The 144179-nt window shown below is 40.4% G+C and overlaps 3 protein-coding genes and 1 pseudogene across 4 annotated transcripts; all 4 read right to left on the reverse strand.

Moving 5' to 3' along the window:
• Positions 1 to 1627: 1627 nt before the first annotated feature.
• On the reverse strand, positions 1628 to 67882 carry LOC131247833 (pentatricopeptide repeat-containing protein At3g09650, chloroplastic-like; annotated as a pseudogene).
• Positions 42090 to 42839, reverse strand: LOC131252838 (uncharacterized). Its single transcript, XM_058253609.1, has 2 exons — positions 42676 to 42839; positions 42090 to 42592 (listed from the first exon to the last, which is right to left on the reverse strand). The coding sequence occupies exons 1-2, from the start codon at positions 42740 to 42742 to the stop codon at positions 42273 to 42275; spliced, it is 387 nt and encodes a 128-aa protein (XP_058109592.1). The 5' UTR covers positions 42743 to 42839; the 3' UTR covers positions 42090 to 42272.
• A 28132-nt stretch (positions 67883 to 96014) lies between the features above and the next one.
• On the reverse strand, positions 96015 to 132892 carry LOC131251786 (AT-hook motif nuclear-localized protein 10-like). Of its 2 annotated transcripts, none has more exons than XM_058252750.1 (6): positions 132367 to 132892; positions 131566 to 131633; positions 131279 to 131410; positions 122295 to 122456; positions 97371 to 97708; positions 96015 to 96313 (listed from the first exon to the last, which is right to left on the reverse strand). In XM_058252750.1, exons 1-5 carry the CDS (start codon positions 132701 to 132703, stop codon positions 97379 to 97381), a joined length of 1029 nt encoding a protein of 342 aa, XP_058108733.1. In that variant the 5' UTR covers positions 132704 to 132892; the 3' UTR covers positions 96015 to 96313; positions 97371 to 97378. The 2 variants fall into 2 exon arrangements, with proteins under 2 accessions (XP_058108733.1, XP_058108726.1); XM_058252743.1 differs by lacking the exon at positions 96015 to 96313 and adding an exon at positions 96983 to 97272.
• On the reverse strand, positions 102117 to 103589 carry LOC131251799 (uncharacterized). Its single transcript, XM_058252762.1, has 2 exons — positions 102342 to 103589; positions 102117 to 102273 (listed from the first exon to the last, which is right to left on the reverse strand). The coding sequence occupies exon 1, from the start codon at positions 103415 to 103417 to the stop codon at positions 102722 to 102724; it is 696 nt and encodes a 231-aa protein (XP_058108745.1). The 5' UTR covers positions 103418 to 103589; the 3' UTR covers positions 102117 to 102273; positions 102342 to 102721.
• Positions 132893 to 144179: the final 11287 nt, after the last annotated feature.

Here is a 144179-nt window from a genome sequence, read left to right on the forward strand (position 1 = left end):
TTTGATTATCTGGACACGTTCACTTGCATTACGATTGCTACTACATTTCCTTAATGTTGAGATTATATTGATTGGCTTAACTTTTGAGTATATAATTAAGATTATGAATTGTACTGCTTAATATATTAATTCTTATGACTTGCGATCTATTCTGGATTATGAATGATGAGTGTGTAATCTTAGAGGGTACTCTTCACTGTGATAGCCATTGACGCTATCAAACCATATCAATTGAGGTAGGTGTAGAGCGAGCCGATGCTATTCACTAGGTTGCTAGAGCAGATCGGGTAGCTAAGGAGCTAGACGGGGTCCCCGTGGCCCATATTGAGCTCCACCATTCGATGATAGATTTTTATTTTTATTTAATGAACTTTCCTATTTGGGGATTGTATAAGTCCTATATGGGCGCTACATTTAGAATTTTATGATGATCAGAATATTTTTATATAATGCATGGTTTACTTCGCCAACAGTTGCTGCTAACTTTGATTAATGATAAGCGGTTCAAATTTACAATGAATTTTAAAGGCTAACACTCAGGTTTTTGGAAAACAAGTCATATACTCGGGTTTCGAAAACAGAGGCGTCACACTTTTCCAGAGTCTTCTAATCATCATCATTCATAGACTCATGTCGCTCCTCAATAGCCTCATCTAACCCTTACTGAGTTAATAGATTAATCATCTTAATCTTCCATAACTCAAAGTTATTTTTCCCTGAGTACTTCTCAATGTCATACTTTGAATTTCCAGCCATTGATACTTCTCCTTACAAATTCAAATATGTGGCCTAACGTAAGCTTTGATACCACTTGTTGGGTGACCGTGGAAGCACACAGAGTAGAATCAAGAGGAGTAATCCAATCGCACAATCCAAGCACAATAAGAACACAACTATTTAACGTGGAAAAACCCTTGCGGGAAAAAATCACGGCATAAAGCGAGAAATGATCACTATGAAAGCAGAAATTACATAGAGAGAGCTTACCCGATTTGAACAACCTCGAATCACGCCCTTTGAAGCCCTTAGACAAATTAGAAACCTAGAAGTACCTCCCAATCTCGCTTACACCCATATATATATATAGTCAATAGAAGGATCCCAAGCAAAATCAAAAACAAATATCGTAAAATTGCAACTCTATGTAAAATTGCATAAAAATTGTCGATGGCATCAAATAGTCTTCGATGTCATTGAAGCTAATCCTTCGATGGCATCAAAATAATACCTCAATTCTCCAGATATAAAACATGATTTTTTAGAAATTCTCAATTGCATCATGTTATATTTGATGACATCAAGCATCTCCTTCGATGTCATCGAATGCCCTCCGATTGCATCGAAAAAAATGCCCTGATAGTCCAATGACCAACTAGAGAAAATTTGAAAACTCTCAATGGGATCGAGCATTGTTTGATGCCATCGAAGGTGACATGTTGAGTTTAATAAAAACCTGGTTCGAGTGTTCAAGTTCACCTGATCAACTAGATATCGAGTCGAGTCAAGTCGAGGATGTGACTTGTGGAAGTGACCAATGATATCAGCAGTCACAAGAGTGAGTTTAGAAATGGCCTTCCATAATTTCAATGGCAAGCTCCATCAGTATATTATATGCACATAATGGCTGTTAAGTAGAATTAATGACACTATAATCTTCCCCATCGACTGGTTCAAGCCACCACTCGCTCCTGTAGTAAGAGTTGGGAAGTCCCAACAAAAACTTAAAAGCCTCCACCGCCCTCTTTCGCTCCCTCTGCTGGTCCTGCCTTGCTTGCTAGTGAACATCCTGTAATTCATCTCGATGTAAATCCTCGTATAGTTTAGTCTTATTTTGAGAAATCCCATTCTCTTCCATGCATACCACAATCTCTAGAGCCTTCTTGAAGAATGCAGCCCTCACACACATCTGCTAGTGAATTAAGCAAGCCTTCATCTTGCCTGATGGGCAGCAAGGAAGGAGGGGGAGATGATGATGCAAATCTATCCTTTATCTCATTCCATAGTAGGAGCGCTTCTCCTAGCTTTCTAGCTAATGCAATCCCATTTGCAAGGTTTCCATATGTGGCTATATCAGGATAAAATTGACGCAGGGATGAACGTGATGAGGTTGATCACCATCTTCCTCAAGGATAACTACTTTCGCAAATTCTACATGGTAAACCCAGCATAACTATGTTGGGTGGCTAAACTAGTTCGTCCTACGTCAAAATCAATGATGGCATGTCAGATAACTCATTCTGGTTTGCGAGATACGTTCGTTTTAAGTTCTGGATGGTCCGAATCACTTACACTTCCGATCGGCCCTTTTCTAATCCATCTTGGCCATGAAATTGTCCGCGACCTGCTCTACATCAGTCCCCTCCACTTCAAAAGAACTCATCCTTGATTTCTCATCCTGCTTTAGTTCATGATACTCGGTCAGGTCGACGACGTTGAAAGTTCATGAGATCGACATGTCATTTGGAAGATCAACAACGTAAGTGTTGTCATTGATCTTTCGGAGGATCGGTACCGGTCTAATCTTTTTATTCTTCAATTTATTGTACATCCCGGTCGAAAATCTCTCTTTATGTAGATAGAACATAACGTGGTTGCCCACCTCAAACACCTTTTGTCATCGATGCTTGTCCGCTTGCTCCTTGTACTTCTCGTTCAAGGCATATAGCTTGGTTTGCACCTCTGCATAAATGCCCATGATCCTGTCTGTCATATGTTCTGCTGCAATGCTCGTGCCTGGAAGCTTAGGTAGAGTGACTAAGTCAAGTGTGTGGTGAGGCACTCAACTGTAAATAATTTGGAATAGGGACTTCCTTATCGAGCGGTTCACCACGTTGTTGAATGCAAACTCTGATTAAGATAAGGCCAAATCTCACTGCTTTGGTTTTTCACCTAAAATACATCGAAGGAGGTTTCTCAATATGCGATTCACAACTTCAGTCTTCCCATTAGTCTGTGGGTGGTAGGCGTTGCTGCATTAAAGTCGTGTATCGAATCGAGTCTACAAAGTCTGCTAAAAGTAGCTAATGAACTTCGTGTCACTGTCAGAAGTAATGGCCTTGGGAACCGTGTAGCCGCATGACATATCTGAAGAATAGATTCACCACGTGTGTTGCATTGAGGGTCCTCTTGCATGGGATACAGTGTGTCATCTATTGAGTGTGAAATATTACATATTTCTCCCTATTTATACCTTGGTTTTATAAACTAGATGGTGCTTAATCGATTTAATTATGCATGTTTTCATGTGTGAGGTGATTTCGAGAGCTTAACGTGAAATTGATGCCAAAAGGAAGATTTATGCTCAAAAGATTATTAAATGAAGATTTCAAGATTTGGAACTCATTAATGAAGAATTCACATGCCAAAGATCTAAGAAAACCAAATGAGGAATGAAGAGAATTAAAGATTTGAAGTGAAGAAAAGGAATCTCGAAATTGTCCTGAAAACCAACATATTCCTAAAATTGTCCTAAAAAGCATATTCTGAAACTCCGAATGTTAAATTTAAGGTGGTTTAAACCTCGAGTCTATTTTGAGAAACTATACAGAGTGTGTAAATTTGTGGCAGTTTCTAGATTTTTCCAACTCGGTGTGAAAGTTGGATTTCCACAACTATAAATAGGACTCCTTGTGATGCTCCAAAGCATCTTTTAGGGTTTGGAAAGGTCTCAAGGAGCATAGCACAAGGGTGGAGCAGCCGCCAAAGAGTTTTTCTTCTTCCTTAATTTATTTTTCATGCTTTGTTTAAGAGATTTGGTTTTAATCATGTCTATGGTTGGCTAAACCTCTTAACTAGGGCTCAAAAGTGAAGCTTGAAGTGTGTTGGGATGTTTATTTTGCTTTGATTTTTGTTCTTATTGAACTTCATTGATTTTTAGTTTGATATTAAAGGAATGTTTTCAGTTTTATATGATTTATTATGACTCAAATTACAATAGATGCTGTGATAGCTTTGGATATCTTCTTTTCCTCCTTTGAGATACTGATTTGGTAAATCCCATTATTCACCATCGTCTCTTGGGCATGGTAGGGTGATGGAATCCCTTCCAATCTTCATAATTCTCCTCCATTGAGAATTAGGTTAATGAAAAGTTCAGTTTTGATTTAAATTGTTTTATCTTCCTATCAAATAAGATAGGACTCCAATTGCAATTGTGTTTATTGATTCAAGCAAGGTAGCATCTTAATAGCTACAAGTGGATCCTTGGCACCATATTTCCCACCTTTAATTGATAGTTTAAACATTATTTACAATTACTCTCTTTTATTCTAGAATTCAGATTTAGATCTTCTTTTAGTTCTAATTCTAGTTCTTTTCAGAATACGTACAAGTTTAGTCCTTGTGGATTCGACCTCGTTCTCACGAGTTATTACTACATCACAACACTACACTTGGGGTTGTGAATAAGTTTTTGGCGTTGTTGCCAAGGACTACGGCTATGTTTTTCTAGAATTAATTGGTATTAGAATTAGGTTAAGATATGATTTATTTTTCTACTATGTTTTTAGGTTAGGATTTTTTTCTGAAATTATTTTTTGAACTAACATTTTTTTTTTATTTTGTAGGATTCCTAACATATCAACTCTTATTCGTTAATTTTGTTCTAACCCTCTCTTTTTTTCTAGATCTCTTATTTGTTTTAGCTTTTATAGTTTTCTTTTTTACGTTTAACTATTTAGTTACTTAAAGGTTGTGCGTGTTTCATGCCCAAGTGGGTTCATGAGAACATTCAACGTCTCTTGAGTGAAGGAGGATTAGTCAAAGGATTGCCTATCCATCAAAGGATTAGAACCACTTGAAATCCTCCTAGTTAATTGAAGTGATGGCTGCAAATCAACCTCAACCTCAACCACCAGTTGAGGAAGTTCAAGATGAAAACGAGGTGCATAACGCAATTATTTACAACCAGTGGGGGTGAGTACACCTTTCTGCATGGTCTTTCCACTTAATGCAGGAAACGTGGATATCAAACCTGGAGTGATACAACTCCTTCTTAAGTTTCATGGACTAGATTCTGAAAGTCCATATTTGCACATTAAGGAGTTTGATAAGATAGTCGCTACATTACACATTTCAAATGTATCTGAGGACACAGTGCAACTTAAATTGTTTCCTTTTTCATTGAAAGAGAAGGCCAAGACGTGGATGCACTCCTTAAAGCCAAGATCCATTGGCACATAGGGCGAGATGACCCAAGAATTTCTTAAAAAGTTTTTTCTGTTTCATAAAACTAACACTTTAAGGAAGGCAATCATGAACTTTGCCTAAAAATAGGAAGAGACCTTCTTCTAATGCTAGGAAAGGTTCAAAGATCTCACAAATTCCTATCCACATCACGGTTACGAAGTATGGCGAACAATAAGCTTTTTCTATAATGGATTAACTTCACCAATGCGTCAGTTAGTAGAGATGATGTGTAATGGTGATTTCATGAACAAAGAGGCCGATGATGCGTGGGATTACATTGATCAATTGGCAGAAAACGCGCAATCATGGGATACCTCTCCAAGACTCACCACTTCTAAGCCCACTCAATCAAAGGAAATGAGAGGAATTTATGTTCTAAAAGAGGAAGATGATATAAGTGCAAGAGTGGCCAATCTCACAAGAAAAGTCAAGGCCATGGAACCTAAGAAGGCAGAACCTATCAAATCTAATAAGGCTGTGGAAGTTGTTTGTGGTATTTGTGCTTGTGACATACATACAATTGAGAATTGCCCAACAATTCTTACTTTTCAAGAGATATTGAATGAGCAATCGAATGCCGTGAATAACTACCAAAGACCTTTCAGAGGACCCACCTCAAATACATAGAATTTTAGCTGGAGAAACCATCCAAATTTCAGTTGGAGGAATGGACAAACAGCTAACCCACAAGAGGCCCTTACCCAATTTTTAAATCAGAAGAGGCCCCAAGAGGATATGGTTCAAAAATTCATGAAAAACGAAGAGCTATTCAACTAGAATACAATACAAGTATTCTAGGATATCAAAACAACAATGGGAATGTTTGCATCATCCAATGAAAGGATTGAGTCACACTTAGCGAGTGTGGAGAAAGGGATGCCTCCAGCCTAACCTCTCCCGAATCTAAAGCCACAATGTGAAATTAGTAACCCAAGCTCTTCAAATCAAATTGAGTAAGCCAACTCTATCACCACTCTTAGAAGTGAAAAGACAATTGTAAATTTATTCCGGTAAGGGATGAAAAGCCTAAGGACCCCGAAGAAGATAAGAATGATAGACCTAGCGTTACTCCATATGGGTTAGAACCAGAACCTCAAAGTAACTCGATTGCGCCATTCCCTCAATGGTTGATTGCACCAAAACCTCTATCTATTTCTCAGGATATTCTAGAGGTGCTTAAACAAGTGAAGGTCAACATCCCTCTACTGGATGTCATTAAACAAATCCCTTCATATGCCAAATTTTTGAAAGATCTATGCACTACCAAAAGACGACAAAACATACAAAAGAAAATCTTTTTGATAGAAAAAGTGAGTGTCATCCTCAAGCAAGATGTGTCACAAAAATACAAAGATCTCGGTAGCCCGACCATCACTTGTATAATTGGGAACTATCGGATTGAGCATGCACTTCTTAACTTGGGGGTGAGTATGAACTTGATCCCTTACTCGGTTTATGAACAATTGGGTCTAGGTGAATTAAAACCCACCCAGACCACATTACAACTTGTTGATTGCTCAGTTCATGTATCGAGAGGGATAATTGAGGTTGTGTTGGTCCAAGTTGATAAATTCTACTATCTAGTAGATTTTATTATCCTGGATACTTAACCCATCATAGATGTGAGCACTCAAATTCTCGTCATTCTTGGTTGCCTATTCTTTACTACATCAAATGCAATCATTAATTGTAGGAATGGAATTATGAATTTATCTTTTGAAAATATGACATTGGAGCTCAATATCTTTTTCAATATGAGTAAAAAGTCAGAGGATGTTGATGATATCCACGACATTAACTTGATAGATTCTTTTGTGGAAGATAGAGCAATCCTGACTCTATTCTTTGACACTCTAGAGACGTGCTTGACTCACTCCCCTAATTTGGATGATGACACTATTACGGAGATGGATGTCATGCTTGATGCTATGCCAGTACTTAAAGTTAACCGGTGGAGGCCACAATTTGAAGAATTATCCCAAACTAATGTAGTGCCTCTACCATTTAGCCTCAAAGCATCGAAGCTTGACCTAAAACCTTTGCCCTCTGATCTTAAATATGTATATTTAAGTCAAGATGAGACATACCTGGTGGTGATTTCTTCCCACCTTAAACAAGAACAGGAGAGTATGCTTATCTCTACTCTTATTGAGTATAAAGGAGCCCTTAGATGGTCGATTGCAGACCTCAAGAGAATTGACCCTTTGATTTGTACTCACCACATTCATCTTGAGAATAGTGCAAAGACCTCCCGACAACCACAACGTCGATTAAATCCAAACATGAAGGAAGTGGTTAAGGCCGAGGTACTTAAGTTGTTGGATGTGGGTATGTAACAACTCACATCTGAAATTCCTAAACTTTAACTTACCATGTAGAACAACACTACCAACCTTTCAAAGAAGTAAATCAAATAAATCGACCCATTTAAACCATAAATCCATCTGATCTTGAACCAGTGACAAATAGTAAATATACTAGCACTAACGAACGGTCCAGATCGTACTGATCGTGGCGTGGGTCCCACTTTTGACATTGTGCATGAGCACGATATCATGCACTCCCGCAGTGCATGGGACCATTGCTTGGTCAAAATCGGGGCTGACCCGATAGAAGCTAGAAAAAGCAGGAAATTCTTCTTACTTTCTCACGTTCAATATTTCAAACGAATTAACTTCGTTCATCAATCCGTAACGGCCCACCTCCAGTTGTCGTCTCTATGATCAGGATCATCCATCAGGATCGAGGTGGCCCACCGACTGTAACACGTCCGAATTATACGTAGTATTACCCGCGCACATACACAATCATCCACCCTGATCAGTAATGCAAATGCTCTCGCTGCGTGCTGAAATCCGTGTCACCCAGAACCACATCAGCGGCACCTCGCTGGCAAGTCCGTTTGCTCAGGATACTCGAAGCTCTCCCATGCATCCACCATAGTCCTGGTCACACCTACGGTTTCCAAAATAAGCTACCTATCCGGCAAAAGGAGGAAGGAATAAACGTCATTTTTAACAAAATCCGATCTTAGCCACTCAACTTCTAGAAGGATCGCTCAACCAATCTTGGACATCGGCCTTAGGGCTCTTTGAAAATCTCATAGCTAGCCAAGAAATCAAGGAGAATCTGACGAGATAATAGCTCGGTACAAACAGCCTCCATGCGGCTAATCGTGCTTGATCCTCAGCCCTCTGTCACCGTACAGTGGACCCCACATGTATCCCAGGGATCATCCGAACCGTCCTAATGGCCCTGATCATTGAATCAACCGGACGTTGCAAAACCGCCATGGCCAATGGGTCATCTTCCTCAATCTAACCGTTGGTAGCGCATTCCAAAAGGGGAGTCCTTCCTTTAATCCGAGATGTTCATCGTGTGACCCACCCCATCTAATGTCCATCAAGGACAATTATATAGACCCATGCACACGATCCGACAATTACAAGGACCTGATGATAGGTTTTCTTGACATCAAACAAACACCAATCTCTATAATTAGCGGTAAAAATATCTAGAAGTAGAAAGGCTATAAGTAGCTAGATGTTAGGGCATTTTTAAGGAAGAGAGAGAGAGAGAGAGAGTAAGAGAACAAGCAGCTGGAGCGAATTACAAGCCTCTGTAGCAACTCAGCTCAGCCAAAGTAAGTTAGGGGCAGGTCCGACTCATCTCCCTGCAAAGAGAGAGAGAGAGAGAGAGAGAGAGTAGGAAGGAGAGAAAGATAAAGAAAGGAGAGAGAGAGCCAGTTGCTGGAACAAGTTTCCAGCTACTGTCACCACTCGACTCAGCCTCTCTAAATGAGCGAGTTAGTGTCATGTCTGACCCATTCATTTGCTGAGGAGAAGATAGAGAGATAGAGAAAGAGTGAGTGTAGAGGAGGAGAGAGTGCATGTAGGTCTGAGGCAGAGTGCTACTGGCACAGACCCGACTCGGTCTGCACCAACTGAGTCAGCTCTGTGCTGATCACTGCTTCTTCCTCATCCTGCTTCCGTCCGACGACCCTTGTGCAGACTCACCGACCAGGAGATCGGGACCATGTCAGATCAACTCAAATCGCCCCAATCCGATCAACTCACCTGAGTTTTTTTGAAAACTCTGGACAAGTGAAGTTCACAAACAAAGTCCCGTTCGTGAGCTCAATTCGGTCATACTCGTCATGACTCACACCCCAACTTCCTTCACCATCAGTGCAGGTATCGTCGATAGACCCATTTCTTTTTAAATTAATTCCATCAGTTTGTAGTAATACAGCACTCAACTCGTTCACGAGTTATCTCGGCAAATACCCAACCGAGTCTAGCATGTGTCATCTCCAAGAAACCACGTTTGAAACTGGCCAATAAGGCCCTTAGAGATGTCGCTGATCCCCTGAGTTAATTAACCCAAGGACCGATTGCAAATGATCCCAACCATCCCCTCATTTCTATGTTCGGTGCCTAGACCGAGTTAACTCAATGATAACGCGTCGAAATGATGCATCTAGGAGTACATCTAACTAGCTACACGAAGAGGTAATCACACCTCATCCTAACTCCTCCAACAACCAAGAGCAATCACCACTCAGGTATAGAATCAACACCTGCTCCCTAATTTCAAATCTCTCAACTCAGTTATAAGTTGACCCACTCAGTCACTTACATATGTTGAATCTAATCTGATCTTAACTGGACATTAAGGACTCTTGCTAGAAACCCGAAGTATTGCTACAGATCTGGGACCCCGGTAGCTGACTACCATAACAAGTAGTTTTCCCCAAATTTGAAACTCTCAACTAGTTGTGGGTTGAAGAAGTCCAACCGAGTCAACTCAGTTGTGACTCACTGGAACCTTTTGATGCCTCCTACAGGTGTTGTTTGCAACTGATATCCTTGAAAGATACTTTCCTTCAATCAATTTCAAATCAAGTAAGTGAAAGCAACCTCAAAACAACCATAATCGATGCATGAACTAGAATAGAAATTCATTCTTAATTCAATGATTTAGGAACTCATAAGCTCATTTGGAGAAAATTCAAATCAAGAGAGACATTCATTTAAGGTGAGGGATATCCCACATGGCTTCCTCATTTCATTAAATTCTAAGATAGCGTTAAGCCTAAAAGCATAGTGATATTATAATTGTGTAAATGTTGATTTTACTCCCTTTAATCTTGAATTGATATCACTAATCATGTGAGAATGTTTATACCTTGTTGCTCTAATTCATCTTATAGAAGTTTGTATCATACTATTTATGCCACATTTGGAATTGCCTAGTTATATGTACACATCTACTAATTGTATTAAGAAGTAGGGAACCTTGTTTCCATTCAAATGGTAAATTGCTCCATAACTCATTATATATGCTAGACTCATTCTAACTTGAATCCAAGATGCATGAAATCTTAGAATAGTAAACTATTTCTTTTATTCCTATTTGGTTGTGTTGAACATGCGTTAATACATAAAATTTCCATTTATCCAAGTCCTATATGTAATAATTATGTGATTAAGATTTAGTCTTGCATTCTCTAAGATTATTCTAGTAACTGCTCAATTTTGGGCATAGTTCTGCTAGTAATGACAAGAGTCATGATGCTTTAACTCATTCTCAAGTTGTCCAATGAAGACTAAGTGTGGAATGTCACCTTTTGTGAGATGTAGAATGAACTTGTCTCTAATTTAATTATACTTGATATGTCACATTTATGGGCCCTCATTTGGACCTAGAGAAAGAACAAAAAAAAGGCCTTATGTTGAGCTCATGCTTGGATGTTTGATATTTTATTAAAAGACCGCAAGCTTTGACAATGTCTATGAGAGAAATCTTGTTAATCATATGGAGCATACATGAGTATCATGGTGCATGACATATGATCTTTTTCGAGTGTTTAATGTAAGCCACGCTCTGGTTGATTTACTGAAAGTTTCTATCACTTCAGTTAACTCATAGAACATGTGCATTTGTGCCACTTTGGGCGCTCTTTCTTTACATGAGGCTTTTTCGGGATTAGACACTCCTCGGGCATACCCCGTGTATTTTTCTAGGAGATCCTTGGGCGCACTCACCTGCATGGTCTTTTCCGGGTGGCTAGTTCTCCTTGGGCATACCTTTGAGTACTTTTCTAGGTGACTAGTTCTCCTTGGGCGACCCTTTATTTTGACAGCTGGATGTGCATCCCTAGATCTGTGACTTTATCAACATTCATATATCCATACATTTACATACAAGTTCATATTATCCTCATTATGATTGAATATATTTGGTTTAAATTGTTTTGGAATGACATGATATACATGAATTCTTGCAGAAAATTCCCACTGAGTTTTAACTCACCCAATCGTGTGGTTGCACCAAATAGACACAGGTATGATGGCGGAAGGTGGCACATATGATGGGACTCCTGGAGTAGCTAAGGAGGAGTATGGTGAGGAGGAACTGTACGATGATGGAGTCAAGCTGCTGGAGCTCCACTAAAGACATAGGATTTACTGCTTTACATTACAGACTCTATAGCTGTTTATCTTTGAGTATTGTAATTAAATCCCTTGCTGAGGGATCTCACTTTACTTCCTTACTTCCACTCATGTATGATGAACTCTTTTTATTAGTTTATACAGTAGTTACCTTTTAATGTTATGAAGTTTGTTAATAAGTATATGTATGATAGTTTCATTTTATGACGTAACCCTCGGGTTCTCGTACTCGAGCGATCATCCGCGGGTTATGAGAATCAAGGTGTTACAAGGTATCATATACTCCATATCTGATAGGCAATGGATGAGTCTAACTCAGGTGGTTCCTAAGAAGTTCGGAATCACCATCGTAGCCAATGCCGATAATGAACTCGTGCTTACTAGAGTTACTACTGAAATTGCGGTAATGACTGCTTTAGTTGAAGTGGGAATATGCTAAGATGTCCTAGAGGGGGGTGAATAGGACTTTTTAATATTTTATGATAATTAAAAACCTATCAACCCTATCCTGAATAAATATGCAAGTGTTAGGATTTCTTCAAAATAACTCTAATGGCTTCTATGCCAAATAGAGGATTCAATCACAAAACTATTTAAAGAATAAACAAGATGCTCAACATAGTTTATGATGGATGTGACTGTGTGTGAGGTGTGATTCACTTAGTTCCAAATAATCATGTGCATATTCAATATGAGAACAATCAGAGAAATCACACAAACAGTAGAAGTAAATGGCAATCTCAAACACAGTCATTTTTATAGTGGTTCGACTACGTGAATACACCACTTTCGGCAGACATACTCAACCCCTGAATGTACCGGATCTCACTAACAGAAGTTTCAAATCAGGTTCACCTCAAACCAGTATAACCTACTCTAGGCTAACTCTAACGGGTCTCCACGACACAAGTTTATACCCCACACAGGAGTAAGGGTCAACACATAGCACCTAAGTTTTAGGCCACACAAGCCAAGGATCCACACAAGGAACCTACCAATTTATGCTCTCATAAGCAAGGGTCAACACACAACACCCAAGTTTTAGGCCACACAGGCCAAGGATCCACACAAGGAACCTACCAGTTTATGCTCCCATGAGCAAGGGTTAACACACAGCACCCAAGTTTTAAATCACACAGGTTAAGGACCTACATAAGGACCTAAGTTTATGCTCTCTACAGAATAAGGGTCAACACAGAGCACCCCTACGTACACTCCTGTCGGAGGCCTCCTATGAGGACCTGAAAGGGGTGAGAATCACCTTTAACCTAATCCTACAAAAGGAATGATCACAAGGGTTCTCTGGACTCTAATGACTTACAAATAAGTAGATGAGCCCCATTAAGTATGTTGATGAAGATCTCCTTCTTTGACGATGAAGAATCTTCAACTCCCTTGAACTGCAACTCAGATGATGCTCCAATGTAAGGCAACGGGTTGGGTCAAGGTTATAATGGAATCCTACTCTATTAAATGTTTTCCTATAAAGGAGACAGAGCAATTCCAATCATCTATGCATTCAAGGTATCCTAGCTTAATGATTTTCCATTAAAATGGTAGTTGTAGGATCCTTGAATGCAGAAGTTCATTTCCCAATCCACTCTATTGAATATTAATGATGAGGGTAGATTGAAGGATGAACTTCCATGAGAGAAAAGGCTTAGGATATATGATCTAGGTTTGAACACACAAAAGCACTCTCTATTTTCTCTCAAAACAACCAAAGCAAGATCTTATTAAATAGGTAAAAAGTTTCAACGGATATAAAACAGTTATATTTTTGACAGAGTTTGATATCATCGAGCCGGGTTCGACATCATCGAGCGTATACTCTCGATAGCATCGAATGACCGCTCGATAATACAAACTCAAACTATCAAACGCTTTTGAACCTTTTTGCCAACTAGTTGAGGGAATCGAACACGCTTCGATGTCATCAGATTTTGAACTCCAATTTCATCAAAACGAGGTTCGATTCCTTGACATTTGAAAATGATAGAGTAGATGCCTTTGAAAAAAATAGGTATTTGATATGATCGAGGATCCTTTGATATCATCAGAATTTGAATATCGATGGTATCGATGACGGTGTCAATTCATTGAAAATTTTAAGAATTTTCCTAAAAGCTTGCTGGATGATTTTTGTCATGTTTCGATGACATCTTCCTTATATCGATATGATCGATATTTGAATATCGATTTTATCGAAAGATACTCGATACTTGAATGATTTTACCTGAAAACTTACTGGACATATTTATGTCCCAATCTGATATCATCGAAGGTCTGTTGATATCATCGAGATTTGAATTTTGAGGATATCAAGTCTCTCTTCGATATTTCGAGACACACATGATTTGCCTTAGCAGAATATGGGACACAACTGACCAGATGTCGATTTTATTGTGACGTCTCGATGGACTTGAGATTCAAATTTTGATGATATTGAACAATCCATCGATTTATCGATAATTCAATCCAGAGTTCTTTGTAGTTGCTGGACATCAGAAGTCCTCCATTCGATAATATCGATATAGTTTCGAGGACATCGATAACAGAGTTCGATTTCATCGAACAACATGTCGATAAATCGACAAAGGCAAAAAACTTAAAAATTTTCCTGATTTTGCAAATTAGTTTTCTTACCAAAAACCCTAAGACGTTCTATCCATTTTTAAGGGTTTTATATACCTGGTGTTTTGGGACAAGGGATGTGAGGCTAAGGTTTACCTTTGATGAGTTCAGGCATACATCCTATTGAGGCAGATGCTTGAACAATCTTCATATGGGGCTCTCTTGTCTTGTTGACTCAACCCTCGCGCTAATTGACAAACCAGGGCACTTTCAATCTCCCCCTTTGTCAATTACATAACAAAACACCCTAGAACAACTTCTAGACCAACACCCTAAATTGTGTGTACATGAACTTTACACAATTTTACAAATCTATTGAGTTCACACATACACACGACTGTATCCTGTATCCTTCAGTAGTAGCTGCTCTCCCCATCTTCTTATAGCTGCTCCCCCTAACACGTGTACCACCATTAACAAACAGATACACACAATTTTCCTCCGGGGTGGGATTTGTTCTCCCCCTTTTTGTCAGTCATTGGCAAAGGGCAATATAGTAATGTATGTTGACTGAAGTTGAAGCATATGGGAGAAGCAAAACTCAGATAGTATTTCAAAATAGAATGCATAATTAGAAGAGATAGATGTAAGAGGCACATCCTAATATAACACTTATGCAGACCAGGGCATGAGAGAGCTGTGAATTGAACAGACATTAGCAGGATAGACATAAATCACAAAATCAATTCTCAAGTGATAAGGAATATGCAGAAGTAAGCAAACACAATGTATACCAGTATTCCTTAGACTTTAGTGCATAATTGAGAGCAAAGAGATATGGTAGCAAAGATATATGAATTATAAATTGGCTACCAATAGAAATATCCAAAATAGAAACTGCCCAAGCTTGGCAGTATTGTAACATCTATCCAAACCAACAAACATAAATATCTAGCCCATCCATGGGCAACCAAAAACAAACAAACAAGTATTTTCCTCACTCAAAGGATTTCCATAAGCCATCCCAAAAAGAAGAAACAAAGAAAAAAAAAACTGTCAAACATGTCATGTTAGGTAGCCATCACATACACACATAAGAGCGTAAGGAATTCATAAAGATATTCATGCCCAAATGCTGAGATGAGTATCGAGTGTGTGTGATGGTACGAAGACTGTCGATGCTACGGTGGAGGGGCTGATGAAGACGATGTTGTATCATCTCGTCGGCAAGTTATCAAATCAACTAATTGTTGCACCGACTGCTGCAACCCAGCCACCAATCTTTCCAGAGCAGTGAACCTTGCATTCATCATCTCCTTCATCTGAGTGACTTCCTACAAAGTCGTTCCAATCTGATCTTGATGTAGTTTGAATCTTTTTTCCTGCACGGGGTCGGATGGAGACGGAGCTTGCTGCGATGCGCGAGGGTCACCTTCGGCCATTTCTGCTCCTTCAGCTTATGCAACCCCCTCACCCAGTTCACCTTCTTCATGAATCCCTTCCTCAGGTTGATCTTCGGGATATCGGTGGAACTTCAAATCCATCTTTTTAATGTTATTTTTGTTGAAGTGTTGGAGAGGAAGTTCCTGATCATTTGTTACCAGAAGACCGATCATATCACATATCACGTGAATAATCCGAGGGTAGGGTAAATGGACGTCTCAAGAAGTGTGAATTGCATACACTAACTGGTGAACAATCAGAGTGGGAAGGCATATCTTGATCCCAGTTGCTACACAATATACTACCATGGCCATGAATCCTGTAAGGTCTACTCGATTGGTACTCCGAGGGTACATGTTTGAGGCGAAGATGTCATGCAGAATATGATACATAGGTTCCTTGAATTTTACCTTTAACGCATTACCTTAGTGCCAAGGAATATCCCGACCATGGTAAAGAAATCTCGTGACCTTAGATCGAGTGTCAGCATTTTCAAGGTCCAGGTCAAAGAGACCGACTGGAGACAGAGTGAGGCCAAAGATGCTTGCAATAGATTTAGGGGTAATTTCTACGTCGACATCCCCAATGGAAATAGTATAGAAGGAGGTTCTGCCACTGGAGAGTGACTGGAAGCAAAGAAGTTATAAGTTCTTTCATAGTGACATGGGCCGCCAAAGTCGAGGAAGCAACCAATCAATTGCAGCTAATAGCGGTTCCAGATTGTATGGTTTCAGGCACTCCCTGTCAATTCTATTCATGGACCATCTTTCTTCTAGTATATTTTCTCAGAGCAGGATTTACCCTAGCAGGAGGAGGGACCGGTGCATCATATTGGGACCCACCACGCGATGTTTGTCTTGTTCGCTAGCATGTTGGGGTCCCATGATCAGACGCCCTTGCCCTTTCCTTTAGAGCAAGGACTTTTTGTCTAGAGGATCTTGAGGATTCTCCAGGACCGGACATTTTTTCCTTGTCCTTTCCCATTGACCGGTAACCATTGAGAGAGAGATTTGATGAATTGATGATCTTATAGACAGAACTTCTCTCGATAATCTAGAAATACCAAAAGACACAAGATGCAATCTTGAAGATTAGGGAAATAGACGAGGTATTATCGGATTTTGATGATCTTGGAGACTTACAGATGAAGAATCACGTAGAACGGCTGAGGAAGGTGAGCAGCAGAGAGAAAACGAGCTTCGAGTGATGAAATGAAAATTTTCCCGCTCGTCCGCCTTTTATCGGGCTGTAAACTTTGATATCATTGAACATAGTTTCGATGATATCGATATACCCCATTCGATGTTATCGAAGATGTCCTTAGTAACATTCTCGCACATGTGACTCTTCTGATTCCAAAGGGGTGTCAATGATATCGATACTTGTTCGATTTAATCGAGGATCCATACGATTCATCGACAGACATATCGAAGATGTACATATATTTCATTTCAGCATTTCGATGATCTTTCATATATGTATAACTTAGTATGTTTTCATATTAGATAGTATACACATCAAAATTTGTACAAATAATGTACCATCCAAGATTATAAACATTAATAATTTTTATGCACAAAAAAGAATGAGGTGAAGAGACCTCAGATATAACAAGAAAATTCATCAAAATTGCATCATTTCAACAACCATCCAGATCTAGATGCATGACCTAGACATGTTTTCTATGGTCAAATGTTACTAAGCATATGGATCAGCCTTTCCATTGCCTTTACTGACATAGCAGTGGTCACTTGTGCGACAACCCTTCATCACTTGTTTACCTGATAGGTCTAGGATCTCGCATTGTTGCTTGTTGAATGTAACCACATGCTCGTTGTCACATATTTGAGAAATGCTTAGAAGATTATGTGTCAATCCTTTTATGTAAAAGGCAATCTCATTTTTGACCATATTCATTCCTTTGATAGTTCCCTATCCTATTACCTTAGCAGTGCTTCCATCGCCATAGGTGACAATCCCATCATCAAGATTTGAGTAATTTGTAAGGAGAGATTTATCACCCATGACATGTCAAGGGCATCCGTTGTCTAGGTACCACTTAGCATCATTGCCTGTTATATGATTTGAGTGAGTAACAAGGTAATTTTTCTTCTCTTTCACTACCCATTTTGTGACAGGATTTCTTACTATGGTAGTTTGTGCTTCATTAATCAAGTTGGGTGACTGGATCACATTTCCTTATTTCATAAATTCATTTTTTTTATTTAGTTCAGCCACCTGATCCAATAGTTCTTTTATTCTCTTGGTCATTCTTGGTGGTGATGAATGTGTATCACCTCTAGCCATATTCCTAGGTGGACTCTTGTCATTTTGTATTGTTCTTCTGGTTGGTCCATATTTACCAGCATGATTTTGACCAGAATTGAGTTGAGTCTTCCTAGGAGACATGTATTCAAATTTATAATGACCAAAATCTCCACATGAATGACAAACAGTAGTTTTTGTTTTACTTCCTGATGCAACTGATTTCTCAACAGTTGGTGTTGTATTTTTGGATTTTGACTTGAATTTGTCATATCCTAATCCACTCTTATCTTTCCCAAGTCTTCCCATTCCTAAGAGTTTTTTTTTAATTTTTAACTACTCTGGAAAAATTTATAATTCAGTTCAACAGATTTTTTGGATTCCTCTACATCAAACCTGAGTGTGTGATTTTCATTTTGAAGATGCATGTTTTTATCTTTCAATAGTTCAATCTGTTTATTCTGTTTTTTAGACTCAGATTTGAGAAAGGTGTTGATTCTTTCAAGCCTATCATTTTCTGAGTGGTATTGTTATAGATCATTAATCAAGTGTGTATTGATTTCCAATGTTTTGTCTAGATCTATTTGTAGCAATTTATTTTTGTTTTCACTTATCCCAAGTCTTTTAAGGATATTGATGTTATGGATGTAAAGTTGATTATAGGCATCTTGCAGTTTATCCTTTTCTTCTTCTTCGTTCTCTGTTTCCTCATTATCAGATGGACATGACTCGGTGGCTTGAGGTTCTTGAATTTTTTCAGTTTCTATGGGAATGATGGAGGTTGTAGAGACCATGAGAATTTTTAGGGATTTTTGGTCTTCATCACTCTTTGAGTCACTTTATTCTGATTTTGACTCATTAGTATCATCCCATGTGGCCGCCATTGCCTTTCCTTTGGTTTTCTTATTTGGGCATTCAGTGGACAGATGACCAAACTTTCGACAGGTGTACCATTGTGATTCCTTGGACTTTTTACCAGATTTGCCTGTAAAATGTTTGTTGTCCATCTGTCTTCCTTTAGATGGTCAGCCACAATTTTTATGAAAGAATTTTCTGAACTGTTGAACCAACAAAGCCACTTCATCATCTTTATTCTCCCTTTCACTTTCATCTTCCTCGTTTAAAGTAATCTTAGAATTTTTTAGGACAATATTTTTAGGTTTAGGAGTTTGCTTGAAATGTAGTTCAAATGTTTGTAGGGAACCTACAAGTTCTTCTACTTTCATTTCATCCATATTTCTATATTCTTCAATAGTTGTGACTTTAGAATTGAACCGTTCCGGTAAGGATCTCAGAATTTTCCTACAAATTTTTGGAACTAGAACTTTTTCTCCTAATCCACCCATGGAGTTACAAATGATGTTCAGTTTTGTGAAAAACTCCATGAAGGTCTCATGCTCTTCCATTCTCAGATTTTCAAATTGTGATGTTATGAGCTGTAGTTTGGATCTTTTTACTGTGCTGGTTCCCTCATGGGTTGTTTCCAACAAGTCTCATGCTTCTTTGCCTGTTTCACACATACTATTTGATTGAAGATTTCTTGGGACACAGCACAGTAAATAGCATTCATTGCTTTAGCTTCAAACGTTTGTTTTTCTTTATCGAATGTTGTCCACATTTCTTTGGATTTCGGTTTAGTGATAGTTGTGCCATTTTCAAGTATTATTTGTTCAGTTGGTGGCACATATGCATTTTCAACAATATCACAAACATCATGATTCAAAGATCTCAGAAAGTAATGCATCTTAGCCTTCCAGTACGTATAATTTAATCCATCAAATACTAGAGGTCTGGTTACAGATGATCCCTCTCCTTTGGCCGTATTACCAACTTCAGTCAAGATCACTCTCTAGGCGGTGAAGCCCTTAAGAGAGACCCGCTTTGATACGAATTGAAATTGCGGTAATGACCGCTTTAGTTGAAGTGGGAATATGTCAAGATGTCCTAAAGGGGGGTGAATAGGACTTTTTAATATTTTATGATAATTAAAAACCTATCAACCCTATCCTAAATAAATATGCAAGTATTAGGATTTCTTTAAAATAACTCTAATGGCTTCCAAGCCAAATAGAGGATCCAATCACAAAACTATTTAAAGAATAAACAAGATGCTCAACATAGTTTATGATGGATGTGACTGTGTGTGAGGTTTGATTCACTTAGTTCCAGATAATCATGTACAGATGCAAAATGAGAACAATTAGAGAAATCACACAAATAGTAGAAGTAAATGGCAATCTCAAACACAATCGTTTTTATAGTGGTTCGACTACGTGTCTACTCCACTTCCGGCGGACACACTCAACCCTTGAGTGTACTAGATCTCACTAACGGAGGTTTCAAAACAGGTTCACCTCAGACCAATACAACCTACTCTAGGCTGACTCTAATATGTCTCTACGACACAAGTTTATGCCCTACACAGGAGCAAGGGTCGACACACATTACTCAAGTTTTAAGCCACACAAGTTAAGGATCCACACCAGTAACCTACCAGTTTATGCTCACATGAGCAAGGGTCAACACATAGCACCTAATTTTTTGACCACACAGGCCAAAGATCCACACAAGGAACCTACCAGTTTATGCTCCCATGAGCAAGGGTCAACACACAACACCTAATTTTTAGACCACACAGGTTAAGGACCTACACAAGGAACTAAGTTTATGCTCTCCACAAAGCAAGGGTCAACACACAGCACCCCTACGTACATTCCCATCAGAGGCCTCCTATGAGGACTTGAAAGGGGTGAGAATCACCTTCAACCCAATCCTACAAAAGGAATGATCACAAGGGTTCTCTGGAGTCTAATGACTTATAGAGAAGTAGATGAGCCCCATTAAGCACATTAATGAAGATCTCCTCCTTTGACGATGAAGAATCTTCAGCTCCCTTGAATCGCAACTCAGATGATGTTCCAATGTAAGGCAATGGGTTGAGTCAAGGTTATGATGGAATCCTAATCTATTAAATATTTTCCTATAAAGGAGACAGAGCGATTCCAATCATCTATGCATTCAAGGTATCTCAGCTTAATGATTTTTCATTAAAATGGTAGTTGCAGGATCCTTGAATGCGAAAGTTCATTCCCCAATCCACCCTATTGAATATCAATGATGAGGGGAGATTGGATGATGAACTTCCATGAGAGAAAAGGCCTAAGGTATATGATCTGGGTTTGAACACATAAAAGCACTCTTTATTTTCTCTCAAAACAACCAAAGGCAAGCTCTCATTAAATAGGCAAAAAGTTTCAACGGATATAAAACAGTCATATTTTTAACAGAGTTCGATATCATCGAGCCAGGTTTGATATCATCCAGTGTATACTCTCGATAGCACCGAATGGCCGCTCGATGATACGAACTCAAACTGTCAAATGGTTTTGAACCTTTCTACCAACTGGTCGAGGGAATCGAATGCACTTCGATGTCATCGGATTTCGAACTCCGATTTCATCGAAACAAGGTTCGATTCCTCGACATTTAAAAATGAGAGAGCAGATGCCTTTGAAAAAAATAGGTATTTGATACGATCGAGGATCCTTTGCTATCATCGAAATTTGAATATCGATGGTATCAATGATGGTGTCGATTCATTGAAAATTTCAAGAATTTTCCTATAAGCTTGCTAGACGATTTTTGTCAAGTTTCGATGACATCTACCTCTTATCGATATGATCGATATTTGAATATCGATTTTATCGAGAGATCCTCGATACTTGAATGATTTTAACTAAAAACTTGATGGACAGATTTGTGTCCCAATCCGATATCATCGAAGGTCTTTTGATATCATCGAGATTTAAATTTCGAGGATATCGAGTCTCTCTTCGATATATTGAGACACACATGATATGCCTTAGCAGAATATGGGACACAACTGACCAAATGTCGATTTTATCGTGACGTCTCGATGGACTTGAGATTCAAATGTCAATGATATCAAACAGTCCATCGATTCATCAATAATTCAGTATGGAGTTCTTTGTCGTTGTTGGACATCAGAAGTCCTCCATTCGATAATATCGAGATAGTTTCGAGGACATCGATAACAGAGTTCGATTTCATCGAACAACGTGTCGATAAATCGACAAAGGCATAAAACTTAAAAATTTTCCTAATTTTGCAAATTAGTTTTCTTACCAAAAACCCTAAGATGTTCTATCCAGTTTTAAGGGTTTTATATACCTGGTGTTTCGGGACATGGGATGTGAGGCTAAGGTTTACCTTTGACAAGTTCGGGCACACATCCTGTTGAGGCAGACGCTTAAAAATTCTTCCTATGGGGCTCCCTTGTCTTGCTGACTCAACCCTCACGCTAATTGACAAAGCAAGGCACTTTCAACTATTGGTTGGAGAATGTGCATTGACTACAGAAAGTTGAATACCGTCACGAGGAAGGACCATTTTCCTTTACCCTTCATTGATCAAATCTTGGAAAGGCTAGCTGGTGACTCTTACTATTGCTTCCTTGACAGATATTCGGGCTACAATCAGATAGAGATAGCCCTTAAAGATCAAGAAAAGACCACTTTCACATCCCCTTTGGCACTTTTGCTTACCGAAGGATGTCATTTGGACTGTGTAATGCCCCCACTACTTTTCAGTGATGCATGTTCAATATATTTTCTAACATGATGGGGCAATATTTAGAGGTCTTCATGTACGATTTCTCTGTCTTTAGTCCATCCTTTAGCGAGTATTTGAAAATTTTAAAAAATATACTGAAGTGATGTGAGGTGAGGAAAAGAATTTGGTACTAAATTGGGAGAAGTGTCATTTCATGGTTCGTAAGGGAATTGCTCTTGGACATATCATCTCGTCCAAGGGAATCGAGATAAATAAGACTAAAATTGATCTTATTTCTAACCTACCTCTATTGAAGCATAAAAAATATGAAGAAAGATTGAAAGGAAAGAAGATCAAAAGGGAATTGAAGAAGTGAGAAAGGAAGAAAGAAAAGTACCATATTTAGTTGTTGCACGAATCGTGCAACTGATGATTAAGTTGCGCGGGTCGCGCAACAAGGACTTGAGTAGATCGCGCAACTAGTTTTTTTGTTGTGTAGACGGCGCAATCAATCCTCCCCATTACATGGGTCGTGCAACCAATGTCAGAGAATAGTTTATTCTAGATGGTTAGATCTGATGCAAAGTAGGTCCCATAACACAAAGATCGAGGTTTCGCACGTGTGGAGGCCTATAAATACCCCACTCCCCCTCTCATTAGGAGAGGAAGAATTTTAGAAGAGGAGTAGAGCTCTAAAGGAAGACTGAAGGTGAGAAGGGAGAACAGTTTCGCGCAACCAATAAACTGGTTGTGCTCAACAACTTGTTGCACGGGTTGCGCAACCAGGTTATTATATCGCTAATTACAAAAGGGGCCAAGGGGCTGCCAAAATCATCCAGTTCAATCCTCGTCGCTCCAAGCTCTCCTTTTGCACAAGGGACAAGCTCAAAAGGGGAAAAGTTCGAATGATCAAATCAACACAACATTCCACCTAAGGAGATGACCGAAGCACAAGTCGAAATGCTGTCAAATTCAAGATTTGACATTCAAACTTTGTCAGTTTCTATATTTCAAATAATCTATCTTTGAATCAAGGGATATTAGAGGATGTAAATGAACTCAGTATTATTAATACAATGATTGTTCTAAATATATTCTTTCTTTGTTATGTTTTAATAAGATAATTCCCCAAATCTAATGCATTTGTTTCTTCTTTGAAACAAAATGGTGAGTCTGCTGGGGATGTTTATCTTTTTAATATTAACATTGAGAGTATTATAGAACTTTCATTGTAGTTTGGCATCTTTCGACGCCAAAATGGCAACTCTCAGTGGGAACATCCTCCCCTTCATCTCTAAGGTAGATTTTTTAATGCTTCAAATACTAATTACAATTTAATTCTATGTTTTATGATTGAAGGAATCAAACTACAAATTACGACCAATGGAAATTTCTGCAAGAAAGGTGAACTTCTATTTCACTGCGACTAGATTCACAATGGAATATGCGCCGAACCAGCCTCCTAAGCACAGGGCTTAGTTCCCTGTAAGCAAAAACAACTCAGCCCGAGCGATAGCTGGAGTTGTGTCTGCTTCACCTTAAACATCGAGAGGTGACAAAGACTCAACCGTTGTAATATCTCGCAAGACGAGAGCACGGAATACGAGAAGCCCTAGAATGAATCCACCTTCATCCAGAGTTAGAGGACCGATAACACGTAACGTTGTTAAGAAAAACCTTGAACTTGCCCCTCCTATGATATATCCCAGGCGAACAGTTCTGTAGTTAACGTCACGCAAATTCCTAGCTTTGGTTGCCCCAAGAATCAGATGGACAAAAGAGTAAAAAGTTAAGGCATTACTAGTAGGCTCACCGATGTCCGTATCGCCCCAATCAATCAATGGTGATAGGGGCACAGAGAAGTTGAATGATACTCCATCTTCCCCTCTCTTCGCAAGTCATATTACGTCGACATATTCACACCCCACCCCAACTACATATCATCAAAGAGCAGAGAAGCTGCAGTACATATGGCCGGAACGAACCGTGAGAACATGCCAACTACGGAGGATCGTATGAATGAAATGGTAGAAGCACAGAGAGCATTAATGGAAGAGTGTAGAAATCTCAAAGAAGCCTTAGCGACCCTCGCGCATAATGTAGCTTAAATAGCGGCTCCTCATTGATGGGCACAATGAATGGGCAAGAGAACCAACCCGAAGGCTTTCAACCAATGGGGGCAAGATCACTTGAGTCTATCCCAGTAGCGAGAACTGTGACACAAGAAGAGTTGAGACAAGTCATGCAGGAAGCCGTCAGAATAGAAAGGGAGCACGAAAATGTAGGCCAGTTTAGATATCGGACACCATATCCACATGAAGTAGAGGATGTTCCATTCCCAGTTAACTTCAAGGACCCGAATTTCCAAAAGTTTAATGGGGAAGGATCGCCGAAGGAACATTTAATGCATTTTATCACCAGCATGGGGAATTTCTCTACAGTACCGCAGTATTTCTTACGATTGTTTAGATCATCCCTGACGAGTAAAGAGTTTAGATGGTATTCCAGCCTAGCCCTGGGATCGATATGTACTTGGAACCAAATGCAGGATGCCTTCATGTCAAATTTCTTCTCTTCAGAACGTGATGTTAGTATTACGGAATTGGCTTCTGTACGGCACAGAGAGGGGGAACTAGTAGAGAAATTTATAGATAGATGAAAGACATTGGGAGCCTCATGTAGATAGCTGCCAGAAGAAAAGGAATAGGTAGAGACGTGCCTAAACTCCATGGAAATAAGGATCGCGTTCGGACTCACCAACGCTGATATTAGAACTTTTCGTGACCTAGCCACTAAGGCTCATGCTTTAGAGTTGATGACTCGGAAGATGCCAGCGTTTCACTATGAGATAGGCAGGAGGGGACCCAGCAAGATGGCTGCAAATAGCATCGATTGTACAAGAAGAAATCAAGATGCAAGAGACTCTAGATATAAAAGGCCGGAATGGAAGGAAGAATTGAACCAGCCGAGAAACATGTATAGTGGAAAAAGGCCCAGAGCCCTCAATTCTCATAAAGGGTTCACGTTCGATAGGGAAGATATTGTCCCCATGATGAACTAATTGCTAAAAGCCAGTACAATAGAATTACCAGCACCCCAAAGACACGACAAGAACGACGGAAAGAGATTTTTGCCGCTATCATCGCCTGGTAGGACATCCAACGAAAAATTGTTGTAGTTGAAATGTATAATACAACAGATGATAGACAAAGGTGAAATAGTGATCGAAAAAGAAAAAGAAAGGGATGCAACGACAAGTGTGAATATGCTAACAATCTGGGAGAAGGCTCAAGAAAAGAAAGGGAAAGAAGATTGTGAGACAACGAGAAAAGTAGCAGTAATTATGCTATGATCAGGAAAGAAGATAATAAACCCTACAAAGCAGAAAATAGGAATAATAAGAAGGGAAATTATTGAAGGATAGAATGATAGTGATAAGAAAGAATAAAAGAACGAGACGGCGAAAGTGACCTATGATGTGGTAAGTCATTTAAAGGGCATACTAGCTCGATTAAGCGTCTACAATGCGCTTAAGTTGTCAGAGGAATTTCGATAGAGTTTGGTTCAAGTGCTATCTAATCAGGATGTCAGGGAAACCTTAGTAGTAGAGATGGAAGACGAAGAGTATAAAGAGGAAGAAGACTGTCTGCCAGTCATTTCTATCTCTGACGATGATTTGATCTACGATACAGGGCATAACAGGCCGCTAATGATAGATGGTCACATCCGTGGTAAGAATGTTAAACGAATTATGCTTGATAATGGGTCTGCAATGAATCTTTTACCATTCTCAATGTTGAGTAAACTGGGTTATTGTCGTTCCGATCTACGCCCTAGTGGAATGATGATATAGGGGTTCAATTAAGATGGGCAATATGCACTCGGTAAAATTACAGTGACGTTGGAGAGATAGTAGAACTAACCACTGATGTCGTGTGCCATATTATAAATGTAGTAACGACGTATAATCTTCTCCTAAGAAGGCCATGGATACATCAGTACGGCATCATACCCTCTACTCTGCATCAATGCTTCAAATACTGTAAGGATGGGGTACAGTATAAAGTAATGGCCGATGCGAAGCCCTATACAGAAGCTGAGGCCTTCTTTGCAAACGTCAGTTATTATAAACGGTTCGATAAAGAAGAAAGAACAAATGCTAAAAATAAAGTCCTAAAGGACATTCAAGTAAAGATGATGAAAGAAGAAACAAAAAAGGCATAATCATCTAGAGCTGCAGAAACAAAGAAGAAATTCTATTTTGTACCAAAGCATCTGAGATAACCAGGGCAGCTGCCATTAACTCTATTATCACTAGAACAGTTGAAAATTTTGTAGTCCAATTATACATTGCCATTACCGTATGTTGAGAGAAACAAGCCATTTTCAGCTATTCCATGAAGGTTTCAAGTCAAGGCCAGTGCAAAATACCTGGAGCTAATAGAATTCTACGCCTCAGCAAAAGTAAAGATAGGAGAAGAGACCAAGGACAATGTGTATTGCGGTAAGTTGACAACGCAAGATCTCAAAAGATATAGTCCAGCAAGCAAGAAAATAATGAAAAGTATGGGTTTTGATTACGAAGAACCCACCGGTCTAAATCATGGGAAAGGAATTCAGATTCCTATTAGGGTCATCCAGGAAAAGCAAGAAAAATTTCAAGGATTGGGGGCAGAATCATCAGTGAACATGATTACGGTCAAACAGTTATCAGAGGAAGATCCTAAAATAGTCAAGCATCCTGAAATGGCCCCAAGCATATGGAGGACGGGGGGCATCCAACAATAGATAGTTTACGACAAGTAAACTTGAGTACAAATGAAGAGCCAAGGAACACATTCATCAGCACCAGTCTTTCTGAGCAAGAGGCTGAGAAATACATTGAACTTCTCAAAGAAAATAAAGATGTCTTCGCTTGGACGTATGCAGAGATGCCAGGTTTAGAGTCTTCAGTAGCAATGCACCGATCAAATATTTCTAAGGAGAAAAGGCCAGTTAAACAGGCACAAAGGCGATTTCACCTGAACTTGGTTCCCCTGATAGAAGAAGAAGTGAACAAGCTAATAAAAGTTGAGTTTATCAGGGAGGTAGAGTATCCTAAGTGGATATCGAACATTGTCCCAGTGAGAAAGAAGAACGAACAAGTCAGGGTGTACGTTGACTTTAGGAATCTGAATGAAGCCTGTCCGAAAGATAATTTTCCTCTCTCGATAACTGAATTACTGATTGATAGTATGACTCAGTATGTTATCATGTCTTTCATGGACGCTATGCAGGTTATAATTAAATTAGGATGGTGCCTGAAGATTGTAAAGACCCCATCCATTCCGTCCCATTTTCCATGCATATGTGCATGATGATCGATGCCCTTAGCTAGACCTGGATTGGCTGTTCATAGTACAAACTCGACTGACCAAAACCCCAAGACCTCGAAACCTATCTCATATCAATCGCCCCGTCGCCGCGATCGTGGAGGTACCACCCGTGCGTCGGTATGATACTCCGTTAGTGAGATACGCCGTGAAGAATAATAAGTGTATCATGTGCGCATGGCGCCATGTATTTCATTCCACACATGTGCACAACACATGTGATACACACATGTACATGCCACACATGGGTGAGAGAATCTCTACCCCATGTGTGTGATGTCACACACCCATACCCCTCTCTCTCTCTCATGCACACCTCAAGTCAACTCTCCTCCATGCCACACCTCATGTATGACATCATCAAACCATGCCATCTCATGTCCCTTTAATCCACCATTAATTACAAAGCATATATTAATTACTATAATCCTAGCCTAAGCTAACTTAACCAAAAATTTATTCATTTCTTTTTAAATACCCCTCTATCCCTTAGCATTTCACCATTTTCCATGGAGAGAGAGAGAGAGGAGTGATTTTGGTGGGCCATCAATCCCATCCCTTCCATCCATCTCAACCATCAATTCTATCCCTTCCATCCATCTCAACAATCCATGTAACTCATCAAGGTGAGTACACCCTCTCCACTTATATTTATTTTTGTTTTCATTGTGTTTATGAATGGTGAAGATGACACTCTAATGTTAGGAATGATATGGATGATGAACATAATATGAATGATGGTGGAGATAATTATAATGATGATGATGATGCTATTAATGGTGTGGATGCATAAGAGAATATATTTTTTTTTTAAAAGGAAGAAGAAAAAGAAGAAAAATCAAATTATTCTAGACTTCTTATGGGACCCATTGATAGTGGGCCCCACCAAAATGTTTATATGACATCCAAATCATCCAAGCATTGGTCCATTGGGGTGGCCAAACTCACACATGCACACCATACACACACGTGCACATATCAAAAATATATATATTTAAATAAAATAAGAGAGATGGAGAGACGTTGCTGCCCAGCGGACAGGGACGCTGCTTGCCTACTGCATGAATTGAAAGGAGGGGCTGTGGGCCCACAATGGGCCCCACCCTTGATGTATGTACTTAATCCACACCGTCTATCATATTTCCCAGTTCATTTTAAGCCTTGAGCCGAAAAATGAAGCCAATCCAAATCTCTGGTAGGCAACACCATCAAAAACTTATTTTAAAGGCAATAATTTGTTAGGGCCCGCTGTGATGTTCTGTACGCCGAAAAATACTAAATATTAGACTTGTTACATTTGTCCCGGGCCATAGAACCCAGCTGACGGACTGGATTGTCCTATTGTGGGCCCCATACTTGAAAAACTATGATTTAAAAAAAAATGGCAGCACCTGACGCTGTTGCTGTCAGCATCAAAATGACGTTGTAGCAAGTAGCGTCTACTGCTGGACACTGGAAGAATGTGGGCCCCACCACAGGCCCCACCTTGATGTATCTTGAACATCAACACCGTACATTTAATGGGTTCTATTTAAAAATGGGTCACCCCCAAATTTTAGCCATACACGGAACTCAGGTGGCCCACACCATCAAAAATCATGTAAAGACATGCTAAAACATATAGAAGTACTTGTTGGGGCCCACCTGAAACTTTGACATATCTGAAACTTGGACTGACCCCTCCACCAAGTGGGACACACACAATGGATGGACTGGATCTCTCAAGTGACCCACCTTGATGAGAAAATATATAAATAATAATAATAATAATAATAATATCAAAATAAAATAATGGTGTGAGGAAGTGACGTCCTCACTGGACGTCCACATTTGGGGTAAAATTTTGTGGGCCGATCATGGCCACACCATGATGTATGTGATAAATCCACACCATTCATCCATCTTACTAGCACCATTTATTGTATGGTCCCAAAAATCAGGCCAATTAGAAGTTCATGTAGGCCATGCCACTTGGACAGTGGAAATTATACACAAAATACTTAGATTTTTCTGGGGCCCACCTTGGTGATGAAAGGTATATCTAGGCCATTCATCCACTCCTTCAGACCATTTTAAGTCATGAGTAAAAGAATGAGGCAGATCCACAACTTAGGTGGACCACACTATAAGAAACAGTGGGAATAAAATTCACTACTATTAAATCCTTTGAGTTCTACTGTGATGTGTGACTGCCACCAAAGTTGGGTCAGCCATTAGATCATGGAGCCAACTCGTTACATGTATTTTACATCCCAGTCATCCATCATTTAGACCATCCATGTGTTATAAGTCCCACCTGACGTATGTGCCTTATATCCGTGTCATTCATCTAGTGGGTGGTATCAGCTATGATGTTGTTTGTTATATGAATTATTCATGGGGTGAACCCCACCATGTCAATGGGACCCACAATTATATGAAATATAATAATAATAATAATAATAATAAGGAAAGGGAAAGGGAATTGCATGCTTACCAATGAAAGCTTCCCTAGACATAATGCGATGCATGTGAAGCCCACCTAGGTGCATGTGTTGTATACCCACACTGCCTATATATTTTCCAGTCACTTGGGAAGTGAGCCCACCTCCTGCCAGTGGACACAAGATGAAGTAGAACTCAATTTTAGGTGGGCCAGGCCACGCTACAAGTAGAAACAGTGTAATAACCATTAGAAATTCTTAAGCTCTAGTGTGCCCTTATATGCTGGGATGCTTCCTTGACCATGGACTCCACTTTGTAGTATGATGTAGATCCATGCCTTTCATCGGTTTATCCTCATCATTTTAGGGTATGGTTCCATAGACTAGTCAGATCCAAATCTCATGCCACGGGAGCAATATTGATCACTTGTCCACCGTTAAATATTTCCTAGAGTTGCAGTAATGTTTGTGAGAAGTCTATCTATCTATTCCTTTTAACCGATCAGGGACCACCTAATATACATGTTTTACCAGCCATTCATCTATTTTGATTAGATCATTTTAGAGTGTGGGGCTGCCTATATATTTACTGTAATCTAAGTCGTTTTCATGGTGCTTATTGTAATAGTTATTCCTCATTTAGTCCGCCAGTTGGTAGGAATCATGTGGATCACTACACTATAGGAATTTGGGATCTCGGGTGGCCCAACTAGTAGTATGGATTGGTGGAAGTTGTGTGGACCACCACATGTGAGTGCTTGATTTTTTATAGCCCACCTAATTGTATAAAAATTGGGGCAATCGTGTGACTACTTGTCTAAATAGATTTATGATTATTGTGGCCATTAACCATATAATCACTGACGGGATGAGTGATAACTAGATTTGACAAAATGGTGCTGAATATGTAGCTCATAAATCTTGTGATCATGCGCGACGTGGATAGCCGCAAATCATGTGGGTATGTAGGGAATGTGTAGCCCAACCATATGATCAAGTAGTGCTTTGGTGACTACTAAACTACGTGAAATTGTGGTACTGGCCGCCCGGCTACGTGAAAATTTAGTAAAGCAGTTGCCCCATTATGCGAAATATGGTATAATAATAATAATAACAAGTAATCATCTCACCTTAAGTCCCTTATTATGACAAGTAGAGTAACATTTGTGTAGCCACTCAACCATACGGACTTCTGATAATGGAGTGGCCATAAGACTATGTGAGCATATGAGAAATTGTGTGATTACTCAGACTCATGGACTATGCCGATGGTGTAACTTCCTGGGTACATGAACTTAGGACTTGTGACAGATTGATCATAGGCCCATTGAGATATATTTCCAGCCCATATGATGAGGCTCATTGTGATGTATTTCCTGCCCATGTGATGTGGCCCATAGTGATGTGTATTAGGCCCAGGTATGTGGCCTACCTGTGAAATAGATTTAAGGCCACTTGCAATGTATTCGAGGCCCAAGGGCGAGGCCCAATGTGATGTATTTAAGACCCGTGGGCGTGGCTCATTGAGGTGTATTTTAGGCCCAGGGGTTGTGGCTCATTGTGATGTATTTGAGACCCATGTGTAGGGCCCACCTCTTGTGTATTTGAAGCCCATGGGTCGTGAAGCCTGATGTGGTGTATTCATGGCCCATGAGCCAAGGCCCATTGCGATGTGTAGTGTACATATGATACGGCCCAATGTGATGTATATGCGGCCCATGAGTGAGGCCCAATGCGATGAATGTGCGGCCCTTGTGTAAGGCCCAAAGCGATGTATCTGAGGACCGATGTGATGTGTGATTTCGCCATGATGTATGTATTGATGTTTATGTGGGCTATTCCTTGGGGGCAATGTTGGTTAAATGTCTACATTGTCGAAGTCAATTGTTGAGGCCAGTTATTGATACCGATTATGTATATGTGACAGCATAGCATCATCATACATGCCCATATGCATTATCTGCATGTTTGTTATGAGATGTGGTTGACCATTGCATATGTCATTGGGCAGATTGTTATGAGACTCCCTGATAGGCAAAGGTTATCTCACATGAGCGCATGGTATGTACAGGATTGATGCATGACTGGATTGTATGACTCATGCATCTTGCATTGTGATTATTATACGCCCTAAGGACATCAGGGCTGTAGCCTCCACAGGCATATCGTGGATGGCCAGATGGGACACCAAAAATTTGTTCTAGCATCGGGCTGCCATAGATGGCCTTGGGTGAAAATTCCTAAACCCTCTTGGTACTAGAGGATGCTCCAACGTCCAGACCGAGTGGATACATGAGCGCCCGAGTGCCGAATACCAGGAGGGCGCATCTCCCATTGTGTCATGGTTGGTTGGGAGGCGGTGTGGCCTTACTTGCCCGAGTGTAGGGGGCAATACTAGGCTGAGTTTGACCTGCTTGTGAATGGGTCCGCTATTGACGTGTTGGATAGGTATTGGCAGACTATTGGCCAGGCGGATAGTGAGGTTTCTTATGCTCACTTGGACTGTGCGACTGGGAAAGCGGTTGTGCCATTTGGTGTATACTAAACCCCGGTGATGATCCTAGAGATGAACTGTACTGATATGTGGACTTATTAAGCAGGAGTTGTATACTCATTCATTCATTCATTCACTATCCACTTAGGCTGATGGTGCACAACTATTTGTCATGTGTACCTTCACAATGGCTAGGATTTCGGTTTGGGTGAGTGACTAACCTGAGATCAAGAGTCTACCACATTGAGTCTGACTATCCAAATTAGGTATGGGACTGGTTTGGATAGAAGTCCCTTGTGATGGTCCCCATAGCCTGCGATACTACGTACTATCATCCCGACTTCACACTCCAACATGGTCATTCCATTCGCACCGCATATTGAATTACATCCACGGCATACAGCATTTTGGGTTACTGTGCTTTTGCATTTAGATACAGCTGATGGTATGCGTGAACTCATCAGGAATTGTATATTGCATTGTATCCTCGGCATCTGATATTTGACTCTTTCTGACCCTCATTTGCATAGCTGAGCTGTATTGTGTACTCTGATATTGTATGATTATGGCATGACAATATGATGATGATGATGTGATTACAGATGCGTGTAATATGGTTATGGCCGTGGTATAAGAGAAATGAAAATATGACTTGGTGATGCTGGTAGCATTAACTCGGAGTACTACTATGATGCATATGCATTGCATTGACATTGATATCATACCTTACGTGCTACATGCCTTTCACATATATGATTTTCTTGTGGTATATTTATCTTGCTTGCATGCAGGACACACTGCACACACGTGTGTACTCACTAGGCTTTTTGCCTAAGCTTCCTATTTTCCATTTTTTTAGGGTTGGAGTAGCTTGGAAGACTTAGCTTTCTCGATGCATTGCATCTATCTTTCGATTTAGCAATGATGATGTTATGTACCTTTTGAAAAGCTTTGTACTTGTAGCCATCAGGACTTATAATGGAGAGTATTGCTTGGTAATTTGATCATGAATCTTCATGCTCAGGTATTATCATATATAGATATATATACATTAAAAAATTCAGTCAAAAATCTTCCTTGTGGTGCGCCGAAATCAGGACTTGGTGTATGGAAGTTGAGTGCTGGATGGGGGCATCATGGAAGTTGTCCATTCCCAGGTTTGGGGCATGACAAAGATGAAGAAGCAACAGCGTTTAGAACTTCGCTGGGGATTTATTGTTATTAAGTTATTCCATTCGGTCTCAAAAATGCCGTATCAGAGGGCAATGCAGAATATCTTCCAAGATATGATGCACAAATATGTTAAGTGTTATGTTGATGACTTGGTGGTCAGGTCAGGTAATCATTAGGAGCATCGTGAACATTTGGCATCGGTCTTCCGTCGACTCAGAAAGAAACAGCTGAAAATGAATCCAACTAAATGCGCATTTGGGGTGTCTTTAGGTAAATTCCTTAGTTTTGCTATCCGGCACAGGGGCATTGAGATCAATCCAGGGAAAGTTAAAGCCATTCAAAATATGTCGCCACCAAAGACAGTGAAAGAATTAAAAAGTTTGCAAGGAAAGCTGGCGTACATTCGTCGTTTCATTTCAAATCTGTCAGAGAGATGTCAGTCATTTTCTCATTTGATGAAGAAAGGCACAGAGTTTGTATGGGACTAAGCCTGCCAGAATGTGTTCGATTCGATAAAAGAATTGTTAAAACAGCCGCCGGTATTGACAGCTCCAATAAAAGGGAAGCCGCTTATTTGGAAGCCGCTTATTTTGTATATATCTGCAGCCGAAAATTATTTAAGAGCTTTGTTTGCACAAGTGAATGAATCTGGGAAAGAGACCGCTCTTTATTATTTAAGCAGAACTCTGATGGGCATGGAATGCAATGAGTCTCCAATCGAGAAAGAATGTCTGGCGCTGATATTCGCGGTGCAGAAATTGAGACATTATTATCTCTCCCATGACATAACTTTGATCTCGAGAGCAGATCTGATAAAGTTTTTGATGACAAGACCGATGCTATCTGGAATATTGGCCAAATGGATGCTGTTACTTTCAAAATATACTATTACATATGAGCCGGTAAAAGCGGTAAAGGGGCAAGTAGTGGCGAATTTCCTGGCAGCACACCCTGTAAAAGAGTACGAGACCATTAGTGATGATTTTCCTAATAAACAGGTTATGTTGGCTGAGTCACAGAGCCTATAGCAGATGTATTTTGATAGTGCTTCTCGAACATCAGGGGCAGGAGCCGCGGTGATATTCATTACTCTTCAAGGTGACTTGTTACCTTATTCCTTCATGTTAGGAACTGCATGTAAAAACAACGAAGCCGAATACAAAGCTCTCATCATTGGAATTGAAATTGCTCAAGAAATGAAGATAAAAACACTGCATATCTTTAGGGATACTAAATTGATCATAAATCCATTGACGACTGAATTCGAGATAAGAAAACAAGAGCTCTTGCCATACTGCCAAAAAGCACAGCAGTTATTGGAGAAGTTTTGCTATGTTGAAATCAAGCATGTACCGCTGTCTGAAAATGCAAACGCAAATGCTTTGGCTAGCCTGGCGGTGGCTCTGTCCTGCCCGAATTAAAGTCCTCTCTAGGTGACTATATAAGAAAGAAGATTTTTATCATCTTCAAAAGTTATCGATGAAATTGTTGAAACACTTCCTATATCGTGTTTGGAGGTAACGACAGATGATTGGCGTCAGCACTTATACCTTAGCGATCGCATCGCGCCGCGGTTCCGATGCGCGACTCGCGCGCCGAGGCGATACGCAGGCCAGGTGTGGGCAGCGTTCGGTGCGAGGAAAGCGTCGCGGCTTTCGAGGGAATCTCTACAAGGTGTCACATCAATCAATCAATCCCATCAATCCCATCATGTCAAGTACACATCACCTTTCACCCTTTCCCAAGCAAACCCCAAAGTCAAAAAGTTTCTTACAAACCCATACCTCTCTTACAACTTTTGCCAAAAAAGTCAAAAATCTCTTACACCCCCATCCCTCTCTCCCATCCATCACTCCATCACCCATCATTCTCTCTCTCTCTCTCCCTTACAAGTCTCTCTCTCATTTTTCAACTTTTCAAAGCAACAAAAATTCCTACGTATGAGCCTCTCCCATTTCCTCCCAAGCTACATGTGTGGCCCACCTTTCCATCCCTAGATATCTCATCTCAACCATCCATTTTTCATCTTCCTCCATCAAAGAGAAGCACAAGGAGCTAAGGAAGCCAAGGGAGCAAGAAGATCAAGCGGTGGGTGTTTTGATAGGGTAGATTTTGATGTTTTTAAGATGGGCCAAGTGAGGCCAACCGATCAATGGTTTGGATCTCACTTTGGACCCTAAGATGTGGCCAATGGCCCACTTGGATCATCATGATCATTCCATGATGGGGCCATTCTCCATGGACCCCATCATGATGTTTACTTTCTTGCATATTTAGGGTCATCTAGACCGCTTAAATTAGTAGAGAAGGGATCTCCACCGTTGGATTAAATTTTAATGGGCCCACATGTAATGGGACCCACTTGATGTATGATTTAGTGCAAGGGAGGGCCCATAGTGCCGGGGTTCCTCCATCACACGGTCTCACTCTCTATCTCTCTCCCTTCCTCTCCATTTCTCTTTCTTTGTGAGATTATGGTACGGTTGTGTGGCCCACTTTGATGGACTCCTCCATGAGGTATGTATTTTATCCAATATATCTAGAAGTGGGGCCCACCTTTTAGGTGTTGTATACACACCATTCATCATGAGGTGGCCCACTTGAGTAAGGCCTCCGTGTATGTGTAACGTCCAGGGACGCTGGACGTCACTGGGAGAAAAAGAGAGAAGGGTGTTAGCTTGCTTTTAAATGGGGTAGTCCACTTGTGTAGGCCCCACCTTGATGTATGTATTAAATCCACACCATCCACTCCTGTCTCAAGCCATTTTTAGGCGTTGAGCCCAAAGATGGGACCGATCAGATTATCAGGCGGGCCATAACATGGCAAACAGTGAGTTTACCATTGAAATGTCCCATATTGTTTCTATACACCGAAACAGGCCCAATATTGGGCTTGTTTTGCTTGTCGGGGGCCATGGAGGGCCATTGGACGGAGCGGATTATCTGGATATGGACCCCACCTGCAAAAACCATGGAATAACATAAAAATCAAAATATATATATAACAGACGCAGCAGCGCTGCCTGCGCACGCCAGCGTCCGGGCGGACGGACGTACCAACAGCCACCCACGGCTGTGGCTGTGGGCCCCACCTTGATGTTTATACACCATCTAATCCGTTCATAGGGTGGGCCAGTACCTGACGTGGGCCCACCCCAAAAATCAGCCAGATCCAAGACTCAGGTGGCCCACACCGTAAGAAACAGTGGGATTGAACCTCTACCTTTGAAATCTTTTTGGGGTCCACAGAAGTTTTGGATCAGGGTGAAATTTGTTTTCACCCTTCATCTAGGCCCATGGGACCTTATCAGCGGGTTGGATGGCATAGAAATATTACGGTGGGCCCCACATGGAGCCCACACAGATGTATGTGTTTCTTGTCCACCGTCCGCCTGGACGGTGGAGCCCACTGTGATGGCGTGTGTGCGTGTGTTGCTGTGTGTGTGTGTGTGTGTGTGTGTATATATATATATGCATATATATATATATATATATACACAATATTATATTATATATAATATAATATGTATAATATATATATATATATATATATATTATATATTATATCATATTTAATATAATGATGATGGGAGGCCCACTTTGATTACATGTAAGGCCCATGGGTCAAGGCCCATTTGATGTGTTATGGGCTCATGGGTCGAGGCCCATTTGATGTGTTATGGGCTCATGGGTCGAGGCCCATTTGATGTGTTAGGGGCCCATGGGTTAAGGCCCGTCAAGATGTATTAGGACCTATGAGTTGAGGCCCATTTGATGTGCATATGGGGCCCAATTGGCGAGGCCCATTTGATACACATAAGGCCCATGTGAGTAGGCCCATTTGATGTATTCTAAGGCCCACGGGTCATGGTCCATTGCAATGCATATAGGTGCAGCCCAATGATGTGGCCCACTTGATGAATATAAGGCCCGTATGATATGGCCCATTTGACATATTTAAGGCCCAATGGGGTGTACCTAAGGTCCATTGCAATGTACGATCCCAACATGGGTTATGTAATGATGTTTACGTTGGGCTATACCTTGGGAGCAATGGCGGTTTGACGTCCCCATTGCAAGTATAGTGTTGGTTAAATGGCATCGCATCAGCGCGCGAGTCGCGACATCGAAACCGCGGCGACGATGCGGTCGCTAAGGTATAAGTCCCGAGTTGAATCGACTCGGGTTGTCGGCACGAGAATCCAGGTCCACGTAAATACCGGCTAAGGGTCGAAGGTTGCCGGAATTCGACCGGAAGACCGCGAAGCCTATGGAATGGTACGGTCTAGGATACGGGGCTTACGACTCTCCACTCCTAATAGAAATTTCGTCCTCGATATTTACACAATCATCGCAACTAGGCAAAACTCAAGAGGGAGAAGAAACATACTCATCACTATATAAAATCGGAGATAACATACAACATACAATACAATCAATCAACAAAAAGATGGGGATAACGCTCTCGAATCTCGGCCTCGCGCTCCCAAGAAGCCTCCTCAACGAATGGTGACCCCACCGAACCTTCACCAACGGGATGACCTTAGTCCGGGAGGACTGCTCCTTCCGATCAAAGATACGGACTCGGCTACTCAATATAGGAAGCGTCCTCACGAACCTCTAACGGCCGCCAATCGATAAAGAATGATGTTCGACCCACACTTCCTCAACATGGACACATGAAAACGTTGTGGATGCCGGACAACTAAGATGGCAAGACAAGCCGATAGGCCACGCGCCAACGCGCCCGGTGATCTCAAAAGGTCCTATGAATCTCGGGGCAAGCTTGCCCTTCCCTCCAAATCGAACTACCCCCTTCATGGGCGAGACCTTGAGATACACATGGTCCCCTACATCAAACTCCAAGAGACGATGCCGACGATCAGGAAAACTCTTCCGCTCTGAGCTGTGTGCATCCTCTGCTGATGATATCAATAGCCTCGGACGCTATCGCACAAGCTCGGGACCTAAGAGACGACGCTCTCCAACCTCGGTCCAACGACTCGGTGATCTGCATGGTCCGCCATATAGTGCCTCAAAAGGAAACAACGAAGCCGAATACAAAGCTCTCATCATTGGAATTGAAATTGCTCAAGAAATGAAGATAAAAACATTGCATATCTTTGGGGATACTAAATTGATCATAAATCCATTGACGACTGAATTCGAGATAAGAAAACAAAAGCTCTTGCCATACTGCCAAAAACCACAGCAGTTATTAGAGAAGTTTTGCTATGTTGAAATCAAGCATGTACCACTGTCTGAAAATGCAAACGCAGATGCTTTGGCTAGCCTGGCGGTGGCTCTGTCCTGCCCGAATTGAAGTCCTCTCTAGGTGACTATATAAGAAAGAAGATTTTTACCATCTTCAGAAGTTATCGATGAAATTGTTGAAACACTTCCTATATCGTGTTTGGAGGTAACGACAGATGATTGGCGTCAGCCTTTCATAGATTACCTCAAATGTGATATCTTAGCAGAAGATCCAGCACTGAGATAGCAAATCAAGCAAAGATCGAGCAAATTCATCATATGTAGTGAAGTACTATATAAAAAATATTACAATGGGATGCAACTACACTGCCTAGATGAACAAGAAGCAGGCCAGATGTTGCAAGAGGCACACTCTGGAGAATGTGGGGTACATCAAGCTGGGCGGAATTGATTTCATCGACTACATCGAATGGGGTATTATTGGCCTACCATGTTCAAAGACGCAATAGATTATGCGAAGCGGTGTCACAAATGTCAAATTCACAGAAATGTTATACACATTCCACCAGAAGACCTGCATCAATCAGTCACCTCTTGGCCTTTCTCTACCTGAGGACTTGACGTTATTGGTCCTATAAATCCGCCTTCGTCCAAAGGAAAATAGTATATTTTGGCAGCAACAGATTACTTCTCCAAATGGACAGAAGCAATTGCATTGCGCAGTGTCAAAGAGAAAGATATAGTCAATTTCATCCAACAGCAATAATATACCACCATGGTATTCCAAAGAAAATTGTCACAGATAATGGCACTCCTTTCAAAAATAGAGGCATGGAGAAGCTATGTCAGAAATTCAGCATTCATCATTCATTTTCAACACCTTACTATCCATCAGCTAATGGATTGGTAGAGGCATTTAATAAAACAATAGTCAAAATACTGAAGAAAACGATGACAGGAAACAAGCGTGATTGGGATGAGAGGTTGCAAGAAGCATTATGAGCATATAGAACTACCCATTGGACAGCAACAAGAGTAACACCATATTCACTGGTTTATGGTGTAAAAGTGGTGATCCTGATTGAAATACAAGTAGTGTCACTCAGAGTGGCAGTACATCAGTCAATTACAGATGATGAAAATGCAAAAATAAGGTTGAAGGAGCTAGATTTGCTCGATGAGAAATGCCTGGCAGCTCAGCAGCGGTTGCAGTCATATCAGGCAAGAATATCGGCCGCCTTTGATAAACGAGTCAAATATTGCTCTTTTAAAAAAGGGAATATGGTGCTGATGTTAAAAAGACCGATAGTAGTCACCCACAGAATAGGGGGAAAATTCGAGCCTAAATAAAGGAAGCATACTCCAATGGAGCTTACAGATTTATAGATTAAGATGGACAAGGTATCAGTATACTGGTCAATGCTCGTTTCATCAAAAGATATCGTCCCTGAAGATGCTTCTGATTTTGATCCAGAATATTATCAGGATAATGTTTCTATATCAAAAGGGGGCAAGTCACGTACTGTTAGATGGATGAATAAAGAAGAACTTTGCGAGTGCATCAAGACTACATATCAACAAGTGTTACAAGAAAGTTACCATTGTTATCATCATCAAGCGAGTTCTACAAAATTTTGTTGAAATTGGTATCGTCACCAAGCTGATATATTGTGAACAACACATATGAATATCATTGAAGATATTAGCAAAAGTGTTGATGTATCAATCTCAACCAGTGATATCTATCATTCTCGCGACAACGATGGCCATCTATCATTATCTTTTAAGGCAGCATAGCCAAGCCCTAAAAAATGGCCAGCTACGCATAAGACCTATCATTTTCGCCATTTGGGCAGCAATGAGAAGCCAGTAGCCCTAAAAAGCCCGTGAAGGCCATCATATGCATACCCATACGGGCTATGGACGAAGCTAGCAACTGAATGCCCTAAAAAGGGCCAAAAGTCTTCAATAACACACATGCCATCTGTATAGCTTTCCAACAGCGTCATGGGGAACGGATCAAAATGCCCTGTTGTGATGGGTCTGACCTTGCAGATGAAGAAAATGTGGGCTACAGTGTGAGATCTTTGGCCTTGTCCATAGATAGGCCAACCTTGCATAAGACCGCCCAAATCTCTGGCTTGATTTCAGTATTAACTCATAAGGAAGGTCCTAAACCTACTCATTGATGGACTGGCGGCCCTAGATTTGGTACCCCAAAGGTCGCCTTGTGCGCCCCATGAACTATAGAGAGTTACTGCGGCCAACCCTGTGCGTAAATCCAACCGAGTTCACAGCCCGGTAGCTTCACTGGGCCCCTTTGATGGATCGCAGTTTGTAAACTCACCGGGCTGTGAGAAGTCTAATGAACTCCTAAGAGTTATAGAGACTATCACGTGAGACCCGACTCCACTACTCATGAGGATAAACTGTGTGTGAATATCTGACTAAACTAAAACTTAGTACCACCAATTAAGATAGGGATCATATAGGAAATCCCCTACTAATAAGTCATAAGAGAGCACTTTAAAAAAAAAAAGAAGGGGTATAGCACATCGATCAAAATATCGCATAAACAGACAAGAGAACCATTATAAAAAATATCATGAAATATTTGTATAACTTGCAGTTCCAAGAGTACTTGTTGTAACAAAAGAGAAAATATCAAAGTTTTATATCTCATAGTTCTCCTGTTATGCCTAATGCTGCTAAGTATTGTTGCAAATTTTCTTGAAATTAACTTGAGCAGCTGCATGTTCCAGTCTGGCATTTGAAATAATTCTGTAGGATCTGGGATACCAGCTAGCTTTTCTTCTAAGGAGGCAATTAATTCTTAATTCTTAGCCAATTTATATCTTTCAGTGTCTACGGAATGAAGACCACATTGCATCTTTTCCTGTACTTTTTTTATGTTCAGATCTTCCTCCAGATCCTGCTTCTCTAGCTGAGCGATTTCTTGCTTCAAAAGGGCAATACGATCCTGAATAGTTGTCTTGTTATCAACAAAAGTATTTAGTTGCTCCTATAAAGATAGTTGTTCTTGGTCGTGACGAGAAACGATGGGAGCAATCTGAGAAACCTTCTCCCTAGAGTATGCAAGTTACTTCTTATACTCCAAAATCTCAGGTGGGACAATCACAGTTTCAGCTGATGTCAGAGTAATGATTGAATTATGGAATCTTAGGAGATCATCGCATACGAAAGAAATGTTGACTTTAGCCATCCGTGCAGCACTGTCCAGAACATCTAAAGAAACAGCTAGATCTGACCATTGATCAGGATCTTTAAATATCTCAACAATAGCTAATATGGAATTCCTGATCAACGCCAATTTATACGCAGAAGTCTTCTCAAGAGATAACACATTTGATGATGTCCCAATAGAACCAGAACTTGTCGTGCCACTTTGAGGTAAGTTCCCTACTAAGAAATAAGAGATATAAAGTTATAGTGAAACTATAAGTGCAGATGATATGAAAAGTGTGAATGAAGAAAAGGTATACCTTCTACTGGTACTAGAACAGTGGGAGGTTGCATCTCTCTAGTAAGAAGGGGATCAGGTCCCACCATCTCAGCAAAAGATGGAGCCCAAGCTTCAGTACTTGAATCAATGGTGGTGAGAGTTGGTAGATCAGTTGATTCTACCGGAAAAGCAATTTCACGTGCCACTGCCTGTGAAGGCATCGAGAATCTCGGTGAGGCCGCTAGTACGACGGGAGGTAAAACTATGGGGGAAGTACTATCTACCTCCATATTGATAACATGATCACCTAAAATAAAATATGTAAGAGAAAAAAGGAGAAAAGATTGAAAGTAAATAAAAAAAAATATAGCGAGATTGTCTTACATGGCGAATAACCATATTCCCCATAGTCTAGGGGTTCATCTTCTTCTTCCCCCGCTATAGGTGAAGTCTTTGCAGGAACAGCCTTGGTGGTCGGGAGGATATGTCCTTCATCAGTAGGAACATCTTCTGCAATGACATTTTCTTCGCCGCTAATATCAACTTCCCCCTCCTCATAGTCATCATCTTGATTCTCTCCTTCCACCTCTATTCATCAGAAACAGTATTTCCAGACGAAGAAGTTGAACCTTCACTTTCCAAATCTCCTTCATTGGATTCTTCAATAACAACATGTTTCCCTTTAGAAAGAAGAGACTAGTTGCTTTCCGGTTGAGGATCTGCGCTAGCTAAGACCGGAGATGTAGAAGCAACGGTCCCTTCTTGGGGAGAAGCTTGAGCACGCGTTTGAGATCTTGTCATTGGCGAAGAAGGACTAGAATGGACAGTTCTAGGGGTAAGAGAAGAGGTTAACTGATGTTGAAGATGAGTAGAAGAGGTTGGCTGGTCTTGAAGATTGGCAACGTTCTCTGGCATGGGGGAAGCAGCCTCTATGACTTCCTCTTTTCTTAAGTGGTATCGAGAAACTTTTTCAAATTCATGAATGACGCCATAAGCTATCCACCCTTAAGGGTATTGTCAGTCTTCTTCTCACAGATAGGTTCATCTACGGATATTTTAACATAATAATGACCAGCAAAAGGAGCATGACTGGTCTCCTTTATGAAGCCTACTCCCTCTTCAATTGTGTGACCCCCAAGTCTTGGTGGTGGAAACCAGATGGGCTTAGCTACTGGCAGACCTTTCCTTACCAGATAAGACTGGTGAACCCACCATCTCATGTGGTTATATGAAGCCTGAGGAATACGATCGCAGCCCGGGATAATGAAAGAAGAATTAGCTCGGCCTAACAGTTGCTTCCATATCATTGCCCAATTAAATGGGCCGGTACCATAACTCCACATCTTTCGGGTCACTAGTCCGCAGTCTTTAGGAAATTGCCTGATTGAAGCTGAATTGATGAGCAAAACAACTGGGATAGTATGGTTCTCTCCAGAATTTTGTTCCTTCCCTCAACGGGAGACTGCACGATCTAATCGACAAAAAGAATGCCCTTTCTCCGGTAATGAGTGACTCTATGTCTGACTTGTCCATGTCCATTGTGTAGCGAGGCAGACAGAAATGAAAATAATTAATCTTGGCATCAGAGGAGATGGCATCTTTCGCCTAATCATAGGATCTCTTCACCATGGCTCTCTTTTAAAAGAACCAGAGAGGGATATGAGAAGGATGAACATAAGCTTTCTCTGGCACTTCGAAAGTCTAAGGGAAATAGATGACGAGCCAGCCAATGAAGTAGTGCCATGGCATATAAGTAGAAGCAGAGCCGACGGAGGGACTTTTTACGTGAGAAGCGATATCTCCGAAACCTCTATAAATTGAACATAGAGCAAAAGGAGCAAGGGAGTATTTGACCCCTTCAGCTATAACACCGGCTACTACAAATAGTGAGGGGCAGATGGCATCTGCTGACTTGGAGCTAGGAAAAACCAATATGCTTAGCTAGTAAGAGATAAACGCTGTGAGCTCCCCATAAACAGAATATTCAGTGCACTCTTTTATGTTCTTACGAAGGCGCTCTAGCTCTCGTGACCTGGAAGAAGAGGAGAAGTAGGTGAAATCGAGGTTATGTATCAAGACACAATAAAAATGCTAATTTAAAAAGAAGAAAGATTATCAAAGAGCTCTGCTAAAATGGGCTAGCCATTTCATAGGATAAATCTTATGAATATTTGGAAACTTTGACATCTCCTTAAAAAGTTTAGAGGTTGTTTCCGAGATGGAGGCGATACGGTCAGGCGAAGAGACAAAGGCTAGTTCGTCATTGGTGGGGACAAATTCATTAAAGAATTTTCTGGTTATCGGTAGACTAGTGATCCTATGAATATCCCAGAGTGTAATGCTCATTTCGCCTTCGGGGAGATGGAAAGAATTGGTGGAAGGGAACCAATAGTTAAGAAAAGCCTTCAGAATAGAGGATTCCTTATAGAAAGGATATGATGTTACTTCGATTGTGGAGTAGATATCGACCTTGGATAAACTCCCTGCATGCTTCGTAAGAACTATCATGGTCCATTCAGAATAACAATTGCAGGGAATCAAGAGACCCCTTGTTCTGAACTCTTCATGTCTCCAAATAAGGCGACGATCGCTGAAACGTTGCTGGACGTCTCGTAAAAATAAGTCAGATATAAGCTGTGAGGATCGTAGGATGGGGTGAGGAAGATCATAGAGTGAATGTCACTGATTTGCTTTCTTGGTTTCGTTGGCTACAGAATGCCTTCCAGTAATCTTGGTTCTCTGAACGACCAAGACTCTGTATAAGGTAGTCCTTCTCAATCTAGATGATCCCTAGGCTCGCAATTCATCATGGAATGGTGACGATGTATGCTGACTGGAATCACCATGATACCTTGCTTGTAAGGGTTGTCAAATTTTATAACACCCTCGATCGTGCGAACTGACTCCCAAGAATTATGTAATTTCTTCCGATCGTGCTCCTTGATTTTCTTCTGAAATTCTTGAGCCTTGTTTCGACAATTCTTCCTCGGTCGAGAAGGGGGTGGATTATTTTCCCTGGCAAGAGGTTTCTGCCTGATAGTCTAATAATGCGCTATTGTCTTTAGCCACTGTTCCCAATCGTATTCACGACCATGTTTGGGAGGTCTTTCAAGATCTCCCATTGCGATGGCTCTGTGGATGGGGGATGGTAGTGTGTTGATGCGTTCGGTGAAGTCAAAAGTAGGGAACACTGGCCCCTTGATGTAGGCAGGGCACATAGCGATTGTCTTAAAGTGCTTGCACAAAGGTTGGACGGGAGATGATGGAGATTCTGCGGCTTGAAAAGACGTAGGGTTTGGCAATTCTTGGTGAGGAGGTTGATCAGTGGGAGGATTGACATGAATAAAGGTTCTTTTCATGCGGGCCATAGTGAAATGCAGGGGTTCAAAAATTGGCTAAGTCTGAAAAATGGTCAAGTATCAGTTGCGCGGGTCGCGCAACTGATCCTTTGTTGCACGGGCAGCACAATGCAAAAATCCCTTGCTCGAATTTAAAGACGTTGCGCGGGTCGCGCAACTGATACTTGTTACGTGGAGAAGAAAAAGAGAAGCAGAGTTTCGCCGCAAAATGAAAAGTGAAGAAATGAAATACGACCTACTATTTATAGGAAAATGGGCCGAGTACAATACTCGGGCGGCCGTTGCACGGGCCGCGCAACATGTTTAGAAAACATAATTTTTTATCGTAATTCTTCAATTTTTTACAAACAAAGAAAAGGATCAAGGGGGCTTCATAAAAAATATGAAGAAAGATTAGAAGGAAAGAAGATCAAAAGAGAATAGAAGAAGTGAGAAAGGAAGAAAGAAAAGTACTATATTCAGTTGTTGGCGGATCTTGCAACTGATGATTAAGTTGCACGGGTCGCGCAACAAGGAGTTGAGCGGATCGCGCAACTAGTTTTTTTGTTATGTGGATGGCGCAATCAGTCCTTTGCGCTGGTCACACAACCAATATCAGAGAATAGTTTATTCTAGATGGTCAGATTTGATGCAAAGTGGGTCCCATAACACAAATATTGAGGGTTCACACGTGTGAAGGCATATAAATACCCCACTCCCCCTCTCATTAGGAGAGGAAGAATTTCAGAAGAGGAGCAAATCTCTGAAGGAAGATTGAAGGTGAGAAGCGAGAGCAGTTATTAGTTACACAGACCGCACAACTGACAACTTGTTGCGTGGGTCGCGCAACCAGGTTATTATATGTCCAATTATAAAAAGTGCCAAGGTGCTGCCAAAATCGTCTAGTTTGATCTTCGTCGCTCCATGCTCTCCTTTTGCACAAGGGACAAGCTCAAAAGGGGGAAAGTTCGAATGATCAAATCAGCACAACATTCCTAAGGAGATGACCAAAGCACAAGTTGAAATGCTGCCAAATTCAAGATTCGACATTCGAACTTTGTTAATTTATATATTTCAAATAATCTATCTTAGAATCAAGGGATATTAGAGGATGTAAATGAACTCAGTATTATTAATACAATAATTGTTCTGTATATTCTTTCTTTGTTATGTTCTAATAAGATAATTCCCTAAATCCAATGCATTTGTTTCTTGTTCAAAACAACCTCCACCCAAGAGCATACGAGACGTGCGATTCTTCTTAAGACACGCCGGGTTTTACGAATGATTCATAAAGGAATTTAGTTACCTCTCTTATCCTTTATGCAATCTACTTCAAAAGGATGTATCATACGGGTTGACTGAGCAATGCCAGGAAGCTTTCACTAAGCTCAAGGGCATGTTGACTACCGCATCTATCATGCAGCCACCTGATTGGAGCATTCCCTTCGAGATTATGTGTGATGCAACTAACTATGCTATTGGGGCGGTGTTAGGCCAGAGAAAAGAAAAGAAGCCCTACGTTATTCACTATGCAAGTAAAACTCTAAATCTTGCCCTAGTGAACTACTCTACTACGGAGAAGGAACTCTTAGCCATAGTTTTCGCTTTGGATAAATTTAGGTCCTACTTGATCGGATCCAAGATCATCATCTACACTGATCATGCGACGTTGAACTACCTTCTCTTTAAAAATGATGCTAAGCTCCACTTGATAAGATGGATCCTCCTACTCCAGGAATTTGATTTGGAAATATGGGACAAAAAAGGAGTAGAGAACATAGTGGTTGACCATCTTTCGAGACTCGATCTCCCTAATTCCCTTGAAACGTCACCTATAAATGATATGTTCCTTGACGAACAATTGTTCAAACTCTCCTAATTACCTTGGTTTGTTGACATTGTTAATTATCTTGCCACCGGTTTCATGCCGACTCATTAGAATGAGCAAGATAAGAAAAAATTCTTCACTGAGGTTCGTAAGTTCTTCTGTGATGACCCGTATTTATTTAAATATTGCCCAGACCAAATTCTAAGGAGATATGTGCTAGAAAACAAACACCAAGGTGTCATCTCCTTCTGTTATTTGCAAGCCTGTGGTGGTCACTTTTCTGCTAAAAAGACCACAGCCAAAATTCTATAGTACGGCTTTTACTAGCCCACTATGTTCAAGGACACTCATGAGTTTTGCAAAGCTTGTGAGCGTTGTTAGAAATGGGATGCATTATCCCGTTGAAATATGAGCCTCTGAACCCCGTTGCTTTCATTAAAGCATTTGATTGTTGGGGCATCAATTTCATGGGGTCATTCCCCCAAACCTTTAGGAATTTGTACATTTTGCTAGCAGTAGACTATGTCACTAAGTGGGTCAAAGCGATCCCGTGCCGAAACAATGACCATCATACAGTCATTCAATTTTAAAAGAAAATATCATTTCCTAGTTCAGAACGCCTCGGGCCATCATTAGTGATGGAGGTTCACACTTTTGTAATAGGCCATTTAAAAATTTAATGAAGAAATATAACATCTCTTATAAGGTGAGCACTCCATACCACCCGCAGACAAGTGGGCAAGCTGAGATTTCCAATAAGAAAATTAAACACATTTTGGAGAAAATGGTTAACCCTAACCGCAAGGATTGGTCAATCCGTTTGACTAATGCTTTATAGCCATACCATACAGCTTTTAAGACCCCCATTGGAACTCGTCTATGGGAAAGCATGCCACTTTCCTGTAGAGTTGGAACATAGAGCCTACTGGGCTATTAAAAATCTGAACTTCAATTTGGACAACGTTAGTTCACTGCACAAACTACAGTTGAATGAACTTGAGAAAATATGGAATGACACATACGAGAACTCGAGAATTTATAGGGACAGGATGAAGGTGTTCCACGACAGGAACATCCTTCGAAAATCATTCATAACCGGTCAAAAAGTCCTTCTGTACAATTCTTGGTTACAACTTTTTTTGGGTAAACTCCGATCTCGATGGCACGGCCCTTTCATTGTTACTAATGTCTATCCACATGGGGTCGTTGAGATAAAGAATCCAACCAATGGCCATGTTTTTAAAGTGAACGAACATCGTTTAGAGCCATTTGTTGAGAAATTTGACTCAGAGGACATGTCCATGCCTCTGACTGATCTTGTGTACCAAGATTGATCTCCTAACCTAATGGAGGTGTAATTAGCTTTTATTGCCTTCGTAGGATTTAAGATTAGGATAGTTTGCTTTCAGTTTGTTTAAGTCTTTATGCTAACCCATCTTCACATTGAGAACCTTGGAAAAGCTTCAATCCCCTTTCTTTAAGTACTATCTTTCCATCACTTTTCATTTCTTTTTGTTGTCTCATATACATTGCATGCTTATATTTTTTTTACATTGAGGACAATGTAGATTTTAGGTTGGGGTGTGGATTAGGTAAACTAATCAGTGTTTTCTTAGTTCTGAGAAAATTTTTATTAAAATTTTCAATGTTTCAAGTTGAAATCTATTTGGAAAATGATAAACTGTATGTAAAGAATGTTTTGAGTATGATGATAAGATTGAGAATGAATTTTGAATTGTTGTAGTTTGATCAACTAAGTAGTCTATCACCTACAGTTCTTGCACTCGATTGATTAAGAGGAAGTTTGAATATCATATTAATCTAAGTCACAAGACACATTCAAGTTCCTTTCTATGAATTATGCTAGAATTTTTTATTGTTAGTATGTGAAGCATTGATAGATGATTGTGAATTAAGTCTAGAGAATTTTATCCACCTTAAAAAATGAAAAGAACCAGTTAAAACAATGAGATCGACAAAAATGTCATATATGATGAAAAGACTGGAAAAGAATGAAAAGGCTGTAAAAGAATGAAAAAGAATGAAAAGTCTGAAAAAAATGAATAAATAAAAAGAGATAGTTTATATAAAATCAAAAACTGAAAAAAGAAGGAAAATGGGATAGTTCAGAATCAGTACTTGATTATTCAATTAATCTTAAGGTGATGATCATAGATAATATTATGTAATGATAGTATATTTTTGTGAAAAGTAAGTTGAAATTCACTAAGCACGTTAGAAAAACTTGATATATGAACTTATGCTCTGATTTAATTGATAAAGAACTTATTTGATGAATTGCTTATATGATTCAGCTCTAGGTTTTCAAAATCTCACTTTCTCGTCTTAATTCTACTCATCCATACTTAATTGTACAAAGGATTGATTTTTGAAAAAGGTTTTGAACATTAAGAATTGAGAATTACTTCATGCATGTTTTGCTCGGGACTAGCAAAATGTTAGTTGGGGGGTGTGTTGAGTGTGAAATATTGCATATTTCTCCCTATTTATACCTTGGTTTTATAAACATGATGGTGCTAAATCGATTCAATTGTGCATGTTTTCATGTGCGAGGTGATTTCGAGAGCTTATGGTGAAATTGATGTCAAAAGGAAGATTTATGCTCAAAAGATTACTAAATGAAGTCATTAATGAAGAATTCACATGCCAAAGATCTAAGAAAACTAAGTGAGGAATGAAGAGAATCAAATATTTGAAGTGAAGAAAAGGAATCCTGAAATTATCCTAAAAATAAACATATTCCTGAAATTGTCCTAAAAAGCATATTCTAAAACTCCAAGTATATTTTGAGAAATTGCATAGAGTGCTAAATTTGAGGCAGTTTAAACCTCGAGTCTATTTTGGAAAATTGCGCAGAGTGCATAAATTTGAAGCGATTTCTAGATTTTTCCAACTCGGTGCGAAAGTTGGAGTTCCATAAATATAAATAGGACTCCCTATGTAAAGGTCTCAAGGAGCATAACATAAGGATGGAACAGCCGTCAAAAAGTTTTTCTTCTTCTCTAGTTTATTTTTCATGCTTTGTTTAAGAGATTTGGTTTCAATCATGTCTATGGTTGGCTAAACCTCTTTATTAGGGCTAAGAGGTGAAGCTTGTAATGTTTTGGGATATTTATTTTTCTTTGATTCTTGTTCTTATTGAACTTCATTAATTTCTAGTTTGATATTAAAGGAATATCTTCAACTTTCTATGATTTATTGTGACTCAAATTACAATAGATGTTGTGATAGCTTTGGATATCTTCTTTTCCTGTTTTGAGATAGTGAGATTGGTAAATCCCATTGTTCATCATCGTCTCCTAGGCATGGTAGGGTGTTGAAATCCCTTCCAATCTTTACAATTCCCTTCCATTAAGAATTGGGTCAATGAAAAGTTCATATTTGATTTAAATTGCTTTATCTTCCAATTGGACAGGATAGGACTCCAATTCCAATTGTGTTTATTAAATCAAGCAAGGTAGCATCTTAATAGCTACAAGTGGATCTTTGACACCGTAGTTCCCACATTTAATTGATAGTTTAAACATTATTCACAATTACTCTCTTTTTTTTCAGAATTCAGATTTAGATCTTCTTCTAGTTCTAGTTCTAGTTCTTTTCAAAATACGTACAAGTTTAGTCCCTATGGATTCAACCTCATTCTCACGAGTTATTACTACATCGCGACCCTAAAAGTTCCTTTGTTTGTCAATTAATGTGATGGTTAAGTTGGTCAGTCCAGTGAGCCCCACGAGAAGAAATTACAAGCTATTGCCTCAACAAAGTGGTTGAATTAAGATCGTCAAAGGTAAACTAAACCTCACATCCCATGACCAAAACACCTCAGGTATAAAATCCCCACTAAAATTCAAATAATAACAAAGAAACTGATGTTTGAAAACTAAGTTACAAATATGCAAATCAAATTCAGTTTTCTTCATGTCACTTCGAGTCATCGAACATATCTCGATGACATCGAACATACTTGTTCGATGACATCAAACATAACTCAATAACATCGAAAAATGACCCTCAAATTGAAAAGGCCAAGCTATATGTCCTTAGGGGGGTGAATACGACTATGCCAAATTAAAACTTTAACAACGGAATTTAAATGAATAAAGGAAAGATAGCACTTTAAACAAATCACAATACAGAAATGTAAAGCAACCTCAAAATTCTAGTCTTGAGAGGTTGATACAAATGTTGTTCTAAGGACAACTTGCACCATAAAAACTAAGGGTTTATGGCAGGACAACCTTACTAGAACGGTTTAAGTATCAATATCTCAAACTGAAGAGGAATAAAAGTAAATAGCAAGAATGGAAGTCTAAACTATTACAACATTCTCCACAATGCTTGAAATGAAAATATTACAACATTCACATCCACACATACATCCCACAAACTTGAATGATAAAAGATATAGAAAATAAATCACACATCCACAAAACACAAAGAGTTATAGTGGTTCGCCTGTGTGTTCACCAACTGTTAAACAACAACCACACAGCTTGCTACTCCACTCCTAATATCCTCACACAGGGGATATTAGTGTTCACTATGAAAATAGGTTTCTCAAGTTCACTTAAAACCCTCACAATTGTGTCTTTCAAATGGGCTTACATAATTCAAAAACCCCACACTCTGAGTTTTCTGGCTCTCCTCAGATAACCAACACTTAGAGATTTTTCTGGCTTAATCTCAAGAAAACCAAAAGCATATAAGATTTACACAAATGTAAAATACTTGGATTTCTCCTTTTGTAGCAGCCCGGAAGAACCAAATCGGAGTAGAAGTTCGAATAGAGAAGTTCAATGTCCAATACTCACTTTGAAATGGTTCTAAGTTCTAATTGATTTTAAATTAAATCAAGTTAGGCTAGCTCTATTTGATTTTGATTCCAAGAAGTGGAATATCCCAATTCCTCTTTCAAATCAGATTGGAATGCAGAAACAAAATCAAATATAAAAAGCTAACAAAAGAGAATTTTAAATATGCACAATGTAGCTTAAAAAGAACATAAACTTATCTCTCAGAGTGATGCCTTGATTTTACTTTGATTGGATGTAAAACTCTGAAATTCGTGCTCTATTTATAGTTGCAAAAATCGCATCTATGACTGGTCATGTGGACACTACGACTGGTCGTATAACCAATAGCATTTTGAAATTATAAGCGCGATTAAAAAAAATCATTCCACAACTAGTCGTAGGCTGTCCACGACCGGTTGTGAACCCTTCACGACTGGTCGTGACCTGCCCACAACTGGTCGTGAGGAACCAGAATTTGTTACTATAGTTTTAGTTATAGCTGCCGGACTGGTCGTGAACGAGTCGGCACTGTTCATACGACTGGTCGAGCAGACTCCTGGACTGGTCGGCTCAACCAAAAAATTTTGAAATTTTGCAATAACTTAGGACTAGTCTTGAAATTTCTTGGACTGGTCAAGCCAGTTCTAAGACTAGTCGAACAAAGTCCAGGACTAGTCTTAGAACAGACCAAACACTTATAAAATGATTCAATTGACTTATGTATACAAAATGACCTACCCTAAGGTCAATATAAGGTCATTCATACCTTAAATGTGAAGTATGGACATTAAGTCTTCATTTCTTAGATGATGATTGACTGTTGAAGATTATGAAACTTGAGATCTCTATACTTGATGTAGCTTGAATATAAGATCTTCTAAAGCTTGGATTTGAATTATACTTCATCTTGTATTTTAGTCATGAGTTGCACTTGATCTTGAGTTGTACTTGAGTCTTGAACAAGAACTTGTCTTTTGCTATAGCTCTTGTAGCTCTTGAAATACTCTGGACTTTGAAGCTTACAGGAGTGGACAATGTACTTGACCTTGCATGTCTTGAAGTAGAGCTTCATACTCAACGTGAAGCACTGTGATGCAGTGCCTTGAACATATAAATATTCTCATGCTACACAAGACACAAAGTATTTTTGGCACCACAAAATTTGACAAAACAAAGGAGCAATCAACCATAACACTTACACAAATGTCCAGCAACCACACAAGATATATGGACTGAAAATTTGATTCATCGAACGTGCCTTTGATGACATTGAACATGCTTGCTCGATGACATCGATGGTGATTCGATGACATCGAAGAATTAAAAACTTATGTCTAGCACACTTCTTGAAAAATCTCCCGAAAATGCTCGATGACATGAACTAGTCTCGATGACATCAAAAAAAGACAAGAAAATGTCCAACAAGCTCCAAAGGAAAATCTCTTGAAAATTCAAGGAATCGAACTCGATTCGATGACATCGAAATTCAAATTTCGATGACATTGAATAAGGTCAAGAAAGTTTCCAACAAATTTTAAACAAAAATCCCATGTCATCGAAATGTCACTCGATGACATCGAAGGTAATACTCGATGACATCGAACACGGACAGATTCTGGCAAATTTATTGCCATTGGGACTTTTTTCCTTTATATATAGAAGCTTGTTTCTTGTGGTTGCATTGAGGAAAAGAGTGAGCTCTGAGAGAGTTATTGCTTACCTATCATCATAAACATTTTTCTCATGAGAGTTCATCCTTTAATCATTTCTTAAATGCAATCATTAAATATTCAATATATTGGGTTGGAGAATGAACTTCACCATTCAAGGATCTTCCAGCAACTTAATGAAAAATCATTAGGCTGGAATCCCTTGAATGTACAAACCCTGGAATCTCTCTATCTCTTAAAGACCCACATTCATTAGAGTAGATTCCACCAAATACCTTAACCCAACCCCAGCTACTTATATTGGAGCATCTACAAGTGTTGCGGTTCAAAAAAGCTGAAGACTCTCCATCATTAAGGGAGACCATCTTCATCATGTGTTGAACGGGGCTCACCTACTTACAAGTAAGTCATTAGAATCTAGAGATCTTAAAGATCATTCCTTGTGTAAGATTGGGTCTCAGGTTGTATCTCAAATATACCAAGCCCTCAGTGGAGGACTCCGACGGGAGAATACGTTTAAGTTCCTGTGTAGAACCTTGGCCTGTGTGGCCTAAACCTAGGTTCTTATGTAGAGCTTTGGCCTTTGTGGCCTAAACCTAAGTTCTTATGTAGAACCATTGCTCTTGTGTAGGCCATAAACTTTTGAGTCTTTTTGTAGGACGATTTACCTTGTGTAGGCATCTTTAGGAACCTTATGTAGGTCCTAGTGTCAACCTTGTGTAGGTTGTAAAGGTTTGAGGTGAACCTGATTTGAAACCTCCGTTAGTGAAATCCGGTACACTCAAGGGTTGAGTGCATCCACTAGGAGTGGAGTAGGCACGTAGCCAAACCACTATATATGATCATTTTGGGATTGCTATTTGCGCACTTATTTAATTATACTTATGTTAGATGTTTAAATAAGATGCATGATTACATGAGTGTTTAGGATTGATAGGAATCACATCCCGCACAGTCATATACACAATCTTACATAGACTAGTCACTTAAATTGTATCACTTGAGTATTCTATTGTTTGGATCCTCTACTTAGCTTGGAAGCCTTTGGAGTTAAGATTGACACATCTTGATTAATTGCAAAGAAATTCAAGATTAGGGGATTAGGATTTTAAAATTGGCATAAATTATGTAAAGTCCTATTCACCACCCCTCTAAGACACTTTGACCAATTCCATACTTCTACTATAGTAGCGGTCTAAACTGCAATTTCAGACCCTACACTTGGGGTTGTGAACATCATCTTGGGGAAACGATATACCACCACAAATACCGAATCCATGCTACATTTTGTTCGTGGTAAACCAAGCATAAAGTCCATAAATAAATCCTCCTATGGGCCATCAGGCACAGGTAACAGGGTATAGATGCCCGTATTCTGAGATTGCCCCTTGCAAGTCCAAACATGACAATGTTACGTTACTTTTCCCTCATCATGTACCAATTACGGCCAGTAATACCACTCCTCCACAAGAGCTCACATCTTGTCTCACCCAAGGTGTCTACTAAGACCACCTCCATGTAGCTCCTGAATAATCTACTCCCTCAGAGAACTTTAGGGGATGCACAATCGATTCCCTTTGAAGAGGAAATTGTCCTGTATATTAGGTCAATGGGTTGACCTTCTTGGCACTTCATCAAAGAATCTTTGAAGTCCTCGTCCTCAGCATATAGCTCCTTGAGACAGTCAAAGCTAATCACCTCATTATTCATTATAACAAGTAGTGACTCATGGCGGTTAAGTGCATTAGCCACATTGTTCTGCTGCCCTAACTTGTGCTTCAGAACAAATGTGAATTCCTGTAAAAACACAACCCATCTTGCATGCACACGATTCATGTTAGTCTGACTATTAATAAACTTTAATGCTTGGTGATCAGTATACAGAACAAACTCTCTTTGAATCAGATAATGTCGCAAATGTCGCAGCGCCTGAACAACTGCGTACTACTAAAGATCATATGTCAACCACTTCTTTAAGGCTTCACTGAGCTTCTCACTGTAGACAGGGTACCGGCCTGCCTTCTTATAATAATACTCCTCCAATTCCTACATATGAAGTGTCACACTCTGTAACACCCCAAATTTTCAATACCCGAATATTGAAAGTTCTCAAGTGTGACCATAATGGATCTGATTTCATACAAGCGAACCAAAGGTGTAACTTTCGCATGCGAAATCAGTGGGGCCCACTAATAGGTTAAATTCTATGGTAGCACTCAAGAACTTTCAATATTCGGGTATTGAAAATTTTGGGGTGTTACAATCTAGCCCTCCCCCCCCCCCAAAGCAAAATTTTGTCCCTGAAATTTATTTACTTCTACCATGTATACAGGTCCATTATGTTTAATTTTCCCTATATTCTTCATGATATAGATATGTATGTCTATATGCTTAGTTACACGAAAGTGGGGCGTTACAATATACCCCCCTTAAATAAAATTTTTGTCTCCAAAATTTAATTACTTCTACTACTTTTTATTAATTCATTGTGTTTAAGTTTTCACGGTATTCTTCTTGAGATAGGTATATATGTCTAGGCATGCGTTTATTTGGCAACCAAAAATCGGGATGCTACAATCTACCCCCTTAAATGAAATCTCAACCCTGAGATTTAGTATTTAGATTAAACCGCTTGTCCCTTGTTTAAATATATGGTTCACAATTCCATAGTTCTGATCATTCTAAATCCTTAGGGAATACCATGAAATTATTCGTTTCACCATAAGAGCATCCTAGGTTTTACAAAGGATAGGCTCTAATTATTCATTCCTTGTAGAACCTAAGCTTTAGTGTCGTCCTTTATATGAACATTGTAAATTTCCAAAATCATTTTATATTGACAGGCTGTCAGTCCAAGAATTTTAATTTCTGATTCATACGTCCAATTTATTCAAAATTTGGATACTAAGCCCCTGACTTATTCTTGACACCCCAGAAAATTTCATGAGGTAAGATTTTATGGTTTGGGGGTGTTTCATCCTTGTGAGATGTATAAAAGCTTGTTGTCCAGTAGCAATTTCTACTGAGTTTTGCTACTGTCAAATTTTTATGGAATTTTATACATATCCATTCGAGATAAAATTTTAGAGGAAGGTTTATGGGGACCTAAGTGATCTATTGGAAAATTTTCAAAAATTTTGGATGTGTCTTCTTTCTGCAACTAATAAAGATTTTACAGCATGTTAGAATTTTGCTGAAATAGTCAAAATTTTTACGAAAATTAGAAAATATCTATTCCCATAAGGGAAATTTGTTCTTCTTGATTGTGACTCTATTTAAGGATGAATTTTAGTTCAGAAAAATTTTATTTGGAATTTTGGAGATTTATTCCGAGGGTACCTAGATTAGTAGTTTCTAAATTCCATGTCTAACTCGATATTTCCAATGGGAAACCTAAATATAGGTTTCTAATTCTTCAACTCCCTAGTTCCTTTGAAAACTCAATTGAGTGTATCTATCTAATTCATTATATGTCCTAATCGTGCAAGGCTTATGGTGGTCCACTCCCTCAGGCCCAGTTAATCTCATTCTCATGATCTGATACCAACTGTAACACCTGGTTTTCTTGGGCACGAGTATAAACTTTGGCCGTGAAAATTTGGGATGTTACATACTCAACCTTAAACAACTTGCCAACATTAAGAAGAACTAAGAATAGTGTTGTAGACAACCGATGCTTGATTTCATGAAAGCTCTTATCAGCCTCATCGGTCCACTGAAACGGACCATTTTTCATGTAATCTGTAATAGGTGCAACTATCGTGATAAAATTCTGTATGAATCAACGATAGAAAGTCGCCAACCCCTGAAAACTCCTCACTTTATAAATGTTTGTCAGGATTGGCCATTCCCTAATGGCTTACACCTTTTCATCATCCACATGGATGCGCATGTACGTTACAACAAATCCTAGTAACAACAGGTTGTCTGTTAAAAAACTACACTTCTTCAAGTTGAGGTATAACTTGTTAACTTGTAGGACCTACAGCACCTACCTGAGATGTTCCCTATGCTCTATCTCATCCTAACTATATATCAGGATGTTATCAAAATATACTACCACAAGTTTACCAGTGAGCGATTTTAGCACTTGATTTATTAAACGTATAAAAGTGCTTAGTACTTTCGATAGATCGAAGGGCGTGACCCGCCACTCATACAACCCTTCCTTGGTCTTAAATGCCATTTTTGACTCATCACTGGGTCGGATACGAATCAAATGGTACCCACTCCTCATATCTAGCTTAGAGAACACCTTGGCCCCTTCTAGCATATCAAGCATATTGTCTAACTGTGATATTGGGAACTGATATTTGATGATAATTTTGTTGATTGTCCGGCCGTCAACACATATGCACCAGCTCCCATATTTGTTTGGCATTAAATATACTGGCACAGAACATGGGTTCATGCTCTCTCTCAAAAGACCCTTACGGTTTAATTCCTCTACCTACCCCTGAAGTATCTCACACTCTTTCGAACTAATCTGATAGTGAGGGCAGTTAGGTAGGCTAGCTCCATGGACAAGGTCTATGTGATGTTGGATGTCTCTCATAGGGGACAATCCATTAGGTAAATCTTCGAGCTAGACTTCTTTGAATTCGTTTAGCAATAGCCTTAAACTTGGAGGAATGTTTAAGAGCTCCTATTCCTTGCCTTTCACCACTACGATGTATACCTCGTCGATTTCCTTGGATTCCTCCATGAAATCCAGAATGGCCAGGAGGGAAGTCCCCTCCACTATAGAAGCTTCAGGGTGGTTCTCTAATGTCATAGGGTTAAGGATTATCTTTCAACCATCATTGACGAAGACATAAACATTGTCTCATCCTCGATGGGTCACATTACGGTCCAACTACCATGGTCGATTGAGTAACATATGGCATGCTTCCATGTCGACCACATTATAAAGTATTTGATCCTTATAAGTTTTACCAATTGAAAATGAGACAGTACATTATTCAGTTACCTTGGTCTTGTTCACCTTTTTTATCCAGCCAATTAAGTACGGGGAAGGATGTTTTGTCGTTGGTAGGTGTAACTTGTCCACCAGCACTTTTGAGACGATGTTCTCACTACTACCACTGTCTATGATTACATCACAAACCTTGTTATTTACGGTGCACCATATACGGAATATATTGTATCACTATGGATGTAATTCCTTCTGTGGGGTGTATAGTAATCACCTCACAACTAGATATTCACCATGATCCTCGCCCGTCCATTCTTCGACATCTTCTCCTTCCTTAGTGGCTTGTTCATTTTCATCAAACCCAGGGTCTTCTTCTGCGGCCTCACCTTCAATGTCCCCTTCATTTATAGTCAAGTGGGTTGTGGAGCATTGAGGACATGTGTTTGATAAGTGGCCTGGTTGGCCACAACGGTAATAATTGTTTGGCCTTAGCTAAATGTAGGGATTTGAAATCTTACTCGGCCCTGCTTGTAAGGCCCGTATCCTAGTCCGTACCTTTCCTTAGACTTCCGCGATCCTCCCCATCAAATTTCGGCAACCGGCGACCTATAATCGGCGTTTGCACATGACCCTAAGTTGCATCCCGTAGATCTAAGTCGGCTCGACCCAAAACTTGTACCCTTGCGACCACATTGTCGTCGCGGTTCTAACACCGTGTCTCGCGGACCAATGCGATACCCAAGCTAGGAGTTGTGGGCCCACATTTATTTCGAGGAAAATGTCACGTGTTGTGAATTTCGAGAAAATCTCTACCCAAACATCACATCAATCAATCAAAGTACAGCCCGTCACTCACTCATACCTCTCTCTTCCCCAAAGTCAACACAACCCATACCTCTCATGTCAAGTACACCCATCACACCCATCCCTCTCCCTTACAACCTCTCTCTCTCTTTCTTCCCTACCCATTTTCCAAGCAACTAAAGAGGAGAGACCATCCAAGCATTCCCAAAGAGAGAAGGAGCCAAGTGTGGCCCACTTCCTACCCCAAAACCCTCATCTCAACCCTTCAACCTTCATCATCTACCATCAAAGAAGGAGCCAAGGAGCTTAGCTTGTCATAGATACATGAAGAAGAGAAATTGGTGAGTGATCTTAGGATTTCCGCCGTTGATTTTATTTGAGGGCCCACTTGTGGTGGGACCCATTTTGATGTGTGTGTTATAAACAAAGAGGGGCCCATAGTGGTGGGGTCCCCCCACTACGTCGTCCCTTTCTCTCTCTCCCTCCTTCTCATTTCATTTTTTGTGATGATGTGTGTGGCCCATCTAATATGTTCAGCAAATTGGACTGCCCAGATTTTCTGGACGTCCAGCGAATGGGGCCCACCTTGCTGCCCATTTTTGGGCTAGCTAGGATGAAGGGAAACAAATAAATATCAGCTTGGTGGGAACCCACTAATGTATGTGTTGCACCCACATCATCTAGCAACTGGACGTGGGACCCACTGATGTAAGTGTTACACCCACATCATCTAGTAGGTGGGCGTGGCTCCACCTTGACATATGTACCTTAATCCACATCATCCACGTGGTCATGGGACCACCTTGATGATGTGATTCCATCCAGGCCGTCCGTCCGCTGGACATCCAAGACACTTGGATGGGTGAGTGAAACCCACCTGCTGTATTGAGGTCAGTAGCTCTATGGGTCTGATCATGGGTACATGTTATATCCCTACCGTCCATCTGTTTGGACGTCAGTAAGTTCTAAGGGTCTGATCATGAGATATGTGTTATATTCCAACCATCCATCTACATGGGCCCACCATGCTGGATGTGTTTTATCTAGGTCGTCCATCCACGTGGGACATGGACCCCACCCTCGTGGCTTGCCTTGAGGTATGTATTGCATCCCACCATTCAGCAATGGACGGTGGCGCCCTGATGTATGTATTTTATCTAAACCGTCCATCTCTCGGTCCCACGCAGCTGCTCAGCTATTGTGTCTGCGTCAGCAAGTTCTGTGGACCCGATCATGAGGTATGTGTTATACCATACCGTCCATGCTTTTGGCAGCGTGGGACCCACCCCACACGTGCTGCACATGTGGGGATGGGGCCCACCTTAATGTATGTATTGTATTTCAGCGTTGTCCATCTAGACAGGCTATGTGGGGCCTCATGATGTATGTGTTTATTCCATGCTGGGCAGCAGCTGTGGGGTCTACCTTGATGGCACATGTGGACCTCATGATGATGTATGTGTTGTATAATCCACACCATCCGACCATGGATAGTGGGCCCACCTATTGTGTAATCACAGGGCCCACCATTTTGTACGTGTTTCATCTATGTTGTCCACTTATGCGACACACCTTGTGAAGTGTTGTATATGAAGCCCATGTGATGCGGCCCATTATGATGTATATGTAGCCCATGAGTGAGGCCCGACGTGTTGTATATGAAGCCCATGTGATGTGGCCCATTATGATGTATATGTGGCCCATGAGTGAGGCCCGACGTGTTTTATATGAAGCCCATGTGATGCCACCCATTATGATGTATATGTGGCCCATGACTGAGGCCCAACGTGTTGTATGTGAAGCCCGTGTGATACGGCCCATTATAACGTATATGTGGCCCATGAGTGAGGCCCGACGTGTTGTATATGAAGCTCATGCGATGCGGCCCATTATGATGTATATGTGGCCCATGAGTGAGGCCCGATGTGTTGTATATGAAGCTCATGTGACGTGGCCCATTGTGATATGTGAGGCTCATATGATGAGGCCCAGTGTGATGTATGTGAGGCCTATGTGATGAGGCCCATTGTGATGTATATGAGGCCTATGTGTGTGACCCATTGTGATGTATACGAGGCCCATATGATGAAGCCCGTCAAGAAGTATATTAGGCCCTTGTGTGAGGTCCATTGTGATGTAAATTGGGCTCTTATGTGAGGCCCATTATGTTGTATGTAAGACCCTTATGTGAGGCCATGGGCCCCACTATATGTTTGGCCCTATGAGGGCCACTCCTTGGGAGCAATGTTGGTTAAATGTCCACATTGATGGGCAATGATGGTTAAATGTCCACATTGTGACCTTCCCTTAGGCCTCGTTAGGCCCATTCTTGATATGAGTGGACCGTCTAGGCCCATCCTTAGCATAAGGAGAGTACATCATCATCTTATAACATGCTTAGTATAGCTCCACTATCCATGCCTATACGCATCATATGTATGCTTGTTATGAGGAGTGATTGATCATAGCATATGCCATTGGGCAGATTATTTAGGACTCCCTGAGAGACGGAATTGCCCCACATGAGCGCGCCATACACGAAGGTTTGATGCATAACTGGATGGTATGACTCATACATCTCGTATTTTGTGATATGACCACCGTACGCCCTAGCGACATCAGGGTCATGGCCTCCACAGGCATGTCATAGATGGTCAGATGGGACACTGAAAATGTTTAGTTCTAGCATACAGGCGCGATAGATGTCCCTAGGTGAAAATTCCTAAACCCCTGAGGCCAGGGGACGCCCCAACGTCTACACCGAGTGGATATATATATAAGCGCATGAGGGTCGTATACCAGTAAGGCATGCCTCCCACTGTGTCGTGGTCTATTGGGAGGGGGTGTGGCCTTACCCGCCTGAGGGAGTAGGCAATGTTAGGCTGAGTCTGACCAGCTTAAGGAATGGGTCCGCTATCGACGAGCCAGGCTGATATTGGCAGGCGGATAGTGAGGTCTCTTCCACTTACCCAGTTGTACGCTTGATGGCGCAGCAAGCTGGTGTTGAGTGTATTAGACCCCAGTGATGATCCCATAAATGTACGGTACTAATATGTGGACTTATTGAGCAGGAGTTGCATACTCAGAATTTTACTCATTCATTCATTCATTCACTATCCACTCGGGTTGGTGGTGTAGAACTAATTGTTATTTGTACCTTCGTAATGGCCAAGATTTCGGTTGGGGCGCGTGACCAACCTGAGATCAGGAGTTTACCACATTGAGTCTAGCTATCCAAAGTTAGGTATGGGACTAGTTTGGATCGAAGTCCCTTATGATGGACCCCATAGCTTGCAATACTACGTACTATCATCCCGACCTCACACTTTAGCTTGGTCATTTCATTCGCACTGTATATTGCATTGTATCCTTAGCACATCGCATTTGGTTTACTATACTTCTATATCGCATAGCCTGGATAAGGCCGATGATATTTATGGACTTACTAGCATGTTTTAGCATTGCTCTGATATTGCATACTTGGCACTTACCTTGCGCATACACTTACACCATCCTCTAAGCTTTTTTTTATTAACTTGTTAGTACACCCCACTGTTAGTTGACACTTCACTATTAGCCACCCCCACTAGGGATCGATACCAAGACCTCAGTGTTGAAACGAGGTATCTTTCACTCAGTCTACCACTTGAGTTATGGATTAGGGTGTACCACCCTCTAAGCTTTCTATAAGCTTATGCATGATAGATGCGTAAAGGTGGCGTTAGGTCGCAGCAGCGTTGAGCTTGGAGTGTCTTTTGGAGCTTTGATTTTCGATATATGTATTTCCCTTTCAGCACTGTATTCAACTGTTTATATTACTGGATATATGATGATGATGTTGCCTTTGTGATTTGGATAAACTTGTGGTTATGCTTCTTACGAGATAAATGTACATTGGAAAGTCCTCCTTGTAGGACCCCAGGATCAGAATCTGGCGTATGGGCGCTGGGAGTCGAGAATACGGTACTGCGGAGGCTATCGGCACCGGATTCGGTGATCGGGAATTTCGTGAGCCTGGTTTCCGAGTTTGGGGCGTGACACTGCTGTTGTGGGTGCTATACGTTAAGGCCTAGATGAGCTGCTCCCCGTATCATGGTTTATGGTTGCAAGAGGTTGAGGACGTCCTCCTACTAGTTCTTTTCCTCGTTTTAGCACTGGATCCTGCGTGAGACCCATCATAGGGGTCGAATTGAAGGATAAGGCCGAGTAGGAATTCTTATAAGTTACGTTTCTGCCCTACCTGCCAATTAAACCGCTTCATACATGGTCCTGACTGGGTGCATCTAAACTCGGTCATGAATCGTTGATCGTAACCCACCCATAAATCATGCTACCTTCTTTAATTCAGTTTCTGACATATCGTTTCATGCTGCCAACCGCTGAAATTCTTCGGTGTAGTCTGTGATGGTTTGATTCCCCTGTTGGCAGTTTTGGTATTGTTGGAACAATACCTGCTTGTAATCACTAAGAAGGAATCGTGACTAAAGAATGCATCTTATCCGTGGCCATGATGAGATGTGTGCCTTATTCTATCGGGCACGTGAGAGTTGTAATTGCTCCGACCATGCAGAAGCACTGAATTTTAATTTAAACGCTACTAATTTCACCTCTTTATCCTCTGGCACGTCCATGTAATCAAAATATTGTTCTACTTCGGCTACCAGGTCAAGGAAATCTTCTATGTGTAATAAACCATTTAAATTAGGAAGTTCGACTTTACCTCGATAGTCTCTTTTAGCATGATCTAGACGATCACCTCCATGGATTGGTCCTCGGGCAAAGCCTTCATTAAGGTCCTCGTTGCTAGAGCTCGAATCATCTGGCATAGCCCTACGATTTGCCACTGGTAGTGCTCTACAGATGTCGAGGTTGTGCCGTATAACAACTACAGGCAATTGAGTATTGCCTAGGGCTTGGAGTGAAAGTAATGCATCTGTAAGATAGTTGAGGGTTGCCTGCAGCCCTTGCATGGTCAACTGACTCTCCCGGTGGAAAGTTCCATTCTTTTCGAAAGATAACGAATCCTTGAATCACCATCCATAGGATTTTGCTTCATACCTTCATTGTTTGCCATCGGTCCAAGGGCAGTCCTCACTCTAATACCAATTGACGCAGGAATGAACGTGATTAGGTCGATCATTGTCTTCCTTAAGGATAACTACTTCAAATCCACGAAGCTTCTCTGGACTCCTCACACAGACTTCTTGAATCCACGAGGAAAGAGCAAGAAAATAGAAATAATATTATAGAAAATTCATAAATTGATTAATTAACGAATAAACAAGTTTATCCCCCTTTAAATAGGAATATTAAGCCATGGAAGAAGTTTCAAAATTAAACTACAACTAAAACTCTTAGAAATTGTGACTTACTATAAATAGAAAACTTACTATTTATAGATGATCGTGATTCCTACTAGTGAGCATGGTTTTCAGCTAAAAATAGTAAGTATCCTATTTGGCCGAACCATGATATTCCCCTAACTATTCTAAGTACTTTTCGTGTTGGGCGCAACTCCTAAAGACCAATGGATGAAGAGTTATACTCAAACTAAAACTTACTATAAATCATAAAAACGAAATTAAAACAGCAATTTGACCATCGATCTAATGGTATTTCACAAATTTGGCATGGGTAACCCGTTGTAACGGGGTTGGGTGGCTAAACTATCTTATCCTACCCCAAAATCACATATGGCACATCAAATAACTCATTCCGATTTGTGAGATATGACCGTTTTAAGGTCTGGATGGTCCGGATCATTTTCTCTTCCAATCAAGCCTTTTCTGATACATCTTGGCCATGAAATTGTCAGCAACCCACTCTACATAAAATTAAAAAAAAAAAATCCTCTTTCATCCTCTGCACTAGCTTCTTAGCTTCTTCCACCAACCCCACTCTACAATACCCTTCGATCAACATATTCCAAGAGACCAGATCAACTTTCACTTGAGGTCTTTGAGCATTTCATCAAACACCTTGTTAACTACCTTGGGCTGGCCTATTAATGCAAAAGCTTTCATTAGAGTGGTGTAGCTAACCATGGAAGGCCCAATCCCACGCGTCCACATCTCATTGAAGTAGGCAAGAGCACCGGCACTGTCGTCAACAAGTATACAACCGTCCATGTGGATGTTGTAAGAGACGACATACGGGTTAATGCCAGCATCATCCCTCATCTCACGGATGAGATCCTTCGCCTTCTCCATCTGGAGCTGCTGGAAGTAGCCCTTGAGGAGGACGTTATAGGTGACGTGGTTGGCGGGCACACCAACGCGCGCCATCTCAGCAAGCAGCTATCGTGCCCAGTCCATCGAGCGGGCCTTAACTAGGGCCAAGATAATGGTTGTGTATGTAACATGGTTAGGATGTGATGTAGAGCCGGTCATGGACAGTTTTATGGCCAAGATGGATAAGAAAAGGCCCGATCAGAAGCAGAGGTGATCCGGACCGTCATAACTTAAAACAGACATATCTCACAAACCGAAATGAGCTATCGGACGTACTGTATATGATTTTGGATAGGACGAGCAAGGTTAGCCACCCAACCCCGCTATGCCAGATTGTCCATGCCAAATTTGCAAAATACCATCAGATTGACAGTCGAATTCTAGTTTTAATTTCATTTTTACTATTTATAGTAAGTTTTAGTTTGAATATAACTCTTCATCTGTTGGGTTTTAAGAGTTGTGCCCAACATGAAAAGTGGTTAGGATAGTTAGGGGAACATTGTGGTTCAACCAAATAGGACACTTACTATTTTTGGCCAAAAAACATGCACACTAGAAGGAATCACGACCGTCTATAAATAGCAAGTTTATTATGTATGGTAAGTCGCAATTTCTAGGAGTTTTAGTTGTAGTTTAATTTCAAAACTTCTTCATTCACCAATCAATTTACGATTTTTCTAGAATATTATTTCTATTTTCTTACTTTTTTTCTCATGGATTTGAGAAGTCTATGTGAGGAGTCTAGAGAAGCTTCATGGATTCGAAGTAGTTATCCTTGAGGAAGACGGTGATCGACCTCATCATGTTTATCCCTGCATCAGGATGGCTGGCGCTGTCACTCTGTTAATGCATCGCCTCAAGCATTCCGACCACATCACTGAGGCGGCTTTCTTTCATGTAGCCCTTCATGAGGGTGGTGTAGATTCTGGACTCTGGAAGATATGCTTTGAGTAGCAACAGAGGTGGACCATCATCAATCAATGGTGTTGATTTCAGGAGCAATTTCTCAAAAATTACATCCCCTGCTAGATTTGGGTCCTGAGGATTTGAGTCCCGGAGATTTTTGTAGATGTCAAGTTTATCCTCTCGCATTGCCTAAACCATTTTCTCTAGTCTCCAAAACGCTAAAGCCAACATAAACAGTGACCAACAAATGAAACATAGTCATACATGACGTGATTCCTTTCCTGATTATCTGCTCCAAGACAAACGCAAGCAAATCTTTCTTATCAGCCCTAACAAAGAGCTTGATCATCACATTGAAGGTAAGGACATTAAGCTCTGCACCGGACTTGGGCATTTCATCGAACAGCTTGGCAAACCTCTCCACATCGCCAAGGTTGGCACAGGCATTGAGCGCGGCATTGAATGTGGTTGTGTCGGGCCGAGCTTCAGCAACTACCGCAGTATCGGCAAACCCTTGGACACGGCAGACCATGGAATTGAACAGGCAAAGAGCCTCAGCAGGCCCGTCATTGTTCGAGGTGGCCAGGCGGCTGATGACAGCACTCCACGCCTTGACATGAGGAAGGTAGCCAGACCAGAGCAGGGACTTGACAACCGAGGTCGCGTAGGCAGTGGCACCGAACTTGGCATCAAAGATGGTGAGGAGGCCGAGGGAATTAGAGTCGAGGCCATTGCAATATTAAAGTCGAGGCCATTTCTAGATAAGAGAAGGATCTAGAAAGACTTTTCGATTACTGTAACCATTACAGTATCGAAAGAATAAGCTACAATAAAACTGTATAAATAGCAGAGGAAATTAAAAGAACAAAGGGTCTCACACCAAACAAGCCTATCAATTTACTTTATCTCAGTCGATCTTAGGAATAGTGATGATCAAGTAGCTGTAATTCTTAGCCATAATCTTTAATTGTAATCCAATTCTACACTCATACACTGGATTTATTCTTTATCCAATATTAAGCAGTTCTTTAAAGAGAAGCGTTCTTGCAGTTGCTCTTAGTAACCAATTGTGAGTTTTTCCTTTTGTTTAATTTGTACTGGTATTTTGAAAGTCCTTTCTTGTGGAAGGCACAAAGTAACCCATCTTTAGAGGAAGAACCTCACCCTCTGATTATCACTTGATCGTTATAAACTTCTACAAGTGGCTAAGTAAGCGACAAATCTTCTCAGAATCTGGCCATATACGTTCATATTGGGCATATCTACTTATTTTTTGCTCTTGGGGTCAAAGTTGATCGGTTTGGATCGAGTTGCTATATCAATTTTGGCACACCCACATAGTAAAAAACAAACCAAGTGACCAACATTTTTTAGCATGCTCTGTGGGACTACAAATTACTTGGTTAACACAAGTATATTTTGCGATGCAATAATCATTCAGAATCATGAGCCGAATGGGTGGTCATAATACTTCAACAGCCACTGTTATGGCTAATGAGAATCCTACTAACGAGGAGTTATAAGTCCAACAAGTACCGGAGCAAGGAAATCCACCACCTAATCTGGGGCATGTTCCTCCGAATCCATATAAACCATCGATATCTCGGGTTGAACCTCTTGAGATTATGTCAATCGAGACGGTTGATCTGCAAAGGGGGATATAACACATCGCAGAACTATTGTGAGTTTAGGCATAGCACTCTCGAGTTTAGAATGAGGCTTTCAATAGGTTGATGGTCAGCCACAGCGAAAGCATGAATCAGTTGGTGGCTTTGTTTCTTGATAAAGCACTTATTGCACCTCAACAACAGACCGATGGAAGTTCTGTTGGAAATCAGGTACCTATACCATCAATCCAGCTGATTCCATAGACACTTTCGTTACAATGAAACACACCACCTATTCCCATCCCCGGTCTAATCCAGGATGTGTGAAATTCATCGATAGCGGTAGATTTCAGACGTCTTGAATGTATTCATGTCCAGAACATGCGAAATTCACCGCCACCGGTAGATTTAAGATGTCCTGAGCATGAAAATAGGAATGTAATTCATGAAGCCGTAAATCAAGGGATGCCTAGGGGGCAACCATTACCAAGAAATCAACTATATAATGAAGAACAATATCAGGATGGCCATGAAGTTCCTCCAATTGTTACACAGCAATACTAAGAGTGTAACCAAATTGTTCAACTGATTCAGGAAGTAGAAGGCTAAGTTCTTGACAGAATTACTACTCCGGATTATCATAAGCCATAGCCAGCTAGATCAACTGGCAATATCCATTATAGATAAACTATCAACCTAACTTTACATTGGTTACATGTGATATGGGTCAATCAACTGTAGAACACATAGGTCGATTTACCATACAATGTGGAGAATTAGCCAATAATAAGTATTATAAATTACAATTATTTGGTAATTCACTCACCGGGGGTAGCCTTTACTTGGTATTCCAATTTTCTACCAAATTCCATATAAAATTAGCATGAAATGGAAGAAAAAATCAATGCTTAGTTCTTTTATAATGATAAAAAAAATTTCCATGGTTGATCTTGCTCATTTTCAAAAATTACCAGGAGAATTAGTCGAGATTCATATTGCTCGGTTTAAAAGAGCAAAAAATGGATACAAGGTAGTTACGACCGAGGTAGAATTTATCCAATTAGCTCAAGATAGATTGGAATTCAAGATTTGAAAGAAGTTTATCGAAACTGAATTCGTCGATCTTTATTATTTGACTAGGAAGGTGTCTCGATATGTGGCCCTGCTTCAAGAGTTAATGAGGCAAAGGAATTCATTAATAGGGACATTATTATGACCCTAATTATGATGTTGCAGTGGCTGAAATAGTGGCTAAACAACCATTCACATGTTCGACCTTAGTTAAAGAAGAGACGGTGACATCCTCTAATCAGAAAGTTCAAAGATCCTACACCTTTGATATTTCTCATGCCGATGAAATCTTTGATATTATGTTAGCTAGCAAATTTATCAAAATTCTGGTTAATCATAAGATTTTGACAGCTAAATAATTGAAGAAAATTAATTGTTGTAAATGGCATGGAACTCGGTCTCATTCCACTAAAAAATATGTTGTTTTGAGGAATGTTATTTAAGATAATATCGACAAGGGGTTGTTGAAATTCCCTAAAGAAAAAAAAAAAGCAATGGTGATCGATACTGATCTATTTCCATCTAATATAGAGATCAATATATCCACCATCAACCCTCAAAGGTTAGTTCGGCCATGACAAAAGATTGATCTTGTAGTTCAGAATCAACTCAAGGAGAAAAACAGCATAAAGGTCGTAAGGCCTGAAACAACAGTTGACCAGGTTGAAGAATATCCAAGTGAAACAATGTCAAATTATCAGCACCTCTATGAGAAATGTGTGAGGGCGAATTAATGGAATGAGAGATCTTATCAACCGAAATATCCATTGAGACAATCGATCAATCAAAATTATGAGGAAAGAGATGCCTTTTACCCTCAAAAGGACAAGCATGTCAGCAATTACTCTCGGACTGTTTAAGGGCGAAGGATGGTTAAACTTTGACCTGGCTGAAAAGGTACTTTGTAAGTGTTATAATGTTTAAAGAACACTTCACACTTTGTTTGTCAAATTTCATTTAGTCAAAACATCTTATTAAGCAATCTTCAAGTATGATTCAAGATCAAGGTTCAAAACAAGTAGAAGATCAAGACCAAGATCTAGTAGAAGATCAAGCTCAAGATGAAGTTGACGATCAAGCTCCAAAGACAACATGAAGTTAAGATCTACCAATGTTCTAGTAGAAGATCAAGCTCCTTAGAGAAGTTCAAGTTTCTAATCTACTTTAAGACAATGAAGTTCAGTCCATGCAGGTATTATAAACCCTAGAAAGACCTTAGGTTTAGGTTCTTTCAAAATCTATTTAAAATTGAATTTTTATGCTTATATTTGGTTAAGTTTCGACTAGTCTAAGTTTTGGCTCGACCAGTCCTAATACAAACTGAGTGAAACAGAAAATTTTGTTGTACGTTCGACCAATCAAAGGACAATCTTCGACCGGTCCAAAGCTTCTCGGCTCAAAGTCCAGCAACTGAATCAATTTGGATTTTGGCATCCTCGACCAGTTGAACACCATATTCAACTAGTTGAAGACTACCTTCAACCAGTCGAAGGTTTGTTAAATCTTATCCCGCTCAAATCCGAAAATCCGTTAAAATAAAATCTGGTGCTTAGGCTAGTCGAAGAAACAACTTCTTTGCCTATAAATTGAGGTTCTCTCTCAATCTAAATCATTCAATTATCACTTTTATAATCCTTCTACAAGAGAGAGAGAGAGGCCCCAGTTATTGTCAAGCTATTGAACGGTATTTATAAATCATTTTATAACTTTTTTGTTTAATGCCCTTAATCTCAAAACTCTGTCATTCTGATTCTAAAGAATGAATACTCTTCTTATTGAGATCTAAGAGAATTAATACAAGTAGCTACTTAGTTTAAATTTAATTAAAATCAATAGAACCCTGGACCTTTTCTATTAGACTGAATATTAAACATTCGACATTCAAGAAAAGTGGTTATTCGGCTACAGCTTCTTCTACGGTGAAGATAAGTAAACATTTATTCATTTTCTTTATTTGGTTTTTCTGAGATAGCCAGAAAATCTCAATGAGGATTTTTGTTTGTGATAGCCCAGTAAAATCACAACTGTATCAGGTTTTAAGGTGACCCTATGAAAATCTTGTTCTTAGTGAAAGCCAAGATTACGTGGATAGTAATTTTGGGAGTGGAGTAGGTGTGGCTATTTAAGAACAGTTGTTGACACACCGAACCACTATAATTCTTGGAGTTGTGGTGAATTATCTTATCTTTTTGTAGTGAATGTTTGTAATTCCTTTTATGTTAAAGTGGCGAATGCTTTTAATATTTAGTTTTATTTAATCTTGCTCAGTTTGGGATTTTAATTCTTATCACGTTCATGAAATAAGGTTGTCCTACCTAAACTTGTTTGGGTGAAGATTGTCCTACGAATCAGTTTGAATCAATGTTTCAATACTAGTGCAATTAAGATCTCTAATTTATTTATTATTCAACACTTTATTTGATTATTTGGCCCAGACCACCCCCCCCCTTCTAAGACTTCTTAAGCTTTCCTTTTCAAGTGGTATCAGAGCGAGTTGCTCTATTTTTTGGATTAACTTCCTTGAGTTAAGATCCAGAGCTTTATTATGTCAAATTTTGACAGTTTATCTATTACTAGGCCACCTCCTTTTGATGGCTGTAATTATTCATACTAGAAAGCCAAAATGAGGATTTTTCTAAAATCCTTAGATGAAAGTGTGTGGCAAGCCACTATGACTAAATGGAAACCTCTTATGACTGAAGTAGTAGCTGAGGATGGAACTAAAATTATGAGAGAAACTGTATTCTATTTATGGACTGCAGGTCATAAAAGTGAAAGCAATGTTAATGCTAAAACCTTAAATGTCATAACTTGTGCCTTATTGCCTAATGAATTCAAAAGAATTATTTCATGCGATACAGCTAAGCAAGCTTGGGACATTCTCGAAATGATACATGAAGGAAGAACTATAGTCAAGAAATCAAAAGTTCAAATCCTCACTACCAAATTTAAAGAAATTCGTATGGAAGAAAATGAAACTTTCATTGACTTCTATACGAAACTAAATGACATAAGTAAATTCCATGTGGGGTCTAGGAGATGGAATCCCAGAAAGCAAGGTTTACGCAAAAATACTATGATATCTTCTTGACATATTGAATTCTAAGGTTACTGCTATTTAAGAATTAAGAGATACTGATCTTATGAAGGTTGAGGAGTTAGTTGGCTCTCTTCAAACGTATGAGTTAAATTTTAAGGCTCCTAAAGTGAAATCTATTGCTCTTAAATCTTTTAAATCTGTTTCAAAAGAAAATAGTTTTAATTCTGATTTTGAAGAAAATGAAGATGATATGACAATGTTAACTAGGAAATTTTATAGAATTTTTAAAAACAAGAAAAGAATAGATTTTAAAAAAACCATCTGATAAAAGAAAAGGAAAATCTAATCTTGAAAATTTGAAGCAAAGGACAGTTAATATTTCAACTGTCATGAATATGGGCAGCTGGCAAATAAATGTCCTAAAAAGGATAGGTCAAAAAGAAAGGGCATGATAGTTACTTGGGATGAATCATCTAACTCTAAAAGTTCTTCTGAGTCTGATGAATCAGAACAAGAAAATGCAAATACAAATGATGTGAAAGCCCTTATGACTATAGCCAGAGTCACTTCCTCAGATAGTTGTAATATATCTAACTATGAAAATCTTAGGAATGATCCTAAAAATGAAGACGATCCTCAAGATGCCTACAATGCTCTATACAGAGAATGTTGTAAAAATGTTGTCAAGTTGAAATTTCAAAAAGAGAAATATGCTAAACTAAAAGAAGAACTTGAAAACACAGTTTTAGAAAAATCTCATTTTTCAGATTCTCTTCAAAAAACAAAATTAGATGTAAGTTTTAAACCTTCTAAATTGTAAAATCTCAAAACTGAAAATGAAAAACTAAAATTTGAAGTTTCTTCTCTTCTGAGTTTAAAGGACACTTGGAAATATTCCCATGGTAACCAAAAGCTTGAAAAATTGTTAACCTCATATAGAAAATGTGGTGACAAGTTTGGTCCGAGTTATATTAAAGGTAATTCTTTGAAATCCAAGGATTCTACTCCTATCTTCATAAGAGGAGAATCCTCGAACTCTAAAGGTAAGACTTTAAGAGATTTCAATCATGAGGATTTCAAAAACTCTAAACCCTTTCAAGTTCCTAAAATCAACTATAAACATCAAAGGAATAATTAATATCCCTTGGCTGAAAAAATTGTGGACTTGCTTAAAGAGCTTCTAAAATCCAACTCAGATGAAAATAGAGTTTATAGAAAAAGGAGAAATATTAACTCTCAAATGCAGCGAAAGTCGAGAGATACTCTTAAACCTAGAACCGTAATGAAATGGGTTCCAAAGTTTAAGTGTCTTGTTGCCCACACAACTTTCAAAGCCGTTAGCCACTCAAGATGGTACCTGGATAGTGGATGCTTAAAACATATGACAGGTGACAAGGCAATATTCACTAATATCAAAAAAGTAAATGGTGGCTCAATTACTTTTGGAGATGGAAGCAACTGCAAAATAATAGGTTAAGATACTGTACAACTTCCTAACTTACCTCTCTTTGAAAATGTGCTTTATAATGAAGGTTTAAAACATAACCTCTTAAGCATATCTCAAATATGTGATAATAAACACAGTGTGAAATTTTCAGATCATGGATATGAGATTACAAATAAAAAGGGTAGTGTAATATTAAATGGTCGCAGGACCTCTGAAAATTGTTATATAATATATAACTCTTACTCATCAAACCATTCTTGTTACATGGTCCAAATAGATGAAACTGAGCTATGGCATAAACGTCTTGGACATGTGAACTATAAAGATCATTATGAGTTGAGCAAAAGAGATCACTTACGTGGCTTACCCAAGCTGAAAAGGATAAAAAAAGTATGTGGTGTATGTCAAATTGGCAAAAGGATCAGAAGTAGTCACAAGAAAGTGAACTCCTTAGCCACGGTCAAACCTCTAGAACTACTCCACATGGATCTAGTAGAACCAAATAGAACGGAAAGTAGAGGCGAAAAGAAGTATTTTCTTGTCATTGTTGATGATTACACCAGAGATACATGGGTAACCTTTTTAAAAGGGAAATCAGATTCTCTTGATGAAATCAGAAAAAGTTTAAAGCATATTCAGACTAAAAAAGAGATATCTGTGATCAAAATTAGAAGTGATCATGGTATTAAATTCGAGAATAACAATTTTGAGAAGTACTGTAATGATCATGGTATATCACATGAGTTCTCTGCTCCTAAAACACCTCAACAAAATGGAATTGTTGAAAGAAAAAATAGATTTCTCCAGGAAATGGCTAGTGTAATGCTAAATAGCATGAAATTACCAAAAAAATTTATGGGCTGAAGCTGTTAATACTGCATGCTATATCATAAATCATGTTTACATCAAAAAAGCTAAAAATAAGACATCTTATGAGCTATGGTTTGAAAAAAAGCCTACTGTTAAATATTTTCAAACTTTTGGAAGTAAACGCTTTATTTTATGTGACTGAGAAATTTTGAAAAAATTCAAAGCTAAGAGTGATGAGGGAATTTTTTTAGGCTATGCTCTAAATAGTCGTGCTTACCGAGTTCTTAATAAAAGAACTGGGGTGATTCAGGAATCAATAAATGTAGTAATTGATTATCAACAAATCACACCCACTCCAAGTCAAGATGATGATGAAGTCAATTTAATCGATATACTTGACTCTTCATCCAAATCAGTTAATATTGAATTAAGATCAGTCAAAGACCATCTGATCGATCAAATACTTGACAACCTTAGTACTGGTGTTTAGACAAAAAGATAATTAAAAAATATCTGTAATTATGTCTGCTTCACTTCCCAAATTGAACCGGCTAATGTAAATGAAGCACTTGCCAATGAAAGTTGGATAATTGCCATGTAAGAAGAGTAAAATCAATTTGTTAGAAATGATGTACGGTACTTAGTTCATAAACCTTCTAATAAACATGTAATTGGAACCAAATGGATTTTTAAGAATAAAACTAATGAATTACGTAATATTATTAGAAATAAGGCTCGACTGGTTGTACAAGGGTACACTCAAATAGAAGGTATTGATTATAATGAAACCTTTGCACCAGTTACGCGCCTTAAATCCATAAGATTATTTATTTCGATTACATGTCATAAGAAATTCAAAATATATCAAATGGATGTCAAAAGTGCTTTTCTAAATGGTGACTTACATGTGGAGGTATAAGTTGAACAACCAAAGAGTTTTGAAGACCCCAAACTCCTAATCATGTATATCGTCTTTAAAAGGCACTTTATGGTTTGAAACAAGCACCCAGGGCATGGTACAAAAAATCGACAAAATTTTTACTTAATCAAAACTTTATTATGGGTAGTGTTGATAAAACTTTATTCGTCAAGAAATATAACGATCACATACTAATAGTTCATATTTATGTTGACGATATCATTTATAGATCTACATGCACTAACTTATCTATTAAGTTTGTAAATCTGATGAAATCCAAGTTTGAAATAAGTATGGTTGGTGAACTAAATTATTTTCTTGGATTACAAGTTAAAAAACTTAAAGATGGGATGGTCATCTCACAAACCAAATATGCCTTGAATCTTGTAAAAAGATTTGGGTTTGAGAATGGGAAAAAGTTTGATTCTTCAATGAGTACAACTCTTAAACTCTTAAAGAATGAATCAGGTAAAAGTGTAAACTCTCATCTATATCGTAGTATGATTAGTAGTCTTTTTTACTTAACTGCTAGTAGACCTAATATTACTTTTAGTGTTGGAATATGTGCTAGATATCAATCTAATCCTAAAGAATCACATCTAATTGTTGTTAAATGGATAATTAGATAATCGCAAGTTCCGCTAACTTAGGACTTTGGTATCTGCATGATACATCTGTACAAATTACCGGATATACTGATGTAGACTGGGCAGAAAATATCGACGATAGAAAATCTACTAGTGGTGGATGTTTCTACGTAGGGAACTATTTAGTATCTTGCTTAGCAAGAAATAAAATTCAGTATCTCTCTCGACAGCTGAAGCTAAATACATCACAGTTGGTAATGTTTACACTCAGCTTATTTGGATGAAAAGAATGTTAGTTGATTATGGTATTGTGCAAGATACAATAAAATTATACTGCGATAATTCGAGTGCAATTAATATTTAAAAAAATCCAATCCAACATTCTCATGCTAAAATATCGATATTCAATACCATTATATTCGAGAATTAGTTGAAGACAGATTATTATGCTAGAATACATTCAAACTGAGAAGCAGCTTGCAGACATACTGACCAAACCGCTCGACAGGAATAGATTTTTCAACTTAAAGCATGATATTGGTTTGATTATTATTAATTAATCATCTCGTTTATGCATTTCTTTTTGTTGTTTTATGTTTATATTAATTAAATGCATAACATGATAATAAAATTTAAAAAGAAAAAATTGAAAAAAAATCATGTCAAAATTCAGATTTTGAGTCTTTTTCGACGAGTCGGGTACATACTCAACCAATCGAACTGTCGACAAGTCGAGTATGTGCTCGACCGGTCGAGAACCATGTGATTTTACCATAAAAAAAGGGGAAAAACCACTTTTTCCATTTCATTTCCATCTTCTTCCTCGACTAGCCGGTGCCCCACTCGACGAACCCAACTTCCAAACTTCGTTGTAAGTGTTTATTTTTCGATTTCCTTCAAGTTTTGGGTACATCTTAACTAGTCAATCTCATATTTGGGGTTTATTTTTTATTTCAAACCCTCTTTATAGTGGATTTTGTGTAAAATCTGTTTTAGCTTCAATCCATCTACTCTCTTTAATTAGTTTTTGTACAAGCACTAAATGGAGCATCGTACTAAAAGAATGGCAACACGCAAGAGCCGTGGTAGCTCGTCCTCTAAGCCGACTCCAATTAATGTGAGAACCCTAAGGGGCCCCAAAGAAGATTCGAAGCACGTTAGGGATCTCCGCTCAAGAGATATAATTATCGAGCGGACTGTCGATCTTGATCACATTGCACCATTTGATCTTGTTCCTCTTCTTTCCAATATCGGTTGGGACCGCATCCTTGGTTGGGGCGGAATGGCTTACCATTCCATTGCACAAGGAATTTACGCTTCTATTTGTGATGTGTCTCTAAAAGATCTTACATTTACGATTAAATTCGTAGAAGGGACCTTCATAGTTGATCGCTATACTATCCTGGCATTGACAGAGATTACTATTGCGGAATATGCAATTCCAATTGACAATCTGACTGATAAAATGACTAATTCTGAACCAAAAATGATTACTCATAAATTATGTCATTTTAATGCTAAATGAAAATCCGGTAATGCTCCGTGCTAACCAAATGCTCCCAAAATATCAAGTTCTTCATAAGATTTTTACATCTAACGTCGATCTTAGATCGGGGAATAAGTCTAAACTTACTTCATTTATAACTCGTGTCCTCCATTCGGTTGCATCTGGTATTCAAGTCTGTCTTCCTTCTCTAATATGCTACATTATTATTCAGTTTCGTCTATATCCTGGTCATGGTTCGATTATGTTTGCTTACCTCATGACATGCATACTTTACATCGTAATGTCATTATTCCTATGTCTGAGACACCGGAGTCGGAATTACCTTTTAACAACACTAACTTGAATAAGATAAATCTATAATTTCTTCCTGGCCAGCATGAAGAAGAAGAGGAGGAAGCACCTGCACCTAAAGCCACTTCCATGGATGACATTTTTGCTGACCTGGATAAGTCTGATGATCCAGCAGATCCTGATTATCAGCTCAGGTTGATGATTGTCTTAAATCTTTAGAGGAGAAAGTCACTGCACTGCAGATCTCTTAGGACAACTTGGTTCAAACTCAAAAATCTTCAATGAAGTACATGAAAAAGTACTTTCATCGTATCACCAGGAATTTGCATCAGCTTGATCCTTCTATGTCTACTCTATCATCTGGATCTGATTGAGATCATTTCTTTTCAGTACTTATATTTATGGGGCTATAAAACTTAAACTTTGCTTGTTTGCCTGGTTACTTTCTTTACACTCTCTTAAACTCCTTGGATATTATTTCCCTAACTTTAACAATTTCATATGCCAATTTACTCCTTAATATATTCATATGGTTATTTCTTCTTCTATTAAGTTTTTATACTTATTAATTCATTAAATATCTCATTTACTTGATAGATGAACTATTCCTTCCCTTGTCAACTTGTGACAAAAAGGGGGAGAGAGTTTTAGTTATTACTTGAATAATGACGTGTTTTGAATATATGAATAATACATAAATGCTTGGAGAATTAATGAATGCTTTGGAATGGAATGTTTTATGTCATAATACAAGGAAAGTACAAATTAATGGGGAGTAGTAAATATTTTAAAATCTTCTACAACATGAGTACAAGAGTACAAGGCTTCATTCTGATAATTGTAATACTAAGTGTTTTGTCATGAAATTGACAAAGGGGGAGATTGTAAGTGCTATAATGTTGAAAGCACACTTTACACTTTGTTTGTCAAATTTCGTTTAGTCAAAACATCTTATCAAGTAATCTTCAAGTATGATTCAAGATCAAGGTTCAAAACAAGTTCAAGATCTAGTAGAAGATCAAGACCAAGATCGAGTAGAAGATCAAGTGCAAGATCAAGTTGAAGATCAAGCTCGAAAGACAACATAGAGTCAAGATCTACCAATGTTCTAGAACATTGTTATGAGGAAAACTTGAAGTGAGCCACGTGTGGAATGCTTATCGGCTTTGCCTTATCCATCCCATACCTTATCAACACATTCTCAAGGTATTCTTCCTAAGATAACCAAAGCCTACTCCTCTTCCTGTCTCTATGAATATCTATGTTGAGAACCCTCTTTACAACCCCTGGATCTTTCATCTCAAATGTCCCTAATAACTGAGTCTTTAATACATCGATTTCAAACATATCATGACTGGCGATCAAGATATCATCAACATACAATACTAGGATGATGTACTTGTCATCACTCAGTGCATTGTAATAGACACAGTGATCATATTCACTTTTAGTAAATTTCTGACTCAAGATTAAATAATCAAATTTTTTATACCACTACCTATGCAACTGTTTCAGGCCATACAATGACATAATTAACCCGCAAACCTTGTTCTTTTCCCCCTTTAACTTCATAGCCCTATGGTTACTTTATGTAGATCTGCTCTTCCAATTCCCTCTGTAGGAATGTAATCTTCACGTCCATTTGTTCCACGTCGAGATCGTATTGGGCAACCAGTGCCAACACAAATCTGATAGACACCTACTTAACTACCGAGGCGAATATCTCTGTGAAATCGATTCCTTCCTTCTAAGCATAATCTTTCACTACCAACCTTGCTTTGTATCTATCATGTTTCCTTTTGAATAACCACTTATACCTGATTGCTTTTCAACCCATTGGAAGCTCCACTAGCTCTCATGTGTTGTTCTTGTACAAAGAGTCCATCTCATCGTCCATAGCTGCCTTCCACTTTTCTGTATTTAACTCATTAAGAGCCTCTTGAATAGTAGACGGGTTCCCCTCATCTGTAATGAGGGCAAATGCGATATTAGAATTGTCCATGTATCTTGTCGGTAACCTGCGATCTCACGGCGGATTTCTGCTCACAAGCGGCTACTCCACCTGCTCATGTACCTTTGTCTGTGCATCTGTCTCAGCCTGAGTATCACCTGTGTCACACCCCAAACCCGGAGATCGGACTCATAGGAATCCCGATCACCTAATCCGGTGTCGATAGCCTCCGTAGTACCCCATTCTCGGCTCCCAGCGTCCATACGCCAGATTCTAATCCTAGGATCCTATAAGGAGAATTTTTCATCATACCTTTATCTCATAATAAGCATAACCACAAGTTTACCCAAATCACAAAGGCGACATCATCATCACATATCCACTAATATAAACATTTGAATATAATGCTGAAAGGGAAATACATATGTATCAAAATCAAAGCTCCAGAAGTCCATTGCATGCTCCAAGTTCAACGCCGCTGCAACCTAACATCACCTACATGCATCTATCGTGCATAAGCTTATAGAAAGCTTAGAGGGTGGTGAAAGTGTGTGTAAGGTAAATATCAAGTAAGTAATATTAGAGTAATCAGAGTAAGCGGAAATACTGAAAAGATTATGAATCATACGATATCAGAATAAGCAGAAATATACTAGTAAGTCCATGAGTGCTATCAGCCGTACCAAGGTTATGCGATGCAAGGCATGAATGTTAACGGCCATATCAAGGCTATGCAATGCAAAACATAATAATACAATAACAGATGCCGAGGATGCAATGCAATATGTAAATCCTAACGAGCCATGAATACCATCAACCTCATCTAGGCCATACATCAAACCTGCGCGTATCGCGTGATCATGTGGGGATAACTCTGTCTCATAAGGGGTCCCATAAACATCTCAGCCCAATGGCATTTACTTTAATCAATCATCCATCACAACATGCATACGAATGATGGGGGTCCACAGAAGCACGGCGGATCTAGTCCAAATATCAAGATAAGCTCATTGATTTAAAACGTGTCATAATAGTTAAGGAAAGAATCCAACTTATAGCCACCACAACATCAGACGATGCAACCGATGTGGGACAAAGTTCTGCCTTCACTATGTGCACAGTAGCCTACAACACAGTAACCTGCCAATCACTGGTAGCTCCCCCAGGCTCCTCAGGCCCCGCCCACATTAGTGCCCGCCCATGTGCGTCCGCCCACATGTGATCAAAGTGATGGAGCGTCACAATATCCCCCACCGAGGGCAGATCCGAGTCTAAGTGCAATAAGTGGGCTTCCTTACCCTCTCTATCGCGCAATAAACTAGACTTTCCTTATGGGCCCAATATATACACAAGGTGGCTCCAAAGTGTAGGTATCATGATGTTATGTTGTCACATACTCATAATCGGTATCGATAACTGGCACCCGAAAATCGGCCACGGTATTCGGCCCCGATAATCAGCATCATCAATTGAAATCAGCCTCGATAATCAGAATCGGCCTAAGGGAAGGTCACAATGTGGACATTTAACCATTATCACCTATCAATGTGGACATTTAAGCATCATTGCTCTCAAGGCACGGCCTGCCATAAACATCATTATATAATCTATGGTGGAATCACACATTGTAATGGACCTTATATACATCCCATTGGGCCTCGACCCATGGGCCTCAAACACATCAAAATGAGCTGCATCACATGGGTCTTATATATATCAAGGTGGCCCTCAACGGACGGGCCTTATACACATCAAGGTGGGCCTCAACAACAGGCTTTGTACACATCAAGGTGGGCCTCAATGGATGGCCACAAATACATTGAGATGGGCCTAATCACATGGGCCTTATGTATATATCAAGGTGGGCCTCATACATTCCCAAAAGAATCATATGGAAGGATCATTTGGAAGGATCATTTGGACCATACCACAAATAGCAATGAAGATAATAATTTTCAAGGTTAAATTATTCACAGGGCCCACTATAAAGTTTATTTTCTAACCAATCAAATCATAAGGTCATGAAGACCTGGATTAAGAGGGGAAAACAAATATCATATTCATCCAAACACTGTAGTCTAAGGGTTTTAATGGTGGACGTTCAACCCACTATTTCTATAGTGTGGTCCACGTGATCCTAGGTTGGACGCATCACGGTGTGGCCCGCCGTGATGTATTTGAGATCCAACCATTTCATAAGTTATCATAGAGATATATGAAGTGAAAACAAAAATATAAGCTTAATTGGAAACTACCGTGGCCCTTGGAAATTTTAAGGGTGGACGTCACTGTCCACTACTTTAAATGGTGGGGTCCACTTGAACTTTAGATCTGACTTATTTTTAGTCTCATGCCTGTAAGACAAGCTTGCCAAAGGATTGGACGGTTTGGGTGCAACACTTGCATCATGGTGGATCCCATAGGGATGGACAGCATAGATAAAGCACATGCCTCATCATGAGGGCCAAACTGATGGAATGTGTGGAATACATTCATCAGTGGGTCCCATGTGGGGCCCACCATAACGTCTATTTTCCACCCAATCTGTCAATAAGGTCACACAGACCTTGATAGAGAGGAAAAACAAATTTCATAATCATCCAAAACTTCTGTGAAAACAGGGTTTCAATGGCAGCCGTTCAATCCCACTGTTTTCCTATGACGTGGGCCACCTGAGCGTCTGTATACGGCTGAGTTTTTGGGGTGACCCACGGCTAGAAGGGGCCCACCAAATGCATGATGTGATGTTCAACATACATCACGTGGGGCCCATGGCTGGGACCACGTCCCTACCCCTTACAACGTGCAGCAGGACGCTGCTGCGCCGTCCTCTGGACGTGCAATACACCAGCGTCAGCTAATGTATTTTTATTTTTTATTTTTTATTTTTCAGAGGATTTTCCTAGGTGGGGCCCACATCAGGTGGATCCGACCCAGCCATTAGTTTTTATGGCCCAAGATAGACCAATTAAGCCCAATATTCGACATATTTTGGGGTACATAAACATCAGGATGGATTTCAACGGTAAAGCCACTGTTTTTTATGCTATGGCCCGCTAAATAGTTGGATTTGCTTCATTTTTCGGCTCAACGCCTAAAATAAAATGGAGAATGGAATGAACGGCGTGGATTAAATCCATACATCAAGGTGGGGCTTGCATGAGCGGCCCACCCGAAAACTATATATATATATATATATATATATATATATATATATATATATATATATATATATATATATATATATATATATATATATATATATATATATATATATATTGTTTCCTAAGATTGTTTAACAAAAGCATGAACATGTCCAGTGTCCCTGGACGCTGGACGAATGGCATGAATAAATTAATCAAGGTGGGTCCCACATAGACCTAGCCCACTTGATTTAGATCAATCTGGTGTTTGTGTTTTCCATCACCATAAGGTAGGGCCCACATGGTTTGGATGGTCGTGGGGTCCATTTAATGGGTGGTCTAGACATCACATACACTAATTAAGTGGGCCACAAAATAAAGAAAGGAGAGAGAGATAGAGAGACACGTGATGATGGAGGGACCCCGGCACTATGGGCCCTCCCTTCCATACATTACAACATACATCAAGTGGGTCCCATTACATATGGGCCCACCGATCAAAATCAACGGTGGAGATCCTTTTTCCACCGAAATGCAAGGTTTAAATGACCCATCCATGCATGAAAAATAAATATTATGATGGAGTCCATGGAGAATGGCCCCATCATGGAATGATCATGAGAATCAAGGTGGGCCATCGACCACACCTAAGGTCCAAAGTGAGATCCATACCATCAATCGGTAGGCATCACTTGGCCCATCATCAAAGCATTAAATCTAGGCCTATAAAACACCTACCGTTTGATCTTCTTGGTCTGATAGAACGTCGATCTTCTTGTGCTTCACTTTGACGGAAGATGATGAGAAAGGAAGGGCTAGGATGCTAAATCTTGGGGTGGAAAGTGGGCCACACAACACTCACTTTTTCTCTCTTGGGAGAACTTGGACATCCACCACTTTTGCTTGCTTGGAAAATGTGTTGAGAAAGAGAGAGAGAAGGGTGGTTGTAAGAGAGGTGATGGATGTGAGGTGATAGTTGTACTTGACATATATAGGTGTGTAAGAGAGAGAGGGAGAGAGTTGACTTTGGGGTTGCTCTTGTACTTGACATGAGGTGATTGATTGATGGGACATGTTGTAAAGATTCTCTTGGGATTGCAAACACATGATGTTTTCCTCAAACTGAACGCGGGCCCACATCTCATTGCCAGGGCATCGGATCGGTGTGCAAGACGTGGCATTGAAATCGCAGCGACGACGCGGTCGCAATAGTACAAGTCTCGAATTAAGCCAACTTAAATCTACTGGATACGACTTAGGGTCACGCGCAAATGTCAATTACAGGTCGTGGGTTGCCGGAATTCAATTGGGAGGATCGTGAAAGTCTAAGGAACAGTACGGACTAGGTACAGGCCTTACAGCTCTCCCCACCTAATAAAAATTTCATCCTCGAAATTTACTATCTCGCAAGACAAAGGAAGGGAAGAGGAAGCATCGACTTATAATAAATCTATGAACAAATAGCACTCTCTAATCTGAACCTCGCGCTCTCAGGATGCCTCATCAATGCTATAATGACCCCACTGATCCTGGATCTTGGATCAGAATGATCGAAACTTAAATACTAAGCAACCTCACAATCTCAACGGTAGGGAGCTATGTCAGAAAATCTTTAAGTTATTAAACTCAGGGATCTAACGATTCTAAGTTCTCAACAATCAAAGAGTGTAAGCTAACTATCAGCAGATATGTGAAGTTATCTTCAGGTATTCCCAAGTTATGCTCTAATACCATCTTCTGTCACACCCCAAACCCGGAGATGGGACTCACAGGAATTTTGATCACCGAATCCAGTACCGACAGCCTCCGTAGTACCCCATTCTCGGCTCTCAGTGTCCATACACCAGATTCTGATCGTACTTTTATCTCGTAATAAGAATAACCATAAGTTTACCCAAATCACAAAGGCAATATCATCATCACATATCCATTAATATAAACATTTGAATACAATGCTGAAAGGGAAATACATATGTATCAAAATTAAAGCTCCAAAAGTCCACTGCAGGCTCCAAGTTCAACGCCGCTGTAACCTAACATCATCTGCACACATCTATCATGCATAAGCTTATAGAAAGCTTAGAGGGTGGTGAAAGTGTGTGTAAGGTAAGTGCCAAGTAAGCAATATCAGAGTAATCAGAGTAAGCGAAAATACTGATAAGATCCTAAATCATATGATATCAGAGTAAGCAGAAATATACTGGTAAGTCTATGAGTGCTATCAGCCATGGCAAGGCTATGCGATGCAAGGCATGAATGCTAACGACCATATCAAGGCTATACAATGCAAAACATAATAAGACAATAATAGATGTCGAGGATGCAATACAATATGCAAATCCTGACAAGCCACGAATACCATCAACCTCATCTAGGTCATACATCAAACCTGCGCGTATCGCGCAATCATGTGGGGATAACTCTGTCTCACAAGGAGTCCTATAAACATCTCAGCCCAATGGCATCTGCTTTAATCAATCATCCATCACAACATACATATGAATGATGGGGGTCCACAGAAGGACAGCAGATCTAGTCCAAATATCAAGATAAGCTCACTGATTTAATACACGTCACAATAGTTAAGGAAAGAATCCAACTCATAGCCACCACAACATCGGACGATCAACCGATGTGGGACAAAGTTCTGCCTTCACTGTGTGCACAGTAGCCTGCCAATCACTGGTAGCTCGCCCAGGCTCCTCAGACCCCGCACACATCGGTGTCCGCCCACGTGCGCCTGCCCACATGTGATCATAGTGATGGAGCGTCACAATATCCCCCACCGAGGGCAGATTCGAGTTTAAGTGCAATAAGTGGGCTTCCTTACCCTCTCTATCGCATAATAAACTGGACTTTCCTTATGGGCCCAATATATATACAAGGTGGCTCCAAGGTGTAGGTATCATGATGCTATGTTGTCATATACTCATAATCGGTATCGATAACCGGCACTGATAATCGGTCTCGACAATTGGCCTCGGCAATCGACCTCGATATTTGGCCCCGATAATCGGCCTCATCAATCGGAATCAGCCTCGATAATCGGAATCGGCCTAAAGAAAGGTCACAATGTGGACATTTAACCATCATCGCCCATCAATGTGGACATTTAACCATCATTGCTCCCAAGGCACGGCCTGCCATAAACATCATTATATAAACTATGGTGGAATCACACATTGCAATGGACCTTATATACATCCCATTGGGCCTCGACCCAAGGGCCTCAAACACATCAAATGAGCCGCATCACATGGGCCTTATATATATCTCAAGGTGGCCCTCAACAGACGGGCCTTATACACATCAAGGTGGGCCTCAACGGACGGCCACAAATACATCAAGATGGGCCTAATCACATGGGCCTTATGTATATATCAAGGTGGGCCTCATACATCCCCAAAAGAATCATATGGAAGGATCATTTGGACCATGCCATAAATAGCAATTGAGATAAAAATTTTCACGGTTAAATAATTCACAGGGCCCACTATAAAGTTTATTTTCCAACCAATCTAATCATTAGGTCATAAAGACCTGGATTAAGAGGGGAAAACAAATATCATATTCGTTTAAACCCTATAGTCCAAGGGTTTTAATGGTGGACGTTCAACCCACTTTCTACAGTGTGGTCCACGTGATCCTAGGCTGGACGCATCACGGTGTGGCCCGCCGTGATGTATTTGAGATCCAACCATTTCATAAGTTATCATAGAGATAGATGAAGTGAAAACAAAAATATAAGCTTAATTGGAAACTACCGTGGCCCATAGAAATTTGAACGGTGGACGTCATTGTCCACTACTTTAAATGGTGGGGTCCACTTGAACTTTAGATTTGACTTATTTTTAGTCTCAAGCCTGTAAGACAAGCTTGCCAAAGGATTGGACAGTTTGGGTGCAACACATGCATCATGGTGGGTCCCATAGGGATGGACAGCATAGATAAAGCACATGCATCATGGTCGGTGCCAAACTGATGGAATGTGTGGAATACATTCATTAGTGGGTCCCACGTGGGGCCCACCATAATGTCTATTTTCCACCCAATTTGTTAATAAGGTCACACAGACCTGGATAGAGAGGAAAAACAAATTTCATAATGATCCAAAACTTCTGTGAACCCAAACAGGGTTTTAATGGCAGCCGTTCAATCCCATTGTTTTTCTGTGACGTGGGCCACTTGAGCTTCTGTGTACGACTGAGTTTTTGGGGTGGCCCACGGCTAGAAGGGACCCACCAAATGCACGGTGTGATGTTCAACATACATCAAGTGGGGCCCATGGCTGGGACCACGTCCCTGCCCCTTACAACGTGCAGCAGCAGCAGCGTCAGCTGCTATATTTTTATTTTTTATTTTTTTGTTTTTCAGAGGATTTTCCTAGGTGGGGCCCGCATCAAGTGGATTCGACCCAGCCATTGGTTTTTATGGCCCAAGATAGACCCATCAAGCCCAATATTCGACATATTTTGGAGTACAGAAACATCAGGATGGATTTCAACGGTAAAGCCACTATTTTCTATGCTATGGCTCGCCAGATGTCTAATTTGCTTCATTTTTTGGCTCAACACCTAAAATAAAATGGGGAATGGAATGGACAGCGTGGATTAAATTCATACATCAAGGTGGGGCCTGCATGAGCGGCCCACCCGAAAGCTTATATATATATATATATATATATATATATATATATATATATATATATATATATATATATATATATATATATTTGTTTGTTTTAAACAAAACCATTTTTCATTCCACTGAACACGTCCAGCGTCCCTGGATGCTGGATGGATGGCATGAATACATTAATCAAGGTGGGTCCCACATAGACGTGGCCCACTTGATTTAGATCAATCCGGTGTTTGTGTTTTCCCATCACCATAAGGTAGGGCCCACATGGTTTGGACGGCCGTGGGGTCCATTTGATAGGCGGTCTGGACATCACATACACTCATTAAGTGGGCCACAAAATAGAAGAAGGAGAGAGAGATAGAGGGACACGTGATGATGGAGGGACCCCGGCACTATGGGTCCTCCGTTCCATACATTACAACATACATTAAGTGGGTCCCATTACATATGGGCCCACCAATCAAAATCAACGGTGGAGATCCTTTTTCCACCGAAATGCAAGGTTTAGATGATCCTATCCATACATGGAAAACTAACATCATGATGGGGTCCATGGAGAATGGCCCCATCATGGAATGATCATGAGAATCAAGGTGGGCCATCGGCCACACCTAGGGTCCAAAGTGAGATCCATATCATCAATCAGTAAGCCTCACTAGGCCCATCATCAAAGCATTAAATCTAGGCCTATAAAACACCCACTGCTCGATCTTCTTGGTCCGATGGAACGCCGATCTCCTTGTGCTTCACTTTGATGGAAGATGATGAGAAAGGAAGGGCTAGGATGATAGATCTTGGGGTGGAAAGTGGGCCACACAATACTCACTTTTTCTCTCTTGGGAGAGCTTGGACGTCCACCACTTTTGCTTGCTTGGAAAATGTGTTGAGAAAGAGAGAGAGAGAGAGAAGGGTGGTTGTAAGAGAGGTGATGGATGTGAGGTGATAGTTGTACTTAACATGTATGGGTGTGTAAGAGAGAGAAAGAGAGGGAGAGAGTTGACTTTGGGGTTATTCTTGTACTTGACATGAGGTGATTAATTGATAGGACATGTTGTAGAGATTATCTTGGGATTGCAAACGCGCGGTGTTTTTCTAGAACTAAATGCGGGCCCACATCTTCTGGCCAGGGTATCGGATTGGTGTACAAGACGAGGCATTAGAACGGCGGCGACAGCGCTGTTGTAATAGTACAAGTCTCGGATTAAGTCGACTCAAATCTACTGGATATAACTTAAGGTCGTGCGCAAATGTCAATTACAGATCGCGTGTTACCGGAATTTGACCGGGAGGATCGCGGGAGTCTAAGGAACAGTACGAACTAGAATACGGGCCTTACAACCTATGTCAATCTGAATGTCTGTGACCAACATTTCTAGTTGTTGTTGCTCCTCTTGATCATTCTTACGGAATAGGGAGCCTTCGTTGAATTTGATGTCCCTACTAATAACGATTTTCCATATGACTCGATCATACAACTTGTATCCCTTCACATCATCACCATAGGAAACAAAGATGTACTTTTTGGCTCTATGGTCTACCTTATCTCTCTCAACTGACGGTACATAAGATTAAGCTTCACAACCAAAAATAATCAAATCTAATCTGAGTAGTCAACTGCATGACTACTCCATACTTCCTCTGGGTGTTTAAAATCATTTTCCGTGGAAGGGGTCCGATTCACCAAATAGCAAGCAGTGTTAACAGTCTTAGTCTATAGGTCCTCGCTCAACACAGCTTTACTTAACATGCTTCGGGCCCTCTCCAAGAGTGTTCGATTCATCCGCTCGGCCACACCGTTCTATTCGGGCATGTGGCACGCTGTGTTGTACCTAATGATCCCTTCATCTTTGCAATATTCATTAAACTCAGTAAAAGTAAATTCACCACCATTATCACTCCTTAAAACATTTACTTTTTACAATGACTATGTTTTTCATCATGGCCTTCCATTGTTTGAATTTGGTGAAAACTTCGGATTTATTTTTCATGAAATAAACTCAAACTTTTCATGAGTAGTCGTCAATGAATGTGACAAACCATGATGACCCTCTAACGAAACCATGAGCGATGGCCCACATATGTCAAAGTGCACATAATCAAGCGTCAAGTAAAATATGTTATTTGATATTAGGCCCTTATGTTAGCCAAGTGAAATATATGTTGAATTATTATTAAGCCCTCATGTTGACTAAGTGAGATATATGATATGATATTAGTCCCTCATGTTGGCCAAGTGGATTATACGTTGCATTATGTAATTGTTGGGTTACCCATCTATGTGATGAGGTGACAAGGCCTGAGGGGTGCTTTGCCAAAATTGATTCCTAAAAGGCTAGGCAGCCCAATGTAAGCGGTGCGGTGATGGGACCCAATGACTATATTGTATTGTTGGGCGACCCATCATATTCCCCCGATGTGGTGGCGAGACCCAAAGAGTAGTACGGATACTTGGTGATGGCCCTCGTGTTGGTCTAACGAAATTCATAAAAGGCTTGATATAGACTTGGAACCATACTAACGCCTCGAGGGGACGTGGGAGTAACATTCTTCTATGTGAAGAAGCCCAACTTTCTAGCTTAGGGAGGCGATTGGTCTCTAAGGCATGATACCCTACAATTACCTCAATTGGACATTAGGAAGCCCTCTGACTTCATGTGCATACGTGCTAGGAGTAGGGGAGAGAGTGTGGCGAACCCACCGTGGGGGAATGGTGAGTTGCATCCATCCCCTGATTCAATCAGAATGGATGTAAGGATGTCCTTGATATTATTATTTGGAGTATTTGGAGTATTTAGAAGATGGTGCACCACATGCATCTAGCATTTGTACGCTTGTTACATTTCATCCACATCCATTATACATACTCAGGTTGGTAGATGCACAAGTAGACTATTGAGTGCTTATTCACAATGGTAAATATTTTGGTTAGGATGGGACTAACTTGAAATTAAGAGTTTACTACATTAAAATTCGTTATCCAAATTAGGTATGGGACTAGCTTAGATAGAAGTTACTGGTGATGGATCCCATGGCTCGTGAAACCGTGCACTACTATCTCGACCATAACATGTGTTGGTTATATCATCTACTTGTTATAACATGATGATAACATGCTTAGTTATTCACCTCCTATATGTGGTTGTCTATGCTTTACTCTATTTAGTTGTAAATGCTACTTGATTGTAATATGGCATGATTACATGCGTTATACTTTGATATGGTATTATATGCCTTTTATTTGGTTGTGTCGTGCTCGTGATAGAACTACCATTGGGCTTTCATAACTCATCCAATTGCTTCCTCTTATACTTACAGGGAGGACTCGTCAGTGGAGACATAGGCACAGCTTCTTTCAGTTTCTATGTTCAATCGTGCATTGTATAAAAACAAAGTACTCTATAGACATGTATGTGTGTGTGTGTGTGTGTAAGTTTCATGTTCTTTGATTATTCCCAACCAATGTTATACTTGGGTACCATTCAGAAAAAATTCCTTCGGCACCGAATTCGGAGTTCAGGAAATCGGAGAGCTCGTTCACCGAGTTCGGGGCGTTACACCACACAAGTTCTATCATTGCATACATATCATGGCCCCAATCCAACACATTCATCACCTTCATCTACTATTCCAAGCGGACTAAGACCCGGTCCAATGCCACTCTTGAATGGGCCAATTAGTGGGTCGCTACACCTTATTCGGCACATTGAGTGGCCCACTTGATCGCCACAATTAGTCCATTCAAGGGCTCAATCACAATTAATCTCTAAGGCCCCAATATGGCTTGACACACACATCACATGAAATCATAAATACTTGCCAAAGTGACCATTTATTAGCCTAATAAGACTAGCACTAATGGGCCCACAAGGCATCCTCTCGAAGTGGGTCTTTAATACTAGTAGGCCCACCACTCTAATGTTGTCGTGAACACATCGATAGAGTCCACAAGTAGGCCAAATATTATTTACAAGGTAACCCAATATTCCACCCAACACACATCTCAAGATGGGCCCAAACATAGCCCAATTGGGCCCGACCCTACAATGAGTCGGTAGAGCGAATAGATCGCATAGATATATAAGGCATATATTAAGTGGGGTCCCATGGACCGCACGCATAAAACAAAAACATCATGTCATAAAACACAAACATCATGGCGAGGTCCACAAAAGAACAACAGGGTAAAACATATACATCACAATAGGGTCCACTTCTATGAGACCCGCCTTGATGTGGGCCATCCATCATGTGGGGCCACCTTTATTGTTATTGTCCATCATGTGGGGCCACCTTCCACATCCACCACCCCTCATGTGGAGCCCACCTTTGATATGGACTATCCATCACGTGGGCCCCACTTTCAATGTGGGTCATCCATCATGCGAGACCCACTTTGGATGTGGGTCATTCATCATTAGGGGCCTACCTTTGATGTGGACGATCCATTTTGTGGGCTCACCTTAATGTGGCTTATCCATACTATCGGGGCCACCTTCAATGTGGACCCTCCATCGTGTGGGTCCCACCTTCAATGTGGACTGCCCATCATATGGGGCCTCCTTTGATATGGACCATCCATCACATGGAAAGAGAGAGAGATAGAGAAGTAAAAAAAAGTTAAAATTTTAAAAGCAAGGAAAAATAAACTTATGAAGATAAGTAACTTTCGTCATATAAGTTGCTTTTATAATGGTGTGTTTACCAAACTAACATAAAGTTTTTTATGTTTTTAAGTAACTTATTAACTTAACATAAGTTAAAAGGTTACTTGTTGGGTGGTATCCAAACAGGTCCTTATGGGGCATTTGGATTGTAAGTTACTTTAGATAAGCTACTTATGCCTTAAGTAGCTTATATTGGCTTCTACTTATCAAGTAAATAAGCTTGCTATATAAACGGCTTGCTTGTCAACTAAAAAATAGAAAAGCATGTTTTGTCTCCAACATCACATAAATATTTATCCCTCAATTTTGTTTGGTCCACCCTCATGTTCATTATCCATAATGCGAGGCCAACCTTTTATGTGGACTATTCATTGTGTGGGCCCCGCCTTTAATGTGGGTTGTCCATCATACAGGACCCACCTTATATGTGAGACATTCCTCATTAGGGGCAACCTTTAACGTGCACAGTCTATTATGTAAGGCTCACCTTTGATGTTGTTCATCAATCATGTGGGGTCCACCATCAATGTTATTGTCCATCATATGGGGTTCACCTTCAATACTCACTGCCCATCCTACAGACCATTCCATCATGTGGGCCCTACCTCTAATGTGGGTTGTCCATCATGCGGGGCCCAACTTGGATGTGAGTCACTCATCGTTAGGGCCAACCTTTTATGTGGACTGTCCATCATGTGAGGCCCACCTTAATTTGAGTCATCCATCGTATGAAGCCCACCTTTAATTTGGGTCGTCCGTCATGTTAGTGCATTAATTTGTGCATCTCGTTTGTCAATCACGTGAGTCCATGTGTCATATAATCGGTTGAGCGCTTAAAAGCTAAAGACCGAAGACACAACAGGACAAAGAGCATTAAGGAGCAAAAAATATGTATATTAGGTGCCTTAGTGACCCTAACCTTGACCCAAAACCACCCTTAAACCTATAGATGATCCCATACCTTTATAGGTAAACCTCATTTGATCATCCATAACCTTAGAAGTCTAATTGGAACATGATAAGTAAAGCTAAAAGAGGTGCGAAGATACTGTGAAACTATATGCCCAAAATAGCAGTGTTTCAAGTGGTACTTAATCCCATCGAACAGTCCTTAAGGGATGTTCAATGGTATCGAAGATCCCCTCAATAGCATCAAGTAGGTAACTAAAATTTGTCCAGCAACATTGTGATCATTTTATCTAAGTTTCTCGATGGCATCAAAGTCCCATTCGATGTCATCGACAGAGTCATTTTATGTCTTTTTTTACCGTTGATGCTCGAACTTTATATAAAAGGCATACGGACCTTGGGCATTCTGATGGGTTTTTTGTGTAATAGAAGTATATGTGATTTCATGTCCATATTCCTCATCCTAGGCCTTTAAACCAATGAATTCTAAGTCATCTTCCTCGAGATTAACACTCTAATAAGGATTCTAACCTCCACATTGAAGATGTACTTGAACTACACCATTTTCTAAAAATTAGACCCAACCACTATTGGTATATCATTTATTTAAATCCTCTAGAAGACACATCTAGGTGAATCTCCTAGGATAACAACCTTCCTATATGTTGTGAGAGATTTCACCATTCTCCCATCACTTTAGTCACCGCAATGGAGCATCACATGTAAGGTGTTTGATCTTAAAGTTGAAGCATTGTCAACGCATCAGTATCAATGATTGGAGGAGCAAAAGGATAGCTGATTAAAGCATAGGAAAGTATCAATCAAGCAACTCGAGACAACACGTCAAAGGGGCTCAATTTGATGAGTGTCAATTAGTGAGTCCATACTCTCTTTCTTTGTGTAAGATTGAGAGTAAGAGTTTATGACCTAAACTCGATAGGTTCTAGTATAAAACATAAGCTTTTGTGTAAGGCCGAATTCACCGAACATAAGTGTGTACGTGCTAGTCTCTGTGGGAGACTCTGGCGGGAGTAAACGTAGGTCATTTGACTAAAACCAATGTTGTTGATTAGTTAATAGAAAATCAACTGAAGTTTCTTGTATAGGATTGCGGTCCTTGTGTAGGGTTGTAAAGGTTAGAGGTATACCCAATTTAAAACCTCCGATAGTGAAATTTGGTACACTCATGAGTTAAGTGTGTCCGTTGAGAGTGGAGTAGGAAAATCGAACCATTATACATGCTTATGTTTGGGATTTCTATTTGAGCACTTGTCTAATTATACTTATGTGATTGTTTAGTTAAATTATATGTATACATTATTGGATGAACGCTAAGAGTTAATAATTAGCACATCCCACACACACATGTATATTATCATATATAGATTAGTTACTTTATTAGTATATCTATCGTACTTTACGTGATTGGACTATCTATTGACTTGGAAGCCTTAGAGTTAATTGTCTTACTTAGTTTATATTGTCATATTAGTTTAAGTAATTATGTGTTAAAATGCATAATTTTTTATTAGTCCTAATCACCTCCCCTTTAGGACATAGTCATTCATTCCATAGCTCCCCCAAACTTCCACACATAGCCCGTGGGCCCGCCACGTACTATTTCACATCTTGCAGGGATCTCACATCATGCAATGCTCGCCTTAGATGTAGGTCATTCATCATTTAGGGGTAACCTTTGATGTGGACTATCTATCATTTAGGGCCCACCTTGATGTAGGCCATCCATCATGTGGGGTCTCGCTTCAATGTCCAATGCCCATCATGCGGACCCCCCTTTGATGTGGACCATTCATTATGTATGCCCTACCTTTGAAGTGGGTTGTCCATCATCCCAACCCGCTTTGGATGTGGGCTATTTATCAGTAGGAGTCGACCTTTAATTTGGACCATCCATTATGTGGGCCCACATTAATATGTGGTCATCCATCATGTGGGGCCCTCCTTTGATGTAGACTATCCATCATGGGGCCCCACCTTCGATGGGAACCGTCCATCATGTACGGCCTCCTTTGATAAGTACTGTGAGAGAGAACCTCCTTTGGTATGGACTATGACTACGAGAGAGAAGTAGAAAAATAGTAAGTCAAAAAGCTATAAATAAATAAAAAAGAAAAAAAAAAAAAGGAAAAGAACTTATTGAAATTAGCTTTTAGCATTAAGTTATTTTTATAACTATTCTTACCAAATTAACTTAAGTGGAAAAAAGTAACTTAATGACTTAAAATAAGTTAAAACGTAACTTATTTGGTGGTACCCAAACAGACCCTTAGAGACTCCAAATCGAGGCAAGGGTAGAGCTCTGTATGTGGAAATATTAAGGTGTGAGGCAGCCTATAGAGCTATTTTAATGAACGTGTGAAACCCACTCTATATATACATATATTGTGCTAGCTCATATTACGATGTAAGCTAAAAAATTATAGAGTTTGAATCTTGGATAGACCACAAAATTAGAGAAAGTGTTGGGATGACTCATTCATCTTTGCAACCCCCCTTCCCCCTTTTTGCATGTATACACGCACCTGCGCAGCCTCACCCATTCCCATGTAACCTTTCTGCTCCCTGCATGTAACCCATGATTTATTTAAACCATGATATTTAATACCTATTTACTGTTAACTAAAATGAGATGAAATCACTTTTAAGCAGCAACCAAACAGGGCTTAAGTAGCACAAAGCTGGACTGGAAAAAAGAAAAGAAAAGAAAATTGATTATTAAATACAAGATTTCAAGGAATCTCAATTCCTTTGATAATCCATCCGAAAAAATCTTGCATCCAAACTAGGTCTAAGAATCTTTCAATAAGGGGTCCTGCTCATTAGCCCATGGTTTGGTTGTCTAAAACTTGATCTGAAGTTCCTCGCCACAGATGTGGGATGCCCCACAAATCTCAAAGATTGGAAGATGGTATTTTGGCCTCCAAATAGATGGTTCAGAAAAAAATTTGCAGCGACGGTGCAAATTCAATGGAAAGAAAAGACCAAATATAAGAAAGTTACAGTCTCGCAATGTGGGAGATTTCCGGGGCAACCCTATCCAACATAGGGCCCATTAGATTACATGTTTGGACTACTAAATAACAGGTCCACATGTGCAAACTCCCAAGTGTCAGCGAACCATCCATTACTGATGAGCAGGACCTTCTAACTCCTCTTGATCAAAATATTGGAGAGATATATCTAACATTTCAAAATTCAGACAAGGAATGGGAGAAAAACAGGGGTTAGAAATTTCAAACATGATTAGAGGTTAGATCTGATCAAATGTTGGGATTTTCAAGGATTGAAATTAAATGAAAATTTCTACCATGACATTTACTCCCTGGAAAGGACCTTTGTGGAGAATACCCACATTACAACCTCTCATGTAACAAACACTAATCAACAACAACAACAACAACAACAACAACAATAATAACAACAATGGAAATATAAAAGTCCTAACAGTTTCAGTGATAAATATTACAGCAATTGCAACCCTTTTGCATGGTCTGCCAGTCTGTGAGCGTCTAACTTAACACCTAACGGGGAAACACAACCATTGCGTTAGAACTGTGTAGTAGTAGTAGTGTTAGGCTTCGAAGGAGAGCTTTCTATGAAGAAAAGAAAGATCAGTTACCTTCATCTCTATTCCCCCGGCAAGCGTATGTTTATATCAGGAGAAGGCCTGTGGTCAGACGTGGATTGTGAACCACCATGCCAACCAACCGTATGGAAAGAAGTCGAAGCCTGGTTTAGGTTATTGCCCGTGCTGTTCTCCACGTCCCCATGGCTTTGTCCCGGCAATGTAGAGGATGGAGTTGCGCATGTGTCCTCATCTGGTGTCGCCTGGGAGATGGGCCTGGCTGCTGTCACTATGCCCGAAGTAGTAGGAACCCCTGTGAGGATTGACGATTCAGGATTTGGTCTCCTCTTCTGCTCCTTGTGACTGTTCGGCATGAAACTCCCCACCACAACCTGGTAAATAATTGCAGTGGACATGAAATGTGTTGCACTCTGTTTATCTGATTAGTATCTAACATAGCTTAAAAATTCGACTCGAACCAACATGCAATTGGGTCAGGAGTCAGGACACAGAGACTTCAAATTGACTTGATTCTAATAATTAAACCAGCAATGATATGTCGATAATTGTAGATACCTAGAAGAGTTTTGAGTATAAAAAATGGGGGGGTGGGGGGTTGGGGAGAGAGAGAGAGAGAGGAAGAAGATGAAGAAGACGAAGAAGAAGAAAAATAGCGCTTTGCCAAATGCACTAGGTGGTGAGTTCAAGTCCTGCCAACCACATTTATTTTTTATTTAAAAACGGATCAACTCGCTAGTGACTAGGTTCAAGTCACGTTGAGTCGATTGAGTAGGCAAGATGACTTGACAAGTCATGCCAAGTCTGAACCAAGTCAAGGTCCCCAGCGAGTTTCATGGTGACTCAGCTTGATTTCTGGCCAAGTGGAGTTGAGTCATTAAGTTTTAGAACAATGGTATGTAGCAGCAGGGAAATTTGGGTGCAGAATTGAGCCACCTTCTGTATAAAACTCCTACCCATTGAGGATTAGTTGTAGACAGAATGTCAGTCATTTTTTTCTTAACCTCAACCTTGTAAATAATCTAAGCCAGCATGGATTTTATGCAATTAATCAGTCTAATGGATGAGTTGTACTAGCTATATTGTGATGGGTATGTTTAGAAGGGCAGTTTGGGAGTAGACGGGCGGTCTTATATACAACTAGCATCATATCCCTTTGCGTATCCCATAGATGGTTAGTTATAAGATGCAACGACAGTTACTTTTTCTTCTACACAACCTGGTAAAATAAATGATGGTGAGTTACCAAACTCGGGAAGCCGCACAGTGTTGACTTCACTGAGTTTTTGCAAGACTCGAACAAGTTCTAGCCAACTCAACTGGTTCCTGTAAACTGAGTTTGGCATTCAACCACAAAACCGACTGTGCTCTTTACATTGCAACTGTCAGGTTGTAGGATCGAAGCCAGCTTACCCATTAAAATATATTGAAGTAACAAATCCAAAATTAAAATAAATATTATGCAAGATATCAATGTAATGCATGCATTGTAGTGGCATAAATACATTTATTGAACGGTTAGGTGCCTGTTGAGTCGACTTTCCTTAATTGTATTGAAAACTATCATTTACAGAAAGTTAAAGAGTTATTTTCTACTTTCTACCACATCCAGGTAAAATAACCAAGCCCATATGAATTTTGTGGTGGTTCTCAATCTATTGTTAAAGGCAAAAGTGGGATTAGTGTGTTTTTATTCTATGGTGACTACATGTGGATATTGACACAGAAATGGATGCATGGAATACTTCCCACTTCCCAACATCCAGGACATAGACATGGATATTGGATACTGGTATACCAATCTTGGCAGGCTACTCATATTTACTAATATGATCCATACTTGTGGCATGACACTATGCTCTTTTTACTTTTTTCCTTTTATTTATTCCACTAAAAGTGTTTTTTTTTTTTTTTTTGGGGGCAAGAAAATGTTCACCTATCACTTTTTTTCTTTCTCTTTCCTGGAATGGTTAGGCAATGAAGATTTTATTAAAGTCTTGTTTGGATTGGTGAAATCCAAAAAATAACCGTGGAAATGAAAACATTTTCAGCATATGTGACATTCTAATCAACGGATTACAACGTTTTCTACCAATTGCATTTCCATAGTTTTCCTTAAATAAATAAATAAATAACTTGATAACCTCATTTCCACACTTTTTGAGAGATAGATTGAACTTTTTAAGCATTGACCATTATATTCTTCCTTGGAAATCATGAAAATGAAAACAAACGACTTTTTTAGGATTCTTTTCCACAGATGACGTTATCCACGGTATTCCTCACATGTGATGTTCTCCTTTCCAAATCTACCTTTTAGATTCCACCGATCCAAACAGGTTCTCGGAGAAAATGAAAAAAAAAAAAAAAAGAACACAAAAGTGGCCCCAAAATCCAAATGAGAGAGACAGAGATGATAATGAGGAGGAGGAATCATCTATTTAGTACAAGGCCGAACCCACCCCCAACTCTCACTAAGGAACTTCGTGCTATGTCAAAAGATATTCAGCCCTAGCACCCTATATTGACTTAGTTGGGATAAGGCTTTGATGATGGTGATGATGATGCTCAATAGACCACCTTACCCTTGCCCATCTTAGAGACACTCCATTGATTCTGCTATATTATAAAAAGTTTCATTATTGTGCCCCTTCCAAATTGATCATAAGCTTGCAGCCATAGCAAGGTTCCACAGATACCTTCTTTCCCATGCGAACCCTACGCTACACTTGGAAGATGTCCTAGATTTGTCCTGGCACCACTTCGTCAATCTCGAGAAGTCCAATAAATCTCCACTAAATCTCACCTAAAAACCTGCCATTCAGGAAGAGACGTTCAATAGACTTTCCCATTTCAGAGGTAAAGGATGCAAACATTAAGAATAGCCATATCTCCCTTCCTCCAATGGTTTTTGTTAACACAAATGACCACATGATGGAAACTTTTTTTTTTGGATTCACATGGTGAAAACTTTGTTATATCAATTCCATTAACGATGAAGAGAATATAGAGAAGAAGTGGGAGATTTGTAAAAAAACTACAGAAAATCTTAATAGATATACCCAGTGTTCGATTTGTCCGTATCGCTACAAGTTTCGCTAGCCGAAGATAAAGATATAATATCGTTATCGCCAATAATATCGTCAATAACCGGAAATGTAGGGAAAAAGGGGGAAACATGGAGAAAATGGTGGAATTTTTCAGTGAAACTTCAGGACATGCTTAAATACACATATTTACATATTCAGGAATGAAAATTTTGCAAAAAGAATGCATTAAATTAGAAGTTTCCATTTAATGGGGGTCAAAAAGCATGCGTTGTCATAAGAAATCACTCAAATAGTAACCCAAAAGAGTTTATATGATACAAATGCAAGCTTACAACAATTAAAACATGCAAAAGTAAATAAATTGAAAAAAATACACAATTCTGTCCATGTTTCATCCCCACATAGAGTGACGAGGTGGCTCGTAATCATTGTCCGGATCCCGTGGCAATTGAGAGTAGTACTGTTGCCCAACATGTTGGCAGTACTGTTCCTAGGTCATCCTCTGCTCGTACCAATTGAGGAACTCTCTATGTACCTCTGATAGTCATCCTCTCCAAACTATATGAGTACGCCTAGACGTGGGAATTGCATGACATACATCGACGGCATTTCCTGGGGCAGGGTACTGAGGGAACAGATCAAGTCCAACCCCGACTCCTTGATAGTATTGCTGTCAGTCATACGGGTACCCCAAATATCCTCCTGTCAAAGGGTCATGACTCGAAGAACTATCTTCCAGCTGCCTGTACCCATGGGTAGATGAGCGTGACTGAATGTCAGAGCTGTCATGGCCATACCCGTGATATCCCCCATGAGCATAAGGTGGGACAGAGGTGGAGCTCCCCGGATCTAAACTTATGTCCATAGATGACAAGTTGCATGTGAGAGCATTAGCCGCGGCGCGTCTAGCTTTCTTTTTCGAACGACGCTCGAACATATATGTGGGCTCCGATGCTCTCACCCTGGATGGTGGATGAGATCCATGGTCCATATCCTGAGTGGCATGGTCAAAGCTCTGCTCCTCAATGAACTGGCCAACGGATCATTAGCTCTAAGCCGTCGTGTACCCCCCACCACTGTCACCCCCACCCTCACTAGTACCACATATACTAGTGTTGGTGCCTCCGTCCCCTCCCTTATCACCGTCGTCATCGTCGTCCCCAAGACTAGTGTCGAGTGGGGGTTGAGTCTCGTCATCATCATCACTCACTACGACTTGATGATAGGGAGGGGGCCGTCAAGATGCTTCCTCACCCTTATTGGAACGTGCCGAACTCCTCACCAAAGGATCAAAGGAGTCTGTATCTACCTTCTGTTCGATTACTACCTGATCGACATCGATACCCAGAGCCGCTGCTCCCTCGGCTACCTGTGAAGCAGGGCCTCCCTCCGCATCATCTAAATCAGCTGATTTGACCCACTCATAAAGTGGGTCCTCATCATCATCACCTATCCGTGCCATGTTACCTATAGACAACAGGTCCAGCGGATTCTGATTTTCCTCCATGTCTCGGTCTACCCGCGACTGCCTCTCTCTTAACTTCATATTGTAGTGGCAGTAAACGAGCATTTGCAGCTTCTCATATGCCAGCCTGTTCCTCTTGCTAGTGTATATGAGTGACCATGTGCTCCAATTCCTCTCACATAGTGAGGAGGATACAGTCTGTGCGAGAATACGGACTGCCAATAACTACAGTGTGGGCATGTCGACTCTGTACATCGCCTACCAATCACCTATATATCCATGAGGAGCTTGTTTTAGTTTGAAGTTTAAATAAAAAATGTAATTACCTAATTATGTTACCATACTCACACGGCATCATCGTTTCAGTCGATGCTTTTGCTAGTGCGGATGAGAACGTAGCCCTCGCATCCCTAAACCGCAACAACTGTAAACACGGATTCACAGTCATTATTTTTAATCACCCATATTTCTAGAGGCTATAAGGAGCATTACCTGGTTACCGAAATCTGCTTGCGCTGTCGATTCTGGGAACAATCGTTGGAACGCCTCGTGGACGGCCATCGTCAAATCTTGATTCTCATGGAGCCGACATTTATAATGAAATTTGGGATTCAGGTAGTATGCTGAAACCCAAATATTAGTTACTCAGTTGTATTAACATGCAAACAGAAGTGATGCTTAAAGTACTCAGTTGTATTAACAAACTTACCAGCTTGGTAGAGTGGATGCTCGAGAGTCCCAGTCCATCAATAATCAATGATACTGATCACGCACTGATACGAACTAGGGATTGCAGTCATTATCCCCTCTCTCATAATTCTCATAAGCTCATACATTGACCCCATCGAAAGCCACATCTCATTATCTACGGCTCATAGGACCTTGTACATCAGATGCAGGAAGGAAACGACGTTATGAACTTTATCCCAGAAGGAATCGGAAAGCACTATCTTCGAACGGGTCTTTGCACCCTCAGTCTTCCTCTGATTCCACTCCATGTATTTCTTAGATCTGAACAAATTTCTCAGACCCACGCGGTGCCTGTATAAGCTATCGAGTGCAATGAAGTTCACGGTGAACTGTATCGCGCCTGGTCTAACGATGTCCCCTCCACAACACTCACGCATTGCAACCAACAACCATGAGTGATTGTATATAAATTTTGTCACTCTCCTCGCATCCTGGATAGTCTTCTTGACAAAATCCCTCATCCCTATCTCCTCGAGCATTAAATTAATGCAGTGTGCCGCACATGGAGTCCAATAGAGATTGAACTTCTTCATCAATTTCTTCCCCGCCTTAACGAATGCACTGCCATTGTCCGTCACAACTTGGACAACATTCTGGGACCCAACATCTCTAATCACTCCTTTTAGGAGAGCATATATGTATTCGTGATCTTTTATTCTACCCGATGCATCAATGGATTTGAGGAAAACCGGTTGTCCTCTACAATACAACATGAAATTGATAATGGACAAATTCGTGGGTCTTGTCCACCCATCACACATGATTGTCACCCCGTTCTTCTTCCAGTTCAGCTTGAGTCCACGTACCCAAGCCTGCATCTCCTCGTGCTCCCGATCGAGGTAGACGCCAAGAATCTCCTATGGCGTGGGAGGCTTCACACCAGGCCCGGCACGCTGCACCTCCTCAATCATATTTTTGAAGTGAGGACTGGCTGCTGCATTTGCTGGTACATGGCTCGAGATGAACCACCTAGATATAACGCCACCTACTTTCCCCTTGAGCCCCTTGCTCCACATATTTTTTATCTTTTTTTATTAACGCCTGCGATGGGTGCATCTGGGACACGAGCGCTTTGCGTACGTTGTAGGCCATGCTCGCTGCCTCCCTCAAATTATCTGCTGCTCCCACCAGCCTCATGTCGGGACGTCCCAAACAACGGCCTACTCTCATCAACCCGTCTTCTTTGCTCCCCTTCCCACTCTGAAGCCCGAGACTCACGAATCACTTGTCTAAAATCACTCCTTTCTCGAGCCGTAACACAATCATCGGGGTACGCGATCCCCTCATCGTCGTCATCATCGTGCTCGTCGATAGCACCTAGGCCCCGGCCAGTGCCTCGTAGCTCCTCCCTCATATCCCTCTCCCAATCCTTTTGCTGCAGCTTGCGTGACTTCACTTCAGTCAACACTCTTCTCATCTCCTCTCTCACTGGCTTTGTTACACTTGGACAGTCTTTCACATTCTTGTATCCCCCTGCCAAATGTTCCTTTAGCCTAGACACTCCCCCACTCCGTATCACTTAGTCACAATGGTTGCATATGGCCCCATATTTATTCCCCTCCACTAGCCATCCATGTTTCCACCCAATGTCCCTTGCTCCTTGTCCCGATCCAGACGACATTTTGCTCCCTAGTAGTATACAAATTTGCAATAATCAACAAAAAAAAAAAGTGCATCGGCTCGTATTCAGTGTAATAAGCCCAAATCATTTTAAGGGCTAAGATGTTAGATCAAATCAAAATTTCACATAAATTACAATTGAAGAAAGAGTTTGCAGATTACATACTGAGTAAACTTTATGGGGCCTATTGTGATTTATACATACAACATGATGGGTCCATGTAAATAAAGGGTGGACGTTATCTCCCAACTTGTTCCCTCTGGTGTAGCCTGTTTATTTAACTGATCACCCTGGTTTTTGAGAATTTGATGTATTTATTCTATATCCACGCCGTTCATTTGTTTTTGTATTTAATTATAGAGTACTTGAAAAAAAAATGAAACAGATATAGTCTCAGGTGGACAATGCAAAAGGAAACATTTGTGATTGTACGGTCCACCGTTAGACACTTATTAGGACCCACCGTAATGTGTCCATAATGTTTATTTTCCATCCAACCCGTTGAAAAGGTTACAAAAATCTGGATGAAGTGAAAAAACAAATATCAGCTTTATACAAAACTTTTGTGGCCCATAATAAAGTTCAAGTGGTCCCCACCATAGAAAATAGTGGGGACACCAAAACTTCTTAGGGGCCATAGTAGTTTCCGAAGAAGCTGATATTTTTGTTTTCACTTCATCTATCTCTATGTTAACTTATGAATAGGATGGATCTCAAAAATACATCACTGTGGGCCCTATAAATGTTTTAACGGTGGGTGTGACGGCTCCCACGGTTTTCTGTGGTGGGTCCACTTGAAATTTAGATCTATCTCATTCTCTTTGTAATGCCATAAAACGATGTCTACAAATGGTTGGACAGTATGGATACAACACATGCATCATGGTGGGGTCCATAGAGCTTGGTGACGTCACTTCAGTAGCCATTTGGCCACTGACCTTGTTAGTATCTAATCCGCGCCTGACTCAGAGTTTAGGCCGTCTGGTGGTCTGTGCTCTGTGGGCCCCACTATGATGTATATGCTTCATCCATTCCGTTCATCCATTTTTACAGACCAGTTTAGGGCTTTATACCAAAAATGATAGGAATATAAATCTCAGGTGGACCACACCACAGGAAAATAATAGTGATTGGATATCCACCATTAAAATCCTCCTAAGGACGGATGTACTGTTTATTTGACATCCAATCTGTTGATTAGGTCATACAGATCTAGATGAAGGGAAAAAACAAAGATAAGCTTGATCCAAAACTGTTATGGCCCTCAAAAAGTTTTTAATGGTTGAAGTTTATTCAACACTGTTTCTGATAATGTGGTCCACTTGAGACTGTTATATACCTCAGTTCTAGTATCATTTTATAAAATGTAGGAAAATAGATGGACGGCATGGATGAAACACATTCATCATGGTGGGGCCCACAGAGCACCGACCACCAGCCATTGGCAGGTGGCAGGGGTCGTAGCCAGTCCGTTTCTTTTGGCTACGGCTCTTGTCAGTAGCCAATCCACCCCAAATCGAATTGTGTACTGCATACACTCTTATTGTACTGAGTAAACTCAGTTGGGCCCACTATGAATTTATGTGGTTTATCCACACCTTCCATACGTTTTTCCATCTCATTTTAGGCGTTGAGCCCAAAATTGAAGCATATACAAATCTTAAGTGGACCATACCACAAGAAACATTGGAAATAATGATTTCCACCGTTGAAACCTTTCTATGCCCCAAAGTGATGTTTATTTTTCATCCAAACTGTTCATAAGATCAAACAAACATGGATGGACGAAAAAAACAAATATAATCTTGATCCAAAACTTCTGTGGCCCCCAAGAATTTTTCAACAGTATAACTTCAATTCACACTGTTTCCTGTGGTGTGGTCCATTTTAGCCTTATATATCCTTCAGTTTTGATATAAGGCCCTAAAATTATCTTGTAAAATGGATGGACAGACTGGATAAAATACATAAATCACAGTGGACCCCACAGAGTTTACTCAGTGCTGTACTTAGTACGCAAACCGCTTCCATCCACGCCCCTTTCAACAGCAGCGCAGGACTCGGATTTCCTTCCTGCGCTACAAGCTCAGGTGGGGCCCACTGTGATGTTTGTGAAAAATCCTCCCCGTCCATCCGTTTTGTGAGTTCATTTTAGGACATGATGCAAACAATGAACTGTATCTAAAGCTCAAGTGAGCCTAAAACGTGATAATTAAACGTCCACAATTGAAATATTCGTGGGGCCACAGAAGTTTTGATTCAACTAATATTTTTGTTTTGAGTTCATCCCAATAGTAATGACATTATTAACAGTACGGATGGCATCTAAACATCACTGTTGAACCCTAGGAAGGTTTCAACGGTAGGAATTTCCCTGACCACATTTTCCAATAGTACGGCTCACTTGAGCTTTGGAAACGGATTGGCTACTCCCCTGCCGTGCTCTGTGGGCCCCACCACGAGGTATGTGTTTCATCCATGCCGTTCATCTATTTTTATAGATAATTTTATGGTATGGAAAAAAAAAAACAGGTATATCCCAATCTCAATTGGACCACATTAGAAGAAACAGTGTTGAATGAACTTTGACCATTCAAAACTTTTTGAGGGCCATAAAGGTTTTGGAACAACCTGATCTTTGTTTTTTCCCTTAATCTGGGTCTGTATGACCTAATTAACAGATTGGATGTTAAATAAACAGTACAGTGGGCCTTAGGAGGATTTAAATGATGGATATCCAATTACTATATTTTCCTGTGGTGTGGTCCACCTGATATTTTTATCCATCTCGTTTTTGGGATAATGCCCTAAAATGATCTTTAAAAATGGATGAACAGAGTGGATAATACACATACATCATGGTGGGGCCCACATACATCATGGCTGGACCACACTGCAGGAAATAGTTGAATTGCACGTCTACCGTTGAAAAATTCTTGGGGGCCACAGAAGTTTTGGATATGCCTAAATTTTGGGCTCATCCCCTTGAGTTAGATGGAAAAACGGATGGATGGCTTAGATAGGCCACACATACATTCAAAGTGGGCCTAACTGAGTTTAGTCAGTACGTAGGAGCGTACTCCTCAGTCCGCACAGGCGTCCGTCGAATTTACCTCCCAGGGCGAGAGGTTTTTCACATTCGCAGGGCGCGAACTCCTCACCGCGGGAGGGATTTTCGCTCGGCAAAATCCGATTTCCAAGTGCGAGAGCGATTTTTGCTCGGTGTTGAATCCGATTTCCCAGTGCGAGAGGGATTTTCGCTTGAAGGAAGAAATTAAAAAAACCCTAAAGAGGGGAGATGGCGAGAAAAGAGGGGTTTTGCGTACACATACCGGCTCTGTCGATCGAGAAGCTCCTCTTCCAGCTCCAATTCCGACTTCCGATTAACCAGGTACGAAAATCACTCTAAAATTTGTTTTCCCAATATTCCCAATATTTATCAGAGAAAAGAGGGGTAGGTAGCTACAGTTTTCTCATGGGGTTGGTGGCTACAGTCGATATTCCGAAAATATCAGACGGACGCCGATAATATCTCCCGATATTTTGTCAATAATGGAGTAAGAAATGGCATATTCTGATAATATCACCCATCTCAAAAAAATCGACGATATTTCGCCGATTTTTCGCCGACAACTAGCAGAGAAACGAATTTAGGGGGTTTCGGTGTTGCAGGGTTGGCGACACCAATATTATTGTCGATATTATCGACATTTCGCCGATAACTCGAACACAGGATATACCAAGGGTTTACCCGATTTTGGGATCGGTATAGGGATTGTGTGGTGTTCAGTTAGGGATCTTTCACAAACGTTCATAAAGCATTCACCGACATACAAGAGATGAGAGACAAGTAGACCAAGGACTTTTATTTCTCTAGATTCATAGATTCCAAGTGTGGTACAACCAATGTTTTAAATAACGTGTAGCGTATAGCGTGGCGTTTGGCCCTCTGTAGCGTGCAGCGTAAGCTACACAATCCTTAATATTGTTTAATTAAAATAATAGAAAATATGATAAAATTTACAAAATGCATAATTTCTATGAGTTCTTTGACTACGAATTTAGATCATCAACCACTTATTTCCATGCAAAATCTCTATCTCTTTGCCTTTAGATATCTCTAAGTGTGACCTCTTTTTTTTCATTTATTGAAACATCACAAATTCATGATATAGACCACAATTTGGATGGTCCGGATTGATCTAAGTGATCACAATTTGGATGGTCCGGATTAGTTTAATGTAGTGTCACGTGTCATAGGTATAAGTCATCACTATTTTAAAATAAGTGTTAAACTAACATAGAAAAAACACTTTAAAAAATGAGATTTCATGTGGTTTATGATATCTACGCTACACACTACGCTATGCTACATGTAGCGTACGCTACATGCCATGTAGCTTACGCTACCAGGGAGTTACGCTACTTGCGTATGCTACGTAGCGTTTTCGCTACACTACACTACAGTGTTACCCAAAACATTGGGTACAACACAACCCTTAGTTACAGTCTAGGGGAATAACCCTTGATTCAAAAGCAAAAGCTTAGTGAGTTGTCATGTAGTGCATAATGTAATGCTCATGCAATGCAATGCTATCCTTGGCTGATAAAGGATCCCTTTAGCCTTTGAGGGCTTAGGATCACTAGCTTGGGGATACAATATGGTCGTTGCATGGAGCGGATAGCAACAGGCGATACTTGAAAGATAAGTGATCACTAAGTGAGCGATACATCTAGTCTCAATGGACTTATGAGGATTGGCTTGTTTCTCGAATATTGCTAGAGTGATGTTGGCCTCATGGGCTCATCACATAGTAGCATAAAAGGTAATTGTGCTAGCGCGGTGAACAGGGAGCTTCCTTACTTTGTCAGACCGGCTAGTCTCTTAGCCATACAACAGGGATCAGGGCTCATAAGTCGTAGCTTTATAGCTTTTCTCAAGACATGGCCTTTCTCAGTTCGTCGTATGAGTAGACATATGTCTGAGAGATAGTAACGTGATCAACATGAGAGTGTCGAAATGTCACAGACTTTCAGGGGTTCGTATACTATCAGCCTAGGCAGAGGGCATAAAGGAGTCAACTGGGGTTGTAAGAGGGGCCTAGATGTCTTTAGGACATGGCCAAGTGATCTCATCTATAAGAAGCTCAAGGCTATGAATGAGATAAGATACGATATAATGCACAAAGATATGAGTGCATGAGATAGCATGATATGCATGATAATGCACATATGCGGTTCATATGGCCATAGAAAGAATGATAGTTGTTTGGATAGCCCGAGCCAATGTCCATGCAAAGCCTAAATGATCGCTCTGAGGTGGCGGCTTTTGATGCCAAGGATCGCTCATAGAGCGGTTCAACTTCTCAGGTGACTCGAGAGAGGGGCGCTTGTTCGACCCAGGAGTCATAAGGCTTAGTATATGCTGACGAGCTTAGAGGGTAATGGAACCTAAAGAAGCGAGTTAGAGGTCTCTTGAGTATCCTTGAGACTCGAGGGAGGCCGAGGTCAGTGTATAATGGGGCCGAAGCACCATCAAATTGGAGCGGTGCGTAGGCTCAGGTTGTCAACACACAAAGGGTGCAAACAATTATATGAACATCTTTAGTCTGCTCAGGGATACCGCACTCAAGTCACTAGTAAATCACCCATAAGTTGGGCAACCGTTGTCAGATTCAGACGTATCTTAGCATATCATGGAAGTACTTTCATCTTCCCGATATGCCTTGGATCGTTTCAGTAACATATGATTCGCCTTACTGAGCATCAATGATTGAGTTGGCTGCACTCCATGCCCTATTCAGGCCTAGTAAATTTGTGATTTCAATTTAGATCTCTCCTCCTCCCTTGGAATCAAGGCGAGGTGAGAAAATTGCTGACCAGACGGTCTTTGATAGACATTTTGTACTAGGCCGAATAGAGGCACAGTCGTGTGCATAGGCGCATGTCCATCTTCATAGATCAAGATGTGTTTGTCAAGCTGGTTCTACTACATAGCTATAAAGGAGATTTTTATGTTCTCTTTTTGTATGGGGTAAGATCAAAATGATCCAAGGTATATTAGGAAGTGGGTCCCATTGGCCTTATCTATTAGTTGTTGTTCATCCGAGTTGAACATCGATTCCCCTGTTAGGGTGCGACCCAAAACTAGTGCCACGATGCTTGTTATTATGATCGAGGTCCAGATCCATGCCGCTTATGTGCAAGCTATGCTTGGATGCAAACCGCGGCATTCGTCTCCTCGTGGTCATATTTGGACATTTCCGGAACGTTCTCAAACAGAAATTTCAGCAGCATCTCGCTTTGTCCCGAGGGCATGCATAGGCCTCATCGGTCCGTGGCACTTCGGCGGAATGTCGGTAAAACCGTGGCGCGCACAGGCGTGGTGACATGATGCTTAAGAAGCACGAGGGTGGCCGAAAACAACGCCAAACAGGGCAAAACAACACTTTTTGAACCGAGCCCGTGCAATGATAGAAGGCACGACGCACCCGCGTTAAAGGCCACCCGGGCCTGTGCATTGGCACCCACAGGGTGCTGACACTCAGGTGCACGAGTGCGAACAAAAGTGTCCCGGTGCTCGACGGTCAGGCGCAAACAATTGCTCTGGCACGTACAGTCGAGCAGGGACGCCGACAAAGGTGTTAACACTAGCAAGAGTGTGCGTCGGTAGGGACTCAAATTTGCAAGAGCTTTTATGAAATTTACCTCTTTTGAAAGGCTCGGCCAAAAGTCCAAATGTCGGAGATTAGTGTACTATTTACAGGCTAATCCGATAGGAAAACAGGCCATGTGGCGGCTACGATTGGCCCATGCGATGCCAAGTGACAGTTGTAGCACACTTGTAGTGGCAATCAAGTCAAAGTGAGTCGGCTGAGAGCTTACTCAATTTCAGCACTTTGGGCAAAAACGCACGACTTCGGTAAATTTGACATATCTCCCTCGTTACAACTCTGATTGGGTTGATTCCAAAGGTGTTGGAAAGATAACTCGAAGGACTATCAAGTCATCCCAAAATGAGGTCCATTGGACCCCAAATGGCCTCCCAAAGTGAGGACTGTCTTAGCTCCAATTGAGTTGATTTCGGGTTTTTCATTTGAAAAAACTTCGAACACTTGGAATAAGATCTTGCGTCTTGGACCCATAGTCGTGGGTTTCGAGCTCGCCTTTCTCAAGCAAGAAATAGTCTCCTAGCAATCTTTGGGACTACGCAATTTCAGGGATTTCGCTTGTGTCTGGCTCATCCAACCTCAAAATGAGATGATCTCACGTTCCTTGGAAGGTAATTTCAATGACCTTTCCAACGAATCTGGGCCTGCTTCATTCCGAGCTAATTTAACGCTTTATCTATTAGTCTTAAGTCGATATCGACTCGAAGAAGGATTTTTTTGGTTGTCAACACCATGCATGAAGAACATTTATTCGAACAATAAAAGGAAACATCCATGGTGATAAATATAAGCAATGATAAGTAGCATGACTCTGTGTGATGACTTCTGAAATGTGAACCTTTAACACTTTTGGTGACCAGCAAACGAACTAGTGGCACTTCTGGTGGTTGAGATTTTAACCATTGTTCTTCTAATAGACACTTACTTCTGGTAGCTGGGATTTTCAACCATTGCTCTTCCAACGGCTCTAGAATGTCCTGACAGCAAACTGGTGATGGCACTAGTTCTAATTAAAAGCATCAAAGTGTTGGGGGCCTTGCACAAAACCTTAAGATCTAGCATCCCAAAACAAACCAGAATTATGGGATAATAAAGCAATGAAAAACAATCAAAGCATAAACCACACCACACAAGAGATTTTTACGTGGAAAACCCTCAAAGAGGTAAAAACCACAAGACCTAGTCCAGATCAACAATCCACTATGAAGTAGAACGTTACAACCTTCTTCACTAACGCAAGAGTGGATAAACAATAAGAGAATAAAAGAAAAACGGAGAGATCTCACCGATCACGAGGACGTAGAAGCGCTAAGATGTTGATTGCACAGTAGATCACCTCCACGAGCATAACCTCCATTCCACAAGCTTCCTCTCTCTCTCTCTTTTTCTCTCTCTCTCTCGCACACCTTTGATAACCCTAAACCCTTTAGGAAACCCTTTTGCATTACCTAGAAAAGCCCTAGGCACCCCTATTTATAGTTTAGGAAACTCTCTTCCGCACCTTGTTGTGAAAGAACTCTGATTTCCGCAATTCGCACAAAATCGCGGAACGAATCTGCGTTAAGTTCGACTGGTCGAGAAGAGTCCTCGACCAGTCGAGCGGCCCACTCGATCGGTCGAGAACCTCCCTCGACTGGTTGAGCACCTCGAAGAAAATAATCAGATAGTCGCTGGACTTTGAGTCGAGCCCCACTCGACCGGTCGAGCGCCACCCATGACCGGTCGAGTGAGGCTCACGACCAGTCGAGTCCTGGGAGGAAATCTCATCAAAACTCCCCCTTTCCGACCCCAGGAGGGATTCACCTTCTTCAAGTTAGCCAGGTTTCTACAAACCTCAAACTTGCCCTTGAGCAAAGCCTTCGTCATCATGTCTAACCCATCATCGTCCATGTGGACCTTCTCAAGCCGTAACACCTTCTGTTCCAAGGGGTATCCCTGATCCAGTGATACCGAATCTCTATGTGCTTCGACTTGGAATGCTAACTTGGATTCTTGCTCAAGTGTATAGCACTTTGACTATCGCAATAGACCACGTGCTCCTCCTACTTCAAGCTAAGTTCCTATAAGAACCTCTTCATCCAAAGCATCCCTTTACATGCCTCTGTGACTGCAATGTACTCGGCCTCTTTCGTCGACAATGATATGACCTTCTATAGCTTGCTCTGCCAAGAAACCGCTCCCCCTGCAAACGTGAACATGAACCCTGATGTAAACTTCCTGAAGTCTATGTCACCTGCCATATTTGCATCTGTGTAGCCCTCTAACACAGGTTTTCCGTCACCATAGCATAGGCTCAACCTGGATGAGCCTCTTAGATACCTCAGTATCCACTTCACCGCTGCACAATGTTCTTTGCCAGGATTGGCAAGATATCGACTGACAACACCAACCACATATGTTATGTCTGAGCGTGTACACACTATAACATACATCAAACTTCCTACGGCTAACGCGTAGGGTATCTTCTACATCTCTTCCACCTCTGCCTTCGTCTTGGGACACTGCCTGTCGCTCAATCTGAAGTGACCATCCAGTGGAGTACTGACCGACTTCACGGCATTCATATTGAACCGCTCTAAGACTTTCTCAATATACCGCTCTTGTGACAGCTAAAGGTTCCTGCTGCTTCTGTCACGGGTTATCTCCATTCCTAGGATCTGTTTAGCCGGGCCCAAGTCTTTCATTGCAAACGACTTACCCAACTCCTGTTTCAGCCTGTCGATCTTCTTGATGTCTTTTCCCATGATGAGCATGTCATCAACGTATAATAGCAAAACTACGAAATCACCGTCTAAGAACTTGCACGTGAACACACAGTGGTCCGACTCTGTTCTGTCATACCCATGCTTCAACATAAACGAGTCGAACTTCTTGTACCATTGCCATGAAGCTTGTTTCAGCTCATACAAGCTCTTCCTCAGCCTACACACCATATGCTCTTTGCCCTTGACTTTGAACCCCTCTGGTTGGTGCATGTAGATCTCTTCTTCTAGGTCACCATAGAGGAAGGCAATTTTAACGTCTAACTACTCTATCTCCAGATTCATGCTAGCCGCCAACCCAAGCAACACCCGTATAGATGTCATCTTCACTACTGGTGAGAATATCTCCTCGAAGTTTATGCCTTTCCTCTGACCAAACCCTTTCACCACAAGTCTGGCCTTGAACCTCGTCTGTGAATTCTTCTGCTCAACCTTCTTTCTGAACACCCACTTATTGCTCAAAGCTTTCTTGCCCTTAAGCAATTTTACTATATCATAGGTGTGGTTCTTATGCAAGGATTCCAACTCCTCCTACATAGCTTTCAACCACTCTCCCTTATGCTCGTCGGCTAGGGCCTCAAAATAATCTTCTGGCTCTCCCCCATCAGTGAGCATAATGTACTCATGCGGCGAGTACCTCTTAGACAGCTGTCTGTCCCTAAATGACCCCATCACCAGTGACTCAACAAGTGGATCAAGTGGGGGCTACTTCCCTTGTCCATCTTCTGTAGGAACTCCCTCGTCCTCTGCACCTTGCTGTACTCCCCCTTCATCAGGCACCACGGGAGGAATAATCGGATCCATGTCCTCTAACTCACCTAAACTAGGCTGGTTCTTCTCTGGCTTACCAATGTCTTCTATACACTGATTTTCAAAGAAAACCACATCTCTGCTCCTGATGAGCTTCTTCTCGGTCGGATCCCATAATCTGTAGCCGAACTTTTCATCACCGTACCCCAAGAACACACATTGCATGATCTTCATATTGAGCTTGGACCTCTCGTCCTTTGGTACATGAACGGATGCCCTGCATCCAAACACCTTGAGATGACTGTACGATGGATCATGTCTAGTCCACTCCTTCTCAAGTACTTCTCCATTCAACAAGGTTGATGGATACCTGTTTATCAAATACACCGCCGTGTGCATTGCTTCTCCTCAGAACGTCTTGGGCAATTTCGCATGGGATAACATGCATCTGATTCTCTCTACAATGGTGCGATTCATTCGCTCAGCCACACCATTATGTTGGGGGGTCTTAGGAACCGTCTGTTCATGCCATATACCCAGGGACTTACAATACTCATGAAAGTCGCCAATGTATTCACCACCATTGTCAGTGCAGATGCGCTTCAATGATTTGCCTGTCTCTCTCTCGACCATAACATGAAACAATTTAAACACACCAAAGACCTCGTCCTTGGATTTCAAAACATAAACCCAAACCCTCTTAGATGCATCATCTATAAAAGTGACAAAATACAATGCCCCACCCAAGGTTTTTGTCCTCATAGGACCACAAATATCAGAATAAACCAAATCTAGTACATACACTTTATTAACATAAGAAGCAGTTTTAACAAATGAAACTCTATGCTCTTTCCTTGATAAACAATCAATACAGGTTTTGAGAGGTGTACCTGTCACATCTAAAAGGAGCCGCTTCCTCACTAGTACCTGAAACCCTTTTTCACTCATGTGGCCTAGACGCCTGTGCCACATGTCAATAGCTGAATCTTCCACTGTGTTCAACCTACCCTTGCACATACCGACACTTGCCTTGTAAAGGGTGTAACACTTCTTTCCTCTGGCCACGATCAATGAACCCTTGATGAGCTTCCAGCGCCCACCAACAAATAGGCTTTCATAGCCATCATCATCCAACCTTCCCATCGACATCAAGTTGAGGCGAAAGTCTGGGATATGCCTCACATCCCTGAGAACCAATATGTAGCCCACATCGGTTTTCACACAAATATCACCGACCCCTACGATCTTCGATACGCCAAAATTTCCCATCTTCACGGTCCCAAAGTCACCTAACTTGTAGCTTGTGAAGAAGTCCCTGCGTAGAGTCGCATGAAAAGAGGCTCCCGAGTCTATCACCCAGTCAGTATCCTAACTCGTAGCCGTGAGACAAACATCATGATCTGCAGAAAGAATAACTACAACATCGCCATCTGAAGCGACCGCAGTGGAATCTGATTCATCTTCCTTCTCCTTCCCTTTTCCTTTCTTGTCGTTCTTATTCTTACGACATTCATGCTTATAGTGGCCCTTCTTGTCACAATTTCAGCATTCAACAACCTTCCTGGTACTCGACTTGCCTCTTGATTTATCTCGGGCCTTCCCGCCCTTCCTGTTCTTTCATCTCCCCCGTTCCTGTGTCACAAGGGCCTCTTGCTGAGTAGACCCCTGAGACTTCCTCCTTGTCTCCTCATTGAAGAGACAACTAGTTACTTGTTCCATAGATATCTTTCCGTCTAGCGCGGAGTTACTTAGAGACACCACCAATGTCTCCTAACTGTCAGGCAATGAGCTAAGTAATAGCAAAGCCTGTAATTCATCATCCAGGACCATCTTCATAGCGGAGAGCCGGTTCACTATATTGCTGACCTCATTCATGTGCTCGGCCACAGAACCACCATCTTTGAACTTGAGATTTACAAGTCACCTTATCAGAAAAATCTTATTACCAGTTGTCTTCCTCTCATACAACCCTTTGTAATTTCAGCCATAGGCTAGCGGCTGAGGTCTCTACAGACACATGGTGGAATACAGAATCGTCCAACCATTGTCTAATAAACCCTACCGCCTTTCGGTCCAGCTTCTTCCAATCATCATCAGACATATCCTTGGATTTTGCTAATATGCCTATAATTGGAGATATAAGTCCTTGCAATAAAGCAAGTCCTCCATCTTAGCCTTCCATATGATCCAGTTAGAACCATTGAGGCTGATCATCCTTGATGAGCCACCTTCCATAATTTAAAACCGATCATACCCGTTCAATGAACTTAGCTCTGATACCACTTTGTTGGGGGCCTTGCACAAAACCTTAGGATTTAGCCCCCCGCAACAAACTAGAATTATGGGATAATAAAGCAATGAAAAACAATCAAAGCATAAACCACACCACATAAGAGATTTTTACGTGGAAAACCCTCAAAGAGGTAAAAACCACAAGACCTAGTCCAGATCAACAATCCACTATGAAGTATAACGTTACAACCTTCTTCACTCACGCAGGAGTGGATAAACAATAAGAGAATAAAAGAAAAACGGAGAGATCTCACTGATCACGAGGACGTAGAAGCGCTGAGATGTTGATTGCACAGTAGATCACCTCCACGAGCATAACCTCCCTTCCACAAGCTCTCTCTCTCTCTCTCTCTCTCTCTCTCTCTCTCACCTTTGATAACCCTAAACCCTTTAGGAAACCCTATTGCATTACCTAGAAAAGCCCTAAGCACCCCTATTTATAGTTTAGGAAACTCCCTTCCGCACCTTGTTGCGAAAAGACTCTGATTTCCGCAATCCACAAAAAATCGCGGAACGAATCTGCGTAAGTTCGATTGGTCAAGTAGAGTCCTCGACCGGTCGAGAACCTCCCTCGACTGGTCAAGCACCTCGGAGAAAATAATCAGATGGTCGCTAGACTTTGAGTTGAGCCCCACTCGACCGGTCGAGTGCCACCCACGACCGGTCGAGCGAGGCTCACGACCGGTCGAGTCCTGGGAGGAAATCCCATCACAAAGAACATGTCTGGTCATAAGGCCAACATAATGACAAGGTCCAGTCTGAAGCACGGCACATTAACAAGTCCGAAAAAAAAAAAAGGGGGCCTAGACAACAGGATAAGTACAAAGAAAATCTGGTAGAATAGAAACAGGTATGACAATAATAGGTTGGTGACAAATGCAGATGAACATAGTGGATGGTGGCTGAATTAGCAAGCAGCCAGGAGAGAAGGCCCACAGATGTTTGTGCACAGAAGTGCACTATCAAAATGACAAAAAAGAAGACCTAAAAAGGGGTTTACCACACCTCTTCACATTGTTAAAAGGGGGAGAACAAGGGCAGCGGGAGGGGTAGCATATTCGGGTTGATGGAAACTCGGTTTGGAGATCAGTTCAGGTGAAGAGTTGCGTTGTGCAAATGGAGAGATTATCATCAACAGGTCTAGACACCGATTTCGGCTAGATCTAGGTATGGGTGGCGACAGGTTCAGGCCTTGAGGCGATGACGATGGCTACAATCTGCAACCTTGATGTAGGACATGAAATTTAAATAAGATGTGCAAGATTTCAGGCTTAGATCATACTAATTTAAAACAATCACATAATAATTCCACATCCCACACGAAAAGCTCAAACATTCCAGTAAAAGGGAATCTACACGGGTCCAGGCCTACACAGGTTAGGATTGGATCAATAAAATTCTAGACCAAACAATGCTCAAAGGGAAAAAGAATTCAGCCACACATGCACAGCAATCAGTCCCTAATCCAAGGGATTCCCCAACTTCAATTCAAGGAACCCTATGGTGAGAAAAGGGGCAAATAAGTTAGGGATAATGCAATTTAGGGTTCGGGTTATGAAAACAGGTATGAAAAAGGGGAAAAATAAGGAGGAAACCTGAACCTGGGATAGTCCGCGCGTGCGGACAGCGGGCCAGGGCCTGGCGCACGTGCGAGCGTGGCCCGATTGCCCGAACTGACTCCTAGGGTCCGGTCGGCCAGGGGAGGACTCCAAAACCCTAGATTTTCAGCTCGATCTGAGATGCGATTTGTGCGTGGTGCTCCGCCGAAGTTTCAGCCCTCCTGCAAGGCCAGATTCTGGAAACTGGTTGTATGGAGAAGAACTTTTGCAAAAACTAGCGGATTCGAAGCGAGAATAATTGTAAAAGGGGGGAAATATGGATGATAGAAGGTAGGGGTGGATGGGGATAGATGTGGCTTCGCACCACGGTAGTTAGCCCTTCGAAAAGGGAGGACTTCGCACCCACTTTGAATTTTTCCACAACTTAAAAACTCAGAGAGTAGAAAAAAACTTGCGGGAATTTTTATTAAACTTCAATGAATCAAAAAAACTACAAGGGGTGCCTATTTATAAGAAAACCCCATACCCCAAAAATCGCGCCATGTGCGCAACCTATTACTTAGCGATGAAGTAAACTAAAATAAAAATCAATCAAAAAAAACTAAAGCGTTTATGATGTTCTAAATAATATAAATAAGCAAAACCTAAAGTATGAACTTAATCCAACTAGTGGGCCACGATCATGAGATCTCATGATGGGCTTTTCTTGACTATCGGGCCCACTCTTTAAATCAAAACTCTATCTTCTAACTAAGAGGCCCTCCCTGGACGTCGTCATCGAGCCAGATCGACGGTAGGGCCCTCCTTATCCGTGCATACGTGCGTAGGGGGCGGCGCGCGTGCGCATGATGTCCTCATCAACTCTCCCCGGCTGCGAAGATTTCGCCACTAGCGAAATAAAACTCCTGAACTGCTCTAGGATGTCAGGATCAAGTTTCTGAAGCTCCTCCTCAGTGAGCCATGTGCTGTCTGAAGCTGGGTGTGACTTCCATTTAACCAGGTACTTCTGAAACCCGCCGTCCAACGTTGAAACTATTTGATGGACCAGGATATCCTCTATTTCCTCTCTTGGTGTGTGAAGGTTAGGTATGAGAGGTAGAGGCTGGGAAGAAAGGTCAGGAAGAGGCCATGGATCAAGGGATAAATATGGGGAATCAGGATGGTTAGGCGAAAGGCTGGACAATGCATCAAAATTAAATATGAGATGTGTCAAAAGAACAGCTTGGCAAAATGAGAAGCGTCGGAGGTCTTAGAACAAGGAATGAAGTGGGTCATCTTAGAGAAATGGTCCACGACAACAAATATGAAATCATGTTTACAAATAGTCTTGGGAAGTTCAAGCACGAAGTCCATACTGATGTCTTGCCAAGAGATGAATGGAACTGGCAAAGGAGTATATAATCCTGTATTTTGTTTCTTTCGCTTTGCCAGCTGACAAGTACGACACTGCCCTATAATTTTGGTCACGTCTCGCTTGAGGCTTCACCAATGAAACCTATCCTCCACTAAGGCAATGGTCTTGTCTCAACCAAAATGATCCGCAACCCCTCCTGAATGTAACTCCCAGACAAGGAAATCGCGGAGGGAGGTGCCAAATTTGATGCAGGACATGAAATTTAAATATGATATGCAATATTTCAATCTTAGATCATACTAATTCAGAACAATCACATAATAATTCCACATCCCACACAAAAAGCTCAAACATTCAAGTAAAGGGGAATCTACACAGGTCCAGGCCAACAGAGGTTAGGACTGGATCAATAAAATTATGGACTAAACGATGCTCGAAGGGAAATAGAATTCAGCCACACATGCACAGCAATCAATCTCTAATCCAAGGGATTCCCCAATTTCAATTCAAGAAACCCTAGGGTGAGAAAAGAGGCAAATAAGTTAGGGATAATGTAATCTAGGGTTAGGGTTATGAAAACAGGTATGAAAAGGGGGAAAATAAGGAGGAAACCTGAACCTAGGATAGTCCGCGCGTGTGAACAACGAGCCAGGGCCTAGCGCACGTGCGCGGGAGCCTGGCTACACATGCGAGTGTGGCCCGATTCCCCGAACCGACTCCTAGGGTTCGGTCAACCAGGGGAGGACTCCAAAACCCTTGATTTTCAGCTCGATCTGAGATGCGGTCTATGCGTAGTGCTCCGCCGAAGTTTCAGCACTCTTGCAAGGCCAGATTCTGGAAACTGGCTGTATGGAGAAGAACTGCTACAAAAACTAGCGGATTCGAAGCGAGGATGATTGTAAAACAGGGAAAATATGGATGATATAGAGTAGGGGCGGATGGGGATAGATGTGGCTTCGCACCACGATAGTTAGCCCTTCGAAAAAGGGAGGATTTCGCACCCACTTTGAATTTTTCCACAACTCAAAAACTCAGAGAGTAGAAAAAACTTGCAGGAATTTTTATTAAATTTCAATGAATCAAAAGAACTACAAGGGGTGCCTATTTATAAGAAAACCCTATACCCCAAAACTCGCGCCATGTGCGTAACCTATCACTTGGCGATGAAGTAAACTAAAATAAAAATCAATCAAAAAAAATCTAAAGCGTTTATGATGTTCTAAATAATATAAATAAGCAAAACCTAAAGTATAAACTTAATCCAACTAATGGGCCACGATCATGAGATTCCATGATTGGGTTTTCTTGACTATTGGGCCCACTTTTTGAATCAAAACTCTGTCTTCTAACTAGGAGGCCCTCCCTGGACATCGTCATCGAGCTAGATCGATGGTGGGGCCCTCCTTCTCCGTGCATACGTACATAGGAGAGGCAGCGTGCGTGCGCATGAGCGCATGATGTCCCCATCAAACCTGTAGAAAACGATGTGCAATAGTAACAGTGATGCCCATCCGGTTTAGTCGCAATTTGCAATGAATGTATTGGGAGACCAATTTCAATTTGATCGGACTTCCTAGTTGATCAAATCAGGTATCTGATTCGATCAGATGAGACACCAAGATGTGATTGCACAAATGCTTGATTGAATGATTGCTCAAGATGTCGGGACAGTGTGCGGTGAATGTCAATGATGGCGAAGAGGTTAAAGCAGAGATGTAAAAAAAAAAAAAAAAAGGGCAGAAACAGGTGAACAGCTCATATTTGTGCCGATGGCGGACAGATTACCGATGAACACCTACGATAGTGCATTAACAAAAGAGACTACATGGTGGAAACTCTGTTATATCAATTCCATTGACAATGAAGAGTATAGAAGAGGTAGGAGATTTATAAAGATCTGTAGAAGATCTTAACAGATGTACATCTTAACAAGATAAGGGATTGTCCTAATCTAGGAAGATTATCACAATCTAATCTAACAGTTTTGATGGTGCAACACTAAAAGCCCACAATCTCTCCCTTTGTTTGTCTTTCTAGCATGTAAAACTTATCCAAATTATGAACATTTACAAAGATTTTACAACGTTCCTTTTTAATACCTTCGACGAAAAGATAAGAAAATTCTGTGAGAGTTAGAAAATAAGGAACCTGATACAACATGATTTGGTTAAAACATAAATATAAATATCATACACAAATCTAATACAAGTATTTGTGCTGTATCTTCTTGATAGTGGGTAAGTTGCGGTAGTTTGGGAGTAGACTTGTTACATCTTATGTACGACTATCAAACTTCTATACATCCCACTGAGGGATAGTTAGCAGACATCTTTTTATTATTCAGGTTAGCCATAGATATAAATTTATCAACAGATTTTCTTTTAAAATTTCTCTGGACAATTTCAAATATGCATGGTCCATGAAGGACAGTTATAGGTAGTAGATACTTCTTTGTCCTTGTATTGGCGTTAGATACATCAGCAGTTTTTCCTCTCCCTTGACAAATAATGGAAGAGCAGACACAATTCTGTTTTCAATGGACATAAAGATTGAAGTGACCCTTAATTATGAGGACCCGCAATTACCCTTATGAAAATCCTGGTAAACATAGGTAATATTTGAAAGTTTCTCAAGATCATTGGGCATCTCAATCAGTCACAAATATAGTAATGAAGCAATGTCTTACCTGGATTGGGCTTGCAGCCAGTAGTAACCCTGCAACTCCACCACCGACGACACGGCCATCAGGACCCGCCAATGAAACGCTTATCCCACCAGTTCTACTACGTATGCCGCCATTATCAGTGAGTGTGAAGGACCCAGATAAAGACAATATCTCGAAGCGGCCCTGCATGGAAGTGTATTAAACAGCTCATGTACCATATACAAGACATCTAAGCATGACGATGAAAGAACTAGTGCACAAAAATGGCATAAAACCATAGATGAGAGAAGTATGTACACATGCGCACGCCCACACACACACATGCACGCACGCACCCCTCATGGGAACTTCCCATGAGGTCAAGCTCTGTGGGCCCCACCGTGATGTGTGCCCTCCATGGTGAGCCATGGGCCCATAAACCAGGCCAATCCATGACTTGAGGGGAAATCATAATCTTATAACCATGGTATCATATTCTTATGATTAAGCATAAAGCTGCAAAATATAGTGGTCGCAGTGGGTCGCCAAAAACTTCCATTTGAGAGTTTATTCTATTGTCCAATGTAGATATGTAGTGTTAAGAGATCATGCCATGAAGTGTTCTCCAAGCCATAAAACTAGTTGTTCAGCAAGTAATTGAAGGAAACCAGGTATATAAAACCCCCAGAGGTAATCTAAGCAGTTTCAGGACTATTTCTGAGTTGAGACATTTAAAATATCACAGATTGCAATGGTTCTACCCCTTATGGCGTCTTCACTATTTCTGAAGTGGACTGAATGCGAAAACGTAAAGCATTCTTCCTTGAAGTGGCAGACTATTAAACATGTAGAAGAGGAATGGCAAAAAAATGTCATTCTATAGACTGGTGAATTCACCGATGGCATTGATGTGAAGCCAACCAATTGATTTTCTACAAATGTTAAAATAAAAAGCCATAAGATGCTAGCTGTGTGATTTGTATGAGCGAAGGTGTTGAAACCCTTTTTTTTTCGCAAACTAAGAAATATCATCTACATGTTTTGGCAGAAATATAATGCATAGTTGTGCACTATAGTTTCTCCCATACCAAGAATTTGAATATCAAATCAAGATTTTCTGTACAAAATCAGTGATGAGAACAACCTTTCAGTTGGATGGAATCAAAACCTTCTTCTCCTTCTTTTCTGAACATTGGAATCAAAACCTTCTTAAGCCATGAACAATATAAATTACCGGCAACCAGGTTGGAGAAAATAATTTGGCAAAAGCAAGCTTGCTCTACAAATTTGTATGTAAAATGGATACAATGTTAAACAACTGTTTCCCCAGTTGTCCATGCTCCGATGATGGAATTTGATGAGGTTGAACTTACCTGCATTCTCCACCATTGTTGATATCCTTAAGGTCGAAGAATGAAGCATGCACTAATCTTTCGCAACTCTCCCTTTAGATGCTAACGTGAAGATGGGGTATGTTGCAAATGTCGAGAGGGAAAGAAGATTCTTCTCCATCACCATACTCATCTTTCACAAAGGCTCCACACGACAACAAAACACCACACTCACCAGGATTACACGTACATGGTGAAAACATATGAGGTGTTGCCATCATGCTTATACAATCACTCACAAGTGGGGCCCACCAGCATGCTCATACACTGTACATTCAATGCCTAATCGATCTAGTTTAATCAGAACTGTTGATCTGTGATGGCCAACAAACGGAAGCCTTACATACATTACCACATTGAATGTACAGTCACAATCTCCATCATCAGAATACTTGAAGATGTTGGGAAGAAATAGTCTAGCCCACCTCTTCCTCCAAGAAGAAAACAGTTTGAATGTACAGCCCATCTCATAATTCAAAAGTCCAACACTAGGATCCTAGTAAACTAATGAAATAATCTCTGAATCAACTCCAAACAGTGTAATAATCTCTGAATCAACTCCAGACAGACTCGCTAAGTCTTGACAACCTTGTCAAAGATGATCTATCTGAGATATCTTGAATCTTTTGCCTTTTTGACATTTGATTTTGAAGAAATTAAAAGATTAAATAATATCCTGAGTCAAATAAAGGTTTGGGCGAATGGTCTTCACCATAGGTTTGCTCCCTATAGGTGAGGGTTCGATTCCCCTCCTTGGCTTTACCCGATACACGTGGTTGTGGGTGATTGCCTGTATCCGCAGGGATTAGTCCCACTTCAAAAAAAGAGGTGGGGACACCCTGTGTCTTCAAAAAAATAATAATGATAATAATGATCTGGCAGGTCAATTCAAATTGATAATTAAGCCAGATGCATTAAGAGGCCATCTTTCAAAAGTCTAATTCATGGCGGTCACAAACTTGCTTGGAAGGCTGGAAGTTATTGGAAGGGATATCAAGCACTGATGAATATCAGAAATACGATAGAAGAATTTCTCTAGGAAACAACAAGTTTCAAGCTTTTGTGTTGCTCCACCAATTCATGGCAATGCTTTAGCTCCCAAACCATCATTAGTTTCACTATCTAATAAATAAGCATAGCATAACAAAAGGAAAGATTTTAGTTCTAAAGACACAAGTTTTCTCGTGGGGCACATGAGACACAATAGAGAGATCTCTAAGTCTTCTCAAATCCTAGATGATATGAACACACTATGGTGCAATAGCTGACCTTCTCCATACTAAACAGTTTTGACCGCTTTGGCTTCCGTTATTCTCAGTTAAATTGTAGAAGAAAGGAAGATAAATGAAGCAAAAGACGAACAAGAAGAAGAGGAAAGCATACTCTTCACTCACCTCTACATCAAGGGAGAATTAATATCCTTTTTTATTTCCTTCCATCTCCAAATCAATACTCACTACACAACATGTCCAGACACACCAACTTCTAAAGACATTATGAAGCAACATTTAGTCTTTCTAATCCACAAAGATCTGTTTTCTACTAAGCCTCTCTCAACAGCCAAATCAAAATACCTGGACTATCCTAACAACTAAAACTCCACTTGATAATAACACTAAAATGAATACAAGTTACCATGGTTTAAAATACGAAGCATGGCATGGATCTGTATCAGCCTGAGTGTTGGCTTTACGTATGCCCTACAAAGCCAATTTGACTCGATTATTATTTGTTGATTGGAACTTGGTTATTAGTGACCTCTAAAGGTGAATGGAACTGGGTCATTAATGACCCACTTTTCTATGCACTTTGTTATTAATTGTGATTGGAAGCATGGATGATTAATGGGTTATAGAGATTTCCTATAGAATCTCTTTTATGCCTTGGAGAAAGAATGCAATGGAAATAACTGCCCAAGTGGGGCATTGGAGAGTTGATGTTTCATATCCTTGAACACCTGAAATTTTCCATGACCATCCTAGAAGGTCTAGGCAATCCGTAATTTTGTTTATGGCCATCCTATGCGATGTGAACTGACAACGAGTCAAGATAGATTAATCTCCACCATCAGGCATTCATTTGTTGTTGCCCTTCAAGCATGGGAGTATTGATGTTCATCTGTTCATTGGATCTAGTTCTAGGCTTGATTGAATATCTATATAGGAGGAATTACATCAAGTTTCCTAATCGAGAGAACCCATCATGCTTGAATTGGATCGACTTGATCATAGACCAGCTTAGACTTACCTTCGAACTTACCTGAGATTGCAAACGGCCTTCACAGTCTTTATATGAGGCTTTAATACAACTTTTAATGCTACATTAGTGGCTGACATACACATGTTATTGGGCTCTCATGTCAAGATTCAGTTGAGGCCTAATGTACATTAAAAAGGAATCCCTTAGTGCTCGAGGCTAAGTTTAGTGGCTAGATTTAGCCCTTTATATGCTCCTTCAAACTCATACCTGGGCAAGATCGTTAAACATTTTCAAAAGTTTTATGAAGGTTTTCACCCATTAGATCTTTTGTTTTAATCAAGCTTGATGAAAATCTAACGTTCAAATCTTTTGATGTCCAATTTTGACCCTTACATTGGGTTTTAGAGGCTTGGATTGGTTGCCATAGTAAAGTAGGACATAAGTCTGTTTGGGTGTGGGCAGAATAACAGACTTTTGATGTTGTAGGGCATTAGTGAAATCAAAAGGGTGGCGGAGCAATACCAAAACAAGTGCTACACCAAAACCCTATAACTCCTAGAAATAAATCCTATTCCTAAGGGGAAGAGGACCAGCCCAAAAACACCACCCCTCTCTCTCCGCTCTAGTGGATGTCCACACTAGAAGAAGAGGACTTAGAGAGAGAGAGAGAGAGAGAGAGAGGTAGAGAGAGAGAGGAGAGCCCATCTGATGGATAGCCCCAAAGTATTCCGTAACGATAAGGGTGGCCATAATGTTGAGTGTCAAATATTGCATATTTCCCCTTGTTTATTTCTTAGTTCTATGAACATGATAATGCTTAATGGGTATATTTTATACATGTTTGTGTTGCGAGGTGAATCTAAGAGCTTGGATTGAAAAGAATGTTAAAAGCATGGATTTGATGCTCAAGAATCACCAAGGCAAAGGATGGATCTTAGGAGACCAAGAATGAAGAATTCACATGGCAAAGATCCAAAGAAACGAAGTACAAAGGATGAAAAAGGACTCGAAAGATTTCAGAATCCACAACAGAAACAGACAGGTTGGGTCCGACCGAACCCAAGTTCGGTCCGACCAAACCGAAGGAAGGATTCGGTGCGACCGAAAGTGCACAAAAAACTCTAGCGAAGAACGATGAATTTCGGAGTTAATTCGGTTCGATCGAGGATTAATTCGGTCCAACCGAAAGTTAAGTTCGGTCCGATCGAACCCAAGCTCGGTGTGACCGAAATCGGGCAACTGCTGAAACAGAATCATGTCATGATTCAAACTCGACTTCGGTCCGACCGATGTGTAATGCGGCTGCATAAATTTGAAGCGGTTTCAAGCTCGATTTACAGAAATTCCAAAGCGGTACGAAAGATAGTGTTTCACAACTATAAATAGGAGTCCCTAGGACGCCCCAAACCATCTTCTAGGGTTTAAGGAGTGGAGCCAAAGGGTGGAGAAGCCTCCCAAGAGTTTTTCTTCCTCTTCCTTGGTTTATTTTCATGTTTTATTTAAGAGTTTTTGGTTTAATCATGTCCATGGTTAACTAAACCACTTAGCTAGGGCTAAGAGGTGAAGCTTGTAGCGTGTTTGGATGTTTATCTTGCTTTGATTCTTGTTTATGTTGAACTTCATTAAATTCTAGTTTGATATTAAAAGAATATTTTCAGTTTTTTATGATTTATTGTGACTCAAATTACAATAGATGTTGTGATAGCTTTGGATATCTTCTTTTCTTGTTTTGAAGTTGGGAGATTGGTAAATCTTGTTGTTCACCATCATCTCCTAGGCATGGTAGGGTGATGGAATCCCTTCCAATCATCACAATTCTCCTCCATTGAGAATTAGGTCAATGAAAAGTTCAGATTTGATTTAAATTGCTTTATCTTCCAATTGGATAGGATAGGACTCCAATCCCAATTGTGTTCCTTGAATCAAGTAAGGTAGCATCTTGATAACTACAAGTGGATCCTTGGCACCCTACTTCCCACCTTTAAATTCATAAGTTTTAATCAACATTATTCACATTCACTTTCAATTATTTCAGAATTCAGATTTAGATCTTCTTCTAGTTCTAGTTCTAGTTCTAGTTATTTTCATAATATGTACAAGTTTAGTCTCTGTGGATTTGACATCGATCTTACCGAGTTATTACTACATCGTGACCCTACACTTGGGGTTGTGAACACATAACGGCCACCACCGTTACCTTTACGATATGGGTCATAACAGCTGTTATAGCCCTCGTAATGGTCGTTACAGAATCTTTTTTATTGAAAGAAAAAAACGTAAGAAAAAAAAAACTTGAATCTACCCCATAACGTTGAAAAAATATTCCGAAAAATATGTATTTGCCCCATAACAGACCATTACGAGGCTGTTACGGCCTTTATAGGGGACATAACAGGTCATTAACGGCGGTTACAGGTCATTTTTGTTAGGGAACCGCGAAAGCACATAAAGTTGAATCAAGCAAAGTATTACCAATTGCACAACAAAGTCCAAACACAAACAATATGAATTTTACGTGGAAAAACCCTTTCAAGAAAAAACCACGGCACAAAGCGACAAGTATGCACTATAAAAGCAGAAATTACAAGAGAGAGTTACCGATACGAACAAGCCTCAAATCTACCTCACAAGCCCAAGCTATGCCCTTGAAAGCCTCGGGAACGAATCAGAAAGCCTATAACGCCTCTATATACTCCCAAATCCCAATTACACCCGATATATATAGCACCACATAAACATAGTATCACAATTGGAATAGGAAACAAAACCCGCACTAATGTAATCTGCGCGTGCACTTGATGGGACTTCAATGGCATCGACGATATGTCGATGACATCGAGTAAAACACCAAAAAGTTCTAGCAATAAAACATGGATTTTTCAGATTTTTCCGATGGCATCGACATCTGCTCGATGGCATTGAGCAATCGGTTGATGGCATAACAGACCCTGTTGTTTACAAATTTAAGACATCAACAACAATTTTTCCATAACGGCTATTACAACCCCGTAACGTGTAATAGTAGCCACTATTACCTTTACAGCCCCATAACAGCCTTTACGGCACACCATGGATAACCCTTCTTTTCCAACCTCTATCTAATGCCTTAATAGTGTAGAGAATTGGTGGGCTTGGTTCTATTTTTTTTGTTAGGGATGGATCAAGGAGAGACATTAATCTGAGAAGAAACAACATCGATTTCTTACATAAAAAATCTCACAGCATTAAGGTATGATTTGAACCATCCAAAATTAGGTTTTAGAAATTTGCTAATATCTAGATGGGGATTGATCCTGCACGATTAAAAATTAGTTTTTCAAAACTTTTACGCATGTCTTTTAAAAATTTGCAACATTGTCCCCAAAAATAGGATGACCACTATCGGCCCATATTGGCCAATATAGGTCGTATCGAATACGAGACCGATATTGCCTGATACGGTCATGAAGGACCAAACCTGAAATTTTTCTTTCAATATTTCTTGTTCTTTTTCCATTTCAACCATGGAGGAATTTTAGAAAAATCATTTTAGACTAGTCTAGGCCTATTTTGGGGATCAAAGCCCAATATTTAAGTGGGATTCAACAAATCAATGTGGAAGGGACCATTATGGAAAAAATCTGAAAAGGGTAAACCATCGCTTTTTTCTAGTTTTCATCTTCTTTTCATTGTATTTCAATGTAATCCGACCCGCAAAATCATGCTTGATTTGTGTTCAATTGGAACCTATTTTGTTAAATTGCAAATTGCAACTGGTCAAGCCAATAGTTGAAATTCGTATAAAAATTTGTCTAATACACAATTATATACATGTCCAAAATAAAAAGAAAAAATGTAGATTCTTGAATTTCTATTCACCTTTTCTGATATTTTCCTTAATTCTTTGGCTTAAAAATTTCAACAGCTATGGTCCGATACTAGCCAATGCGAATACGATATGCTTGTATCATATCAATTTTTGGCAGGCAATTATGCCTCCAATACTGATATTCAAAACCATGCAAGTTGTCTGCCTGAAGTGAACTCTAATTATAGCCGATATCTAAAATTCCATCTAGTCAACAACTCTTAATAGATAGATCTTCCAAATAAAATTGGGAGACTTAGTGAGTCAACCTGGCTTTTCCACTATGTTCCCTTTTCTCTATCAACTACTTAAACCTACCAGACTAAATATGCAATTTCATTTTATGGAAAGGCAGCCATAAGACATTGTTTCAAAGGTTAGCAAAGCTCACCGATAATTAGAGATCATGAAATATAGAGGTCATTTCTGATCCTTTGTTATGATCGAAGATGACTTGTCTTATCATGTCCTCTTTTAGGGTTTTTTTTTTTTTTTTTTTTTTTTTTTAATTTTTTATTTTTATATGTAAGCTGGGCTCTTACCTGTTAGTATGATGTTAATGAGAACTAGGTTTTGGGATATAGTTTTCTATATGAAAAGAATGCATTCACTATTTCTCCACAATTTCTTCAAGGAAAAGTTGGATGGCTCTGAACCAGCTAGCAGTTAAGCTTATAGTCAAATGACTGAGGGGGTCATTTTATAACACTATAAAGCTAATACTTCAGTCACAAGTTCTTTACAAGAGGTAGGTGCCATATTATACTAAGGATACGGAGGGAGATCATTTGTTTAACACAAACATTATTTTTCATACCAATCACTGATTCACTAAAACTAACCCTTGGGTGACAATCTTTTTTTGACACATCAGTGAACTAATTATTATTAACTTTCTTTTTGTTTTTTAATCAGTTTGGTGAACAGATCATATTGAGGTAATCTATCACGACATCAGAATTTCAGCAACTTTGTAAATTTGTAAATTCACCTTCAAGATGGTAAATGCCTCTTTGATCGTGGTAATATACAGTCATGAAGCATGCCACATTGCAGAACTTCAGCAACTATGTAAATTTGTAAATTCACCTTCTGGATGGTAAATGTCTCTTTGATGATAGTAACATACAGCTATGAACCATGTCACCTTGCAGTAGTGGGTCTTCAGGAATTTAAACAAAAAATAAAACTACGTTGCAACCAGATTAAGCAATTAGTTACAAGAAAATGAATAGAAGCATATGGAGAAGCTGCACATGAAATGCTAAATAAAACAGCATAGCCTCTATAGATTTTGCAAGACTTTAGCACAAAGTAGAAGCTAGCATGACTAAGCTTTAAACGCAATCAAAACATAGCATGATTCGGAAAGGATGCAAAATGAGTATCTCAGAATGTCATGACTCAAAGCACCGCATGTACCTGTGAATGAACACAACCAAAAGACATGAACTAGGAAAACCAAATCCTATTGACATGGCCATGGAAACTACAAAGATGCAAATACCACATCATATGCATGTTGCTTTTACGTCTATGAGAAGTTTCAATAGAAACTCAAAAAGGGCAATCGATTACAGTTCTTCTACCTCATATGTCAGAGTACCACCAGAAGAACCGGGCTGGCGTAGAGTAACATTGGAAATAGCTCCGTTTGCCGAGAGGATGCAAATGGCACGAGGACCTTTCTGGGAGAACGACAGTATCTTCGTTGCCACATCCTACATGAAGGAACAAATAAATGCTAATCTCTAAATATCAAAGCTCATTTACCATTGTTTAATAACTGAGCAACAAGGAAAGAAATGATGAACATCAAAATACAAGATGAACAAAAGTACAATAACTTCAACATGCATTCTTTGAATCTATTTACCTCCCCTGCGGCTATAGTTACAACATGTGGAGTGAAATTTCCTCCTGCCGATCCCGCAACCCACTCTCCTATACAAAATTCAAGTCCAAGATATGAGATGAAAATAAATAACAAAAAGGAAAAAACTAAAACAGCTGATCACATCAAAGTCCCAATCTAGTTAAAATAAGTTCACTACTCGAAGTGGATCATATGCTCATGATCAGACCAAAACATGTAAAAACATTTCTCCATCAAACACATAGCATTTTGACATTATGTATCAAAGAAATTTCACCAAATACCTCTGTTTTCCCCTGTTCTTCTAATATAAACAAATTATACAAAAACATATTAAATTTAAAAAAATAATAATAATAACTCTGATTGCCTCTTTAGCAAGATGAAAGAGAAGAAACCCAAATCTACCACAAAGCATAAATTTCATTACAATAGTAATAATTGTTATCAAACCACAACAGGTAAATAAAAAATAAAAAATCAACCACAATCTAGGATTTCACAACAATGGTAAAAATAGTTCTCTACCACAACACAAACATACAAAGAAAACCCAAATCAACCACAATAAAAAATTTCACTAAAACCATAGAAATTGGACTAAACAAACACTAAAATCCCAAAATCCATCCCAAGAATCACATACCCAAATAATCTCATCCTCCCAAACTAAAATTCCATTATAGTAAAAGAAACCCAGATAAGAAAACTGGTCAATAGAAGACGAATGAGGAGAGAGAGGAAGAGAGAGAGAGAGAGAGAGAGAGAGAGAGAGAGTTTTTTTTATGGTGTTGGACTGACCAAGTGCTGCGAGTAGTTGCCGTTTGCCGGAACCCGGTGGCCGCCCTCTACCCCGCTTAGGAGAGAACTCAGAGGAGGAAGGAGGAGAAGAGAATGCTGGGGAAAGAGCAAGAGCCATGTTCCCATCAGGACCATACTTCCTCGGCCGGCCCCGCTTCTTCTTCCCCATCATCATCATCATCATCATCTCATTCCCACCCCCACCAAATGTCCTCTCCATGCTCATGCTCATCTCCATGCTCACCGCCTGTGGCAACGGTCCGTTCCCGCCACAGCTGCCTGGCGACGACTCCGACGCTCCCGACTCTGACCCTGCGATACTCTCTCTTCCTTCCATGCATGCATATACACATATGAAGAGATTAAGCGATCTGAATAAGAAGTGAAGAATGTTGTAGAAGAAATTTTTAAGAAGAAGACGGCAGCATTTTCAGTTTTGGTTTTTGAAATGGGACAGTTGCTGGGAATGGCGCCACAACAGCTACACCTTTTCTACCCTCTCTCTCTCTCTCTCCATCAATGGAGAGAGAAATGCTTTTTGTACATGTTTACAACGTTAGAGCTGGCTTCATATCAGGAAAGACATTTACAGAAATGCCAGCCACATCGAAATGACCAAAACGCCCCTGGGTAATTGATGATGGATTTGATTTCAATAAAAATCGCTATTATGCAGTGTTCCGTGGAAAAGTTTTTCTTGACCATTGAAAATTACATAATGGGGTGTGTTTGCAATGGTTGAGAAAGATCCTGGCCGTTCATCAGGTGGGCTATGGAGTGTATGTCGCGTGAAATCACTGTGCTCTTATGATTTTTAGTTATATTTTTTGTTAATTGTGATTTTTTTCTTGTAGTACACTAATTAGCTAAAACATTAAGAAAATCAATAAAATTATTGTGGGATTGGGTTAATTTAAAAGAGGTATCTTTGTAATTATTTTGAAAATAATGAGTTAAAAGAAAAGATAGGTTAACGCATGCAAATCTCATGATTTTTTTGTCGCAAAACATGTATGTATGTATCGATTCAATTTTAACCCAAATCTTTGGTTTATTTTGGAAAATTGCAAAGGTGGACAATATCTCCAAGTTATTCTTTTACCATGCAAAATTAGAAATGTGGGACGTCAAAGGATAACATGAGCATTTATAAGAAGCTGATTTTGAAATTCAATTTTGAATTTGTATAATTTAAAACATGAAATGATGATGTAAACTACTCATTTACCAAAGACACTCATGAATTTAAAATTCACTACCATCATCAAATCTTAACAAATTGTCGCAAGGCTTGATGTGATGAGGTCAATCATCATCTTTCTCATTCTCAGGGATAACTATTTTGAATCCATGGAGCTTCTCTCTACTTAATAGATTCCTCGAATCAATGAGAAAAATAAGAAAATAAAAATAAATTATAATAAATTCAAAAATAAATTGATCGATAATAAAAATAAATTTACAATCTTTTAAATAGTAATATCAAACATAAGAAAAAGTTTTAGAATCAAATTCTATCTCCCTAAAATTCTTGACTTACTATAAATTGTAAACTTACTATTTATACGCGGTCATGATTTCTATTAGATTTCATGGTTTTTGACTAAAAATAGTAAGTGTCCAATTTAGCTTAACCACATTATTCTCCTAAATTTTATAAGATCTTTTCATGTGGAGCATGACTCTTATAGCTTAAAAGATTAAGAGTCATGATCGAACTAAAACTTATTATAAATAGTAAAAATGAAATTAAAAAAAACTTTTGACCGTGGATTTGATAGAAACTCACAAAATTGGCATGGCAACACATTATAATGGGTTAATTGTCTAAAGTAGCTTCTCCTACCCCAAAATCACATATCGTACGATGAATAATTCATTCTGATTTATGAGATATGCATGTTTTAGAATTTTGACTATCTTGATCACTCTTCCCTCCGATCGGGCCTTCTTTAGTCTATCCTGAACATGAAAGTGTCCATAACCTATTTTACATCATAATTTAAAAAAAGCCTAATACAAATATCAAATAAACAAACTTTCTCTAAAAGTTCAAGTCACTATCCTTATCATATAAACAAACTTTCTCTAAAAGTTCAAGTCACTAAAGGATAGTGTATAAATGTATATCAAGGGACTTTAATACTCTCAGTATACATGCAGGGGAGAATTCTGCATAAAAATATATCAGACAAAATAGACTGACATTCGCACAATAAAGGCTTAATCTTCGGTCCTCATGGGTGAATATATCATAGAGGTATATTTTGTTACTCATAGGATTCAAATACAAGATATTTCACTCCATACCATATCAAAGAATCACTTTCTCTAAAAGCTCGAACCATTAAATGATAATGTATCAATGTATATCAATAATATGCAAAAGAATTACTTGCATTTAGTATACTAAAATCTATATATTCTTAAATTAATTAGCTCAAAATTATTATTTTTTAAAAGAAAACATTCAATTTAAAAAATAAATAAATAAACAAAAACAAAAACAAAAAGGCAAAGCAAAAAGAAACTATAAATGCTATTATTTGAGCTAAGTTGTCGAGCACTTCATTTCCATGCACACGACACGTATGTTCAAGATTTGTATTTAATGCCGTCTATTTTTCCCTGATGCTGCATGAAACAGGGCGAGACACTGTTCACATCATCCCTAAGAGAGTACTGCAATCAGCTGCTGGGATTGCTCTATTAGTTTGTCATTTGAGAAATTCTCCATTGATGATTTGGGGCAACAGAGTAAACGTCTGGATCCATACATATGGACCATATTGGAAGCTTGACTAATTCAACTTTGATAACCCCCTTAATTGATTTGATTTAATCATAGGAAAAAGGAGGGAAGGGAACTTTAAAAGGTAAAAATGTCTTTTTATGAAGGGCATTTTGGTAATTAGAAAATAACTCTTCGGGCAGTTTTTTATACGCTACATGGTAAACTGCCTTTGAGAGGCATATAACAGCGGTTTTAGAAAGCCGAAAACCGGGATTGGGTGGGGCTAATCCGGTCAACCGATGCATTGCTGTAAAAGTTAAAACCGGCATAAAATAAGGGTTATTATATTAAGAGAGGGTTCAAATCCCGAAACCTTCATTTCTGATGTGAAATGAAAAATCAGAAAATCCGGTTTTTTTGCGAGAATTAGGAAAAAAATTAAAAAGAGGAAAAAAAAGCAAGAAAACAAAAGGAAAGAGCAAAAAAAATAGGCCCTCTCTGCCAAAGCCAACAGCGGTTTAAAAGCTGTCGGAAGACCGTTGACGGCACGGACCGGACCTGCGCCTCGCCCGCGTGGGACCGGCAAGCCTGTTAGGACGGGTTTGTCGAGGGGGGTCCACCGAATCTGACGGACCGGAATCCTTTGTGACGCCTGTTTTCACCGAAGCGGATTAGGTTCGTTCCGGCCACACCTGACAAGATGCGCCCCACCCTCGGACCGTGGAACCCACCTTGATCGGTGTACTGTATATCCAGAGGGGAGCGGAGTAGGTGAAACCTCGGATCCACCGAGGTGGGTGGGACCCTGGCTGGGGGGCTCACAATGATGTATACGCCTTAAATCCATACCGTACAACTGCTTTGAAAACTTATTTTAGGGCATGACGTAGAAAATGAAGCAAATTCAAATCTCCTGGAACCATAACGTAGGAAACAATAGTGATTGAATCTTCAACATTAAAAGCTTCATGGGGCCACCCAAATGCTTATTTGCCATCTAACTTGTTGATAAGGTTACAAAGTTTTGGACAAAGGTACCACTAAAAATATCAGCTTGATCCAAAACTTTCATATCCAATAAGAAATTTTTAATGGCAAATTACTGCTATTTCTTATATTATGATCCACCTAAAATATGTATCTATTTCATTTTTTGAATCATACCCTAAAACAAGCTTCCAATAGGGATGGATGTAACCACATACATTACAGCGGACCTCCTCACACACAGGAGTCCCACCCACCTCCGTAGAACCAGGGTCTCACCTAACCTGCTCCCGAGTCACATCCTTTTTTTTTTTTTTTCTCCGTTTCATCTTGGGACACAAGCCGGGAATGAAGCATACCCAAATATGAGGACTATCTCATAGGAAACAATAAGAAATAAAAGTTATTATACACCTATCATTAAAAACTTCCTAGAGCCCATCATAATATCTATTTACCATATAATCTGTTGAGAAGGTCACGTAACTTGCGTAAGAGGATCAACTTAATCCAAAACTCTTGTGGGCCACAACTAGTTTTAATTGTATTACCACTATTTCCCTGGCATGGTCTGCCAAGATTTAGATCCACTTCTTTTTTTAGGATTTTCTCTAAAATAAGTTGAAAAAATAAATGAATGATATAGCCATACGGTACATAGATTTAGGTGGCTCCACATTCAGGGTCGCACGTAATCTGCTCCCTCTTTTTTCCGGCCCCGAAAAACCTGAGCTATGTGTGGTTCCATGGTCTTGATGTAAATCCACTCTCTCAATCATGTTATGTTAGTTCCAATGCTAGGTTAAAAATAAAAATAAAAATAAAAAAAATAAAAAAATCAATCAGATCTACAGCTCATGTGGGTCATATCACAGGGAACAATGGAGATATGATGCCAGCTATAGGTTTGTCTTTGGGCCCAACATAAAGTGCATCATTCACCACACCCGTTAATCAGGTGTAACTCACCGAAGTTAAAATACACATGACATGTGGTTTTACGAGCAAGCCTATCTTTTGTATTTACGGTTGAGCGATGGTTCTTGCCTGATGGACGGACTGGATTTACATTGAAAACACGGTGTCCCTACGCAGCTTTGGGTCTTTCAGGCAGCTGCGTAACACAGGTTTCAGGCGATTCCGGTCCTGCCAAATCAGCTGTTGGGGCTGGTCTACTAAGTGGGCCCACCGAATCAGCCGTGCTGACATGGCTTCGGGCACGACGGAAGATGGGAATCTCACTTGCAGACGTGTCCCATCTGCCATTATCAGGCGTCAGAAATCATTTGGCTGCCCGTGGACAGTGAACACGCAATCCGGACTGGCTGACGTGGCATCCTTCTTCATGGGAAGAGGAAACACTTTTTAATAATCAACGTACAAAGTGGGCCCCACCTTTAATGTGTCCTTCCCCAGAACTGAATCGGCTCTTCTCGTCGGGTGGACCTGGATTCTGTGATGGCCATTGGGCGTACACGTGTGGTTCATCCGAAGTGTACCCAACTCGAATTTTGGGCCACACTCACGTCTAAGGTCAGTCTAATCATATGAAGAGCCCCGTCTTCCACTAAGTTGACACGTGCAAGGTGTCAAGTTGCATGCCTTGGACTCTGATCGTGTGGTGATCCTGTCCAGTTAGGGCCTGTTTGGCCGGCTGGATTAGATGGGCTTAGGTGGGATGGAATTGCAGTTGGTCCGGTGCTAATTCCACTCCCAGCTTGATAGTAGGTTGGGTCCCGTGCCAATTTCTCTCCATGTTAGCAAGTTGTGTAGGTCCCACCGTAATGTGTGAGCTATATCCATACTGTCCATCCATTTTTTGAAGTTATTTTAGAGCATGGGCCAAAAAATCAAGTAGAACTAAAGCTCAAGTAGGCCCTACCATAGAAAGCAATGGGGATTGAATACTTAAAGTTGAAAATTTCTTTGGAACCGCATAATTTTTAGATCTTTCTCATTTATAGGCTATGCCATGAAAAGAGGTTACAAAACAAATGAACAATTTAGATATAACACAGTTTAGATATAACACACTGTATTATTTTCAATAGTTTCAAATAATGGGAGGTGTGGCCTTTCAATGTACTACCGTATTAAAAACAAAGGAGCGAATTGAGCTTATCCCAATGTAATAGGGAACAATCCCTACCTTAGGTTATAATTACATTTTTAATCCCATCCCATCTAATCCTTTCAAATGGGACTGGTCAAACAAGCCCTTATCGGGAGCGCTATGGGCATTTAAACCGCTCTCACACCTATTTTCCACGTCTAGCTGACAATAGCACCTGTCCCAGTAAAAATCTGACGTAATCTATGTCGCTAGGGGCATTTAAGCCGCTCTCCCATCTATTAGCCACGTCCAGCCGACAATAGCACCTGTCTCAGTAAAAATCTGACGTAATCTATGTCTCTATTTTCCGTAAACCTAAATTGGTGGACACGTGCAACGTCTCCTGGACGAACTTAGTTTAGCAGCAGCTCTATAAGAAGTACGGTAATGTATGTATTTTACCAATACTGTTCATTCATTTTATCTGATTATTTTAATCATGAGCTAAAAAATGAGACAGAGCATATGCCTAAGTGAACCGCATGGTGGGAATCGAACGCTCATCATTTAAAATGTTTTAACGGTCTAAAATTGAAATTACGTTCGAGACCTTATGAACATCTTTTAGATGGCCAATAAACATCTCAGTGAGTCTTAGAAAGCTTTCAACGGTGAGCGTCCTTCCCATTGCTACTTCGTATGGACCAGCCTGTTGGCATCGTTTTTCGGCTGTCCGTGTGCCGGTGTGCTAGAATTAAAATTCCATTTTTAATTCAAATCAAGCAAGAATGACCTCGAGCGACGAGATAGGCAAACACATAGTATGACCAAGATATGATGAGATCGGTCACCTATTTAACCACTCGTTCAACGTGTAAAGAGGATCAGACGATATTCAGAGAGTAGGGTTTGTCCTCTGATGATGAGTTACTTCTTTGTCTTATATACAAAATGACTTTTCGATACAAATAAAATGAAATGAGGAAAGGATTCTTACAGTCGGTCGCCGAGAACAGTTACAAAACACCTTTTTGATTGAAGAACTGAATCCAGTGTGCGAGCATGAACTCAAATTACAGCTAAAAGTTACCATCTACTTGATTAACACTACAAATTATACGACGGAATGTAAATAATAGGCTAGAAGATAAAAGATTACATTAAGGGCCTGTTTGGACAAACGGTTTGGATGGGATTAGGTGGGATGGGATCACGCGATCCCACGGCTAAATCCCACGCGCGCGTTTGGGATGTAGCTTTATGCGGAACCATCGTATCCCATGAATAAAAGTAGGTTTTCATCTGCCGAGCCTGAGATAAGAACCGTGTCTTATCCCCTCTTCCTCGAGCCCATCCTTGCATTAAGAGTAGAGATTTGAGGCAATTTTGAAATCCAGTCGAATCTCATCTCACTGTCTTCGTTATTCGTACTTGATGAAGACGATCAGCGTCCGGTCCCGTCGTTTACAGGCCCTCCATCAAAGCATGGGGACTGATGGATGGTCGATGATCGCCTATATAGTTCTATCATCGTCTCCTTCATCCATGTTTGTTTTTGTATTGTGTGGAGAGTAGGAAAGGGGGTTGTTGCAGATTTAGAGAGATCGACAAGGAAATGTATATGCTTTGTAATTTCATTCTTCGATTTAATGTTTTTTGCTCAATTTCTAAGATCTTCCTATAGATGTATATCTCCCTATGACGGTGAACGAAACTCTAGTGCTTGGTCCCTGGAGATTCATGGGACTTTGATGGCATGTATATTTGAGCGTTAGACTAGTTTATTCGTAAAATCGAAACAGGGGTTCTCGTCTTTATACCCATATTTCTCATGATTCATCGATGATGACAACCGTCAGGTTGATTGTCTTTACATGTAGAGCTCGGCAATTGATTTGCTATGTTAGGATCTCTAAAAATTCATACGTCTTTGGAGGAAGGTGAATCTTCCATACTGTGTTTGGAAACCGGACAGGGAACAAAGCATGAAGCTATAGATTCGATAGTTAGCACCAGATGACCAGAGTGCTTCCTTGAAATCATAACCAATGCACAGTAGGGCCTTTCCAACAGAGGTGTGTAATTCATTTGATTGGGCCATCTTAGCAATTTAACGAATGACCCCCCCCCCCCCCCCCTTTCTTTTTTCTGGTGAATGAGAATTTATCTCAGGAATGAAATTTCTCTATCTTACAAAATGGTGGTGATTTATCCAATGGTCAGGGGCCACCCATTTACATCACTTCAGATCATCAAAATTGTGGGCATATTGTAAATGTATAATATCTCTGAAATCACACTAATCAAGAAATCCTAACCATCCAATTGATGGCTATCAAATGGGTGGTTAAAAGTTAAACATTGAATGGTCCAAATTCACTATGGAAACAAATCAAATGGTTGATATTTTCTTCTGAGTGTAGTTTCTGGGTCATGCTCCATCCACAAATGGGGTCTCAAGTGGGGAGCATCTGAACCATACAAACTGTTGGCCGTAGGATAAAGATCACTTGTAGCAGTTGTAAGGCCCATATTCTAGACCGTACCGTTCCGTAAACTTTCGCGATCCTCCTCGTCGAATTCCAGCGACCCGCAACCTATAACCGACAATTGCGCGCGACCGTAAGTCGCATCCTGTAGATTGGAGTTGGCTCAACTCGAAACTTGTACCCTAGCAACCGCGCAATCACCGCGGTTCCAACGCCGCATCTCGTGCGTCGATGCGATACCCTGGCCAAGAGTTGTGGGCTCGCGTTCATTCTGAAGAAACACCGCGCGTTGTGAATTTTGAGAGAATCTCTACAACCCGTCGCATCAATCAATCAAGTACACATCACATCACAAGTCAGGTACATCACCCATACCCCATGCCACCTCACCCCTCACAAGTCAACTCTCTCTCTCCACCCATCCCTCTTTCACCCAAAATTCAACCAAGCCCATACCCTAACCATCCCTTTCTTACAACATCTATTCCACACATCTCTTTTCATCCCATCTCTTTCCTCTCTCTCATTCTCAAACCATCTCTCAAGCAACCAAGGAAGCCAACGTCCAAGCCTCCCAAGGAGAAGCTAGGTGTGGCCCACTTCCTACAACCCAATCTCCCATCCTAGCCATCTAACCTTCATCTTCCACCATCAAAGGGAAAGCTAAAGAGTTTAGGGGTCCCAGGAGCCAAGAAGAAAATCAAATGGTGGGTGTTCTTTACGTAGATCCTTTCATTTTCTTGCATAGGGCAAGTGGGACCCACCAATCAATGGTGGGGATCCCATGTTGGTCCCTAGGTGTGGCTAATAGCCCACCTTGATCACATATATGTATTGTAATGTAAGAGGGGCCCATAGTGGCGGGGCCCCTCCCACAACCATTCTCTCTCTCTCTCTCTCTCTCTCTCTCTCTCTCTCTCTCTCTCTCTCTCTCCTTTTCCCTTGTATGATGGCCCACCTTGTGGTATGTATTCTATCGACGCTATCCATCTAGTGGACCAACCATACCGTCCATCAAGTGGGCCTACATAGGTGGTGAAATCCCACTACAGCGTCGGTGAGGGGTGTTGCATACCCACCTGTTAAAAAGGGTGGCTAAGGACGCTACTGCCAGCGTCCAGGGCTGCAATGTCCTAGCCTGCTTGAAAGAGGGAGGAGTGTGGGACCCGCAACAGGCGCCACCCATTATGTATGTATTCAATCCACGCTGTCCATTCAATTCCCCAGCTCATTTTAGGCATTGAGCCGAAAAATGAAGTCAATCCAAATCTCCAGTAGGCCACACCATTGAAAACAGCGAATTTACTGTCAAAACTGTTAAGGATCGCTGTGATGTTTCTATACACCAGAACATATTGAATATTGGACTTATTAGACCTGTCACGAGCCCGGGATCGCAGTAAATGGACTAGATTGTCCCAATGTGGGCCCCACCTATGAAAAACCATGGTAAAACAAAAAAAACAAAAAAAACAAATGCTAGACGCTACTGCTGCCAGTGTCCAGAGCACGCTGCAGCAAGTAGCGTCCAGCTACTTGAAATGGCTGGGTCTGTGGGACCCAATAGTAGACCCCACCATGATGTATGCCTAACATTTGCACTGTGCATTTGATAGGTCCCCTTTAGAAATTAGGACACCCCAAAAATCAACTGTACGCAGGGCTCAGGTGGTCCACACCATCTAAAATCATGTTAAAAATAATAAAATAAAATAAAATAAAAATATATAAGCAAGTTAGTTGTGTAGGTCTGATCATGAGGTATGTATTATATCCAAACTGTCCATCCATTTGGTGAGCTCGTCCTAAGGCTTGAGAAGAAAATAAGACAAATCTAACTATTAGGTGGTCCACGCTGCAAAAAGTAGCAAGGATTGAATGTCTACCATTGCAACCTTTTTTTGGGGTCACAGAAGTTTGGATCAATATGATATTTTCCTCTCTTTTTTTTTTTTTTCTTCTTAATCCAGGTCTTTGTGACCTTATAAACAGATGGGACGGAAAATAAACGTTATGGTGGGCCCTACGTGGGACCCACCTATGTGGAACAAATTGGCTGGTGTATCACACACCAGCTATATAGCTGTTGTAATGATGTCAGCAAGTTCTGTGGGACCCACCATTGATGTATATGTTTATATCCACACCGTCCATTGCTTGGACGGTGGGGCCCACCCTACACGTGAGGCCCACCATGGTGTATGCGTTGTATATCTATACTATCCATTTGGTGGGGCCCATCTGTTAGGTGCAGGCCCACCATGATGTGTATATTATATTCAGGTTGTCCATCTTAGGCTCGTCGTGCAGGGCCACCTTGACGTACATACATGTTGCTTATCCGTTGGACCATGGGCTGATATGTGTGAGGCCCTTGAATGAGGCCCATTATGATGTACGTGGGCCCAGATGTGAGGGCCCATTATGATGTATTTGAGGCACATGGGTTGAGGCCCATTGTGATGTATTTAGAGCCCATAGGATGTGGCCCATTATGATGTATTTGAGGCCCATGGGCGAGGCCCAATACGATGTATATGTGGCCTATTTAGTGAGGCCCTTTGTGATGTATATTAGGCCCTTGTAAGAGGTTCATTGTGATACATTTGAGGTCCATGGGATGTGGCCCTTTGTGATGTATATTAGGCCCGTGTTAGAGGCCCATTGTGATGTCCGATCCTGGGATGCTACAAGGAGGATTTTCAACATCAGTTTAATTCGTAATAAGTATAACCAAAGGCATAACCCACACACAACAACCAAAAACTCCATCACATTTCCACTATAATCAAAACTTTACAAGTACAATGAGCATAAGGGAAATACAATGAAGATGAACAAAACTCCAAAAATGATCTGCCACGCGCCTAAGCCTCAGCGCTGCTGCGATCCAACGTCACCTGCACGCAACAGTCGTGCATAAGCTTATAGAAAGCTTAGAGGGTGGTGAAAGTGTATGCTCAAGGTGATAATGTAGTTATGCAGTATCAGAGTAATGCGGAACATGCCGATGAATGCCAAGAATCCCATTAGCCGTACCAAGGCCATGCGGTGCAAAGAATGATGTCAGCCATACCAAGGCCATGCGGTGCGAAATGCAACTCAAGTATGCGAATCCTCATCTAAGTCCACATATCAATATAGCTCAAATCAGGAATATAACCGGGATCTAGTACACTCCAAGCCAAACTGCCGCCCCATCGCGGGCAATAAGGTGAGTGGAATGGACCTCACTATCCATCTGCCAATATCGGGCTCGACTCGTCAATAGCGGACTCATTCCTCGAGCTGGTCAAACTTAGCAAAGCTTTGCCCCCTCCTCTCGGATGAGTAAGGCCACACCCCCTTCTAACCGACCACGACACAATGGAAAGCACGGCCTCCTGGTATTTGGCACTCGGCACTCATGCATCCACTCGGTTTAGACATTAGAGCAACCTCCTTGTACCATAATGGTTTAGGGACTTTCACCTAGAGACATCTATAGTACCCCATGTAAAACAAGATTTTCGGTATCCAACCCTACCAACCACGATATTCCTATAGAGGC

Source organism: Magnolia sinica, chromosome 1 (genome assembly GCF_029962835.1).
Source record: "Magnolia sinica isolate HGM2019 chromosome 1, MsV1, whole genome shotgun sequence".
Taxonomy (NCBI): domain Eukaryota; kingdom Viridiplantae; phylum Streptophyta; class Magnoliopsida; order Magnoliales; family Magnoliaceae; genus Magnolia; species Magnolia sinica.

Bases quoted from the DNA above. Each gene is read 5' to 3' on its own strand.
- LOC131252838 (XM_058253609.1), bottom strand. From the start codon at position 42,742: ATGGTGGGACCTGATCCCCTTCTTACTAGAGAGATGCAACCTCCCACT. The intron at 42,593-42,675 runs GTATACCTTTTC...ATTTCTTAGTAG, and splicing joins TGTTCTAGTACCAGTAGAAG to GGAACTTACCTCAAAGTGGC.
- LOC131251799 (XM_058252762.1), bottom strand. From the start codon at position 103,417: ATGCAGGCTTGGGTACGTGGACTCAAGCTGAACTGGAAGAAGAACGGG.
- LOC131251786 (XM_058252750.1), bottom strand. From the start codon at position 132,703: ATGGAAGGAAGAGAGAGTATCGCAGGGTCAGAGTCGGGAGCGTCGGAG. The intron at 122,457-131,278 runs GTAGAAGAACTG...ACTTCCATGCAG, and splicing joins GTGGTACTCTGACATATGAG to GGCCGCTTCGAGATATTGTC. The intron at 97,709-122,294 runs GTAAGACATTGC...ATTATTTACCAG, and splicing joins TGGCTGCAAGCCCAATCCAG to GTTGTGGTGGGGAGTTTCAT.